Below are 121896 nucleotides of genomic sequence, written 5' to 3'. Positions count from 1 at the left end.
AAATTTACAACCCGATTATCAGCTCTGCCCATTTCCCCTCTGTCCTCAGACTTCCCTTTGCTCCTTTCCTTCCCTAAAACAGACTCTAGAGTTGGAGGTGACACAAGGATTGTGTGACCTTTTTGGCAGATGATGAAACCTTGGGAGGCAACAGATTTAAAAACAATGTAAACAGGGGCACCTGGGTGGCTCAGTTGGTTAAGCGACTGCCTTCGGCTCAGGTCATGGTCCTGGAGTCCCGGGATCGAGTCCTGCATCGGGCTCCCTGCTCTGTGGGGAGTCTGCTCCTCCCTCTGACCCTCCCCCCTCTCATGCTCTCTCTGTCTCATTCTCTCTCTCAAATAAATAAATAAAATCTTTAAAAAAAACAATGTAAACAGATTAAACAATGTAAACAAATTAAAAACAATGCTTGTAAAGTCACAAACCTGAGTCTGAATACTGGCTTTGTAGCTGTGTAACTTAGTTCAACTACTTAACTTCTCTGAAATACAGTTTCCTGATCTGCACCTTTCCTCAGTCTGCGATGGACAATGGATTACATCTGTAAGGTCACCCGTGCAGCATCTGATTAATAACTAGTCTGGGATAAGTGGGAGCTGAATAGATGAAGACCAAAGTCAGGTGGTGACAGAGCGAGAACCAGAACTAGTATCTTGATTTAGGGGCCACCTCTTACACTCTCACTGACGCGGACTGCTTTAGTCAACACAATTAGAGGGTCCCCAAAGGCCACAGAGAGAAATAAGGAAAAAAACCTTTCCTAGGTTCAGTCCTTTATTTTCCGAAGCCTTGAGCATGGGGTACGGGTTAGGATAGGTTAGTGACTTCTCCAGTTTCAGGCTTTGGGGTGGAATCAATTTAGGATCTGATTTGGAAAAGTTAGGATACAGGGAAGATTTGTTCTGATCTGACCTTCAAGGATTTACTCACTCCTTTACCGACCAATTACTGATTGCAAACTTCATGCTAAGAAAAGTACAGGGCTCTGGAGATACAGGTCTACGAAAACACAATGTTTTTCAAGCTGTGGGTCCTGACTTGTTAGTGGGATGAGAAACCACAACCAGATCTGAAAAAAATAAACACGAGAATAGGAAATACTACAGTGCACTGTACGTTGCAGGATAAGTACTAGGTCAAAACATTTTGTTATAAATGTGTGTGTATGCTGGGTCATGATTTAAAGCATAGCATTGTGGATTGTGGTCCAAAAAGTTTGCAAGCCCGGGCACTGGAAGGTGAACTTCAAGAGAGCAAGGGCTTTGTTTTGTTTTAGAACAGTGCATGGATCTGTGTTTCACAAATAAGCTGAATGAGTGAATGTCTAACACTATGCTGCCTTCAAGAAGATTAGAGACAGAAATACAGGAAAAGGTAAATATAGACTTTTCAATACTAGTATTAGTCTGAACCAAATTAAAAATGTCTTGTTCAGTTCCATCTCTGTACTTGCACACAGGAGGCATATTTTAAAATGAAGGATGTAAGGAAAACCTTAATTGCTGCCCTCAAGGGTGGCATCTTTGCCCCTGAGGACAATTAGGTTAGGGGCGAGACGAAACAGAAAATATTCACAAGGCACCATACAGCTCACCTGTAACCAGTACCAAAGGAAGGGCGGGGCCACCAGCACTCCCTGGGTAGCGCGAGCGTGCGGGTTTTCGAGCTAGCTGCCGTGGAGGACACAGCAGAGCACGGCCTGCCTTTTGGTAAGAAAGACAGCGACCCAAGTAAATAACTGGCACCTGTCGGTGGAACAGACAAGGCAGCGAAGTTTCCACCCATGCTCTACCTCAGAAAAGGACAGATGACAGCCGGACTGGCAAAATAAATCTGGACGGAGCTGAGGCTTATGTCGGGCTTCGTAGAAGGGAAACCGCGATAGGTCAAGGTTTGGGGAGCATGCTTCAGTTAGAGAAGTAATTAGAAATCCCTGCCCCTTGTGGAAAGGCTGTGAAGGTGAGGTGACCTTGAGCTGCGGCGCGTAGGTGTAAAAAGGTTCCGGGGAATGGTTTAGTGGTTCTGCCTCCGAGCGCCCAAGAGAGAAAAAAAAAAAAAAAATCCTGTTTTGAGACAATACCTGTATTTGGTTTTCTTCCCGTCGTGGGACGCGGGTGGGGGTTGGAAGACAAGACCCAAGGGGCGGGGCCAACGCTCGCGAGTAGGCGGGACCACGCGAGCCCTTCCTCTAGCTACTGGAGACCGGGCGGAGGGGCGGGGTTTCCGGTGGTAGCGGCACTCGGGCGTCGGGTGACGCTAGGCGGACGAATCGTCACGTGACACGGAAGTGACTACGAACAGGAAGAGGTCGAAAAAAATAACCGTCCGCGACGCCGAGCCGAACCGGACCAGCAGCCACCATGAACAGCAAAGGCAAGGACAGGGGGCGGCTGGGGTCGTCGGGGGGAATCGTGCTAGCCTGGAGCGAGTGGGCCCGGAGCCCAGGGTCGCCAAGCGCTAGGCTTGGGGCGAGCTGCGCCTCGGTCCTGGGCCAGCTGCAGTCCCGGGGGCTGTTCCAGACGCCTTCGTCATCCTCGAACTACGGCTACTCGCTCCTTCTCGGCCCTTTCCTCCTTAAACTCTGTGGCGCAGTTTGAAGCTGCGGGCTCGGGTGGAGGGGTGGGGGGGGGAAAGGCTTGTCATGATGGGCATCTGAAGGAGCAAATGGGGAGCTAGAGCAGGGATTTGGGTAGGCCAATGGAGCGCCGGCGGAGGCGGGGCGCCGCGCTCCGGAACCAGAGGCTGGCGCCCGGGCTTAACTAGTGAGGTGCCGGCGCTGGTGGGCGGGCCGGGGGGCCAGAAGGGTCTCTCTCCTCTTTCCTTCGATGGCGGCCCGAAGTTCTCCCGGTTCCTGTGATTGTACTAGTGTCTGGCAGAACACGATCCTCAGCTGTTTTTTAGGACATTTCCCTTTATCTTCTCTCGAGTCTGAAGGTTCACTTCCACCACTCACTCTATTTGGAAGTCGACCTTGAGTAGGAATCTATGGGGCAAATCATCATAACCACTGTGACTTAACGAGGTCGTGGGCAGTTACACTAGGCTTGTGAAAACCACCCAGACCGGAGGCAGGATGTACCTCCCGTTGGTACATTGGCAGGAACGGGTGCCCAGACCTGCCCTGCATCGATGGAGAAACTTGGGTCCAGCGAGACTTTCCCTTACACCAGTATGCTAATGGGAAGAGCGCCTTTTATGGCCAGTTAGAATCCACCATCTTCGTGTGTAGGTGGGATAAGTGTGCAAAGAAAATGCTTATTTTCTTGGCCTCAAAAATCAGGCCTTCCAGAGCAGTCTGTTTACAAATCTGCCTGCTGCCACTAGGTTAGCTACCCAGTATGCACTGCCCCATTTTGGTGGCTCTGTATGGTAGGCAACGTGCATTTTCGTCTTGTTTTCCAGGTCAATATCCAACGCAGCCAACCTACCCTGTGCAGCCTCCTGGGAATCCAGTGTACCCTCAGACCTTGCATCTTCCTCAGGCTCCACCCTATACTGATGCTCCACCTGCCTACTCAGAGGTGCTTCCAGTTTACTAGACTTGAACTGAATACTCTTGGATCACATTTTCAGTCTTTAGTTAAGCCTGACTCCACATATTTATTTACTCTCCACAAAGAGGAGAGAGTGCTCACATGAATAGTCTGAAACACTGTATACTTCAGCAGTTTCTGTTGGGGTTGAGAGGGCATTATCTGATTATTTTATGTTTTTTGGCACAGGCTGAGGTTAAGAAGATGAGTTTGCGTTCCTTGAGCCTAACATTAGCTATAGCAGGAAGTGACCCAGGAGAATACTGAATGGCAGCGGAAAGGCAGTTTGTGTAACTCACAGTGTGATCTGCACAAGGAGAATTAAGAATTGACTCATGAAAGAGATCTAAAATTGGAATGTCTTAAAGTAACCCGTTCCCTTCTCTTCTACCTCTTCTAGCTCTATCGTCCGAGCTTTGTGCACCCAGGGGCTGCCACAGTCCCCACCATGTCAGCTGCATTTCCTGGCGCCTCGCTGTACCTTCCCATGGCCCAATCTGTGGCTGTTGGACCTTTAGGTTCCACAATCCCTATGGCTTATTATCCAGTTGGGCCCATCTATCCACCTGGTTCGGCAGTGCTGGTGGAAGGAGGGTATGATGCAGGTGCCAGATTTGGAGCTGGGGCTACCGCTGGCAACATTCCTGTGAGTATGACCTTACCAGAAAAACTCAGCTCTTGTGTATTTTAACTTTCTGAAGAGATTACATATTCATCCTTTCACCGTCCCTGGATAATAGCTGTGGCATTAGTGTAACCACTGATCTCCAGTAGTCAGGCAGAAAGCAGATGAGGGGGCAGGAGAACTATGGACAGTCAGTAGCATCTGGTACATTCTCTCGGGTCTGAGTTAACCAGATTCCTTTGTTTTCCTATCTTAGGAGTCCTGCCTGCTGCCTTTTCAGTTCCAGTTTGGTACTGGTCTAGTAATATTCCTTATTCATTCCATAAGCATTTACTTCAAATTTGCCATCAGCATGGCATTCCATCAGGAAACAAGATGATTAAAAATGGAGAAAGCATCGTCCCTATTAAGTAGCATTTGGAAAGATGCTAGAGGTTGTAGTTCGGTTTCCTGCTTAGTTCGCCCATGTATAAGAATTAGAGCCCAAATGGTCCTTGCTAGGGCCATCCACTCAAAACCATATGCCTGAAATGAGGTGAGAACGCCTTTGAGTGAGTGGTAGGCTCTTTCCTGTTTGTATCTTTGGGTTCACAGAGAATACAGACCTGGTTTACAACCCAAGTTGGTGGCAGGACTAGCTTTAAGATGCGATTGGTCAGCACATTGCCATCTTCCTAATGGATCCTGTTTCACTTGTGTCCATTTCCCTTGTCTCAGCTGCCCTATGCCCAGTCAACCTTGTCTTTTCCTTTCAGCCTCCACCCCCTGGATGCCCTCCCAACGCTGCTCAGCTTGCAGTCATGCAGGGAGCCAATGTCCTTGTAACTCAGCGGAAGGGAAACTTCTTCATGGGTGGCTCAGATGGTGGCTACACCATCTGGTGAAGAACCAAGGCCACCTCTGTGCCGGGAAAGACATCACATACCTTCAGCACTTCTCACAATGTAACTGCTTTAGTCATATTAACCTGAAGTTGCAGTTTAGACACATGTTGTTGGGGTGTCTTTCTGGTGCCCAAACTTTCAGGCACTTTTCAAACTTAATAAGGAACCATGTAATGGTAGCAGTACCTCCTTAAAGCATTTGAGGTAGGGGAGGCATCCATTCATAAAATGAATGTGGGTAAAGCAGCCCTAAGGATCTTCCTTTAATTCCTCTGGAGTAATACTGTACCATACTGGTCTTTGCTCTTAGTTAATAAAACATCAAATTAGGTTTGGAGGGAACTTTGATCTTCCTAAGAATTAAAGTTGCCAAATTATTCTGATTGGTCTTTAATCTCCTTTAAGTCTTTGATTTCTATTACTTGTTATAAATGAAACGCATTAGTTGTCTGCTTTTCCCTCCTTTCCATCCTTTGCCCCATGTCCCACCCTCACCTCTAGTCTCTTCAGTTCCTTCCCGCCAATCTCCATTGAATCAATGGTGCAGGACAGAAAGCCAGTCAGACTAACTTCCTTCTCTCCTTGCACTTGTCCCCACTTGCCATCTTTTAACTAGTCTTTCACAAGGATCCTCTGAAACCCCCTCTGTGCCCCAAGCACAGGCCCCATTACTTCTGCTTTTGCATCTCCTCAGGCAAAAGTGGAGGGTGCCTCTTGGACCCTCCTCATAGGTTGTTTCTTCATCCATGAACCAAACCCCAATTTGCTTCGGTGCCAGAAAAACAGAGCTCTATTTGAACAAAGGGTATCAATGCAAACTGTACTATAAACAGGTTTGTTTAAAATGTGGGGGCAAGGAGGAGGATGCATTTCAAAAGCCTGATGACGTCAGAGCCAAATTAGGGGAAGTTTTCCCATCCAGAAATTGGTTACTGTTCATTGTCAGAGTACCTGATGTAAGCCCTCATGGCTCCTGAGAATTCCTCAGCTGGGTTAATGGGGTCATGTTATGAATCCCTCACTACAAAATGACTTGAGTCCAGTGAAATCTCATTAGGGTTAAGAATATTTCAGGGATCCTTAATATTTTGATTTTTGTTTTCTGAAATTGGATTTTATTTTATTTTATAATTTCAGTTCATCTAAATTTTGTGTTCTGTCCATGTGATGTTTGACTGTACCATTGACTGTTATGGAAGTTCAGCGTTGTATGTCTCTCTCTACACTGTGGTGCACTTAACTTGTGGATTTTTTATACTAAAAATGTAGAATAAAGACTATTTTGAAGATTTGAATAAAGTGATGAAGTTGCATTACACCTCACTTCAAGGATTCTTTACTCAACTTGTTTTTAGATTTCTTCTCCATATATCTTTTATGTCCCACCCAGAATTCAGATAGGTGCTGCTGTCATTCTGGGTTTTTGTTTTGTTTTGTTTTGTTTTTTAAATGAAGCCTTTGAAATAAATTCAGGAATACATGGCCAAGATTTGACCATTTTCATGAGTCCCATTCTAGGTGCTTTACTTTTCTTCATTTTACTTTCTAAGCTCTTTCAGATTCTTAAGAGCCTATTATGCCAGAACATAAACTTAGAACATAAACTTAGAAATAAGGGAATGACTGATTGTCCTAACTTGCTCTAGAATTTGACTTGAGAAAAATGTTTTAGTATGACAGTCTGTGTAAGTTCAAGGTGACCTTCAGTTTCTCCAAAGTTCTGTGTGGAGAAATACTGAAAACTAGGATTGTCAAAATTGATTCTTCAACTCTTGGGTCTTGGGAGGAATTGAGCTTGGACAATGGAGGCAGTAACAATTAAGACCTCAAAGGGGGGCGCCTGGGTGGCTCAGTCGTTAAGCGTCTGCCTTCGGCTCAGGTCATGATCCCGGGGTCCTGGGATCGAGCCCCGCATCGGGCTCCCTGCTCCGCGGGAAGCCTGCTTCTCCCTCTCCCACTCCCCCTGCTTGTGTTCCCTCTCGCTGTGTCTCTCTCTGTCAAATAAATAAATAAAATCTTTAAAAAAAAAAAAAAAGACCTCAAAGGAGATTTAGCTTAATTCCAAGGTAAACAGTATTTGGGGAGCTATGATTTCTATCAAAACACTGGGTCTTTTAAACACATACCATTTGGGGACTAAGATCCAAGAAGCTTCTCTGGGCTTGATTCAAAGGACACTGGTGGGAAGAGTGGTGGGGAGATTGTTTCTGGTTCCCTCTGTGTATACACAGAATGGGTCTGGGAAGGGCGTCTGGGTGGCTCAGTTGGTTGAGCATCTGCCTTCAGCTCAGGTCAAGATCCCAGAGTCCTGGGATGGAGTCCCAAGTTGGGTTCCCTGCTCAGTGGGGAACTTGCCTCTCTCTCCCTCTGCCCCTACCCCCTCTTACTCATGCTTTCTCTCGAGCGTGCTCTCTCTCAAATAAACCTTAAAAAAAAAAAAAAAAAGGGTGCCTGGGTGGCTCAGTTGGTTAAACGACTGCCTTTGGCTCAGGTCATGATCCTGGAGTCCTGGGATCAAGTCCCACATCAGGCTCCCTGCTCAGCAGGGAGTCTCCTTCTCCCTCTGACCCTCCTCCCTCTCATGCTCTCTGTCTCTCATTCTCTCTCTTGCAAATAAATAAAATCTTAAAAAAAAAAAGAATGGGTCTGGGAAATTCTGGCCCTTGCCAGGATGGAAGGTAAAACCATTTCATCTCCCAGGGTATGTTTCTAATGACACCCCTGGGACAAGCTTCCCACACCATCTTTGTTTCAAACTCCTGAGATGGTTGTGGGAACTTCTGAAACTTCCCTAGGGTTCTTTATGTTTGGGAGAGAACATATGCAAATGAGTTAAATAAGCAAAAGAAAATGTCAAAAAAGTTTAAGTATGGATAAGTCAAAATATAAAGGTGGTTATTTCTTGCACACAAGAATCTGATTTCTGTATCAATGAACATTTTTAATTGTGATAAAAATAGCATCAGTATAAGGTTGTTGGGGAATATGGAAAGGAAGGGCTCAGATTAGGAGATATAGCACATTCATCAGGGGGTGGGGTCTCCATAGTCTCCTGCCCCTCCCCGCTTGGCCTTTTACCATGCTTTCCAGCACCTGGGAAGAACTTCTACAGACACTATCTCTGTTCCAGCTGTCACTAGCAGACCAGGTAGGGGACAGAGGAGCAGCCAGCGACCCTAACTCTCCTTCCCTTTGACCTTGAAAAAAGTGAAGATGACCGGGCTCATGTGGCCTGGTGTTGCTCCACCTTGTTGGGCAGCCACCGAAACCAGCTAGACTACAAAGGCCTCGCTAAAGACATCATCAACAGCTTTCTCTGTGTCCCTGGCATCAGTGATGTTGGCATTTGGGCCTGTGTCCTAGAAGGAGCTCGGGTTTGCCCATATCAATCAATGCTTCTCACCGGTTTCAGATAAAACTTTCACCTAATAGTGTGTTAGCACTGGAGCCTGGAGAAGCTCCTTGGGGCCCGGGAATCATTAGATGAAATATTCCTCCTTGTCCCTGCCCTTGGCTGAGTCACTTTCCATTTGGAGGATGGCGCTGGGCTCGCCTTCTGCAGGTTCGTAGGTGACGTAGCTGCCTTTGTTCTTGTACAGGTAAAAGAAGATCAAGACCACGACTGAGAGCAGGGTGAGGAAGACCACGGTGATAACAACTTGGAAAGGAGAGGGAAAATGCAGAGATGTTTCAGGATTGAGGATGTCTCAGTAATTCATGGGGTCTCCTGAATTCAGCGATTCCCTCACTTTTTATAAAGATCCTTCTGTTCTAGTTAACCAGCGTCCACGTCCAAAATCCACATTCCCCCACAAGTCCCACTTCCACGGTGCATGATAATCTGAAGTATCCTGGGGCTTAAGCTAAGGAGACATGGCTTTTGATTTCTAACAAAACCACCCCCTCTCAACCAGTTCCTGATGATTCTGATAGAAACAGGAAGGAGGGAAACAGGAAACAGCTTATCCCAACAGGAAGGCATTTTTAAATCCACAGCCTCCTGCAGGGACTTCTCTGATCCCTCCCATCCTCGTCCTCCCTCATCTGACCAACCACACACGTTCCCATCCCTACCCGCACACTGGAGTGTACTGCCCGTACACACTTATATCTATTTGTGGCCACTTCCCACATTTACTGGCAGTGTCTCGGGCGTGAAGCCTCTAAGTCTTTTATAGCCTTGTGTGTGTGCATAGAAGATAACCTACGTGCCAAAACGAGCCCATTAATGGATTTGGTCTCCAATTTGTGGTGCTTTCCTGCATAGGGAAAATCCTCGATCACTACACTGGGCTGCCAGTCTATGGCGCGAGAGAGCCCTTGAATTCAAAATGGATTTGGCTCAGGGCCTTTGTTACCTGCAATGAGTGCTGTGCTGGCCTCGGCTTCTGGGGACAGGGCTTCAGTGGCCTGAAGAATTGGGGTGGTCACCAGTTCTTCTAGAAAATTTAGAAAAGTGAAAAAGGAAATGGGGTGAATTCTTTTGTCATATAGTGGTTAAGAGTATGGGCTTTGGAGGGGCGCCTGGGTGGCTCAGTCGTTAAGCGTCTGCCTTCGGCTCAGGTCATGATCCCAGGGTCCTGGGATCAAGCCCCGCATCGGGCTCCCTGCTTGGCGGGGAACCTGCTTCTCCCTCTCCCTCAACTGTTCCCCCTGCTTGTGCTCTTTCACTCTCTCTGTCAAATAAATAAATAAAATCTTAAAAAAAAAAAAAAATTAAAAAAAAAGAGTATGGGCTTTGGAGCCTAACTGATGAGGTTCTGAGCTCTGTCCTTTACTGGCTGTGTTACCTTCAGAAAATTACCTAACCCCTCTGTGCATTAGTGTCTTCATCTGCTTTATAGGGTTGTTGTGACAGGTAGTAGGTAACTCAATAAGGATAAGCTATTATTAGGAATGCATACTTTTACACAGATGAGATCAAATGATGAGTGTATATACATGTATATATATTTACATTATATTGGCAGGGGCATTTCTTTAATGTTCTTACAAACTCTTTGTAAACATCATTTTATTTAGTTTTTTTAATTGTAATTTTTTAAGTAGGCTCCATGCCCAACACGGGGCTCGAACTCACAACCTCGAGATCGAGAGTCACACGTTCTGCTGACTGAGCCAGCCAGATGCTCCAACATTATTTTTAAATAACTAAATAATGCTCTTCCCTTATTAAAACCCTTTCCTACACCACCAGAGTAGGCCATGTAATTGAAAGGTTCTGAAACAAGGCCTCTCCTACCCTAAAATATATCTCATACCTCCTCCTGCTATTGGTCTATTCATCCTTTACAGCCTGGAAGTCCCACCCCTGAAGTCACTACTCAGGGTCGGGACACTCAAAACTCCTGGTCTCCAGGAGTCCCTTTTAAAAATATTTACATGGGCAGTTAGGGAGCCCTTTACTTCTGTCCCTAGTTAGCATTTTAATGTAGGGATTTGAAAAGGCACCAAGTTAAGGTTACTGCAGGACAGAGGTATCCTGGGGAAAAGGGGCCTCCTGACCCTGACATTGCCCACAGGAGGCATTATTCAATATTCATTCAATAAATAATAGCAGCACTCATCAACCGCCTACCCTTCGCCAGGTACTGGGGGCCAGGCACACTGTGGATATAATGGTAAGCAAACAGCCGGCCTTCATGGAGCTGACCCTCCACCATGCCACGGTTCACAGTTAATGAGCGCAATACAAGAGACAAAGGAGATCTCGGGCACGCAGGAGAGCCCGGGACAGAGGGCCTTGATCTAGTCTTCCAGAAGGGCACAGCCTCCCCAGAAAGTGAGATGTGAGCTGGCCGCTGAAGCAGGGGGTAGGAGTTTACAGGGTAAAAGGGACAAGGGCCCGCGCAGCCTGAGCACAGTGCAGGAGCGTGACTCCCCTCTGATGCCTGCCGCCTTCAGGTTTCCAGCCAGGCCAAAGGATACGTAGTCACCAGCGGGGGGACTGGGAGCCTGGGAGCAGTGCTGAAAGGGGTCAATGGTGTTGAAGGGTCTTTTCACACAGGCCAAGAAGGGGCCTGATGAACCTGGTCCTGCAACAGAGAAAGCAGGGGTGGGCTGCCTAGAGCACCCGCCCTCCCAAGGCCAGGCCACATGGTTACGTCTCCTGCTGCCGCTGGGGGCGACATTAACCGACCCTGCAGGGCAACGGTGAGGCCTGAATGAGAGCACAGGAAGCAATCACGTAGTGACGCTCTTTCTGTGCTTAGTGCTTAAAAGGGAAAGCTAGTCTCAGTTTGAACCTTGCCCCAACATACCACTAGGTGACCCTAAGGAAGTTACTAAACCTCTTGGAGCTTTAGTTTTTTGAACTGCAAAACAGAGGTGTGGTGGGCAGCTGGTGAGGTGGCTCGGGATGGTACTCGCTGCCTGGTGTTTATTTACACCCTGTGTAAGCCCCTCTCCCTGTGTGCGGGCTGGACCCAGGGACTTGCTTCTCACAAAGAGAGTACAGCAAAAGTGATGGGCTGTCACTTCTGAGATCACGCTGTGACTTCCATCAAAGAGAAGCCTTGAACTTTACCCTCCTGATCCCTGCCTCAGTCTGCTGCCCCTCACCACGCTACCACGCACACTTTCCTCCCCCAAATCTCCCAGGGCTGCACTTCATCTTCCCACCACTGATCTAGAATGCTGTACAGATGCTCTTAGTCTTGCCTTTCTTTAACATTAGAAAACGTAAGATATACAAAGCACTGAGAAAAAGAGTTTATGTACGGGAGCTTAAGTATAAAGATTAAGAAGATTCACTTCAATCAATCAACAGCAATTTACTTTGCCCCTACCAGGGACCGGACCACGGAGCTCAATCTCAGTGAGGGTTCAGAGGGCAGATACATATGACTCCCAGAGGACGGAAGATGACTGCTTAGTTGGGAAATTCTGCAAATGATCCCAATTACAGCAGCTGCCATTTATTAAGTCCCTGCTTCGTGCTGGGTGCTTTATAGACATACTCCTTAATCCTTACATCAATCACTTCAAAGTAGGTGTTTCTATTTGCTAATGTGGACCCTGAGGCCCTGGGAGAGTTAAATGGCATGGCTCATGTCACACATGATGCAACAGTGCATGGAGCCAAGATCTGAATCCAGGACTACACGCTCCAAAGCCCAAGCAAGGTATTTATACGAATCCTTCCTACTACGTCCTTTTCTTTTTTTCCAAGAGGGAACAAGAGGGAGAGATCATGAAAGATTACCACGGGGCAGCAAAACAAGCTTTCCAGAGAGCTCGAGGATTTAAAAAATACGGGTAAAGGCGGGAGGAACACCAGCCGACCACAACCAACTACACGCTGTTGTGCCACAAAGAGTGCGTCCTTAATGCGGACGAGCTCAGGGGCAACCGGTGAGCGGGGAGCGACGTCTGTGTCACGGGGAAGCCATGTTGCCTCCCAGGCAACCTCCTTCACTTTAACGCTTGAGGTGCTCAGAAGCAAGCTCGCTACAACTGAAGAGCACACTTTGGCAATGTAGAAAGACCTGCAGGAACATACAGTTCGGGGCGCCTGGGTGGCTCAGTGGGCTAAGCGTCTGCCTTCGGCTCAGGTCATGATCCCAGGGTCCTGGGATCGAGTCCTGCGTGGGGCTCCCTGCTCGGCCGGGAGCCTGCTTCTCCCTCTCTGCCCCCACCCCTGCCTCCACCCCCGCTCCCGCTCATGTTCTCTCTCGCTCGCTCTCTCAAATAAATAAATAAAATAGTAAAAAAAAAAAAAGGACTAAAAAAAGAAACATACACTTCAATAGAAGTGCCTTCCTTGGATGCAGTTATTGGTTGGAAGCCATCTGGTGAAGCAGTTAAGTACAAACGAAGGAGGTACAAAGAAATTTACCTCTACACGAAGACAACGGAGTAATGAAGAAGGCGGACCCTACATCAGATTTTTGCTTCTGATGAAAATGGTCTCTGTTGGAAGCAAAGGCTCTCTGGAATCTACTTCTAAAAAGGAGGAAGCATACATCTCAGGAACAAAGGCTCATCCATTTTGTAGCATGTGTCAGAATTTCCTTTGTTTTTAATATAACAAAGGAAGTTCTGATATATGCTACAAAATGGATGCCACTTATATGAAGTACCTAGAATAGCCAGATTCACAGGGACAGGAAGTAGAACAGTGGTTGTCAGGAACTGGGGAGAGAGGGGATGGGTAGCTGTTACTTTTTTTTTTTTTTTTTAAGATTTTATTTTTAAGTAATCTCTCTACCCAATGTGGGGCTTGAACTTAAAACCCGGAGATCAAGAGCTGCATGCTTTACTGAATGAGCCAGCCAGAGGCCCCGGGATGGGAGTTGTTGTTTAATGGGTACAGAGTTCAGTCTGGGTGTGAATATACTTAATGGTATACTTAAATATTGTAAATTTTATGTTATGTATAATTTTACTGTAATTAAAAAAAATTTTTCTTCATACAGTTTACATTCTGAGAAAGTAAAATGGACAATAAATAAAATAAGAAAAAGATACACTGTATTAGATACTGATTAGTGCTATATAGGAAAAAAGAGCAGGGTGGGCACCTGGGTGGCTCAGTCAGTTAAGCACCTGCCTTCGGCTCAGGTCATGATCTCAGCGTCCTGGGATCGAGCCCCACATCGGGCTCCCTGCTCAGTGGGGAGTCTGCTTCTCCCTCTGACCCTCACCCCTCTTGTGCTCTCTCTCAAATAAATAAATAAATAAAATCTTAAAAAAAAAAAGAGCAGGAAGTGGGGTAGGGGGCTGGCATGTGGATAGGGGTGGTCAGGGAGTCTCCCTGATGAGGTGACTTGAGTAAAGACCTCTAGAAGAAAGGCAGCCTGGCCGAGATCTGAGCAGAGGGAACAGCAAGTACGAGATAGGGCTATCCACAATATTGAAAAGCACTGGGGGGGGGGCGCCTGGGTGGCTCAGTCGTTGAGCATCTGCCTTCGGCTCAGGTCATGATCCCCGGGTCCTGAGATCAAGCCCCACATCGGGTTCCCTGCTCCGCGGGAAGCCTGCTTCTCCCTCTCCCACTCCCCCTGCTTGTGTTTCCTCTCTCGCTGTGTCTCTCTCTGTCAAATAAATAAATAAAATCTTTAAAAAAAAAAAAAGAAAAGCACTGGGGCTGTTGCATGCTTGGCATGCTTAAGGCACAGCACAAAGGTCACTGAACAGAGCAAGGGAGAAGCAAGAGGAGATGAAATCAAGGGGGCTGTATACTATGGATGCTGCAGGCCATGGAAGGGCTTTGGCTTTTTCTGTGACTGAAATGAGAACCTCAGAGACTGGATAAAGCAGTGCTTCTCAACCTTTGTTGTGCATAGGAATCTCCTAGGGATCTTGTTAAAATGATTCAGGGGGTCTCGGGTAGGGCCTGAAATTCCAAAGACCATGCTTTTGAAACACTGAGCCCACCATGTTGTGAGGAAGCCCAGTGTAGCCCAGTGAAACAGTGGTAGGATTCTGGATACATTCGACACCAAGACTGACAGGGTATGGGGTGGAGTCAAGGATGACACCAAGGTTTTGGGCTTGAGTGACTGGAGGGAAGGAAGGCATGGTGTCACCCGAGCTGGAAAGCCTGCAGGAGGAACAGATTTGGAAGGGAAGATCAGAGTTCAATTTTGGACATGACTGCTTATTAGATACCCAAGGGCAGCTGTTAAGACTGGAATTTTGGGAAGAGGTCTGGACTGGAGATTTAAAAAGTCAGCATATTTCAGCCCCCGAGAATGGGTGAGCTCACCAAGGGAATAAGTACCGATAAAGAGGCCCAAGGGCTGAGCCCAGAAAGGAAAGAACAAAAGAGACTGAGAAGTAGCAGCCAGAGATCAAGTACAAGGACTACTGGGTTTGGCTATGCAGGGCTCATGAATGACCCAGACAACAGAAGCTCTGGTGACGTGCTGTGTGTAAGGCCCTGGTTGACACTGGATTCAAGAAAAAAAAAGAGGAAGAGGGGGAACTGGAGGCAGAATATAGATAAACTCTTTTTTCTGTAAATGTGAGCAGAGAAATGGGGCTGCAGTTGGAGGAGGAAGGGAGTTCAAGTTTTTTTTTGTTTTTTCAAGGATGGGAGAAACGACAGCATGTTTATGTACAGATAGGAAGGACAGGCGTAACTCGGAAGAGAGGGAACTGCTGGGGATGCGTGAGGGAGGTCAGTGGCTGCAACCGCGTCCTTGGAGGGATGGGGACCAGTGCCCGGAAAGAGGGGCCGGCTGCAGACAGAGCAGAGAGTGCGTGCTACTGACATGCACGTGGGCACAGAGGCAGGTGGCGGCGAGATGGGGGCGGTGGGGGTCTTGGGCAGTTGTTTCTTTCTTTTTTTTTTTTTCATTTTTTAAAAAAATTTTTTATTGTTATGTTAATCCCCATACATTACATCATTAGTTTTAGATATAGTGTTCCATGATTCATTGTTTCTGCATAACACCCAGTGCTCCATGCAGAACGTTGGGCAGTTGTTTCTAAGGACGTTAATTTGCTCAAGAAAACAGAATGCAAGGTCATCTATTGAGAGTGAGGATGGGAGAGCTGAAGGTGCTCTAGGAGTAAATAGTGTCTTATCACAGTACACGGATAAGGCTGTTTATAATAAGGGCGCCTGGGTGGCTCAGTCAGTTAAGCGTCTGACTCTTGGTTTCGCCTCAGGTCATGATCCCAGGGTCCTGGGATGGAGCCCCGCATCGGGCTCCCTGCTCAGCAGGGACTCTGCTTCTCTCCCTCTCCCTCTGCTGCTCCCCCTGCTTGTGCTCACTTTCTCTCTCTCCACAATAAATAAATAAGTATTTTTTAAAAGACTGTTTATAATATCCTGCGGAGTAATACAGCCTGGCTATCAGGACTAAGTGGAGTAGAAACTGACCATCAAGGAATGAAGTGGTCCAAGTCTAAGCACAAGTTCTTCCACTGGGATTTGACCTTAGTTCTTTTTGAATTGATAGTGTTATGTCAAACCATGCCAGGACCAAATTTAAGGTCTTCCTGTAATTCAAAATAAAAATACTACATCGCAAGACAGGCATAAGAAAGTTCAGTATCATTTTTCCCTGATGGTAATAACTCTGGCTTTTTTGCTTGACTTTTCTAACACATTGCATATTAAATTCTTTGCAAGATCTTTGTTTTGGTGGTCTACCTGTGCCTTCTGCAGAAGCTGAGTGTGGAAGTGCTTCGTGCCCTTTGGGTAAACGCAGACTCCTGCGGGCCCAGGAGAGGTGTGGCAAATTTGTGCAAGTCTCCAAACAAGAGGGGCAGCTAACAAGTTGATAAACAGAGAGATTTCAAACAACTGGAGAAATGGGCCAAACTGAACAAGACGAGAATTTGAGATTCCTTGGTCTTGTTCAACTACTGACGAAGAAAGAATGGAGATGCTACGGCTTGGCAGCAGCATGTATAAAAGACTTACAGTGAGATCACCCAAAAGCCACGGGTACTGGAAGGATAATACCCTCAAATGGCAACAAGACTGACAGCTAGGTTGCAGAATTTTGGATGGCTCTTCTTTTCTTCTATATGCTTTCCTTTATCTCCCAAATTCCTTACGATGATAAATGCAGTTGACCCTTGAACAACATGGGTTTGAACTGCATGGGTCCACATACAACGTGGATTTCCCCCCATAAATGCAGTACAGTACTGTAAATGCATTTTTCTCTGATGATCTTCTTAATAACATTTTCTTTTCTCTAGCTTCCTTTATTGCAAGAATACAGTATATAGTACGTATACCATATAAAATATGTGTTAACTGACGGCTACTGGTAAGGCTTTGGGTCAACAGTAGGCTATTAGTAGTTAAGTTTTGGGGGAGTCAAAAGTTATACATGGATTTTTGACTGTGTGGGGGTCAGCGCCCCTAGTCCCCATGTTTTCAAGGGTCAACTGTTCTTTTATAATCTTAAAAAATTTAAAACTTGCTGTTATTCTAGGTCCCATTAATATAATGGGGCTCTTTAATGGAGGTAACAGTGCGGCCCCCCTTTGTGCTGCTCTTAGACAGCTGAGTCTGGGTATGACAGTTTTGTGGTGAGCAGCCAACAAAGTGAATGGCTTGGAAACTGTATCAGATAAGGAAAGCTGGTAAGAGAAAGCCCAGCGAGGAAACTTAGGGAGAGCCTAGAACTTGAATGCCATCTTCAAATATGCCAAGGGATGACCTGTGCAAGAGGACCACTGGCAGAAACTAATGGGACAGAGAGGTCTCTCCCAGAGAAGGAAGAGCAAAACTGGCCAGATGCTTCATGGGGTACTGGAGAGAGAATTCTAGCACAGAATGGGTGGTTTGACTAGCTGACCCTCAGGACCTTTCTCAGCCTTAATTTTGGAATTTTTATAAATTGAAAGTGTTCTATCAGAATTCTCCTTAAAATCAAATTTTTGAACAGGTGAAATCTCAGCGAAGGCTGTAGTTTAGTTATCAGTATTATACCAATGTTAACTTCTTGGTTTTCACAACATGCCATGGTCATATAAGATACTGACATTAGGGAAAACTGGCTGGAGGGTATATGGGAACTTTCTATATTATTTTTTGCAACTTTTCTATAAATCTAAAATTACTCCAATAAAATGTTTACTTAAAAAAAAAAATTAAGGGTGCCTGGGTGACTCAGTCGTTGGGCGTCTGCCTTCGGCTCAGGTCATGATCCCAGGGTCCTGGGATCGAGCCCGCATTGGGCTCCCTGCTCTGTGGGAAGCCTCCTTCTCCCTCTCCCACTCCCCCTGCTTGTGTTCCCTCTCTCGCTGTCTCTCCGTCAAATAAGTAAATAAAATATTTTTTAAAAAATCAAATTTTTGAACTCTACTCTGCATAAAAGAGCTGTTTCAGACTAAGTGAAACAGCTAGGTGCTAAGGAGCTAGGATCTTCAGGTTTCAAGTGCCAGAACTATAATCTGTGGGGGTGCCTGGCTGGCTCATTTGGTAGAGCATGTGACTCTTAATCTAAGGGTCTAAAAGTCGTGAGTTCAAGCCCCATGCTGGGCGTGGAGCCTACTTAAAATTAAAAAGAAAAAAAAGAAAACAGAGCTGTAATCTATATTTGTTATTTACAGTTTACGAAACATATACTATTTTATCTCTACTTCACAGTCATGATGTAAGCAGGGTTGTTATTATCATTATGTACGAGTTTAGCAAACTGCATCAACCAGCCCAGGGTCACTGAGCTGTTGGCTGAGCTGGGCTTCGAATCTAGCTCCTCATTCCAAGGTTTTTTTCCACCACACACTATCAACTCTCCACGTTCTGGAAACATCTCTGCTCTGCCTCAGCTAACCATTTTAGTTTACGTGTCCACTGGGTTTGGTTCCCTGAATTTTACTGCAGAATGGAAAGGGTGTTCATTATAGTACTGTTTGCAAGAGTGACACATATCTGAATGTCCATCAGCAGAGGAATGATTAAATAAATTACAGGCCATTCAGTCTGGAAACACTACACAGTTGTCAAAAGGAATGACGTAGATCTGTAATTACTGGCATGGGATAGATGGTGAGATGAAAAAGGCAAATTGCTAGAGCAGTAATGTGTAATAAGATTACATGTTTGAAAAAAAGTAAATTAAAATGGAACTATAAACACACACATACACATATATATGCCTGCATATACATAAAAAAGGTCTAGAAGGCTATTCCTTGAGGGGCATATAATAGCTTTTTAATGAAAAAATAAACAACAACAAAGTAAACTTAAGTTCAGGAAGCCTGGCGTAAAAAGGGGTGAATGGCTCACAGCTCTCCCCCCATTATCTCCTGTTCCTACACCATTTCTCTCCTGTCTCCCTGTCCAAACAAAGGAATGATAATGTTACTCTCTTCCTTCCCTCTCCTCAGGCTTGGAAGGACTGTAACACCATTTTTCTCTCAGGTGGGGGGCTTGGGGTAGAGGACCACAACAAGATTTAAGGCTCCACCCAAATCCTAACCAATAGCAAATGAACTTCAAGATCTACTTTGCTTATGTACCCTTTTTTTGGTTGTTGTTAACCCCGATACCTGTTGGTTTCTTTGTGGCCCTTGTTTTCAGGCTAAATCTCTTATCACTGAGGTATCAGATCCTTTGCCACCTGAGTCTGCCAACCTACTTATTTGCTCTAGACCTGCCCAACAAAGGGCGGCTCCCTCAATTCTCCTTTCCATGGGAACCCGCCCTGGAATTCTACTTCCTTTCTCTTTCCTTCTCTTTCATGGGCTTGGGCCAGTGGGGTGCAGTGAGGCTCGGCGAGCGGTGTACCATGACAGAGAGGACAGAGGCTTTGGAGTAAATCAGGACTGGGCACAAAATCCTGCCTTGGCCTTTATTAGCCACACGACCTTGGGAGAATTTAACCTCTGAAAATTTCTTAATTGCCCTGAACCTCAGTATGATATTATCCAGCCTTAAAAAGGAAGGACGTTCTGACACATGCTACAACACAGACGGACTTGAGATGCTAAGTGAAAAAGCCAGATACAAAATGACAAATACTGGGGGCGCCTGGGTGGTTCAGTTGTTAAGCGTCTGCCTTCAGCTCAGGTCATGATCCCAGGGTCCTGGGATCGAGCCCCGTATCGGGCTCCCCACTCTGCAGGAAGCCTGCTTCTCCCTCTCCCACTCCCCCTGCTTGTGTTCCCTCTCTTGCTGTGTCTCTCTGTCAAATAAATAAAATCTTTAAAAAAAAAAAATGACAAATACTGTATGATTCCACTTATATGAGGTACCTAGTCCAATTTATACAGATAGAAAGTAAAATGCTGGTCATTAGGAGCTGGAGGGAGGGGGAATGGGGAGTTATTGTTTAATCGATACAGAGTTTCAGTTTGGGAAGATGATACAGTTCTGGAGATGGACGGTAATGATGACTGAACAACAGCGTGAATGTTAATCAATACTTCATGCCGCCGAACTACCAAAACATGGTTAAAATAATAACATATTATGTATATTTTACCACAAATTTAAAAAAAAAAAGAAAGAAAAGAATTTGCCCAAGTCCTAACTTCTCACTTAGCTGCCAAAACATCACCTCTTTTCCCTGTGGGTAGGTTTATTCTAGAGGTCCTCTGCCTTTTCCTCCAGAACACCTTCCAGGAAAGATGCAATCTGTGGTCTCACGCATGGCACTATCTTGATCTGGAACAGCCACTGCACCCTTCTTGGTCTGTACAAACCACATCCATTCTTCAAGGTTAAGTGCTTCCTCCCATTCCATTCCCCACTCATGAAGCCTTTGCTGACCAATCTAGACTTCTATCCACTTCTCCCTCTTGTCTCTCACTGGATAACGGACATTCTGAATTATGTGCATCATGGTCACAGAGGACAGTGTCTTCAGCTTCCCTGGGGTTGTCACTCACTTGTTTCCACATCAGTATGGTAGATAATGTGTGTCCTAATGAGTGACGAATGAGGCTGTGTACATGAAAACAGAGGTACATAGCCCAACCAAGGTTTGGTTCCTCCCTTACCCTACCGTACACAACGAAAACTATCAGTGACTGTCTGATGGTATGTCTGGCTCAGCTTGGTTACTAAACAAAAGGCGGGAATTCTTTCTCAGTGTGATGAGGTGGATCCCTGCCTAGCATAGCTCCAGGAAACAATGGATTTTGATGCCGGAGTGTATCATCAGAGGAGTGGAATGAAAAAGCAGGCGGAATTCCTTTCCAGGAAAAGGTGGGTCTCTAACAAGCACCCATTAATAGTAATAACCAATGTTATTGAGTGCTTACTAGATATGAGACACGGTGCTAGAGGTGTTTTATATGGGTTATCTCATTTAATCTTCATGAATAAGCTCATAAGATAGGTACCATTTCCCCCTTTTACAAATGAGAAAACTGGAGCTTAGAGAGTGGATCACTCACTGAAGGTCACAAAGCTTTAAGTGGTAGCATTGGGAACTGGCCCAGGTCCATATGATTTCAGATTCAAACTGCACCAAAGCAAGCATTTTGGTTGCCCTCCGCAGCTTCCCAGGACCTTTTCCGGTGTGAGGCGGGCACGGGGAAGTGGGAGGGTCACTGCATCTGGGCTGAGGCCTCAGGGAATTCCAGGCCTGGGCTGGAGGTGGGGGAATGTTAGCAAGTCTCTACCATTCGCACCGGGAAAGGCCTTCACCTACCTCCTGGAGAAGGCGGGGTTAGCAGGCTAGTCATTGCAGCAAGTGGATGGGCACCAGGCAGAGGCAGATCTGTATGAAGAGGGACAAAGACAGGCGTGAGGTGGGCCCCTACCTGGGGCTGGAGACACTGAAGTCCCAGGAAAGCCTTTGCAAGGGCCGGGTTTTGCCGGATTCCTTCCCCCATGGGGCTAGTCCTAAACCCTTCTCTTTTGGTTTCCCTGAATATCTCCTCAGGCTGCAGAGCCGAGGCCTCTGGTACTTGGTGTGGGTTGCCTTTGACCGTACTACCCCGAGATCCTTTCACCTGGCCACCACATTTACCTAAGGGATTTCTCCCGGCCTGAGAAAGTTAGGCGAAGGTATGCAAATTAACAGCGGACCCAGTTTCACCAAGCGGCAGGCACAGGTACCCCGCTCTTCCCCGAGCCGCGAGTCTGCGCGCAACCGTCCACTAGGGGGCAGGAGAGGGCCGGGAGGGCAGGACGCGCCGGCTCCCGAGCCCGCGTGGGGGCAGGGCCGGGGCCTGGGGGCCGGGAGCCAGACACTTGAACGTGGTGAGGGGCCTCAGTCCCCTTCAGGCCTGTCCCCGACCAGCCGCTGTCCCGCGCGGGCCCGCTCCCCCCCAGCCCTCCTCCCCTCTGCCCGCAGCGCCGCCCGCGTACCGCCTGCCGAACCCCACCGGCCGGCCGGCAGCGCCGACCCCACTTGGCCCGGCCCGGGACTCGGCGCCCCGCGCGGACGTCGAGCCTCGCGCGGCGACGACCCGGCGACCGGTCTCGGCCCGCCCCCCGCCCCGGCCCTCCGGCGTTACCGGCACACGGCTGCCGCGCCAGCCCGCGGCGCGCGCGGCCGTCCGTCCGTCCGGGCAGCCCGCTCCGAGCGGCCGCGACGGGAGAGGCTCCGGCCGCTCTGGGCTCGCGTCGCTCCCGCGGCCGAGGCGCCTGCGGTGTGCGTGCGGCCCCCGGGCTCGCCCGGCCTCGCCCTCCCCCGGTGCCCTCCTCCGCGTGCTCACCTTACCAGTCGGACGGGCGGCCGGGGGAGGGCCCGGCGCCACTCCGCGCGTCCTTTTGAACTCGCCGGGGGCGGGAACGGCGGAGGTTCGCGGAGAGCCGCCGAGGGACACCGAGCGGGAGGAAGCCGCGGACGGACGCGCGCAGCGAGCGGCGGAGGCCGGCCGGGAGTGGGGGTGGAGGGACCGGCCGACTGGGTGGGACAGGAAAAGAGGAGAGAAACCGCCCTCTGCAGGTTCCCTCTGCCCGCCCGGCCGCCTCTGCTCCCCCGGGAGGAAAGGCTGCTTTTCCTTGTCCGATTGTCACTTTACTCTCCACCCGGAGCCGTTTCCTCCCTCGGCCCGAAGCTCCAGACGGCGTGGGATCGGAACTGGGATAACTGGGATCTGTCCGCTTGCCCCCCATCGACGTAATTTGAATTTCCAGCAGATGTGGAAAGTTACATTTACTTGCGTTTGCATATCATTTACGTAAATAGGTCGGTGTCCAGAAGCCTGGAGCGTGAGCTAACTCAGTAGGCGCACCGCGGCCGGGAAGCTGGGAGGACTGTGGGGAGGGGACCGGTGCCCCATCCGGATCTTCCTCGTCTGACGTTTTTCTGAGGCCGTGTAGTGTAGAGGTTAAGAGCGTCATGGACTTTGGATTCAAACAGTCCCAGCCCCGCCGCTTGTTAGCTGTGTCACTTTGGGCGAATGACTTAGCATCTCTAAAATCTGTTCCCTCGTCCCTGAAATGAAGCCATACCATAGCCACACGTTTAGCACATGGTGAGCACCTCAATTTAACTGTTAATCAGTGCCATACTTTAGCCATCTTGACTCACTTCTCTGTGGCGGGAAATGTTCCCAAATTAATGAACTCAATGACTAAGGTTGTAATACTATAAACACAGGCTCTGGAATGCGCTTTGCTGTGTGATCTTAGACAAGGGACTTCGGTTTCATTTCTCTATCTAGGGCCATACCTGTCTCATGAAGTTACTGGGGGGAGAGAATGAATTAAGACATCTAAAGCATTAGAACCTTACCTGGCACATAGTAAGTGCTCAGTAAATGCTAGCTATTTTTATCTTGGCTTCCTATTTAGGGTTAGGACTCAAGTGGTTATTCTGCCAGTGATACAGATTTCCTTGCTTGCTTATTCCTGTGAGGAGTTCTCTAGTTTTGGAAATCAATATTTATATAGACTGATAGGTCTGGTGCATGTTCATTTGGGTAACAAAGGCTGACAGAAAATCTCAGAGAATAGAGGCATAGTGTGAGAAAAAAAGCGAAAACATAAATAAAATAAGCAAGGGTGGTTGCTTTCATTGCTAATGATATTATTTGGTCGGTAAAAACCAGAGGAAAAAAGAGAGTAAGTTGATGAAATTCATTTTATTTAAATATATTTTTAAAGGCACAGTAGTTATCACTGAGGAAGAAGAAAGCCCCTATGTGGGAAAACTACCAATCCAACCAGAAAGGCAGAGAAAGTAACATGTAGGCAAGATGTATGTAAGTTAAGAAAAATGTCAGCCTGGCTAGTTCGCAGATAAAAGAATATCCAACAGAAAAGGAAATTCAAATCCTAAGGGTTAAATTCTGAAGGTGGACAATTGCTTGCATTTACTGACAAGCTGATCATGAATTCCAGGAAAGGTTAAGATTTTTTTGTTATCTGGTTAATCTCCCCCATAGCATATTCCATTAGGTACTAACGATTGTCCCCACCCACAGCAGACTTTTTTTTTTTAAAGATTTTATTTATTTGACAGAGAGGGACACAGCGAGAGAGGGAACCCAAGCAGGGGGCGTGGGAGAAGGAGAGACAGGCTACCCGCTGAGCAGGGAGCCCGATGTGGGGCTCAATCCCAGGACCCTGGGATCATGACCTGAGCCAAAAGCAGATGCTTAACAACTGAGCCACCAGGCGCCCCCCACTGCAGACTCTTAGAGGCCATCCAGCCAACTGACTCTACTGAAATGTCATGTTACTTTCACAATTTCATGGTTAATCACTCACCAGTAACTTTTTTCTCTTTAAAATGTAACCTTAAAAGATTTGCTGGTACATGATTTTATCCCTGTAGGCACATACCATTCATTTAAAAAGTGTAAATATGCAGAAAAATAAGATCCAATACGCATATGCTCAGCACCTAATTTAGCATAAAATAGCAATACTGTAAGCAGTGTGTGTATGCTGTTCTTTGGTATATCTTGTATATCCTGGCTGTGTCATGTTTCCAGTGTTCTCTAGATACCTCACCTAGCCTGTCAATATTGTCCTTCAAATTGCTGGAAGGCAGGGATTGGGTGATGTTCTTGCAATTAATTTTGTATAGAGATGCATCCAGATAGATGATGAATGGAGCCTCACTGGTGGTGATGTAGCAGTGTTCTCCAAGGATTGAATGCTAAACTTCAGAAACTGGAGCAGCCTTCCTTTTGTCAACAGACCGCAGGGGCCTCAGGGCAGGGAATGAGATACTCATTTCTGCCCAATTTACTGGCTTCTAGCCCCTTCTTGTGCTGCTGCCAGGATGGCAGTCTTCTAAATCCTAGCCTTTCCCCTGGACAACTTTACCATTATTTTAAAAAGATTTTATTTATTTACTTAAGAGAGAACACAAGCAGGAGGAGCAGAGGGAGAAGCAGATTCCCCACTGAGCAGGGAGCGGGATGCAGATGTGATGTGGGGCCGGATCCCAAGGACCTTGGGATCATGATCCGAGCCGAAGGCAGATGCTTAACTGTGCCACCAAGGAGCCCCAACTTTACCATTTTGTAAATCAGGGTAAACAACTTGGTTCCTAGCCAAGACTATCTATCCTAAATAAGCAAAATTATTAATTAGGTCCAGCATACCGGCCCCTTCCCCTGCCTTGCTGGAACCTCCTTTAGGGCCATATGCACATGAAGTGGCAATCTCACAATTTAGTAAAGGTCTCCACTTTTGTCGTGCCTCTGCCATAGCAGTTACCTTGGGTGCGTGTCTCCCCACATCAGACTGTAAGTCCCTAGAGTCCTCGCTGGCACAATCCTTTCCTAGGAGGGGAAGCCTTGCAAAGAAAAGGCTTGAATTGGATTTTGCTGGATCAATGTGGGAGAGGCGATTCCAAGCAGGTCACGGAAGGCCTTGGACATTTCCCCCACCCTGCTGATACCCCTGGACTATCACTCCTAGTCGTGACTCTGAGTGCCAAGGGAATGGGATGCCTTATGGGAAACATATTAAAATATAGGCAGTAGGGCTTTCATAGGGGGGCATGCAACCTCTTCTCCATTTCAGCAGAAATCTTTTGAAAGCTTTTAAGTAAAAGTAGCAGGATTAGATCTTAGAAGAATGATTCCTAAATACATACATTTATTTCCAGCTCCCTAATGGACACATCTACTGGAAAGTCCTGTAAGTTCTCAAGCTCCTTGTTTCCAGTGTTTGTACGGGACACCCAATAAACTACACAGGAAGTGTATAATGTGATCAGTTTTGACACATGTATGTACTCATTAAACAATCGCCACAGCATTATATTTCCATCTCTTTAAAAGTTTCCTTGTGCACCTCCTCCCACCACCACTGGTCTGTCACTGTAGACACTACCATACCTCTCCATAAACTGGGCCAGTCTCATTCTTTCTCCAGGGGATCTGGACCTGGAAAGGACAGAGGCAGAAGGTGATGGAAGCAGAGTCTTGCTTACAGGGCCGTCCAACACATTCCTGCGACAGACAACCTGGGGTGGTTCTTGTCCTTTCCTGTTCTTTCAGTTCTATGAGCTGCCTAATGTCCTCACAACATATTCTTTATTGCTTAATCGGGGCAGTTTGTTGTTTGCGAGCAGAGAACCCACACGCAGTGATGCCTGTCCTCCTGTCATCACCATTTCAGAGAATGGCACCACCAAAGCCTAGTCTCTCAAGCCTAACCCAGAGTAATTCCTTCTAACTTCGGTCATGTCTCCTCTTCTAACACATTCCTAAATCCTGCCCATTCTGCTCCCTGCTCAATAGTCTGTCTCCATAAAGTTCTCACTTTTTTTCCTCATCATTATTTCTCTAGTACCTAGTATGGTGCTTGGTGCAGAGCAGGTGCTAATAAATGCTTGCTGAATGACTGCATGAATTGCGACATCGTCCACAACCCCAGAAACAGAAGCAAAAATGGAGGAGCATCTGCCTGTGTGTGTTTATTAGGGTGGCAGGACTTCAAAGTGAGTTTTTAATGTTTTCACTGAAGTAAATGATAGGACTTGAATCCAGGATTCTGGATTCTAAATTCGCCATCTCCGTTCTATTACTCTATTTTGTATCCTTTCCCTTCACTTGAGAGTTCCATTTCTCCTTCCATCCTGCTCAGATACTCAGTTACACCAAGTGGCAGACTAAACACTAGCTACAGCTCTAAAATGTAACCCCTTTCCCAGGGTATTTGCTTGTTAGCTGAAAGTGGGGGTGAGGGGCATGCCGTAGAGCATCTGGATTGAGGAAAGGAGCCTGGGGCCCCTGGCGTCATTCTGACTGGGGCTGGGGGTCAAGGATGTGACTAAAGCTTTCTGAACGTGGGGTAGAATCAATAACCTTACCTAAGTGGAGAACATGGTGCTGGGCTGGAACTCCTTGTGTCAAAAAAACAATCCATAACACAGTCAGAGTAATACTTTATTTAACAACCTGAAAATCTGTTCTTTTGGCTCTAAGTCTTGCAAAATGAGTGGTTCACTGTTCTCTGAGTATGTGTGGTAATGTGCCTCTATGTGGACGTGTCTCTGTCTACAGATGCTTATGCTTTTTATAGTCATTTTAGGCCCACTTTACTTAATATATAATATATAATTTTTATTCTAACAATGCTAAAGCCTGAATTAAATATTCCCGGGATCTAATAGTTTCTTCTCCTAAGCCTGCCGCCCTCCCTCCCCTAAGTCTGCTCCTCAGCCTCCATTAATGCTAGATCTAGAGATCACCAGCATTCATACGGTTGGAGAACCTAAAAATGAATGCTAGATCTTAAGTCCCTCTGACCTATATACCCTCTAGCTGAGGAGCTTGTCTGGGGAGGTGTGTGTGGAGGTCTCGACAGTTCCCCTTCACAGGCAGTCAGTTTGAGCTGTAGATACCTGGAAAGTAAACAGGATTGGGTTAGATGCTGATCTGCCCTCCCACCAACCATGGGGGGGGGACGGGACTTGTTTCTCTCTTAAGGAATGGGCATCATGAACTGGGTGAATTGACCAGGTTTGCCTCTTCTTCTTGGATGTTAGGAAGTGTGGAACCAACTTTGTGGTCCATCCTCCATAGTTTTATTTTATAGAATGTGTTTTTGTACTTGCCTAACTCATGGCTCCATTTTAGGTCACTGTTACTAATTTACTTCTGAGTATATTTTGTGTGTGTGTGTGTGTGTGTGTGTGTGTGTGTGTGTGTGTATTTACCTTTTAGTGTGCCTTTTATATATTTTAACTTTTTTTTTTTTTAAGAGAGAGAGTGTGTGTGTGTGCAGAAGTGGGGGAGGGGAGGCACAGGGGGAGAGGGAGACAGAGAGAATCTTAAGCAGGTTCCATGCCCAGTGAGAAGCCCCATGTGGGGCTTGATCTCATGAACCTGAGATCATGACCTGAGCCAAAATCAAGAGTCAGACACTTAACTGACTGAGCCACCCAGGTGCCCCACTTAACTCCTTTTTGAAATAAGTTCAGATAAGAATATTTGGGGGGGGCGCCTGGGTGGCTCAGTCGTTAAGCGTCTGCCTTCAGCTCAGGTCATGATCCCAGGGTCCTGGGATCGAGTCCCACATCGGGCTCCCTGCTCGGCGGGAAGCCTGCTTCTCCCTCTCCCACTCCCCCTGCTTGTGTTCCTGCTCTTGCTGTCTCTCTCTCTGTCAAATAAATAAATAAAATCTTTAAAAAAAAAAAAAAAAAAAAAGAATATTTAGGGGGTCCCAGGGTCCTGGGATCAAGCCCCACGTTGGGCTCCCTGCTCGGCAGGGAGACTGCTTTTCCTTCTCCCTCTGCCTGCCACTCCCCCTGCTTGTGCTCTCTGTCAAATAAATACATAAAATCTTAAAAAAAAAAGAAATTTAGGAGATAAGGCTATGGTGAGAGGTAAGAGATTCAAGGCCAAGTGCTGGGAAATGGGCACAGAAACCAGAAAGTCCCAGGTCACTCTTGGTTCCTCTGGCTCCCGCCTGCTTGACTTTGCCCTGAGGATGTTGTTCACTGCCGGGTTCCCCTGGTAGCCCATGGTGAGGTTCCAGACTGTAGCCAAACTTCTGTCCACCCCCAATGTGAGTCTTACCACTCACCCCATTCTCTGCGTTATCTGGCCTCCTTACCTCTTCTTGAGGCACGGTTGCCATGACATTGCTCTCTTCTGGAACTGCAGAGACGTGAAGCTGAAGATCTTGGCTCTGCAAAGAGAAGAGTTCTGCCAATGAGAAGTGGCTCAACCTCCCGAGTCTCTCAGCTTAGAAGGGTCTTCTGTGCCTTACACTTTACGAGGTTCATAGACAATACAAAGGGCAGACATACAATGTTGTTTTACTATGGCCTGAGAGCATCAGGGAAGGCTTTACTGTCATTCTCTGTCACAGATCAAGAGACCGAGATTCAAAGGGTCAAATGACCTGCTGGGACAGGAAACCAGGTCTTTGGACTCCCATTGTTTCCATGATCAGACACCGTGTGATCTGTGTGACATGCATCTGTATATAAATCTATGTGGGAGTCTGTGAGACTATAAATATAGGCCTTAAAACCACTACCTACCACTTTTAGACTAACCCTCCTCGGGAATGCACCGTGGCTCTCACACTGAGGATGATCCTAAGCTATGGTGGTTAGGAAAGGCAAGTGGTATGACGGTTTCTTTGGGAAAAGTTCTGGGTTCTTAGATGGGTACCCAAGGTTTGGAAAGCCCTGCCTAGGAACTGCTAAGCCAGGGGAAAAAGACCTTGGTACTCTGAGGTGCTTTCTCCTTTAAGGAATTTTCCTTCCTATTTCCTCCTCGAATTCCAGGCTATGAACTGCCCCAAAGGTAATACCACCTCCCAGAAAGTTACTTTCTTTCAGAGAACCTTCATTCTCTCTCAGGTGATTCAAATGCTGAGCAAGAATAGATTTGCTCACAGTTTTTTTTTTTACCCATTTTTATATGTGATATGTCCATAATTCTGCTTGAGGGAAAGTATGACTTATGGCGCATCTGTAAGGGAAGTGAACAGATCTCGCAGGACATAGGCCTCAGGAGATTGATGACTCTGATAGGCTAGGATCTGAGATGCTCTAGCTGCTTAATTCGGAAGGAAAAATATGTCTCCTTAACTGATGACCAAGCAATCCCAGAGGAGAGGCTGGGAGTAAGGAAACACTATAAATCTCCAATATATATATAAGGAGGTGGCTTCAGGGGGAAGGAGGTTGCACCCTGTATCTCTTTCCCAAGGAGGACAGTGTTACTAAACTGTTTCTCAAAAACAGACAGTATCTTGGCCCCTACCATCTCCCCTACAATAAGATGATGGCCAAGAGGCAAACCTGTTTTATTCACTCTTTTGATGACCCCATACTAAAATCATATAATATATTACGAAGTCAAATATAAATTAATTTTCAATTTTCCATGCTGTTGAATTGCTCTTTTTAGTGCAGGGAAGTGAAAAGTGGCTACACTTTACCTACTCAAAATCCCACATTTACCCTGTGCTTATTCACTGTCTACACGCCCTGCACATTTCTCCCCATCAGTAGAGCTTCCTCAGGCTAGAAGCCAACAAAGGGAAAAAGTTTCATATCTTGCTCCGTTAGGACCTTCTGCACCTTATGTGGATCAAGACGGAGAGCATAATAATGTTGACGACTTAGACGTCAGTACCTCAGGGGAGTCAGCAGAGGTGAGCTTATTGTTCTCTTCCTTGTCCTCCATCTTCTTTGCCGGGTCAGACTCTGAAAAAACCTGTGGATCAAAGTGGACAACAGAGGAGAGAGTTCCACACCTTCACACCCTGGATGCCACCCCTGGACCCTTTGTCCATGCTAGCTGGCACCCACGGGACCCATGTCCAGAGAACAGGAGGCTCTCAATGTAGCCTGGTCAGCCTTCAGTGGTGTGAATTGGGTGGTGTGAAAGGAGGGGCACCAGAAGTCTCAGACTCCCGGATATCTGCATGGCCTCCTTCACTGCCCAAATGTCTCCTCTGACCACTCTGTTTAAAACTGCAATTTAGCGGGTGCCTGGGTGGCTCAGTTGGTTAAGTGACTGCCTTTGGCTTGGGTCATGATCCCAGGGTCCTGGGATCAAGTCCCACATTGGGCTCCTTGCTCGGTGGGGAGCCTGCTTCTCCCTCTCCCTCTATCTGCCACTCCCCCTGCTTGTGCTCTCTGTCAAATAAATAAATAAAACGTTTTAAAAAAATGAAAACAAAAACAAAAAACCCCCTGCAGTTTATCCTTCACTCCCTGTACCTTTCCCTACTTAATTTTTCTATCTCTTATCATCGCTAAATTGTCATTTTACTTACTGTTTCTTGCCTATCTCCCTTATTCCTCCCACCCCCCCCACCCACTAGAACGTAAGATGCAGGAAGGCAGAGAGTTTTGTGTTTTGTTCACTGTAATATCCCACCTCCTAGAAAAGTGCCCAGCACATAGCAGGGGCACAGTAAATAACTAGGGAATGAATGAATGAATGAATGAATGAATGAATCTTGGTGCCATCTAGTTAGATGTCTCACCATAATCTTCTCTACAATGCACCTGACAGGTGATAATATATCCTTAGCTTTTAACAGCAAGGAAGGAGGGCCATTTCTCAAGGTGGCCTACCCTATTTTTGTTTTGGGAAGTCCCTGTGCCCCCTTTCCCCTGTATTTCAAATTGTGTTTCCATATTATTTTTTTTAACAGAGCTAATTGCTGAAAGTTCCTCTTATATTGATCCAAAATGTACTTGAAAAAAAAAAAAAGTCTTTACACATAGTTCTGCCCTCAGGGATCTCATAGGACAAGTCAAACCTCTCTCCTATATACCATAAGCCTTTCCGTGTAATTTGAATAGAATACGACTTGATTTCCAGATCCTTTAGGGAACTGGTTGCTCTCCATGGGATCTCGGTCTCTATTTTAACACAATCCTTTTCTCATCCATATCCTCACCTTTCAAAAGACTATCTCTTTTGCTTTACTTTCTCCTGTGAGTTCCTTCTTCTATGCCTGTCTCATCAAAGAAGATAGACCTCGGAAATTTGCAGATGCCCTTTTGCTTACCATAGCCGTAAGTATGACAAACTGAAATGAGACCCTCCTCCCCATCCCCCACTAAAGAAGGTAAAGCTCAGGATATCAGTTGTAGATTCTTTATACTGGGAACTCCCAGAACTTGGAGCAAAAGAAAGAAATTAGCAAGAATCTGCTCATAATAATAATAATATTAGAGATAGTCCTTTGCAGAAGTCAACTACCCTAAGAGTACAGGTCACTGAATTAGTTGCTATGAATATGTGAAACAATCCCCAGAACCAAAAAAGGTGTCCAAGAATATCCTTAAAACTGTAATCTAATGACATAAGAGCTTATCAACTGGGGCAAGCTGACTATAGTAAAGATGATCTACATGGAGGTTTTAAAAGGGAATAAAGACTCAACCTGGGGGCACCTGGATGGCTCAGTCGGTTAAGCATCTACCTTGGGCTCAGGTTATGACCCCGGAGTCCCAGGACTGAGCCCCACATCAAGCTCCCCACTCAGTGGGTAGTCTGCTTCTTCCTCTGACCCTCCCCCTCTCACGCTCTCTTTCTCTCTCAAATAAATAAATAAAATCTTAAAAAAAAAAAAAAAAAAAGACTCAACCAGATCCAATCTCACCTCAGACATCATCAAGGTCGGGGAAGTACAAAGTTCTTCTGGGTTCAGATTGTTGATGTTTTCCTTTCCTCTGGCCTCAGAAGTTCTTACTGGCTTCTCTGGTGGCTGTGGGTCAGGCGAAACCTCTAAGGAGGCCCTAGGACTTGGAGTCCCAGCCTCCAAGAAGGCCCTGGGACTGGTAGGTGAACCCTGCTCAGAGGCTGGAGGGCTGGAGGGTATGTTCCCCGAGGAGTGCCTGGGGCTGGGAGTGGCTCTGGGTGGAGGAGGCCTATTCGGAGGTGCTGAGGTCCTCTGGATAGAGGCTCTCTTCTTTGGTTGTTCAGATCCTTCACTTGAGGTGCGGGTTCGGAGGACTACTTCTGGGAGAGAAGAGGGCTGCTCTGAAGGGATAAGAGCACTGCCTGGCGATGGAGATGGCGAGCAAGGGAGAACTTCCTCCTGGGACCTGCTGCCCTCAAAAGTGGGAGAGGGCTGGGCCTGGGCGGGGCCATTGCAAGCTGGGAGAGGCTCTTCCTCTTCAGAGGAGCTTGCTTCAGACTCTTCCTCCTCTCTTTCCTTGTCTTTTAAGGGCTCTTTAATCTTGGAATCCTTTTCTCCCTGGGCCAGGTCAGATGCCAGCTCTTCTTCACTTGCTGAGGTGGAGTCCCTGTCATTCTTCAAAGAAAGCGCAGAGGGACTGGTAGGTGAGGTCAGGGGGCTAGAGACTGCAGATGTGCAAACTGGGGAAGAGATGACCAAAGAGCGTCTGCTGCTGCTGAAAAAGAAAGAGCATTCAGATTCAGAAGAGCTAAAAACTGGAAGCAACCCAAACACCCCCAAATAAATAATGATGCACGCACATAACAATAAAACAGAACAAAGCAATGTAAAATATGAGAAAGTCTGTATACTTGGCAATAATGCTTCCTAAGGTGAAAAAGAGGCTACAAAAAAAAATTTTTTTTTTTAAGATTTTATTTATTTATTTGACAGAGAGACACAGTGAGAGAGGGAACACAAGCAGGGGGAGTGGCAGAGGGAGAAGCAGGCTTCCCTCAGAGCAGGGAGCCCGATGCAGGGCTTGATCCCAGGACCCGGGGATCATGACCTGAGCCGAAGGCAGACGCTTAACGACTTAGCCACCCAGGCACCCCGAGGCTACAAAATTTTATCCATATCACGATCTCAATTATGTAAAAACATATAAAGAAAACAAGACTAGAAAGAAACACAGCAAAACGCTGACAAAATATTTTCTCTGTGGAAAAGATTCCATGGGTGATATACAGTTGATCCTTGAGGATTCTATATTTGCAAATTTACCTACTCCCTAAAATTTATCTACAACTCCAAAATTAGTACTCATTTTGCTTTCGCAGCCAGCCACAGACATGTGCAAGCTTTGAAAAATGAGTGCCTAAACAAGCACTTTCCCAGCTGAGGTCTAAGAAGGCAATCCTCTGCCTTGTTTCAGCTCTTATACTGCAAATGTGTCCTTTTGGCCATGTTTTTCACATTGTTGTGCTTTTTGTTGGTGATTTTGCTGTTTAAAATGGCCTCCAAGTATAGCACTAAAGTGCTTAGGGCCAGAAGAGTGTGATGTGCCTTACAGAGAAAAAAACATGTTAGAGAAACGTCACTCCGGCATGAGTTATGGTGCTGTTGGCTGGGAGTTCAATATGAAGGAATCAACAATACGTATTATTTATTTATTTGTTTATTTATTTATTTAGAGAGCGAGCACAAGCAGGGGGAGAAGCAGAGGCAGAGGGAGGATCTCAAACAGACTCCATGCTGATTGCAGAACCTGATGCGGGGCTCCATCCCACAAACCTGAGGTCACGACCTGAGCTGAAATCAGCAGTCGGACGCTTAACCGACTGAGGCACCCAGGCGCCCCAGCAATCTGTATTAAATAAGGTGTCTTTAAACAGAAACACACACGAGACAAGGTTATGATGAAAACGTTGGGAGCAGGGGCTCACAGGAACCTAACTCTGTGTTTCCCTTAGCAGCAATGGTTCAGTGTTCACTAATCCAGTGCTCACTGTGACTTTATAGAACACAGTTACCACGAACAGTGAAATCGACTATACCGTTCACCAAGGAGGCTGGATACCCTGCTGGGTGCTTCTACAGCCGACATCGGCTTGACTCCTACTCGCCTCCTCAAGTGCCACCTGTGTACTGTCCACAAACTGATTAAGCAACCCACAAGTATTTACTTGACAGGTACCAGTTATGTGGGCACAAGGACGGGAGACGGGGATAGGAAGATAAAGAGAGAAACTTAGTTCCTGCCTTGTGGGAGTTTCTGACGTGAGATAAGCTGAGTGACATAGGTTCTTTCTAGCACTAGCATTCTCGGGGTCAGCAGGTATAGAAGGCCCAGGACATAGCAAGAAAAAAACAGATTTCCCTACAAGGTTCTGGGACATCTTGGTTTAAGTGATAGTAGGTTTCAGACGAATGGACAATTAGAAAGACTCTGGCTTTCAATGCAGAGAAATAGAATTTTTGGAGCAAAAGGGAATTCATCTAGGAGATCGACATTGACCCTTTAGTGATTATTTTTAATAGTCTGTAACAAATTGCTAGATGAATAGTACAAATAACAAATGTGAGCCTGATTCTACCTTCAAGTCCCAAGATCAGTTTCACCACCTCCTTTTAAAGTCTTCCTTGACCATCCATACAATGGGAAGTACTTACCTCTCTGGAATTCCTGCTGGTTTCATTAGGTACTTAGTATAGGCAAGCTTATATCATTCCTTATCTCCTTAGGTACACCTTCTGTCCTTCCAACTTCTGGTAAATCACCCAAAGGACATGTTTCCTATGTCTTTGGATCTCTAACTCTCAGCATAAAACCTAGTACATAGAAGGAACTTAAATCTTCCTAAGCAAAGGCTTCAGAATGAGAAAGTGATCACATTCTAAAGGATCACTGAATTGCCTATGTTTATCAGCATAATGTATGAACACACACACACACACACACACACACACACACGAAAAGTAAGCCATAACAGGTTGAGAAGATATTTGCAGTGCATATCATTAAAGAATTAATATCCAGAATACACACACAAAAAAACACCTTGTATAAATCAACTTTTTAAAAAAAGTAAACAATCTAGGGATGCTGGGTGGCTCAGTCAAGTGTCTGCCTTCAGCTCAGGTCATGATCCCAGGGTCCTGGGATTGAGCCCCGCATTGGGCTCCCTGCTCAGTGGGGAGCCTACTTCTCCCTCTGCCTGCCGCTTCCCCTGCTTGTGCTCTCTCTGACAAATAAAATCTAAAAAAAAATTTAAAAAGGTAAACAATCTAAATGAAAAATGTGAAAACAAGGATAAACAGGAAAGTCACAGAAAGGAACTTTAATGGCCAATAACATGGAAAGATGTTCAAGCTAGCTAGCAATTGTGGAGATATGAATTACAATTGCAAAAAATTCCATTTCATACCCGTTAGTTTGAAAAAATTAGTAAGTCTGACAATGTCACATATAGCAAGAATATGGAGCAATGGGGGCTTTTATTTACTGCTGGTGGGTTGTACACTGGAACGGTCACTTTGGAGAGCCATTTGACAATGCCAATACCTAGTAAGGCTGAAGAGGCCCAAATGCACAGACTATGACTCAGCAACTCCACTCCCAGTATACACCCTAAAGACACTCTTGGTAACAGTCACAGGAGCAATGTAAAATGTGTCCATTGCAACATTATTTTTAATAGCAAGCAACTGGAAAACAACCCAAATGTCTATTAGCAGGAGGATAGATAAATAAATTGTAGACTAGCTATGCAACAGCATCCATAACAGTTAGGGAGAGGAAAGACCAGAGCTAGCAACATGTAGCAACAGGATAAATGAACCTCACAAACAGTACAAAGAGAACAAAAGGAGTTGCAAAAGTACATATATAGTATAATTCCATTTTATGGAGTTTAAAAACATGCAAAACGGTATTTTCTGTGTGTATAAGAGAAGTAAAAAGAAAAGCATGGGAAAAGTAAATACCAAATTTAAGACAGTGGCTACGTTTGGTGAGGGGCAGGATGAGTGGGGAGGGGGACACTGGGCACTTCAATAATACTTGTAATAGTTGATTTCTTAAATTTGACGGCAGCTATATGGCTACTTACTGTATTCTTTTTTAGTGTATTATTCTTTATACCTTTAGTGATAGCTGGAATATTTCATACAAAGAAAAAGAATTTATATAGGGACATAATACAAATAAACAGTATCATGCACGTGAACATGAAGGGAAGGCCAGGATTGGGGATGGAAATGAGAGTGTTGCGTATGTTCACAGGACAAGCGAAAGAGCAAGGAGTCTCAGGAGTTGCTCACCTTGATACTCCCTTCACCACAAAGACTTTGTTGGAATGCTGCTTCTCCAGTTTGCTCATCACCTCGTAGAGACTGTGGTTCAGCTACAGCCAGCAAGAGAGACGGGTTGCTAGCCAGTGGGAACCTGAGACGGGCATATCCCTTCTCTTCTCCCTTTCAGACAGTTCCCGGAATAAAACCTCCCCACCCTTCACTATAAAATTCCCTCATCTCTTTTGCACTAGCATCCAGGGTCCTGTCCTGCCGCCCCTTCTTCCTTGACTGGCTGTGTCTTAAGTTCTGCCTCTTCCAACAGACTGGCGGCTCTCTCAAGGCTGGGTCCTTGATGTTTGATGTTTGAGTTGAGGTTCTAGCTTCTCTCAGGTAATCCAGGGAAGAAAAACCCATTGTAATATTAACGAGGCAAACCATAATTTAGCTAAAGCAACTGTGGAGAGGAATATGTGGAGGTGTGCATGAATTTAATTGACGATGTGACAGAACACAGTCTTGGAATCCCAGGACTAGAAAAGGCCCCATGAGGTTGTGTTCTGTGGTTGCGTCTCACTGAATAGGACTGGCCTTCTCTATTCATGCCCAACTACCTGAGAGACAGACCTGTGTTTAAGCACTGCCCTCCTTCCTCCCTAGCAACTAAAGATAACGATTCACAGCTTGGTTCCCCATTTCAGCTCTTCCTTCCATAGGCCTAACCTCCTCTATTTATCAAGAAGCTCAAGTCTGGATGCCATTATTCAGTTGTTAATGGAGACGGGGAGGGCCCTCTGATGTGTATACTTGTGCTCTGACACCGTTCAACACCGTCGATCAAGTGCTATTTTTTCATCACAAGAGAAAAGTAAAAACCTGTGGTGCCAATATCAATATTTAATGTGATTATGTAAATTAGGGCTACTTTCATATTTCCTAGGGAAACCCACCTAGGCGTCTACATTGGCCAGAGGTTTCTCACCTTGCTCATCTCCCTGTAGAAGACATCCCTCAGGTTGGAAATGTTTTGGAAGATGGTCACGTAACAGCCAATACGACTATCAGGAGGCAAAAAAACAAACAAAAACCAAAACAATAACAAAAAACCCCATAACAACACATACAGGTAAGTGTTAGTGAAGGAAACCTTTGAAATACAAGGTAGGAGCTTAAGCCAACACTAAGACTCCTCAGAGAAAAGCACCCTGCACCCTAGACTCAGGATGTTCTGGGATCTGGATTCGTCAGAGCCAGGCCAGTAGCACACTTGACTCTCAGAAGGGTGGGAAGGTCAGAGGAGACATTTAATAGCCCAGTCTGACACCAAAGTATAAGAGACCTCTAGTTGCATGAAGCTCTCTTGATTCGGGCTCTTTAGGTATTAAAGTGATATGAATGAAAGTACTCTGAAGAATTTTTAAAGTATGTTATAAATACAAGGCCGTGCAATTATAATTATTATAATAAATAATTATTCTTTCTCATTATGCAATACTTGGACTGCTATGGAGCTGTATGCACATTAGTGGAATTCTACTATAAATGAATTGGGGGAGTTTACATTTAAGGAAATTGTACTAAATTTCAATGCTATTTAAATTAGGAATCACATAATTAGTGTTTTAGAATACATGTAGTTATTAAAAAGGCTCCATCATACATAGACTAATATTAAGTGGCAATATAAAATACGGACTACAACTGCATTGCAGCGTATCTTGTACAATGAAAATAGGATACAAATAGAATTTCTACCCAGATACATCTAAAACACTTTTACCTTCTGTGAAGCAAAGACATCATTGATAGAAATAATCATCCCATGGTTTATCTTCTAGGTCAATCTGGATGTTCATGAACCAAGCTCGTTTAAAACAATACACACTGAAGCATTCCTAGTTCCCATGATGGCAGTAATTTACTTGCCAAGATCTCTCCTATCCAAGAAGCATCTTGCCTTTAAACCGGAAAAGCCAGCAGGGCAAGCCCGGCTATCTCTTTCTTCATTGCAGATGAAGAAACCAAGGTCTGGGGCGATAAGGCAGTTGGCCTAATATCACCCAGCAAGCCAGTAGCAGGGCTGAGGTGACATCTCACTCTTGGAACAGAGCTCTTTTCATGAGGTGACATGCTTGGGTTGCCAGGTAACCTGGGCCCCCACCGGCTCAGGAGTCTCGGCCTTTCCTGTCAGTCATTACCTATGATAAAGAACAGGCAGCTCCTCTAGCAGTTCCTGGTTCAGGTCTTCAAACACACTCTGGGCTTTGTTGAACTCTTCCTCTGCCTGGGGATGTAAGAGACAGGACAGTCTCCCTCAATCCCAAATCTAACGCTGGAGGCTGCCGCCTTTATTCCCTGCATTCTTTCAGGGACTCGGCTTACCTGGAACTATGCCTCTCCTTCCCCAGACCCATGCCCTCCCCAGCCTTGCGTCTCTGACTATCCTTCGAGCATCGGGGTCAGGGGAAACAGGATTTCCTTCAGGATGCTGGATGCTGAATTTATCATTTCCTAAGCCCGGCTTGGCCCAGCCACCTGCCACCGTTATGGGGGGAAGGAGGGCAGGAAGGTTTCACCTGGCTTTTTTTTTTTTTTTTTACCTTGGCAGTCTTGGCCTCATCTTTCTTCTTGGCACTCTGCACCGCTTCCAGGTGGTGCCGGGCACTGTCATAGTCCACAAGTTTCCGACCCCGCTTGGCAATTCTTTCCTAACCCAGAGTCAGGAGAGAGGGCCTTGATACTCACTTTTCAGTGGCCAGGACGCAGGTAACAGAGTAGCAAACAGAGAGGCACAATTACTGGGTCCTATTACCAAATTTCACTTTCTTTCTTTTTTTTTTTTTTTAAAGATTTTATTTATTTATTGGACAGAGAGACAGCGAGAGAGGGAACACAAGCAGGGGGAGTGGGAGAGGGAGAAGCAAGCTTCCCGCTGAGCAGGGAGCCCGATGCGGGGCTCGATCCCAGGACCCTGGGATCATGACTGAGCCGAAGGCAGACGCTTAACGACTGAGCCACCCAGGTGCCCCCAAATTTCACTTTCTAACAGCTTGGTGCCCATGGGATTTCCCTCACTATTTGGAAAGAATGGGAATTCTCGTGGGGGTTGTGTGTGTGTGGGGGGGTATAGAGTAAAGCGAAATTCTACAGAGCACATGGAAGCCTGCACTAAATGTTAATATTTCCTATGAACCCACTAAACACAGGTTCAGCCTCCAGGAGAAACGGCCTTGAGGATCCAGCTGAATTCAAAGTCAGGAGTTTAGGGTCTTACTCCCATTGCTGCCACTTATTAGCCTTATGATGGAGGGCAAGGCACATCTCTTCTGGAACTTCAGCAGCCTCACCTGCTCTATGGTGTTATTTTAAAGATCAAACGCTGACTACAAAGTGTTTTGAAAACCCTAAAGCATAATAAAATAGTAAATTATTGTGTGCACCGAGAGAGCGTCTACTCAATCTCATCCAAACTACAAATCCAATCATAGATTTTGCAAGGATCTTAGTGATTATCTGGTCCAACTTCCTATTTAATACATGGAGCTTCTCTGTAATAGTCAAAGTAAGTAGTTCAACTTCTGCTTGAAGTTGAACTTCAACTCCCAACTTCACAGTATATTTCAGTGTTTGAAAGCTCTATGAGAAACTTAAATCAGGATCCCTCTAATTTCTCCCTATTAATCTACAAGCAGCGCAGTGCCCGACGGAGTAGGTGTTTCATAAATCTGAGTTCAATGAGTAAGTGAATTCTAACTCTGCTTTCTGAATCCTGTTTAGAACAGGATGCATCCCTCTTTCACCTAACTGACCTCCCAATATTGGAAGATAATTATTAGGACTCCTCCAAGTTTCCTCTTCTCTACAATAAACATATCAGCTAGTTTAAAAAAAAATTTTTTTTCCCCATCAAAATACCATCCACTTTTTTCAAAGAAATGGAACAAATAATCCTAAAATTTGTATGGAACCAGAAAAGACCCCGCATAGCCAGAGGAATGTTGAAAAAGAAAAGCAAAGCTGGCGGCATCACAATTCCGGACTTCCAGCTCTACTACAAAGCTGTCATCATCAAGACAGTATGGTACTGGCACAAAAACAGACACATAGATCAATGGAACAGAATAGAGAGCCCAGAAATGGACCCTCAACTCTATGGTCAACTCATCTTTGACAAAGCAGGAAAGAATGTCCAATGGAAAAAAGACAGTCTCTTCAACAAATGGTGTTGGGAAAATTGGACAGCCACATGCAGAAGAATGAAACTGGACCATTTCCTTACATCACACACAAAAATAGACTCCAAATGGTTGAAAGACCTAAATGTGAGACAGGAGTCCATCAAAATCCTAAAGGAGAACACAGGCAGCAACCTCTTCGACCTCAGCCGCAGCAACTTCTTCCTAGAAACATCGCCAAAGGCAAGGGAAGCAAGGGCAAAAATGAACCATTGGGACTTCATCAAGATAAAAAGCTTTTGCAAAGCAAAGGAAACAGTCAACAAAACCAAAAGACAACTGACAGAATGGGAGAAGATATTTGCAAATGACATATCAGATAAAGGGCTAGTATCCAAAATCTATAAAGAACTCATCAAACTCAACACCAAAAGAACAAAGAATCCAATCAAGAAATGGGCAGAAGACATGAACAGACATTTTTCCAAAGAAGACATCCAAATGGCCAACAGACACATGAAAAAGTGCTCAACATCGCTCGGCATCAGGGAAATCGAAATCAAAACCTCAATGAGATACCACCTCACACCAGTCAGAATGGCTAAAATTAACAAGTCAGGAAACGACAGATGTTGGCAGGGATGCAGAGAAAGGGGAACCCTCCTACACTGTTGGTGGGAATGCAAGCTGGTGCAGCCACTCTGGAAAACAGTATGGAGGTTCCTCAAAAAGTTGAAAATAGAGCTACCATATGATCCAGCAATTGCACTCCTGGGTATTTACCCCAAAGAAACAAAAGTAGGGACCCGAAAGGGTACGTGCACCCCGATGTTTATAGCAGCAATATCCACAATAGCCAAACTGTGGAAAGAGCCAAGATGTCCATCAACAGATGAATGGATAAAGAAGATGTGGTATATATACACAATGGAATATTATGCAGCCATCAAAAGGAATGAGATCTTGCCATTTGCAACAACGTGGATGGAACTGGAGGGTATTATGCTAAGCGAAATAAGTCAAACAGAGAAAGACATGTATCATATGACCTCATTGATATGAGGAATTCTTAATCTCAGGAAACAAACTGAGGGTTGCTGGAGTGGGGGGTGGGGTGGGAGGGATGGGGTGACTGGGTGATGGACACTGGGGAGGGTATGTGTTCTGGTAAGCGCTGTGAATTGTGCAAGACTGTTGAATCTCAGATCTGTACCTCTGAAACAAATAATGCAATATATGTTAAGAAAGAAAAAAAGAAGAAGAATGTAGCAGGAGGGGAAGAATGAAGGGGGGGAAATCGGAGGGGGAGAAGAACCATGAGAGACGATGGACTCTGAAAAACAAACTGAGGGTTCTAGAGGGGAGGGGGGTGGGAGGATGGGTTAGCCTGGTGATGGGTATTGAGGAGGGCACGTTCTGCATGGAGCACTGGGTGTTATGCACAAACAATGAATCATGGAACACTATATCTAAAACTAATGATGTAATGTATGGGGATTAACATAACAATAAAAAAATTAAAAAAAAATAAAATAAAAAAAATTTTTTTTTATTAATTTGTCAGAGAGAGAGAGAGAGCACAAGCAGGGGGAGCGGCAGGCAGAGGGAGAGGGAGAAGCAGGCTCCCTACTGAGCAGGGAGCTCGATGTGGGGCTCGATCCCAGGACCCCGGGATCATGACCTGAGCTGAAGGCAGATGCTTAACGACTGAGCCACCCAGGTGCCCCCTTAGCTTCATTTCTAACCGTGGGTTCGAACTCTACTTAGGATGTTTACTCTGGGGGCCACCCTCGACTCTGAAACGGATTACCTTAATCTCGCTGAACTGGGCTACGTAGTTTTCCATGGTCCTCAACGCCTGGTCAGCTAGTTTCTCTTCATAGTCTTCCCAAAGGAGATCATTATTCTGTGGGGTAGAGGCAAAGGGCAGAGGTGAGGGCCCCACTTCTCGGCAACAAATGCCAAGCAGGGAAAAACCCAAATTCTTCCCGCACAAACTTCCTTTTGGAGCGCTGTGTTTAGAATGTCATGTTGGCTTCTGGTGAAGAGTCAGATGAAGAAACAGCCCTGCCCCCAGGAACCGCCCTATAAGACACTGGACATACCTTCAGGGATCAAGAACAGGAAGAGATGGTCAGTCTTGGACTCGAGCTTGAAGGACAGGGAAATTTGGGAGGAAAAAACTGCATGAACTTAGTTTTCAAAGACAACCAGCTGGGTTTTATGTAGGTAGAACTTCCATAAGGTTTTAAAGAGAGGAAGATGGCCGACTGCAGAGGAATCCGCAGATCAGGGAACACTTGTTGTTACCCTCATGGTTGTTGCTGAGGCTATACACATGAAGGATGCGGACTGGCTCCTTTGCTTTCCTATTTGCTTGGACAGAGAAGCTAAGAGAAGGCAGAAGTGAGTTGCTAAAGAGCTGTGAAGCCGGGACACTCTTACCCCTGCAATGGCCTTCAGCTCCTCGTGACCGTCCCACTCGCTGCTGTAGATCTCCTGCAGGGTTTCTGACACTCTCTTTGAGCTTTCATGCATCACTGAAAGGAGAGAAGTCGGTCCCACCTTACAGCTTCCCCCAAAGGAGGCTGCTATAGCCATACGGGTCAACGGGCAGATCAGCAAGTCTACTTCAGAAGGACGCGCACCCCCAGAAGGTTTGGGTGACCCATGAGGAAAGCTGGGCGGGGGCTGGGACAGGAAACATTGCTCTTCCTATGCCCACACGGTCTGGGCCTCAGGGGCAGGCCTGTGATAAATCGCCTGAGACTGGGTGTTTTTCTTTCCATCCTCAGAGCTCTCAGGAGCTTGCTTCTCCTGTGCTGTACGCTACCCACCTTTGACTGCACTAAGGAAGTTCTTCAGGTCCTTGTAGAGCTTCTGGCCTTCTGCCTGCAAGGGAGAAGTGCTTTTGGTGACCAGAGAGATACATCTGGAAAGATGCTTCAGAGATCAAGGTAGAAGAGTAGGTTAAAAGGAGAAATCAATCCTGGAATTTGCAAATGTTATAAATTAGCCTCTGTTCTCTTTACCAAGAAGTTGGAGGTTGTCTTTTTGGGGGCAGTTTTTGTTTGGAGATTGTTCCCATGGCACTTGCAGGCCTTCTTTCCCGTTCTTCCTTCTGGCGAACAAAAGCCTGTACCCCAGTTCCTCTGCTGAAATTTAGGTGTCCTAGGTGACGCTATCTATGTGACCCTCTGGCTTATACCTTCCTCTCTGGGTAAGTAAACCATCACCATCTTCTGTAGACGCTCGGCCTTCTTTCTCCCGTGAACCCTCACACAGGCCATTCCTCTTCTCCCCCGACATCCTTCTCTGCCTTGCCTCCCTTCACCCTTCCCTTCCATCAGTCACGGGCTTTACACTTCTCTTCCAAATGGCTCATCCCTGATTCTCCTTCAGTCCCAACTCCAATGGCCTCATCTATAGCTCTATCCATCTACCCAATCCTATCTTCGCTCCTGTGTCTGAATTCTCTCTCTTTTTTTTTGGCTGGGCCTCCCAAGCACAGATTAGGTCTCCTCCCTGGAAAAAAAAGAAGGGAGAAAAGGAGAGGAAGGTATCATTTAAGTTTGGATGTTCAAATCTCAACCCAACAGATGAACCATTTTGTCTGAACTCTGACAAATGTTCATTTAGCCTCCACTTCTTGAATATCTCCTGCAAGCAGAAACTCATGACTTCTTGCTGAGGTTGTGCTTCAATTTTAAATAGTTCTACTAGAACTCTGGCCCACTGGTCTCGGGCTGGCCTTCTGTACTCAGAATAGATCTGATAACTCTTGCACATATGTTGGAAGACATCTTTCCCAGACCCTGCACCGAGTCTTCTCTTTCATAGGCTCTCTCTGTTGTTATTTAAAGCCCCTTCTGACTCTGGTGTCTTTCCTCTGTGTGGACTCCAGTTTCTAGGAGTTGTTGTGTGAGAAGGGAGTTGAAGCCAGACTATTGACATTTGGAGCCTGCCTTCAGGAGTGTGGGCCTGGACTGAAAGGGGCAGCCCACTTTAGTGTATTCTACAGGGCAGGGCCTATGGGTCAGAACAGTGAGCCTCACAACAGTTTCGGGGAAGGAGTATTCAAGCTAAGATTCATTATGCGTACACCATAAAGCACTTGTGAACTTGTTCATTTGTTTTGCTTGTTTTCAGCACTAGATAGGCTATTGAGCATACCAAGAGTATAAAAAAAAATTATGGGAGGGGCACCTGGGTGGCTCAGTTGTTAAGCATCTGCCTTTGGCTCAGTCATGATCCCAGAGTCCTGGGATCGAGCCCCGGATCGGGCTCCTTGCTCGGCCGGAAGCCTGCTTCTCCCTTTCCCACTCCCCCTGCTTGTGTTCCCTCTCTCGCTGTGTCTCTCTCTGTCAAATAAATAAAATCTTTAACAACAACAACAAAAATATATGGGAGAAAAACTGAAAATCAGAAAATTCTATCTAACAACTTACATTAAAATTTTTTTTATCTGGGGGTGCGCCTGGGTGGCTCAGTCGGTTAAGCGTCTGACTTCTGGTTTCGGCTCAGGTCATAATCTCATAGGTTGTGGGGTGGCCCCATGTTGGGTTCCATGCTCAGCAGGGAGTCTGCTTGGGGTTCTCTCTCTCTCCCTCTGCCTCTGCCCCTCCCTCCCCCCACTCTCAAATAAATAAATCTTAATTTTTTTTTTAATCTGTGGAAATCTTTGCAGGAAAGATCATTATTATGTAAATTTAGCAGCAGAAAATCTAGGTCAAGTCGGTCAAAGAAAATTGGACTAATTATTTCATCCACATTTTCTGCCTTACTTCTAAGCCAGCCCAAACTCTTGACCATACCTCAGGTTAAAAGCCCTTGGGGCTCAATGCCAGGACTCAAGGGACACGAACGCACAGACAGTCTCAAGGGAGTCGAAGACACTGTCAGAGAGCTGGGAGAAGAGCCGACATTGTGTGGTGTATCACAGCAAGTGAGGATCAGGAGAGTGTCAGAGAAATGACCAAGGAGGGGCCAGATGCTACAGAGAGGTTAGAGTGCAGGAAGAACCAGTCATAGGCACTGGACTTGGTAACTGGAAGTCACTGGTGACCTTGAGGAAGTGCTTTCAACAGCACGATGGAGACCGTCAGTCACCAAAATTTGGAAACACTCAGCATTCACCAGGAAGGATGTTTCATTTCCTCCTTGCTTTTTCATTAATGGGAAAAAAGTTTAAGTAGTCTAAGATGTTCAATATACATAAAATCTTTTAAACATGGATATGGTAGGTGGGTATAAGTTTGAGAGTTTTAAAAATGTGATAGTTAAAGTTTGAGAGAGTTCTGAAAGAGTTTTGAGGATTATAAAAATTAACAAGGATTTCAAGTTCTTTTTTTGAAAGAAAAGAACATGGGCTCAACTTTTTATTTCACCATGAAGATTTGATCTCCAGAATACACATCTAAGTAACAAAAGCTGTTAAATCATCTTGCATAATTTCTACAAATGAAATCAAAATTGTTTTTCTCCATTAGATATTATATGGCCTGAAAAATCGGATCAGTAATCAAGGCTACCATGCATGACTATGGAGGCTGTATGTACGTTGTTCAAAACCAGGGGGTTCTATTGATACCAGAGTCCATAAAATGTGAATGCCTTCTGCCTTCCACTGCACCTCACAAAAGCCCAACTCCACTTCTGTGTTTTAGGATCAAACCTCTAGGTCAAAGTTCTTTATGCTCTTGCTCTTTCCTTTGAGGAGATGAAGAGAGAGAGAGAGAGAGAGAGAGAGAGAGTGTGTATGTGTGTGTGTGTGTGTGTGTGGTGGTAGCGGGAAGTGGGGTGGTGGGACACCACTGGGTGTCATTTTATTTTGCTGGCCTGTCTGTCCCTGTCCCCCCACCCCAAAATGTCTCCAGGCTGAAGAATCCCAGCATCTTTCTTGACAGATACAACTTGCACAGTCTTAGGTTCCCACTTGTCTGAGAGTCAAAAACCTGCAAGTTATTCCACTTTTCTGGCTTTATTTTCCTCCTCTATAAATGTCGGGTAAGACCATCTCTAGCCCTGTAGCTTATGATTTTATCACTTTGGCTCTCTGAATCCATGCCAAATTCTTGGTAACCCCATAAAGAGTCTGGGTTGGTCCTTCCTATCCCTTACGCAAACAGCCCCAGCCCTCAGTTAATGGACCACTCATTCTGGAAGCTTGTCCTAAGGCAGACAAAGCTATGTGCTAAGAAAATCCTTGTCCTGGGGTTCCCCACTTGCTGGAGAGAAATGGACTCAGAGAAACCCAAACACTCAGCAAAACAGTAAGTAGCACGATCAATCCTGAGCGAGTGCTAAAAGTGCTTCATTTGATGGAGGTCCTGAAGGGAGACAAGAAGCTTGTTTGATTTTATTTATTTATTTATTTGACAGAGAGAGAGAGAGAGAGAGAGCACGCATGCCCAAACAGGGGGAGGGGCAGAGGGATAGAGAGAATCTCCAACAGACTCCCCGCTGAGCACAGAGCACAATGTGGGGCTTGATCTCAAGACCCTGAGACCATGACCTGAGCTGAAATCAAGAGTCAGAGGCTTCACCAACTGAGCCACCCAGGCATCACCATGAGGTTTGACTTTATTATTTTACTTTATTTTTTATTTTTTTAAAGATTGTATTTATTTATTACATCAGAGAGAGAGGGAACACAAGCAGGGGAGAGGAAGAAGCAGGCTTCCTGCGGAGCAGGGAGCCCGATGCGGGGCTCGATCCCAGAACCTTGGGACCATGACTTGAGCCGAAGGCAGACGCTTAACAACTGAGCCACCCAGGTGCCCCGAGGTTTGATTTTAAAAGCAATGAACTGGAAGCAGCTGTCACTACCAGAAATCAGAAATTAAAATGCTGCTTGAGGAAAACAATTCTTCCTATTTAATATGGTTTGAAGAGGAAGCAAAGCAGAGCCCTCAAGGAAAACTACCTATGGAAATTTGCTTAGGAACCCAGGCAAGTGGCAAGGCCTTGGAATCAGGCTGGGAAGTTTGGGAGTGGTATTTATTTATTAACGAAAAGTTCTCCTACAAGCTGATTGTGGTAAGGCCCTGGGCACATGACCAACTGATCCACCTTCTGGAATACTTCACTCTCAATCTCCTTGACCTTGTTTTTTTCCCTCTTGTTCATCTTAGCCACCCCAGGTCCAGTCTCCGACCGGACTGCATTGTCACTGTCTTTCCCCTTCAACTGTAAGAGTCTGAGGGCAGGCATGTTGTCGTGTTCACATCGAAGTCCCAGAATGTAGCATGGCGCCCGGTGTGCAGCAGGCTCCCGTGACGTGCTTGTGAAATGAGCTTTTCACGCATGCTCCAATACCAGTCACTGGAGGAAAACCCTTCTCTCGGGAGAAGTTTCCCTTATTCCTATTCTACCTCCATTTCATTTCTCAAATCTAGCTTCTCTCCCCTTCAAGTGACGTTCAGTTGGTGGCCTCACCCAGAAATTCTGAGGGGACTGTCAACATCTATCTGATCCTCTTCTTCTTGATGGTCTTTCCTTCATCTCCTACCTTTTCTACCCACACACCTGCCATTGGTAGATCCATCCTTTAAGGCAGAGAGGAAGAGGAAAGACCGAGGTACAGAATGGGCCAAGGGGCAGAACCCTCTTGATGTGGGTGTCGACTTACTGATTCCTGTTCTTTTCATGCTGCAGTTAGAAGCAGAACAGTCACTGCCGCTGAGCAGACGCCCCCAGAGGCCTCCTAGTGAGGTGCAGGGGGAAGGGCACAGGGTTTAAGTTGGAATCCCAGCTCTGCAACTCTTAGGCTTTTACCTTGATTAAATGACCTCCTTCGCAGATCCTATTTCCCTCCCCAGAGTTAGACTAAATCAGTGATTGCCAAATGCTGTTCTCAGACTAGCTACTACATCATCATTACCTGGAAACTTAATACAAAACATAGATTCCCTAGTTAATGATCAACCAAGGCTGTTAATGTCACACAAAAAGGAGACACGCAGACATTATGTGCCTCCAGATGGAAAACTCTCACACCTATAAAAATTACAAGTATTCTTGCCACCTAAACAAACAAAAACAAAAATCTGAATCTCATCAAGCCTCTAAATCTAATTATTAATTTACAGAAAATACCAGAGACAGAGGGGCATGCTAAACAGTACTATAGGGACTCAATCAGTCAAGTTGAGGCTTCAGGAAACGTCAGGAGAACAATCTAGTGTCACCGACAAACAAACTGCACGAGGGAGGGATCAGAAACCCCGCAGATGAAGAGATTTAACTTTAAACCTAAGAGACTTTTTTTTTTTTAAAGATTTTATTTATTTATTTGAGAGAGAGAATGAGATAGAGTATGAGAGGGGGGAGGGTCAGAGGGAGAAGCAGACTCCCCACTGAGCAGGGAGCCCGATGCGGGACTCGATCCTGGGACTCCAGGATCATGACCTGAGCTGAAGGCAGTCGATTAACCGACTGAGCCACCCAGGCGCCCTAAACCTAAGAGACTTAAACATGCCAACAAGTTGCTGGTTTAAATAAACTAAAAAAAAAAAAAAAAAAAAAAAAAAAAAAAAAAAAAAAAAAAAAAAGGACATCATTAGGGGAGTGTGAATATTGACTGGATATTTTATATTAAGAAATTATTGCTACTTTTTGAAGATATCACTTAATCTTACATTTTAGTGGGATATCAAAAAAGATATTTGTATTGTATTGTTAACTTTGAACAGGGCAAGTTATAAAACCAGTATCAACGGAATAATCTCACTTTTGTAAACCTATTTATTTATTGTGGATTTACTTAAAGATCATACACATTCATAGCAGAGTGATTGTAAGGATATAAGACAACAGTGGTGGTAGTATGGGAGGGTGTGAAATCAGGATTTTTTTTTTTTAAGATTTTATTCATTTATTTGAGAGAGAGAACACACAAGTGGGGGGAGGGCAGAAGGAGAGGGAGAAACAGGCTCCATCCTGAGAAGGGAGCCTGATTTGGCTCCAACCCAGCATCATGACCCAAGCCAGAGGTAGATGCTTAACTGACTGAGCCACCCAGGTGCCCCGAAATCAGGATTTTTTAATTCATGTTTTTCTTGTCCTTTCTGGTTTGTTGTAACGAGTAAATATCTCATAGAAAATATTTTTAGGTGTGATAATGGCTTTGTGGTTGTATTTTAAAAGAGTCCTTACCTTTAGAGACTGATAATGAAATTTTTATGGATAAAATGATATGATACGTAGAATTTGCTTCATAGTAATCAAGGATGTGGGAAAGTAGGTGGAAACAGAAATGAGTTGATTACTTATTAAAGCTGAGAGATGGGTATGTACATGTGGATTAATTATACAAGTTTTCCTATCTGTGCATATATTTGAAATCTTCCATTAAAACAAGTTTAAAAGTACAGATTCTCAAGCCCTACTACCAGAGATCTCACATGTAAAAATATTTCCCAAAGGGTGCCTGGGTGGCTCAGTGGGTTAAGTGTCTGCCTTCAGCTCAGGTCATGATCCCAGGGTCCTAGGATAGAGCCCCGCATTGAGCCCCCCTCAAATCAGGCTCCCTGCTCAGCAGGGAGTCTGCCTCTCCCTATCTGCCTCTCCTCCAGCTCATGCTCTCTCTCTCTCTCTCAATAAATAAAAAAAATCTTTAAAATATATATATACATTTCCCAAATGATTCTAATATAATCAACTGCTGAATTAGATTATAGTGAATGTCCTTTTAATATAATTTTAGAGAATTATTTTCCATATAATTCAATTTACTGATATTGTCCAGTAAAGAATTTGGCTGGCCTTTGTCCCCAGTTCCTGGGAAGTAACTTCTAACTCCTTGGGATTTCCTGAGTGATAGGGATGTGTTTCTTATTCATGGTGGGCCTCTCAGATCAGAGTCAGTTTATGCTAAACAAATGACTCAGGATGGTGGCTGGGCAGGCTGGAAAGATGAACCATGTGATTAGAGGGTTGGGGCTTTGAGACAGGTGATATCAGCCTGACCTCCAGTGGAGGGGAGAGAAAGGGAGCTAGAGATTAAATTCAATCATGTGGCCACGGATGCACTGTAATGAAATCACAATAAAAAAAACTCTAGACACCTGACGCTTGGGTGCGCTTCCCTGGTTGGTAATCCTCTATCCAAGTGCCAGGAAGGTGACATGTCTTGAGAACCCAGAAGCTTCTCATTTGGAGCTCTCCCAGACCTCACATTATGTGTCTCTTTACTTGGCTGGTCCTGATTTGTATGGTTTGTAATAAAGCAGTAATTGTAAATAGAGTGCTTTCCTGAGTTCTGTGAGTTGTTCTCATGGATTGTGGAAGCTGAGTGGCTAGTAGGAACCCCCAAATTTGTAGCGTTGGTCAGAAGGGCAGGGGGCCTGGGAGCTCCAGAGCTTATGGCTGGTGTCTGAAGTGAAGCAGTCTAGTGGGCGACTGTGTCCTTAACCCGTGAGCTGTGACCTAACTCGGATGAGTTAAGTGGTAGAACTGCATGACAACTGCATAGTCATGTAAGTTAATAACCCCCTTCCACAATAAAGAGGGGACTGCAACCTCTGGGGCTGAGATGACAGTTAAATGAGATCATGTGCGTAAAGCACCCAGCACAGTGCCTGGCACATGGAGACGGGAAGTGAAATATCCCCTGGGAGGTTAAACCCGTTCTCCACTTCTTACTGGAAATTTCTACATAAAATTACCTGTAGCATCCAGCGAAGATGGAAGGCACAGGGAGAATAGGAGGTTTGTTGGGGAGAATGACAGGTGAAAGACAGAGGGATTATTTAGAAATGAGGGCTCAGGTGAGGCAGAGGGAGTGGACAAAGAGGCAACAAGGAAAACAGGGTGCAACTCTGATGAGAAGAGCCAGAGGGTGGGACAGAGGCACTCTGGGGAAGTGATAAGCCAAAAGCAGAGGGGGCGGGGGCTTGCTGCAACTTTGTCTAAGGACCTGGTGATGCCACCATAGCCGGGGGAGCCACGAAGAGAAAAGAAGAGTACTTGTCTGTCCCCCAAAACCCAGGGCAGCAGGAACGGGAAAGGGAAGTTTCTCTGGTTGCCAGGGAAAGGGTAAGCAGCAGATCACCCTGTGGCCCTTACCCCTGGGGGGAGGATGGCTTAGTAGAGATGCCTGTTGGTTTGCAGGACCTGCTCTTCTTCTGCCACTCAGCCCTCCTTGTCTTCTTGCTTCCTCCAAGCCTCCCTTCCCCACCCTCCGGATTACCTGTTGATGGTAGAAGTTGTTGGCACTTTGTTCAAACCGTTCATCTTTGGTTTCCACAGTTTTCCCCAACTTCTGCAGTACCTGGGAATGTGAGTTGGAAAGGTCCATAAGGTTACAGTCAAGTCTCTCTCATCTTTTGGCCTCGTGTGACTCTGGCTTCTCAGAGTCTTAGATGCAGTTGAAGGGGTGTGTTCCTATCAGCCCAATGGAATTAAAAATATAGCACATTGCTGAAAAAAAAAATCACATTTTGTGGTTCTTCTCAAACTGGGATACTCCTGGGGGTATGCAGCAGTGTGCTACGGGGTATATATAAAGCCTGGAATAAATAGTACATATATGCTGGGAATGACATTGTTATTTACAGTGGGAGTTTTTTGGGGGGAGGGAAGTATTATATTAAAACAGGGATTAATAAGAAGAATGTAAAATGTGCATTGCTTTTAAAGGTAAAACATGAGGCTTGAAGACTTTTCACTTGAGAGACAGTCTTCCAGCCATGGCCACAGATTCCTCTAGATGGATGAGGTTAGAGAGGCAGGCAGAAGACTCTTTTCTTGGGAGGGCCCTTGTGGAAAACTGTGAAGAGCAGATATAACACATTTAAAATTCAGCTCGAAGTGAATGCTCTCTGTGTCTCTCTGCTCTCCACTGGGGACCTGAGAGCCAACCACTACACTGGTCTCAGTGCTAAAGCAAAGGACAGGGAAATGAAAAAGATAGAGTGCCTGTTCTCTGTCAGGGGACACTCATCTATAAACAAGAAAGCAAGCCTGGGCCTCTACTACCTGAAGCCCCCATTTGGAAAGGAGGCACCCCCCCTTCCAAGTAAGAATCTCAGCGGCTGCCCTCAACTACTTCTCTCTCACCTCCTTCATCAAATCCCTCACTGTGTCCATCTCTGGAAACCATCCCATGCTTTCGAGTCTCACTGTCATGGCTTGGTTCTCAGCGCTCGCCGTTTCTCGCCTGGCCTGCTCCCACAGGCCTATCATGCTGCAGCTTAAAACCTTCTAATGATTCTCCACCCATCTGCTCAACAGATTTGGATTAAATGCCCATATGTATCTATCAGTTATAGTTCAAACTCTAGTATGCAGATAGGTCTCAATGATCTGACTCCTCAGTAAGCCTCAACTCCCATTATTCCTCCTTCCTGCAGGTCTCCCTCCCTAACACTTTATTAGTTTCCTGAATAAGCCATACTGTAGCTTGTTGTAGATGCTGTGTCCTCTTTCTGGAATGTCCTTCCCTTCCTTGTCTCTCAGGCAACTATCTAAAAAAACCCAATTTAGGGGCACCTGGCTGGCTCAGTTAGAAGAGCAGGTGACTCTTGATCTCCGGGTTGTGAGTTTGAGCCCCACACTGGCTGCAGAGATTACTTAAATAAACAAACTTAAAAAAAATTTAAAAACCCCAATTCATATTCCACATCCTTTATGACACTTAACCACATCTACTTTATCCTGTTGAGTTAATCACTCCCTCCTAAGCGCTTGCAACTTCTGTACCTTGCATACACTTCTATTACTATTTTATTATTTGTATTTATCTAATTATGTCTCCTTCTAAACTGCGGGCTCCTTGAGAATTGGGCACTTGCCCTGCTCATCTAGATTTCTCAGTATCCAGCAAAGAGATACTTAATACTTCTAACAGCAAGGCGAGTGGGACTGGTGGAGGAGAGGATCAACAGGCTGGGCCTCGAATTAAGATTTTGCTAAACTACAGGGCGCCTGGATGGCTCAGTTGGTTAAGTGTCTGCCTTTGGCTCAGGTCATGATCCCAAGGTCCTGGAATTAAGCCTTGGGCTCCATGCTCAGCAGGGAGTCTGCTTCTCCCTCTCCCTGCTCATGCGCGCGCTCTCTCTCTCTCCCTCTCAAATAAATAAATAAAACCTTAAAAAACAAAGATTTTGCTAGACTGGAATGGAGTATAAGGGGGGAGAGTGGAGAGAGAACAAAGTCAGAAAAGTACCCATATTCACACAGGTCCATGAGATGGCTCAGTGTGGCTGGTTTAGGGTGTGTTATGGGGAGTGGTGGGTAAGGGAGCTAGAAAGGGAGACTGCAGTCTCACCCTGAAGGGCTCTGAATCACATGCAAAAGTGCCCAGGTCTTGGGAGTGAGGAAGGCTCTATGTAGAGCCTCGGACCCATGTGTCCCCATTCTTAATCCTGGGGTTAGCATCTCTCACTTCTATGGAGCTCTCTCTGGACTGGTTATGATCAAGGGCTCCAGAGTCAAACAGATATATGCCCCGCCTTGGCCTTTACACTTGGGGCTATAAGCGTTTGGGCAAATAAGCCTATGCGTTTCTTGAGCCTCTGTTTACAGAACTCCCCTTACCCCACTAAGATAACAGCATCTCCAGGAGTTGGGAGGATTAAGTGACATTATACCTGTAAACGCTTTCCCAGTGGTGCCCTGCAGGGAGCGCTCAATATAAATCCACTACTGCTAGGTCCAGTTCCACTCCCTTCCCTAGGAGTACCTGTCTGTTTCCTTCTCAGTTTAGCCATATGTCTGTCTGTGTCTCTAGCTTCACCTCATCAAACACCTGGCCCTGGGTATGCCGACTCCGCCGGCTTCCCGGACCCGACCCTCCCTCCCGCGCCAACAAAACACCGTCCTCTACCAGAAAGTTGCAAAACCACCTTGTCTAAGTGGTAAGCGCCTGCTCTCACTTCCTTCCTGCTACTCCTCCCTTCCTTTGCTTGGGGCATGGTTCTTCTTAGGTGGAATGGGCTGAAAGAACGGTCAGCTCCGTCTAGAGTTAATGTGGCACACCCAATCGCCCCAGCTCCCACAAAGTTCAAGGCAAAAAGGCTTCTAAGGGGTGTGAGTGTGTGTGCTGAACACCCCCACCTTTAATTCTGAAACTGAAAAAAGGAGTGTGATCACCTTGAAAGCATCATCCAGTGCCCTGGGCCCGAAGTCAATTGTTGCCGCGGATCAGGGCACATGAACTATGCTGCAGACATTCTTCCTCAACTAGAGCTCCCTGACAGAAGAGAAGGTACAGGTTCTCAACAAACGTCTGAAAGAATGAATAAATTCCACCTTTGGGTCACTTCCCCATGAAAGCCCACCCAACGTCAGTCCCTAAAGTTCTACACTAAGAATTTGGCCTCCAGGGTAATAGAGACATTTAGAGAGAACGAACAGGAACATGAGACAAAGTGAATGTGGCAAAATGTTAATGCTTGGTGAAAAAAGTGAAGAATATTCCAGGGTTCATTGACCTATTTTAACGTTTACGTAGATTGGGATATGAGGATAAAAGCTTAAAAAAAAAAATCATTGCAGGGGCACCTGGGTGGCTCAGTTGGTTAAGCGTCTGCCTTTGGCTCAGGTCATGATCCTGGAGTCCCAGGATCGAGTCCCGCATCTGGCTCCCTGCTCAGCAGGGAGACTGCCTCTCCCTCTGCCCCTCACCCGGCTCATGCTCTTCTGTTCTCTCTCTGAAATAAATAAAATCTTTTTTTTTTTTTTAAGATTTTATTTATTTGACAGAGAGAGACACAGCAACAGCAGGAACACAAGCAGGGGGAGTGGGAGAGGGAGAAGCAGGCTTCCCGCTGAGCAGGGAGCCTGATGCGGGGCTCCATCCCAGGACCCTGGGATCATGACCTGAGCCGAAGGCAGACGCTTAACGACTCAGCCACCCAGGCGCCCCTGAAATAAATAAAACCTTAAAAAAAAAAATCATTGCAGATATATAGTTCTTTACCAGGACCCTTCCCCATAATCGTTTATTATATTTTAGTTAACTCTCTCAATTGGGGTAATTTGAATAGGGCCCAGTTTATGTGAGAAATCCTCATTTTCAGGATACATGCTAAAGGAGGCTCTTCCTTAACATGGTCTTAATATACTTTCTAGCCTTTTCTGCCACCACTCCCTATTCCAGCTCAGCTGCATTTCTCACTATTCTGCCTACAAGGATTTCCACACTCCAGGCCTTGCTTCTGCTGGCATTCCTCAGCTGGAATGCTCCCCTACCACTTGCCTGAGGAACTACTCATCAGCCACAGTTCCCATCGCAAATTCCGCCTCTGCTACAAAACCTCCCTCAATTCTCCTCAGTCTTTCTCTTCTCTGAATTCCCACAGAGTACAGATCTCTCAGGTGACTCATTTAACCTTTTTTTTTTTTTTTTTTCCCTAGACTAGAAGCTTCTGGCAGGCGATAGTGCCTCTTACTCATCTCTAAATTCCTTCCCGGGTCCAGTCCAGGATCCCGGACAAAGGAATTTTTCTGTAAGTATTGTTGACAGAACTCTCTGGGAGACAAGTTGAATAAAAGTCAGTAGAGGAAAAGACCAACAAAGAAGTGGTAAACAATGCCCCTTCTCAGGGGAGAGAGAACTGAGAGATTTGCCACAGAGAAATCACAAACAGATGGTGAAAGCATTCATTTGAAATGTGAAGAAGTATCTTGCTGTAAAAACACATTCAGTCTCACGTTGAGTCTGGGTGGAAACTGGAAAATAAAACAAGAATGCTTCATCTTCCCTGTGTGTAACAGTCATTGGACCTTCACTCCTAGCTCTTCGGAGGAGGAGACCTGGGCGAAAGGTGTTTCTCCTCCTAGTTTTGCTCCTGAGAGATCGGCAGGAAGTGGGCTGGCGAGGCAGGAAGTGGGCAGGCACAGATGGTTTATTAGGAGCCTTGTAAAGAGAGCAGCCTGAGGTGGGGAGCCAAAGGCAGGACACCTGGCCTTCAGTGATAGTTCTGCCATTTGCCAATCTCTTTTGAGTCTCGTTTCTTCATTTCTAAAACTGGGATGTTAATAACATGCTCAAAGTGTTGCAAAGATGAAGTGAGACCCTATCATGCGAGTGTTGGCTCCATAAAGAGAGAGATGGTGTCTTTCTTAATTTCCCATGGCTTGTCAATCGTAGGCGCTTGATATCTGACCCATTTGACTATTTGACCCCTGAGTTACTACATATTACTCAGAAGATTTCAGCCAACTGCTTATAAAAAAAAACTATAAAGTGTTCCAGGGAGTCCTTTCTTTTGACAGTAACTTTCTCTCTCTCTCGCCTTCAAAAACCTCCCAAGACTCAAGGACTCTGGCAGGCTGAGTTGAGCTCCTCCCCACATTCCAGGCCATTCCCACTCTATACTGCTCCAAGTTCAGTGTCTGCCTGCCTTTATGTTTATGTCTGGGCGCAGAGCATCTTCCTGTTTTCTGCCTTAACCTGCAAGTTCCCTGAGGCAAATGTGAAGTGGCTCCTCTCTCTGTTTTCTCTGGGTTCAGACCAGGAAGAACAGGGTGTACCTGGGTGGTATTTGCCTCTGAGGTACAAGGCACCCTTGCCCCTTCTCTCGCTTTGGTATCCTTACTTACCACGTTGAATTTCCAAATCATTGAACATCAACTGTCTCATTTCACAGATGCAGAATCTTAAGCCCAGAGCAGGCACATTATTTATCTAAGGCTTTGGAGTCCATGCTTAGAAAAGGAGAGAAATCCCAAACCAAGGGCATAGTGTTGATGATAGGTTGGAGGAGGACAGAAGGTGAAAGAATGAGGTAAAATCAACTGCTGTATCTTTTAAAAATAATTATTATCCATGAGTTTTTGGCCTTCTGGGTTTTCTTTGTTCTTCCAACCCATAGTGCAGCTGGTACCTCCTGTTCTCCACACCGCTTCTAACCAGACCTGCCCACAGGCTCTGATCACTGTCAGATTTGTAACTAGACAGCCTTTCAAGACGCTGAAACCACGATCAAGGTGAAGTTAAGAGTAAGATGAAGTAATGAAGTCTAGCCACACAAAACCTTTCCTTTTCCTCCACTCTTCCACATGACCCTGGCTTCCTCAAAGACAGAAAAAGGAGATTCATCTCCCAAGAGTGTTGATAGGTGGAGAGCAGAGAGGTTCAGGTTAGAAGGGAAGGACATACTCTGGACAGGTAGAAACAAGAATGTCATTAAAATGTGTAGGGGAGTGTTACAGGGGGACAGCCTACCTAAATGCTAGTGCTGGAGTAGGACCACCCAGAGCTAAACCCAGAACACAATCTAGAAAGAGATGCTCCTTCAACACCCTGGGCCGGGTACTTTTCCAACTCAGAGACCACACAGAAGGGCAGATACGGGCTACGGCTTACATCAGCTTCAACAACGCGCAGAGGCCCGGCAGGGGTGGGTACAGAGAGAATCCTGCAGAATTACTCTAGTCCTTGTGGACTAGGTGGTCCTCGCTGATAGCACAGCTGGTCATGGCTGCCTTATGACTTTGGGGGAGATTATCCCCTTCAAACCTTCAATTTCGTCATCTGTAAAATACCATCCTCCCTGGACGGCTAGGACAAAACCTGCCAACGTTGGTTCCTTTCTCCCACCTTTCCTGGGTCGGCCTGAGTCTTGTTTAGGGTTCTGCGGGAGACTGTTGTCTCCTCTGCGTCCCTACCCTTGCCCAAGATCGGGGGATTTCCTCCGTTCTCTCAAATCTTTCTGTTTTAAGGGAAACCCAGTCCCACGCCCATCTGCGGGGGAAGCCGCGGACCCCTCGGTTCGGCCCAGGCCCCCTCGGGCACACTGCACGCCCCTCGCACCGCGTCCGGCCGGCGGGACCGGCTGGTGGTGGGGCCCGGCCACCTACCTTCTCCTGGGCTCTGCTGAACTTCTTCTGCACCTGCTTGGCGAACAGGCCGGCGGCGCCTCCCGCCTTGCCCTCCGCCATCCTGCCGGCTCCGGGCGGCCTGGCCCGGCGGCCTGTGGTTTTCTGGAGGCCCCCGAGGAGGAAGTGCGGTTCCCGGCATGCCTCGCATCCGGCCGTGGCCGCCCCGCCCCACGCCGCTCGCGACCCCCGCGGCCGCCCAGGCTCCTGCCGAGGCCGGCTCCCGGCGCAGCCACGGTGGCCCTGCGGCCCCCCCAGGCCCACCCCCGCTCAGCCCCGGCCCCAAGGGGGACCTCTGGAGCTCAGGCTGGGGGCTGCACCTGTTCGGAGGAGGAGGCTGGAAACTCGGGCCTGCCCTCAGGTGGTGCTCCCTCAAAATCAGCCTTGAAGCTGCGCAGCCCGGAGGGACGGGAGCACCAGCCCCACGGAACAGAGTTTTCTAACGTGGGCCGAGACCCTTTCGTGCCTGCAGCCAATTCGCCATAACCGTCAGCACTGGGGAATAACTGGAACGGTGGGGTAGAAAGATCGCGATTTCCACTTAGCAAGAGTATTGAGAAACGTTGTTTCACTTCTATGCGCGTGTCTTCTGGGTTGCCGGGTTAAATGTTCGACTTATTCCAGGCTGCGGTTTTTAAAAATGGAAAGCCTCTGCCGGAGAGGTTTCCTGTAGGCCTAGAACTGGTAGGGACAGAGTGGGGGAAGGGACAGGCCCCCACATCGGGATTTGAAAGGCAGGAACAACTGAGCCAGCGGTAGAAATGGGGGTCCTTAGGGAAGGAAAGGACTGAGGAGGAGAGACTGGAAGCCCGCGCTGGGGAGCGGAGCACACTTCTCTAGCTGTACGGACTGGTGCGTGTCCTGGGTGGAGGCGGGGTGTGAAGACAGACACAGGCTGGGAAAGTGGGGATGAGGCTGCCCACATCACATCTGTTGCTCCCACCGAGGTCTCCTAACTGAAGCTGACCCCTTTGAGGGGATAGCCGGAGATGAGGACACTGGGTTTGGAGGTATCATTTACTCACAGATTTTTACAGTGGTGTAACGTCCCTCCAAGAGGGGAAGAGGGTCAAGATGACTTCCTGACCAGGAGTGGAGAGGGAAGCTGGAGGCCCTTGTCTGCTGTCATTTCCCAGGCCATTCCCCCAAACAGACAGTGCACTCGGCCAGCTGTGTGACGGGCATGCTGGGTGTCCGGAAACCAAGGATAAATTTTTAAAAAATGAGATCTCTGACCTCAAGATGCTTAAAGTCTGAGGTGGAGAGACGTTGGTAATCAGATGATTATAATATTATGTGCTTAATGCATTTATAGAGATGGATACAAAATTGTCAGGTCCTAGGTCATTAGGGTTTATTCTGGACGATAGCTGTGGGGATGGTCTGGAAGGGGCAGAGTGCAGAAAATGGAAGGACTTGATGTTGGATGGGAAGAAGAGGGGAGAAGCCCAGGGGATGGCAGTGCTGTGGGAACACAGAGAAGGTGGTCACGATAACAGGTCTGTCGCTAGCAGAAGGAGGCCAACACCTGTGTCACTCTTGGCGTCTACAGCATCCTCAGCAATGCAACCCAGCCACTGCCTCCTAAGAAACCCTCTTCTGTGCCAGTCTCTTAGGAACTGAAATCGATGGTCACCAAATCATGTGGTTTTAGAGCAGGGACAATCTTCAGAAGTTAACTAGATGAGGAAACTGAGTCACAGAAAAAGCTGGTGACTTGCCCAAGGTTACCCAGTTCCTCAGTGTTGGAACCGAGATGGGAATACAGGCATCCTGACCCAGCTTCTTACAGTGCATACACTGTTCCAGAGGCTTCTGCTGACACTGCAGCCTACAAACGCCAGGACCGGTCTTAGCCGGTTTCTCTGGTTATAACTTTAACTACCTATTCCCTCTTGTCTGGTCCTCGGGGATCGCTATGAACAGCTGCTTCTCATCCTCTTCACCTTCTTTCAGTTCCCTCTTCCGTCTATTGTAGACCACTCCAAAAGACTGAGCCCAGGTCAGGATCGGGCAGAATTATCAGCTTCCCAGTTCTCTGTGGTTTATAGAACCCCAGATCCGGTTGTCTATTTTAGTCCCAGCCTTGAAATGCTGACTCACACTTAGTTGGAGGCCCTCTATTGTGGTCTCTTCTCCCTTTTTGTTCTGCTCAACCCTTTCCTCTCTTCGTTCCGTATCTTCTTTTCTCCTTGTTTCTATTCTTGCCTCCCTCGTCTCCTTTGTAATTGGCCACTTTCTTTGTCTGCTGGCATCTGACCTACCACTGAATCCTATACTCCTATCTCTAGGGTATCCTAGTAGTTGCCATCACTCAGAACTTTGGGGTGAGCACCTGTTCTAGACACTGAAGGGGGGAACCAAAAGAAGGATGAGCCCACAGTCTACCTGGGAGAGTCCGGGCACATTTCAGCACTCAAGAACATTTTAAAGCACTCTTTGCCTTTGCTTATAGCAAAGGCACATGGGAGGAAGAGCAGATGGGCAGATTGATAGATAGGTAGATCCGAAAATAATGCAAAAAGAATAATGTAAAACCATTCCCACTTGGCTTAGTTTGTGAACTGGTAGAGGTGGCGGTAAATGGAAGAACCAGCATGGAAATGTGATGACATCCGATGTGGATCCTAGAACTGCATTTCCTTTAGAGGGCTCCATTACAAATAAAAAGACTCAGGGTGGTAATGTACATTCAGTTGTATTTGCTTTTCTGTGTCTGGCTCGGTGGCCTCTCAGAAAGTTTTGTCCTTGATGGTCTCAAGTCCTACTGTGGATCTAAGCATCATCCTGGGCAGGCCGTTGGATTCAGGAAGATGTTCAGTTGGAGGCAATAACCTGAAGGAAAAGCCGATATGTCCACAGTCAGTAACTTCTGCCCACCTCCCTTCTGTTTTCTTCCAGGACTCCTGGTTGAGGGTGGCCCTGCCCGGGTTTCTGGGGTAGTTGTAGGGGGGCAGGAAGTAGATCTCAGCTGTGTCGGGACAATTCAGTGTTATAGGCAGATGCCCAGCACTTAGTGGCAAGGACAGGCCTGGAGACGGTTGTGAATCAAAGTTCATACCACAAGACTCCAGAGTGTGTTTGAAGGCTGGAGGGCATAGGTGGGATGATGATGAAGTGGGTCAGTGTGGAGGTAAATTCTCACCTAACCTTCGAGCATTGTCTAGGGTGGTAAAACCTCTTGCCAAAGGGTAGAGCAGCTTCTCATAATGCCCTTAGAAAGAGCTCATGGGAGAAAATGTTAGTGACTCTTCCATTGCCCGAAAGCATGGGGGCCTTGCTGCAGCCATTTTTTTCCCTTGGCTTTGACTTAGGACAGCACTGATATGTGCCTGGTTGAGGTCTGCTGTAGTCACTGTCTTGCCCTAAGCAGTAAACACTTTGGTGAAGCCTGAGTGGGTATGCGGAGGGGGACCCAGGACGGCAGCATTATGGTGGGAAGGTGCACCACGGAGGCAAGGGAAAGGAGTAAACGAATGTGGTAAGGAAGATGGTGGCTTCCCCTGGCCAACTTCTGCTCCCCAACCCTGCCAGTACACGGGGGTTCAGATGACCGTGTTTCAACCCGTCATCTGGGAAGACTCACTGTGTTTATCCAGGAGATGTAGGCAGAGACCCGGGTGAAGACTGTGGGCTTCCTGGAGACATTACAGCCCAGGCTGGACACAAAGCTGGTCACTCCATGGACGGTGTACTTGCCACTCACCAAGCAATGGAGAGGGCCCCCAGAATCACCCTGCAGGGAGGAGAAGAAGGGGTCTAAAACTCCATTTTTAAATCTCTGAACCTTTTTTTTTTGCTTATACCCCCTCCCCATTTCTGCTTGTAAAATCCAGTGCAGTTTTAAAGCTCCAATTCAAATCCGCACTTCCTTCGTATCCCCACAATGCAGATGAAATCTCTTTTTCCTTTCGGGACAACCGCAGTACCTTTTCCTTTCTTTTGCTGCACTCATGTCATGTTCTGCCTTGTATTTTGGTTTCATAATTTGTTTCTACCTGCCACGCCTATCTATGAGCTTCTTGAGACAGGAACTGTGTCTTACTGATACATTTCCTCTCCACAATGCTAGCATACAACTTTGAACATCTTAAGCTCAGTAGCTTTTATTGACTTACAGCGAACCTGAGAGTAGGGGGAGTAGAGTGTTCTAATGATTTTTTCATCCCCAGCATTTAAACCAATGGTTCTCATTAGACTTAGCATTTAGACACAGGGTAGGTAGTCAATGCATTAAACTAAATGGGGGTAAGGAAAAAAAACTGGGGTGTAAAGAGGAGTGAAAGTGATGTATTGGGTAGCGGTTACATGCTCAGGCTTAGAATCAGAGGAACCTGGGTTGATAGAATATGACCTTGACACTCTCCTCCTTATTTAGCTCCCAGGATGCCAGTTCTATAATTCCAGACAGAAAATGGAAAGATATTTCTCTGCAAAATCTGACCAGCATAAGAGGGAAGACCAGATGATCCTGCCATTGGAGGTCCCCTGCTGCAGTGGCCTCATTTGATCATCCAACAGACCAGTTCACCGTGGATGAATCCCACCGAAGGCTCAGAGCTACTGATCAACTTTTTACCCTCACTCTGAAATAAGAGCAGATGGTGAAGGAGTACCAAACATCTGAAGAAAGCCTCTAATGTAACAATAAAGTTCAAAACAAGGAGACAAAGAAATAAACAAAAAAATGAAGGCAACCAAGATTTGTAGGGAGAAGGAAACAAGCAATAAAAAACTATGATTAATATTGCATCCATGATACAAGAACAGCATGCTATTAAACAGAACATTCAGAAAACAAAAAAGAGCCTTTGGAAATTATGACTATGATTGTAGAAATGAAAGATTGGAAGGGTTGGAAGATAAAGTAGAACAAACAAACAAAATATAGAGAGACTAAGAAAATAAGAGGACTATCTAAGGAGGTAAGTAGGTGAATAACAGAAATTCTAGAGAGAATATAAAAATGGAGGGGAGGTAATCATCAACAAACATTTTCAGAACCAAAGTTCTGGAGTTTCTAAAATGAGAAAACCCACCAAGTCTCTTTCACAATAAATGCAAATAGACCCATACCAAGACACAAAACACAGGGGTCAAGAGAGGATAAAATAAGTCATTTACAAACTAGTGGACAGTGTGGGGTTGACTTAGTGATAAGTGGAATATATATTATTCAAATTAAAAAGACAGTTATTAACTCCAGGGAAAACAAAGTTCTGCAGGAAATGAAAAGTAATTTTAGAATATAATATGGATGAGAGGTCAGGCATGAAAAAAGAGGTAATCTTGCCCATTTGCAAGGACATGGATGACCTCGAGGGCAGTATGCTCAGTGAAACAAGTCAGACAGAGAAAGACAGATACATTATGATCTCTCTTCTATGTGAAATTTAAACACAGAACAAAACAAAACAAGCTCATAGATACAGAGGACGGATTGGTGGTTGCCAGAGGTGGGGCGGTGTGGGTGGGGGAAGAAATGGAAAAAAAAAACAACTGCTTCCCTTTCTCATGAACTTACTGAAGAATTTGCAACATCAAATAGTGTGTAAGACAAGAAACAGAAATAGAGGAACACATGACCAGGGACCCACAATAAAACATATACCCGCTTGGGTGTGCCAAGCATGTCTCTAAAAGAATATAGAGACAGACAAGAGCAGCTGTTGACTCCATGAGGATATAATTTTATATAATTCACTTATAAGCTGCTTTTGATCACAAAGCACTCTTCCAAAATGCTCCAACTGTTAAAAAATGACAGCAGGCCTAAAATAAAGTCACTTCCGCCAAGCTCTACGGAGACTTAATACCTAACCTAACTGTAGCTTCAGCCTCTCCCAGAAATGTGATCTTTAACCAGCGAACCTGGAAATTCCCAGTCAGCACTAGGAAGTAATCTGCTGATAGACCTCTTAGGAGGGCAACCTTGCCTAAAACAAGGCATTCTTTGCTAATAATTTCCTTTTTCCATTCTCTCTCTGCCTTTATAACCTTTTTCTTTTCTACAGCTTAATGAAGCTCCTTTCTATTTTCTAGATGGGATGCTATCTGATTCATGAATCACTGAAGCCACTTTGATCTCTAAATTTAATCAGCTGAATATTTGTTACTTAACAGATTTGGTGGCAGAGGCCAGACCAAAGGACACGTCTGACAGCTCCAGGGACACCAAGAAACAGATGAGTGTGGCATTTTGCGAACACTGAGTTTACGGTCTTTCTCACCATTTCCAAGGGCCGTGGGTAAGTCCCCTTGTCAGTTCCATTATAATGAACTCTCATCAGATCTTTAAAAATGGGCATTTTTAAGTCTTTTATCATTTACAGAGAGTTACTGTTTTACTCAGATGATTTTACAAAAGCTTCCTGCAGATGTGTTTTATCTTCAGAGAAATTCATGGAAAAGAATCTGACAAGTACTCTAGAATACAGGTCTCTGATACTTTCAGATCAAGCAACTGAACTGGTTGAAAATTTCCAGAACTGCTGGAAAAAATGGATTCAAATAGGACAAATGTTAATTACATGGGCCTGCATGAATTGAGGAGGATGATTATAATTTCTATGACTTCTCGTTGAAAACATTGCTGGTTCTCTAATGTTTTGCTTTTCCAGATTTTAGGAAACCTTTTTTTTTCTTTTATCTTCAGCTATCAACAATTTGGTGAGCTATATCTTTGTGACCAAAGATGAAACATTTCCTTTTTCTCCCTACCTGATCTCTCCATAATTCGAAAACTCTCGAGTATTCTTTTCATGACAATATACCGTTGACCCTTGAACACCATGGGGGTTAGGGACACCAACTGCCCCTCCCTGCATAGTCAAAAATGCCCGTATAACTTTTTACTCCTCGAAAATGTAACTAGCCTACTACTGACCAAAGCCTTACTGATAATATAAACAGTCGATTAACACATATATGTGTTCTATACTGTATTCTTACAGTAAAGTAACCTAGATAAAAGAAAATGTGATTTAAAAATCATAAGGAAGAGAAAATACACTTATTGTTCTATATTGGAAAAGATCCACATATCAGTCGACCCACATAGTTCAAACCCATGTTTTTCCAGGGGAACTGTAGTTAGTTATTTACAGAGGTTCAATGAGAATCTGATCTCCTTGTATAATAAGACACAATTGGGGGGCGCCTGGGTGGCTCAGTCATTAAATGTCTGCCTTCGGCTCAGGTCATGATCCCAGGGTCCTGGGATCGAGCCCCGCATCAGGCACCCTGCTCGGCGGGAAGCCTGCTTCTCCCTCTCCCACTCCCCCTGCTTGTATTCCCTCTCTTGCTGTCTCTCTCTGTCAAATAAATAAATAAAAATCTTAAAAAAAAAAAGGCACAATTGGAAACACTGGTTATATTACCAAAGCCCTGATTAGAATATCATATTTAAGAAAGTTGTGTATAGGCTCAGATATGACCAGACAGTTTCAAGGAACTAAGGTTGACTTTACAGAGCCAATAAAGCCTCATGGAAAAATTGACCTGGTACTTTGCTTACAAGGTTCCAGCAAAGCAGTCTTCAAAAGAGATTACGTTGAAACTAACAATATGTTCTATGTTAACTAATTAGATTTAAATAAAGTTAAGATAGAAATTTTAAAAAAGAGCTTATGTGATCAATCACTATTCTTGCTGCACTTATGTAAATCAGGCAACGTTTAAAGCAAACTAATTAGCTTTACTATAAAAAATGAAGGTAATTGTAGAGAGAAGAAATTATGTTTACACTTTCATGTGTATTAGATTCTAATCCTGTTAATTGTCTTTGAAGTTCTATTATACACCTGTAAATTGGCCTGGATCCTGAATTCTTCCAGTTTCCTAAAAAAAATCTGGCTGTGACTCTTCACACTAACACTTCCAATTTTCTCTCACCCTTCTGTTTTGGAATCGATAAGAACAAAGACTGCCCTTGAATCTCCTTGGAAGGGACGACACCAGGTCCTCCTCACCACCCAGAGGGCAGCCAGACTCCAGGGACTTAAGCCTTGGACATGCATCTCACAGCTGGAGAAGGCCCCACCTGACATCTGGTCCCACACAAGTGTTGGAGACCTCCCAGGCAAAGTCACTAGGGAGAAAAGTAGCTGACATCGAGGTAGACTGCTTCCTCCCAAGAGGCCAGTTCAAGACTTCATACTCTAACTAAATATGAAGCCCTTTCTTCTTCCCTTTCTTTCCTTTACTCTGGTGCTGGCCTGGAAATAGAACACCATCATCCACATCTCCTGGGCCATGGCTAAGGGCGGTAGCCTCTGGAACTTAGAACAACTTTTTATTTCAGACTAAGAGAAGACCTAACTCTCCCCTGGCTTGAATGGGCAAATGGAACAATCCCTGAGAATGAATCCATCTCACAGTGCCACCTGATCGAAAAGTGGTTTGTGCCCCGAGAGAGTTTGTCTTTGTCCGTGGTGGTTATCACCCTCCTTGGGCTTACAAAGGACTAGATAGCTGGCACACAGCCAGGAAGTGCCTTTTAGGTTATCCAAGTGTGCCCGCAGACTTGCCACAAATGAACTAAGACACCGACCTCATTGTACAACTCCCCTGGATTTACATCATCGAGTTAGAGGAAGAACTGAGTTAGAAAGGAATCATTGATTATTCATGACTCAGGATTCCCTTCCTTTGGTAGGGCCACACTTCCTTGGTTAGGAGTAGAGTAAATGTACATCAGAATATGAACAGAAACCTCTCCATAACTCTTGAAGACCTGGTAGAATCTGTTGCCAAGACAAGAGATGCCCCACAAAGACCCTTAGATTCTCTGGCCAAAGCTGTTCTTGATGATAGGATAGTCCTTAATTATCCCTAGCTGAGCGAGGGGATGTCTGTGCTGTGGCCAGCGCCACCTGTCGCACCTGGATTAACACTTCTGGAGGAGCTGAAACTCACATGAGATCACTGAGCAAGCTACTTGGCTTAAAAGGCTGACTCCTACAATGGGATCTCTCTTTGACTTCTTTGATTTTGATTGTTTGGGTGTTGGGGACCATGGCTCCAAAGTGCATTCCGAACATCAGGAATTAATCCTGCTTATAGTAATCATCATAGTCTGCCTGGTCTGTTGTTATCCTCTCAACAGCTTCAAATGCACGTTCACAGCCACCGACCACCAAGCAAGTGATCCCCCCAAGACAGAAACAGCAAAAAAGGAATGAAGAGAATGAGCAATGTAAAGATTGTGAACCTGAAGTCACATGGCCTGTGAATATCACAGAGGTTAAGCCAAAAACCATCATGACTTGTGAATACCACACAAAGGATCAAGAGAATTTCACAAAAAGCTGTGAGAACTGCAGAGCAGGAGCTGAGAGTAGCACTAATGCTTTACATTTTGATCATACCTCTCAGGTAAGCTGAGAATCTCATCAAAAGTGGGGGATTTTTGGGCGCCTGGGTGGCTCAGTCATTAAGCGTCTGCCTTCGGCTCAGGTCATGATCCCAGGGTCCCAGGATTGAGCCCCTCATCAGGCTCCCTGCTCGGCGGGAAGCCTGCTTCTCCCTCTCCCACTCCCCCTGCTTGTATTCCCTCTCTCGCTGTGTCTCTCTCTGTCAAATAGATAAATAAAATCTTAAAAAAAAAAAAAAAGTGGGGGATTTTTTGGGCGCCTGGGTGGCTCAGTTGGTTGGGCGACTGCCTTCGGCTTGGGTCATGATCCTGGAGTCCCAGGATCGAGTCCCGCGTCAGGCTCCCTGCTCGGCGGGGAGTCTGCTTCTCCCTCTCCCACTCCCCCCTCTCATGCTCTCTCTATCTCATTCTCTCTCTCAGATGAATAAATAAAATCTTAAAAAAAACAAGTGGAGGATTTTTTTTTAAAGGAGAAGCAAGTTTTTTTTGTTTTGTTTTGTTTTTAAAGATTTACTTACTCATTTCAGAGAGAGAGAGAGAAAGAGCACAAGCAGCAGAGGGAGAGAGAGAATTTCAAGTAGACTCAGATGGGGGCTCGATCTGGTGACCTCGAGATCACAACCACGGGATTGCGATTGGAGCCTAAACTAAGAGCCCGGTTGCCCAACTGACTGCACCACACAGGCGTGCCTCTTCCACCCAAATTCTAGTGGGGGTTTGAGAATATTTTGGGACTAGAGGAATGGAAGGTAATTAAGTTATATATAATACTATTGTCTTATGCTAATTGAACTAAAAAGAAACACAGGCTCTGGAGAGATGGAAGATGTGGCTGAGGATTTGAGGGCAGAAGGAGGAGCTGGGAAAGAGCTCAGTGGGAATGAGTGGATTGAGGTGAGAGGCGCTCAGCGAATCCAGTCTGAGGTGAAGGGTTGGGGCCCAGCAGTCTGAACACCCAGAAGACACAGTCTTGGGAACTGCAGTGGGAAAGGCTTTGGAGACAAAACTGCCTCAGAGAATTGTCAATTTGGAGCCACTGCCAAAAAAAGAGTACTCTGCTTTTTCAGAGTTCGAGACCCTGAGGGAGCAGAGGGAAAGTGAATTCATTCAGAAAGGTTAAACCTTAGGGTAAAAGGGGGAAGCTAGCGGGTGGGGACCTGGCAGAGACTGCCTTGTGTATCAGGTTCTACTTGCATGTAGGGCTCCCAGGATGCAGGAAACTGGACAAACTGGGAGGAGTTGGTCGCCTTGCTTCCGTGGTTCTAAGTGCTCACCAGGAATCTTTGATCATTTGATTCTACTATTTCAGCCAGCCTCCCAGCCTCCTGCTGGCTTCTCTTCTTCCACCTAGCACAGACCTTGCTGTTGGTCTGCACTCTTGTCCTTTGGCTCCAGTCAAGGCAGGAAAACCCAGCCCTGGATTAACCCATTCCCTGCAACTGGGTCTCGAGTCAAACGAAGTGAATCATATACTCAGTCATTGCATGGTCTCCAACCTCACCCTATCAGGAACATCTTGGAGGCTGATCATTGTCCCACTCACTTTAATTAATCCAGACCCATACAACCCTTGTTCCTTCATTCTCAGCATTCAAACTGACTCCTAGTTTATAAGTAAATAGAAAATTAATGCGGAACACCTGCCATCCTCCAGCCAGCCAGCCTGTACGCTCTTTCAGATCCATGCACATTTTGGTATTTTGCTCTATCCCTTCCTGTTCCAGCTCCACCTGTGCCCTTGGTTTCATCTCTCCTTCTCCTCTTGGATCTTGTGCCATCCACTCCTTTCTCTCTCTGACCCTACAAGATCCTTTCTTCTCTGCCTATTAACACACTCAGTGGTCCCATACTATATTCACCCCTTCCGTGACCTGTCATCGTCCTCAAAGCTATCAGACTTTTTTCCATCCAAGACTGGATGCCTTGGATGCCAAGATTGGTCCCTTTCTTTCATCCAAGATTCTTGGAAGGGGATCCTACATTCCTTACTATGCTTCTCATTGTCTCTTCATTTCTTACCTTCAATAAAGCTTCTCCCCTCTCCTGACACTGTTCTTGCCACAGTTACCAGTGACCCACCAACGGCCCAAGTAGGCCCTTTCCAGTTACCTACCGTGGCTGCTGGATGCTCTGTATACTGTGTATGACACATCAGTATTTCCTGAGATTCTGGAAAACCCTTATGATCTCTAATCCCTTTTTAAGTCTTATGGTTCTCTGTCCCCCACCTATCCCTGAAGCGCTCAAGTATTCATGTTATCACAGTTCTTTCCTCAACTCACTGTTCTTTTCTCATTCTACAACTTCTCCCCTGTGGGATGGGGGTGGGTGGGGGGTGGGGGGTGGATCTCACCTGCTGTATCTCTAGTCTGGCTCTCCCCCTAAGTTCTACATCCTATATCTAATTACTTACTGGTTAACTATACCTGAACGTCCTACTGGGATTTCAGACTCAACTTGTTCAGAACCAAATTCACCACCTTCTCTCCCAAGTCCTATAAACCTTCTCTCATTGGAGGCAGCAAACCCCTCCCAGATGACTTAAACCAGATGCCTGAAAGTCATTCCAGGTCCTCCTCTTTCTCTCTCCTCTCTGCTGCCCTAGTTCAAGCCCTCAAATCTATCGCCTAGATAATTACAATAGTCTCCTAACCTGCCTCTTGGCCAACCTTACCCTCTTCAAAGACATGCTTGCCTTGTCATCAGACAATGCCTCTAAAAAGGCAAATCTGATCATGCTATTCTCCTCTTCATAACTCTTCAATGGTTTCCCAGGCCTAAGAGATGAAGTTCATGTCCCTAAGCATATGATGGAGGTTCATGGCAGGCTGCTGCCCCCAAATATACCACTTTGGGATATTGATTATTCTGAATTAAAGTTACTTAAGAACAGACAGTGTAAGGACATTCTAACCCTACTTTGTTCCTTTGAAAGCAGAAAATAATCACCCATGTGAAAGGTACTCTCCGCGTACCAGGAGGTAAGGAGACATCTTTATCGTTAGAGATAGGGAATTTAGGGCTATATAACAAACCCTGTTAACTTCACCCTGTTGCTTCTTCACTCATTTACCCCAAGCCCAAATGTCTTTGTCCTGTCAATTCTTCACAAATTTATTATTTCTTTGTCTAAAAGGTCTTTGTCTTTGAGTCTCATATTTTTATGAGCTTCTCCACATAAAAAACAAATTAAATCTGTTTTTCTCCTGTTAATCTGTCTTACACCAATTTAATTATCGGATGAGCCAAAGAACGTAGAAGGGAAGAAGGGAAAAATTTTCTTCCCCCGCACATGGCACTTGAAGCCCTAAGTCAAGAGGCTCCTACTTGCCTCTAGCGTCATTTCTTGACATTCCCTGGTATGGTAATAGTTTATGTTCTAGCTCAGGGGTCAGCACACTTTTTCTATAAAGGGCCAAATAGTAAATATTTTAGATTTTGCAGGCTATAGAGTCTCTGTCACAACTATTCAACTCTATGAAAGTAGCCATAAACAATATGCAAGTAAACAAGTGTGGCTATATTTATTCCAATTAAATGCTTTTTTATGAACATTGGAATTTTATATTTTTCATGTGTCATGACATTATTCTTTTTTAAATTTATTCTCGGGGTGCCTGGGTGGCTCAGTCATTAAGCGTCTGCCTTCGGCTCAGGTCATGATCCCAGGGTCCTGGGATCGAGCCCCGCATCGGGCTCCCTGCTCTGCGGGAAGCCTGCTTCTCCCTTTCCCACTCCCCCTGCTTGTGTTCCCTCTCTCGCTGTGTCTCTCTGTCAAATAAATAAATAAAATCTTGAAAAAAAAATTTATTCTCAACCATTTAAAAGTGTAAAAACCAGGGCGCCTGGGTGGCGCAGTTGGTTAAGCAGTCAACTCTTGGTTTTGGCTCAGGTTGTGATCTCAGGGTGGTGAGATTGAGCTCCACGTCAGGCTCCTCACTGAGTGCAGAGACTGCTTGAGGTTCTCTCTCCTTCTCCCTCTGCCCCTCCCGCTTATGCTCTCTCTTTCAAAATAAATACACAAATCTTAAAAAAAAAAAAACTTAAAAAAATAAAAATGTAAAAACCATTCTTAGCTCATAGACTATAGAGAAACAGACAGCAGGCAGGATTTGGAAGTTTGTGGGCTCTGACTTGTGCTCTAGCTGTAGGGAACGCCCTGTAATTCTCTACATGTTCTAGAGGGTTTCTTGGCCCATGCCCTCATTCATGTCATTCTCTCTGAATAGCTTTTCCCCTTTTGCCTGGCTTTCTCCTATGTAAGCATCAGGACTTGCTTATAGACTCTGCTTTCTTGGGGAAGACAAGTCTTTTTTGACCCCAACAGGTACAGGTAAGTGCCTATCTTTTAGGGTCCTATATTGCCCACTGCATATTTTTATTATAACACTTACCCACATTGTATTACAATGTTCTATCACATGTCTGCTCCTGCCCTTCCTCCACTAAACCCTCGGTTTGAGTCATCTTTGTATCCCTAACACTTAGCACAGTGCCTGGCATTTAATAGGTAATTGAGAACATTTGTTGAACTGCATTAAGATATCTGTAAGATGGTATACTGCTGATTGATCCTGTCTAAATAGAAGAAGAAGATTCTATTTATATATATAAATGACTATAACACTATTTTGTGCGCTTCCTCTTGCCGTATTCACCTGTCTACATTCCTGGAAATACTACCGAGGTAAAGGGGTGGTGGTGGAGGAGTTACAAGAAAAGTGGGGGTTGATGGGAAGAGAGCTTCCTCGTACACGATTAACAACCACCACTCTGGGCTGTAAAAAGTCTAGGTGGCTAACAGCTTCTAAGGACCACACACACACACCGACACACAAATGTTGGGCCACATACTAGCTTTTGAGGTCAGGGCACTGGGCACGATGAATTTTAGGGTTCCTTTCAAGTTTGAGATTCTGTGAGTCTAGAGTTCCTGGCACAGACTCATTCTCACTGGGACGCCAGAGTAGCAAGTCAGGTCTGTACGTGGGAGTGGGAGGAGGTGTAGAAAGGAAGTGAGGAGAAGGTGGGGGATGGGGGGGCTGAGAGGGGAGGGGCCTAATGTGGGATTTCTGACACTTCCTGCACGCATTCACCTGGCATCCTGAGCGAACCCCGTCTCCTCCAGCGCATACCATGGTTCTCTTCATGGTGGAGCCCCAGAAAGAGGAGCTGGAGCAGGTGACGTAGTCCACAGAGGGCAGGTAGGCCTGCTGCAGCCTCCGCGCCAGCTGCCCATTGGCTGAACAGGACGCAGAGTTGGAGGTCAGCCCCAGGTGCTCTCCGGGGGGAAAAACTCTTCCACACCCTGCCCAACCTTCCCAGGCTCTGAAGAAAGCTGAACTCAGGGCAAGTACATTGCGTGCCATAGATCCTCCCCCTTCCCCTCATTATATGGAGGCTACAGGCCCCTTCCTTCAGGGGTCATCCTGTGTCTCTGTCCCAAGCTCCAAACCACCAACCTCCAATCTCCTACTCCTGCCTTTTTTTTTTTTTTTTTTAAAGATTCTATTTATTTATTTGACAGAGAGATGGCAGAACACAAGCAGGGGGAGTGGGAGAGGGAGAAGCAGGCTTCCCGCTGAGCAGGGAGTCCGATGTGGGGCTCAACCCCAGGACCCCGGGATCATGACCTGAGCCGAAGGCAGACGCTTAACAACTGAGCCACCCAGGTGCCCCTCTCCTACTCCTGCTTAAAAAAAGAAAAGAAAAATTGACCAAAATGGTCTTATTTGTTGAGGACTCTCCTGCTTTCACCTTACACTGCAAACCGTACGTAGCAGAACTGGGACCATACCCCTTGTCTTCATTTCACAAGAGCTACCTCTATGGAGGTAGTGTGATGGTGTAATGACCACCAAAGTGGGAGCCAGGATACCTGGGTCCTGGCCCCAGCTAACTAGTTACTAACTAGTCATGTGATCTTACACAGGGTCTTTACTTTTGCTGGGCCTTAGTTTCCTCATGTATAAAATGAGAGGCGGGGGCGCCTGGGTGGCTCAGTCGGTTAAGCGTCAGACTCTTGATTTCCGCTCAGGTTGTGATCTCAGGGTCCTGAGATCGAGTCCCATGGGGGCTCCATGCTCAGCGGGGAATCTGCTTGAGACTCTTTCCTTCTCCCTCTGCGCTTCCCCACCACGCTCACTTGCAGGCTCTCTCTCTCTCTCAAATAAATAAATAAATCTTTTAAAATAAAATTAAATGAGAGGCGGGTACAAAATATTCTCTGAGGTTTTTTGTTTTTGTTGTTTTTTTTAGTTATGAGTCTATGTGACTTGACTATTCCATGGCCTGTTCTTAGCTTGATTTCATGTACCAGTTATCTTATCTCTGGTCCCTTGATTCTGGCTATGAACACCTAGGACCACAGAAAAATGTGCCCCAGAAGCCCCGCTACCTACTCAAGATCCATGTGGTGGGTGGTGCCCATGTAGGTGACTTACTCTTGGTCCTGCCCCAGCCTGTGATGTAGCAGGGGCTGTTGTTGGCCAGGATGGTTCCCTCCTGTGGCAGAACACCCAGCTGGACATAGCTGTTGAGGGTCACTTTCTGGGCCAGGCGCAGCAGGGCAATGTCATAGCTGTGGGAGGAAAGGAGCCAGCTCAGGCCTTCTTTCACGTCAGCATAGGGACTGGCCCTCACTAAGCCGTTGTGTCCCCAGAGAATTAGAAACTAACAGCTTTAGGGGCATCTGGGGGGGCTCCGTCGGTTAAGTGTCTGCCTTTGGCTTAGGACCCTGGGATCAAGTCCTGCATCAGGCTCCTCTGCCCCCCATTTGTGCTTGCTCTCTCTCTCTCTAGGGCTCTCTCTCTCTCAAATAAATAAATAAATAAATAAATAAATAAATAAATAAATAAAATCTTAAAAAACAAAAAAAGAAACTAACAGCTTTAGGGGCGCCTGGGTGGCTCAGTTGGTTAAGCGCCCGACTCTTGATTTTGGCTCAGGTCATGATCTCAGGGTTGTGGGATTGAGCCCCATATCGGAATCTGTGCTCAGCAGACAGTCTGCTTGAGAATTTCTCTCCCTCTCCCTCCCCCTATGCACACAGTCTCTCTCTCTAAAATAAATAAGTCAATCTTTAAAGGAAAAAAAAAGAAAAAATTATTAAAAAAAAAAGAAACTAACGACGTTGAAGGAGGAGGGGACTGACTTGCTGGGGCTCAAACTTGACACAGTTGGATGGTAGGCTAGGTTTAACAGCAGCACCTGCTGGTGAGGTCTTGGTGTTGTAGTCTAGCTGTGACCTCTGCAACCCAGGGGAGTGGAGCTTACATCTCTCAGTTATGACAGGGGGGATCAGAAAGGAGCAGAGTGGTAGTAGATCTTGGTAGTAGAGAAGAATTCTCAAAGAAGAAAGATGAAAAATGCTGCGTGTTTCTGAAAGCTCTGCAGAAATATCCCAGTTACCTGAACCCGCCCCGCGACCCCCATTCTCCAGAGAATCAACCACCATTTTAACTACTTCCTTTCCAAAAGTTTACAGCTCAGTCTTGCAGGAGTTTTTTTCATGTAAGATTCATTTTAAGAAATTTACTTTTGCTGGTGGCGTCTATTCCAGAAAATGAATAATAAATAACAACACAGATGGAAACATTAAACTCTGCAGAGAAGGAGTTTCAGGGGATCCAATCATGCAGACCAGCCTAGATCAAAGAACTCCCAAAGACCTTCAAAAATTCCCAAGCCTTCCAAAATCCAAATTCTCAGAGTCCTTCTGAATGAATGTGAGGGACGCCAAGACCCTGTTGCTGGCCAGTCAGCCCTCGACCTCCCAGCCCAAGGCCAGCCCAGCCGTGCCCCTACCCGGCAGCCACATTATTGCTGTTCCAGGATGGATGCACAACGATCTTCTGCACACTCACAGACTGCTCGGTGCCATCATTCTGGTTCAGGTTGTGTTCTCCAACCACCACACGGAAGGTCATGGGTCTGGAGTGACAGAGGAGAAAGAACCCCTGAGGGATCCAAGGGGCTCTTTCCCCTCAGAGAAAAGCTGGGAAACCATCTCACGTCCTATTTAGGACAGGCAGCCATCTTATCTGACCCAGGCAGAAGGCGGACGAAAGACCCTGGAAGATGAGGAAGTAACAAGCTCTCTCCTTCTCTAATTTACTAACTTGGGGGAGTGACAAAAACTACCATCAACTCCATTGCCCAGTTTATGAGGTTAAGCATCATAGACTGGATATCTCATAACCTGGGAGGGGTGTGGTGAGCACAAATGATACAATGGTTCTCAGCCCACAGAGGGGTCTGGGGGAGGTTATACATCAATAGTTCTTAAAACACGATCCCTGGACCAGCAGCAGCAGCAGCATAACCTGGAAACTTGTTAGAAATGCAGATTATCAGGCTCAACCTGAACCTACCAAGTCAGAAATTCTGCTGGGAAAGACCCAGCAATCTGTGCCTTCCAGGTGATTCTGATTCATGCTCAGATTTGAGAACAATGGCTCAAGACAATATGAAAAAAATGGTTACCAGCCAGGCGTTGACCAGGCACTGAGATAGTCACCTACTTAATCCTCCTAATAACTCTACGAAGTAGGTATTATTACCCCCATGTTAGAAATAAGAGAATGAGAGCTTAGAGAAGCCATCCAAGCTAAGTAAGCCATCCAAGGTCACAAAGGTAGAAGAAGGTGGACTGGGATTTGAACCAAAGCTTGCCTGATGCCCAAATCTGTACTTTTCATTATATCCTGCTACCTTCCTGCAGGACCCCCAACACTCCCTTAAAGTCTTGCCCCGAGTGCTCAGAGATACGTATTCCTTGAGAAAGGCCAGACTTCTCCCCTTCCAGGGGCTCAGCAAAGCTGGGTTTTGTTTTTCTCACGTGTCCACGCAGTGAGCAGCCGTCATCACCCAGTTCTGTTTGATGAGGGTCCCTCCACAGTTGTGATACCATTTGCCCCCAGACAGGTACTGGAGGGAAATCTAGAAGGGGAGGGGAGAAAAGAGGGAGAGGCTGGTGTTTCTTAAGAGGCTTTGCCCCAAAGTACCTGTTACACTTCCTTCAATTCCTGCCATCCTTAAAAAGCTTCTCCAACTCTGTGGGCTAGAGATGGCCGAGGGGCTTCATGGGACCTGTTGGTTGCTACTGATCGGTTGTTGGTGGCTCCCTGGAGTGGTGGTGAGAAGGGGTGTGCAGATGGCGCTGGGATCAGCAGGAAAGAGGGCTCCGTTGTTGGGTGATGCTTGCTGGGCCCATGGGTGATGCTTGCTGTGTCCATGGATGGGGGGAGGAAAGGTGCACAGACAGTGTATTTGACATCCCTACTCTGGGTTGTTGCAAAGGGCCAAGAACCCAGGTCCTGTTACCTCTATTGCCTCTTGGTAGGAAATGTGGCCATGGAATTTCTCCATCACCTGAGCCCACTGGCTCGGGTCTCCAGAGCTCCCCCTCCAAGGTCTCCAAGACATACCCTATCCCCCTCCCCTAGGGAATAAGAACGACCTCTGGAATACTCATTTTTACCAGCTCATGTCGTCTTCAGCACCTCCTATTCCACAATAGCTCTACTTCTGAAAACTGGGCTGCAAACTTTTGTGAACTGAATTTCATTCTAACTGCCATGATTCCTCTGAAAGTGGCCATTCCCCAGTTAATTTGCCAGTTTTACGCATTTAGAATGGCTTAACTCAAAGCCTGGCTGCCCTGTCAGAAAAGTAGAAACTCTCAGTAGCCAAAGAAGCAAGCTGCTCTCCTTGGGGATGGGGTTGTGCCTGAACGCAGAGGCAGCCGGCGTGGAGTGGGCTGTGCATGTGTGTGCGTGTGCGTGTGCGTGTGCGTGAGGAGTCTGAGGGGTGGGTCTCGTACCGTCTCGCTAGTGCGGCACAGGTGGTATCTCTGGGGACATATATGTGGTTTGTGTTTGGGTGTGAGCCTGGGAAAGTGAGTGGGGTTGGGGTTCAAATCCCCTCCTCCAAAACTTTTGCATGCCTTTTCCACCTAAGCCTGGCCCCATTCATCTCTTAAATCTAGAATCCAGGGGCACCTGGGGGGCTCAGTCGTTAAGCGTCTGCCTTCGGCTCAGGTCATGATCTCAGGGTCCTGGGAAGCCTGCTTCTCCCTCTCCCACTCCCCCTGCTTGTGTCCCCTCTCTCGCTGTCTCTCTCTCTGTCAAATGAATAAATAGAACCTTAAAAAAAAAAAAAATCTAGAATCCAGACCGTCAGAGAGCTTCTTGTTGACAGGGATGTACAAACACACGCGATGCCATATACCAGCACACAGGCGACTCTTGTTTTGTTAGAAGTCTGGGGCTGTGAAGGAGCACCCACCTGAGAGGGCCAGGAATTCCTCTGGGCCTCAGTCCCTCCAACTATCCGGGCATTGGTTTCTGGAAAGTCCTGGGTGCTGTGTCCTTTGTGGGGCAGAAGAAGAGTGAGTGATGACTAAGCATGGGGTCAGCTCAGGGTAGGGAGCAGGGAGGCAGTTTGCTTTGTCTGCGAATTCACAGTTCCTCCCTAGCAAATGAGGGGCCCCGCTGAGAGTTATGGGAGCCCCTTTTGAAAATAGAGGAGTCTGAATGGCCTCTGCTTCCCCCAGGTGTCCTCAGAACTCTGGCATGTTGTGAAGGACGCATCTCACATCCCTAGGCTAGGGCTCCAGAGGCTCCCTGTGGTCTCAGCCTTGCTCGGGGGTCATCCCATGGCCTGAGGTGACCTCCCACCTCTACCCACACATACAGTGCTTTGGCAGGATTCTCCAGGGGGCAAGCACAGCAGTGCACATCCCAGTCAGGCACCTGCCAAGGGTGTCTTCCTGTAGTGGGAGTGGTGAGAAAGCCCAGGCCCCGGAAAGGGGCATCTCTGCTTCATGGTTCAAGGTCCGGCCAACCAGAGGGTTCTGCATGGAGAGTGGCCCCGACTGTTCCTCTCATGGGCTCCAGGAGGGTAAAGTTTTTGCTAGACTCACAGTCAGAGTGTTCCATCCCGCCCTGGCGTAGAGAACAGGCCTGGATTTAAGGATTGCTTTTGACCCTCCTGTTCAAATCCTCCTCCTAGAACCCAGACCAGATGACCCACTTACCATAAAGGACCAGGGTGGTGAACACCAGGAAGCGGAGCATGTTGCTGGCTGAGTGGACCACTGCCCCCTTGCCATGAACCAAGCCCTCTTTATATTCCTCTTATCAGCGGCTTTGCTGACCTTCTTGCCACCAGCTGGCAGGGCTGCCGATGGAAGGCGGGGAAAATCCCAGGTGACATGGAAATACAAATGAAAAGATTGATTTGCAAGTAAACTAATTTGTTGTTCAAAGACAGAACAAGGTTGGGTTAGGGCTGAATTAATCATCTGCCTTCAGTTGAAAAGCAGCCAATAAGCTCTTTTTCAGAAATCAGAGTGGGGACCAGACCGGCCTGGCCCTCAGGGGGCTCCCCTCCTGGTCTGTCACTGCCTTTCTGTCCTCTGTGGCACTCAAAGTGCAGAGATCCATTCTGTGCGTGCAGAGGTGGAGGCAAGGGGGAGGTGTGGAGGAGGGAAGAGTGCTTAGCAAAAAGAAGAGCCAGCAAGCTCCCCCTGCCCAAGCAGGGAAGTGGGACATGCCCCCAGGACGCAGACAGAGGTGTAAATGCAGGGAGCCAAAGCAGAGTAGATACAGTGGAGAGCATTCTGGTGGAGAAAGGTACTAAGAAACGGGTTTGGGGAGACTCAGATGGAGAGTGCCCAGAGAAGGAGAATGTGAGGCAGGTTAGAAGGGGGTCTCCCAGGATAGGGAGATAGTCTGAGGGTTGTGAGCATGGAGGGCAGAGGGAGCAGGTGAGGAACAGGCCTGTCCTGCAGAAGAGGAAAGGCCCTGCCCATCAAAGTCAGGAGGGGAGGAAGGAAGGAGGTGCAGGGTGCCCTGTGGTGGGCAGAGGATTTTGGGTTGGGAGGCTCCAGAGGGAGGACCTTTATTAGTGGAGCTGTGGTTTAGGCAGAGAGAAGCCAGGAAGCCTGGAGGGAGGCAGGAAAGTCACCTGGTTCACCTGGGGGTCTTTGTGGCCTAGATGCTTTCCAGAATTCAAGTTTCTTTCCTTCTTTCTCCTTTCCTTTTCCTTTTCCTTCCTTCCTTCCTTCAAATGATTTTATTTATTTACTTTAGAGAGAGAGAAAGAACATGAGCAGGGGGAGGGGCAGAGGAAGAGAGAGAGAGAGAGAGAGAGAATCTCAAGCAGACTCTGGTTGAGCTCGGAGCCTGACATGAGACTTGATGTTATGACCCTGAGATCATGACCTGAGCCGAAATCAGGAGTCAGATGCTTAACCGACTGAGCCACCCAGGCGCCCCTAGAATTCAAGTTTCGTGCCTGCAGGTGCAGAAGCCTGGAAAAGGCTGTTGGAAGTCCTGTACTTTCCGTCACTGAGGTGTTCAGGGCAAACACATTATGGCGCTCAGGTCACCTGGAGGGTCCCCTTTCCAGTCCCACCCCTGGCATTCTAACAGAAGTAAGTGGCGAAGGGGGCTGGGCTTGGCTGGGGAACCAGGGCCTCTTGGGTCATCCTCCCCCCAACTCCCTGTTTGTTCTGGAGTTAAGGAGACAGGTCTCGCCCCAGGACAAGGAGCCCAAGAGGAGGCTTTAGGGCCACCTAAAGGTCACCCCTCCACATCACATACTCCAAAGTGAGCCTCTAAGGGCAGGGCCAATGTCCCATCCACCTCTGCACCCTTGGCCTAGCTCAGAGGAGCCCAGTCTGTATTTGCATAAATACCAGCCTCATCTCCCCTGCTGGGCTGACTCTTCTATTCTCACTCTTAGGGTTAGACCTAGACAGTGGTTTGGGTTTACATTTTGAAGCACTGCGTTTCTTCTGACTCAGCAATTCTAAATCTAGGAATGCATCCTTTTGAAATAAATACAGGCACAAAAATAAATGTCCGAGGATGTGGGTTATGCAGTTTGTCACCAAGTTGCCGCAAAATTTGAGAAAAACCCAAGTATTCATCAGCAGGGAAAGGCTAAAGAAACTGGGTTTAACCGTATTATGGACTACTCTCCAGCTTTTAAAAAGAATGAGTTAGACTTAAATGAACTGATAGGAAAAGATGTCCTTGAGATATTAAATGAAGACATCAAATCACAGATGATATGGTCCTGGGTATGTGTCTATTTGTATATTCATAGAAAAAGGGGATGGAAGCGTTTCTACACAGAAGTTATTACTTCTAGAGAATGAATCAATAGGTATGGAGGCATTGTGAGGATCGATTTCACTTTTTAAATTCATATTGTTCTGTATTATTTGGCTTCTCCAAAGCATTACTTTTGTAATTAAAAATAAGAATATCTTCTGGGACATAAGCTATTTTGGGCAATGGTGCCAATCCTCTTCAGGTGGGAAGTAGATCCCTAGGAGGGACCAGCCATTCAATGCCAAGGTGAGAGGCTTCTGGAGCCAGGAGATAGTAGCAAAGGGGTAGTGTCAAGGTTTTAAGCAAGATGTAGGCAAGGTTTTAAGGTTTTAGGTTAACTCTGAGAATGGTCAGAGGGGTGAATTTTAAGTAATAGTGTAGATATTGGGTTAGGGTGAGACCAACCTCAGCTAAAGGGAGGCCATGAAGCCTTATACCACCCCATCCGTGCCCTCTCCCTCTTCTTGACCACCTACCTTCCCTAGTCCTCCCTTCACCCCCAAATCTGGGCCTACTCTCTAGGTGTGGTATGTGGTTTTCTCTCTTCTGCTGCACCTCTTGCTCCCTGTGAGTCACTCTTAGCTGACTGCCCCCAGGAGACGTTGTGCTGTTTTTGGGTAGGGGTGAGGAAACTTGGCACCACAACAGGGCACCGTGGTTGGGCATATATCCTAAGATCGGGCTGGAGAGCTGTTGAGTGATGCCATAGAGAGTAGGAGGGATATCGCGATAAGTGGCAAACAATCAACACCTGATAAACATTTGGATGTTTAGTGCAACCAAGAATAGGACTAGGACTAGAGTTAGGAACTACGGCTCCCTCTGGTTTACCCACATTAGCATGGCCTTCAAAGCCTTCTCAGCTGGGCCCCAACCCACTGTTCTACAGGCTTGACTTACCCAGTGGGCACAGCAGGCCCAGTGCCTAGGGCCCCACAGTTTTAGTCTCTTTAAAAATCAGAAGAAATATAATGAATACCATCAGCCAATATTCATCTTTATACCAATGCAGTTGTAAAACATAATTTAAGAAATTTTTCGTGAACACAAAAGGACCTAGGTCCCATGAAAGTCATAATGTGGCCCCAGCCCTCCCGCTTCTGCATCCACTGCTCCTTCGCCCCGATGTCCCCTGGGCTTCTCAGAACTACTTGTAGCTTTGTTCTCTGTGACTTTTCTCACTCTAGATCAGTGCTTGTGTGAGATTGCCCCTCAGGACTCATCCTTGAGGCCGAAGGTCAAATGTTACCATCTTTGTGAGGCCTTCCCCGATTTCCCTAGATGGAAGGAATCGTTCCCCGTCACCTAGCACAGCTCTGAACACCTCCAGGCTTGTCCTGACTTGCTTCCATCTGCTTCCCCAGCGAGAGTGAGTTCCATGGGGCAAGAGTCTCATCTTACATCTCCTCATATCTACATGGGCTTGACACACAGTATGTGGGCTAGATCGGGGGCCAGAGGATGTCTGGGGACAAGAGACAATGATGTGACAGAACTTTTCAGATGCGTGGGGCTCTCCACAGCCCGAATCAACGGATTTGCCAACGGATCAGCTAAGGGACAATGTGGGGGTAGGAGGAACCAAAGGCAAGTCTCCTTTACCAAAGCCATAAGACCTTTATTTTCATTGGGATCTCAAGTCCAATTCTCTTTCCAGCAAAGAATTTTTCCTTTCCCCACCCCTGGCCATATCCTGGCCACTCTCTCCTCTCCCTCTGGCTGGGCTACCTCGGAATGTTTCCCCTACAGGGTCGTGAAAGCTCTCAAGGAATTTAGGAGACCTCCTGCAGTGTGGAGTTGGGCAGGGAGAGACAGCTGTGGTCCTAGGGCGCCCTCATGTGGTGATGCCCGAGATGACGGCCTGCTACCAAAAGTCAGAAGCCCTTCTGGAAGGAATGTGACTCCTCTAGGCAGCTGGGCTCTCTCTTTCAGGCAAAGTGGCCAGGCGTGGTGAGGTCCAACTTGCTTGGAGAAGAGCTGACACGCGTGTCGGGCCTGCTCCACACGGGGACTCCATGCGGGTACAGCAGACGAGGCCATTTCTGCAGTCACGCTCCATTCTCCACACGGTCCCCGCTTCCTCAGACTGCCCTGGGCTCTTGATAGTCTTATCCGGGTTCTGGTCTCAGGTTGCCAATACCTTGCCGTGTGGTGTTGGACAAATTAGTCATCTGGCCTCAGGTTCACAATACGAAAACGATAGGGTTGGGCTGAAAGAACAGTTTCGAATGGTGCTCACAGACCTTTAGAAGTTCAAGGGCTGTTGGGCATTGTCCTCACCTGCCCTCAACTTCGCCCACTGCCAGTCAGCTTTTCATCTACGTTATATATGGGGCATTGGAAAAAGGCTTCTGGGACTGAGACCTGAGACTCACTGGCTGCATGAGCTTGCTTTCAGCACTGACATCCCAGGATCCCCAACTGTGGTCTCCCTCGTGGCTACCTGGCTCCACTGTTCCAGGCTCTGTGGAGGCCAGCCAGCCCGAAGTGATCAGCACGGAGGGAAGAGAGAATGCGAAGGCTGATGGCGAGGTGTCTAGTGTTCTCGTGGTGTGGTGGAAGGAGCTCTGGCTCAGCATTCGAAATCAAGTCTGTCTTGGCTCCCGCTATCCACTAGCTGTGGGACTACACACAAGCCCCTTTCTCTCTCTGCCTCTGCTTTCTTATCTGTAAAATGGGCCTGGTGGTTCCCGGCCTTTCTCACAGGGTTACTGTGCAGATGAAAGAAGATAAAGGATTTCTGTTGGGGTGCTTTCTATAAACTAATTGGCTCTAGAAACTTCGGGCAATATTACCAGGGAGACTCTTACAGACCTCTAGTCTCTCTGTTCGAAGGTACTACTTCACTAGTTCTGTGGATGCTCCACACGACCAGGGACTCGGGACGTGGCTGCACAAGGACTTTTCTTGAATTCAGCCTTGCTGCCTTGGGCCCTACCCAGGCTGCCTTCTCTGCTTGGAAGTCTGTTTCAAGGACAGGAGGCAAGCTCCAGGCCAAGTATCATATGTTCCAACGGTCTCTTTCATCAGCATGGGGGAAGGAAAATGGGCTCTCTGTTGCAAAAGTAGGAAGATCCTGCTTTGATATCCACTGGGTTTAGAAATCCATCTTTAAGGCCTACAGAGAAGCTGATAATCAGGTTCTCAAATATCAGGTTCCTCAAAATCCTATTTCCTGAGAGGCTTGGTTCCCCATGGGAACTCCCATGGGAGTGATCGAGGCTTAGTTGAAGAGCCATTGCTGGTGGGGATCACTGGGATTGCAGGAGGCCATGGCTGGCTTTTTGTCCTCAGACGTCAGGCAGGTACCAGATCCTGAGTTCCTGATTAGCTGGTCCTAAAAGATGACATGGTAAAAGGTCAACCTGGGCTTCAGATCTCTAATGGTGCTACTAGGGGGCATGAGATGGGGAACAGTAAGTAGAAAGCAAAGGCAATACAACAAGGCACAAAGAGGACACTTCTAAATTTCTTTCTTTGGATGCCAAATATCCTGATAGGATGCATTCCTGAGTTTCCACCTGGGCCCACTGTCAATTTCCCACTTCTGCCTTTAGCCTGAGCAGCTAGAATAGAGGAAGGCAGGACCATGGGGCTAATGCTTTCAGGGACCCCTCCTCTGGATGGCCAGACGCAAAGGCCCCTGCTGCACACTCCCACTTTCTGCCTTCGATCATATTTACACTCTTCCCTTCCTTATGGCCCCGATCTTCCTTGAAGATTGGGGTAGGGCGGGGTGTGGAGGCCCATGGGTAGTGCTAGTTTGGGTCCAGTATTATAGAAGTTACATTCTATATCCTGAGGCAGTGTGGTGTACTAGAAAGAACCCAGGCTTTTAAGTCAGAATGATCGAGGTCTGAATCCCAGGTCTGCCATTTACTAGTGATGGGGCTTGGGCCAGTCACAAACTTGCTGAACTTTAGCTGGCTCATCTCTACCCGTGGGGGCACTCCCTCCTTGGGAAGAGCCTCTGAAAGATTAACCGCACTCAGTGTACATGCGTACGAGATTTGCACCTGGCACACGCAGGGCAGGCAGGAACCATGGGTGAATCTTCACCTTCATCTACTTGGGTTCAGCCTGAAAATACTTGAGCCATGACGGCGATGGCCGTGGACCATAACTCCCAACCTCAACTTTGTATCAGCCGGAGCCAGACCTCACCAGACATCACTTACGCCCCGAGAACCCTGCCCGGGACCAAGCCCACTTTCTCCATACTTTCTACATTGTCTCCATCTGCCACATGGCCAAAGATGCAGAAAAGGAGGAGGAGGGGGCGGCTGTGGCCGCAGGTTCTTGATTCTGAGCTCTCTGGGCAGCTCACTCACCTGGGTCAATTCCCATTCCTCATCCTTGGGGACTTGGCTGTTTTTGCCAGTGAAGTGACAGTTCCTCAGGCCCAGAGTGTCAGCACTGGCGTGTAGACACAGCTGCTTTGCGATGTTGTGGCGAAGGTCCCTCTGGGTCGTGTACTCAAAGTACTAGAAGGCGAGGCAAGAGGAGGTGGAGAGTTTGCCCCCTGCCTTCCAGAGCCAACTGCCCTAAGATTCCAGCCAGAGTTGACCTTCTTGGGGAACAAGTGAGGGGGCACCAAGACCTCAGTAAGTCATGTGCTACCTTTAGGATTCTTACTGTATCTAGGTTTTACTGGAATAATGGTTACTTAATATGTATTTTTTTTTATTTTTTTAAAAGATTTTACTTATTTGACACAGAGGGAGAGAGTGCACAAGCAGGGCGAGTGGCAGAAGCAGGCTCCCCGCTGAGCAGGGACCCCCCCCCACCCCCCCGGCCACAGGGCTCGATCCCAGGACCCCGGGATCATGACCTGAGCCAAAGGCAGACGCTTAACTGACTGAGCCACCCAGGCACCCCAGTATTTTTTCTTGAAAATCATTCAAAATTTAACTTAGCTTCATTCTATGCATTATCTGTGAAATCATGTGCTTGATATGCTAGTTTCTTTGTTTAAAACAAAAAATGTTCACCAATGTACCGCCTAAAATCATCGTGTGGGCCAGTGGCAGAGGACATGGCTTGATAATGACCTTGTCTTGATCGCACAGGTTGGCAGCCTGTTCAGTGTCCCACGCCACTCCTTTCCTTGCTTCAGCTCTGTGTCAAGTGCCTCTTCCTTACCAAACGCTGGGCATTCAGGGCAGGCTGAGGGACTGGGGTCAGGGAGGTCACTAGTTAGTCCTCAGGGAAGAGCTGGGGCACCGTAAAGCATGGGGCACATTCCCAGCATGCCAGGTAACTGTGACATGTCAGTAGATGGTTGTTTTGGGGTCACTGCTGGTGACAGAGGCAGCGCGGTGGCTTCTGGGCAGGGGAGGCGGTGAAGCTGGGTGTGGGTGAGAGCAAGTGCTCAAAAAGTTTCCAAAGTTCCTCTAAAACCTCATTCAGCAGCTGGCCCCCTCCAGGAAGCCTTCCTGATTAACGGTCACCTCCTCCTGCCCCCTCCCTAGCCCCTGCCACTGATGCCCAGTGCCCCCCAGATGTGCCTACTTCACACCAGACCTTGTCTGTCTGTGCCATGTCTTCTCCCTCAGACTGGGAGCTTTCTGAGGGCAGGGGTGCTATCTCTTCCTCTCCCTGGATTTCCTGACCCTAGTCCTCAGGAAAGGACTTTTTTTTTTTAAGATTTTTAAAATTTATTTAGAGAGAGAGAGAGTGCGAGCAGGGGGAGGGGCAGAGGGAGAGAGAGAATCCCAAGCAGACTCCCCACAGAGCCTGATGCGGGGCTCAATCCCATGGCCCTGAGATCACGACCTGAGCCGAAACCAAGAGTTGGACCCTTAAGCAACTGAGCCGCCCAGGCGCCCCGGGAAAGGACTATACTGAGTGGAGAAAGAGGCTGTGAAGAGAGGAGTTGTTCCAGAAGCAGGCTTCTCTGGGGCCTGACCAGTATGGGGGGGCTGGGTACCTGGTTGCCACCCAGGCCGTGGCAGGTGTACATGATGAGGGGCTTCCCCCCGTGGTTGTTCTCACCCACATCCAGACACTGATTGATGCCGAGATTCCGGATCTGCAGAATGGTGAGCAGAGAGGGGAAGCAGGATGGCACAGTTAGGAATGGTGTGGTTTGTGGTGTGGGGCTCGATTGGGATAAATCTGCATGGCTGGATTTCTCCTCTGCTCATTAACCCAGACGCCTGGACCTAACAGCACAGTGAGGTGCTGAGCCCAGAGGCTGGGCACAGGCAGGCTGGGGAACCTCCCAGGCTGCCAGGTCTCTGGGAAAAGCCCTCAGCACACAGGAATTTCCTCATGAGCAACGATTCTCCAAGTGTGATCCCCCGACCGTTGGCCTCACCTGAGGACTTGCTAGAAATGCAAATTCTCAGGCCCCGTTCCATTCCGACTGAACCAGCAATCTGTGTTTTAACATGCCTTCCAGGTGATTCTGATGCAGGTGAATGAGAACCACTGCTTATGGACTGTTTCCCCCTTACGAGGTTTTGGTTATCTCTAGAAGCCCCACAGTGGCCTTTCAGTCCTCCTTTGGATAAAGGAGTGGAGAGAGTAAAAATCGACTCTTGTTTGACATCCCTGGGTGGGGTAAGCGGTTCTGAACTCCTCTGGGGGGTTCTTGTGATGACGGGGGGGCAAGCTGGCTTGTGAGACTTACAGCTCCATAGAAGGTGGGCTTCAGGTCGGGAACAAACATCTCTGGGTAGATGTTGTTCAGGAACCAGGAAAAGTTGTGACAGTGTAGTTGTTCCTTCAGCTTCAGTCGTTCCGAAATGTCCCCGAAGGATTTCTGTCAACCAAGCCAGCCCCCAAAAGGTCAGTCCCACCGGCCTTACCCTGTTTGTACGGTTGAAGTAGCCCAGAGTTTCTGGGGCCACTTTCTCCAAGAATGGGTCTTCTGCTCAGAACCTGTTGGGCTACTGGCTTAGCCCCACATTTAACCGCCCTCCTACCCCTGCTTTGGCTTTGGGACCCCCGCCCACAGCCTCCTCCCTCCTGCATCCCCTGTGATTTCCCTGTCAGTTTTCTCCCAGACCTCAATTCTGAGCCTCTCAGAGCAAAGCCCTGTAAGAGGTTCTTCAAGTCCATTCTCCCTCCCCTCCTAAAACATGCCAGGACTCCCCAGGCGGGGACAACAAAAGCTCCTCTCCTCATCGCTAGCCTTCAAACTCTGACCTCCCTGGGCTCCAGCTCACAGGGTCTGGGGGGTAAAGGGAGGCACCAGGGGGTAGAGATGGGCGGGCCTCTACCATTAAGCCCTTGACTAGGGTATGGGATGCTGCCCTTCTCTTCACCAAAACCCTTCCCGAGTGCCATTTCCTCTCACCTCTAGGGCCATCTTCGCTGCCTGCATATTTCTCCGATAGAAAATCTCCTTGTAGCCATCCATCCAGACCTCAGCCAGGCGCACTTGGTTGCGAGCAATGACACTGATGCCCTTGGGGAAGGTGTGAGGGCTCTTGGTACGGAACACGTGGCCTACCACCGAGCAGGGGATGATCTCCAGCTGGCCCCCACACTGCCACACCTGCCACAAGAGGACACAAGATAGGGCCTTCAGGGGGGTCGTGGGTCACTGTCATCCCCACCCCCCCTGCCCCAGCAGCTCTGTTCTAGTCCCAGGGTGCTAGGGTCCCAGGTCTAAGAACATAGGGAAATGCTGCTCTCTCTCCTAGAAAGAAGGACATGGACCAGGATTCTTCCTAGGCCACGACTATGCAATCCCTAGCTCTATGATGTTAGTTCAACTCAGATTTACGCAAATGTAGATTTGCAGGGTCCTGAGGGTTGTCAGGGCCCACTTTAGGGAAAAGACGGTTGGCTAACTTTGTGTCTGTTTACCTACACTGAGCTCCAGTCACTTGGCTTGTTGACCTGGAAATGTGATTTTATCAACTCACCCAGGTGTTACTGGGAACTCAAGCTCCCTCAAATCAAGATACACTTGTGATCCAATTGGAGCATTGGTGCATCAATTATAGCAAGAATAGTCAATTTCCAGGTGGGCTGGGGTAGTCACTTGAACCTTTAGCACATTAGCTTCCCAGGAGAGAGACTGAACGGAGGTCAGAGGCTCATGGATGAGCCTAGAATCAGAACCCTGGGAGTTATGGGGACTGACCTGGTGACCCTTCTCTGTGCCAGTGGGCCGGTTTAAGACATCCCTCCCACCTGGGTCCTCTCTTTTTTAGGTTTTATATTAGTAGATGTTGTTCTTCATTTTAGTAGAGTAGCAACAGAAATACACAATCATAGTCGTAGTAACAGAGGCATCAGTGGACATGCTTCATATGTCCCAGGCCCTGTGAGAGGTGACTTCATACACGAGCTCATCCGCTTGCTAATGACCTCTCCCCTTAGTGTGGGGATTTGTGCGGACTTCCTCGAGAGGAAATTCTTTCTTCCTAACCTAATCCCGATTTGCCTTATTCCTGGAATCCCTCAGAGTTGTGGGGTCCACCAGAGTTTGGGCCACCATCTTCAGTGATGCAGGGCTTGCTGAGCAGAGGGTAGGAAAACTTCAAAGGCCACCAGGGCCTGTGTCCTCTAACCTGCAAGGGGAAACCCAGCTTTTCCTGAGAAAGGACAGTGACTGCCAACTGACCTGCTCCACCTTCACCCTAACACTCTTCCCACAGACCTCACGAAACACGTCACCAGGCCCCAGATGTCTGGTTCCTTTACCACTAAAATCCCGTCCCTCTGAGGAGTTCTGCTCAGGAATTTGTTCCGAGTTGTCCAATCTGATTCTCAAAGCCCTCCTGCCACGGACGGGGGTGGGGGGAGCAGAGGAGAGGTGCCTCCAGGATGGGAAACAAACACCCTTTAAGTCCAGTTCCAGCTGTAATATCCCCGAGGCTGCCACGGCCTGAGAGACAGGGGCTCAGTCTGTCCCCTGGGCCGCGGCAGCTCCCCCCACGAAGCCCTCTTCACTCTCACCCGGAAGGACATTTCCACGTTCTCCCCTCCCCAGATCTCCATCTGATTATCATAGGTACCGATGTGCTCAAAGTAGGACTTGGAGATGGAGAACAGGCCGCCGGCAAACGTCGGGGATCTGGAGAGACAGAGGGAGAAGCATGTGCATCTCTGGAGGGGGAAAAACGAGCAGAAGCCTGGTGTGGAAAGCTGTGGACTTGGTGCTAGGCTACCACCCACCACCTCCGTTACCCCCCCCGCCCCCTGCCTTCTTTCTTCTTTCCCTCTTCCACTAACTTATGCACTCAGCAAACATGTACGGAGCTTTATTGTGTTCTTCCCACCTTCTGGGACCAGGTCAAGGAGAGATGTCATTATCATCACTCTCTTTGAAAAGGCACCCATTCGTTCGTTCCAAGCAGGAAATGTCAAACACGGGCCACCAGGACCCATGCGGCACGTTAGTCACGCAGCTGAGAAAGCTCTCGTTGGCCGAGAGCTCGGTCTAGCAGCCGACGGGAGAGGCGCCATCGTTTGCTTTTTGGCAGCAAAGTTCCTAGAGCATTGTAGATACTCAGTTATCAGAAACTGTGTGAATCCGTCTTCAGAAAGGGGATTCAAACCATGAACGAATGAATATTATGACCTGGGTGGACCCCATTCTATTTCAGAATCCCTGGTCCTAGTCAGGGACTAGAGAGCCATGGTGTTAGGAGGGCCTAGTCCTGCTGCAGGAGAAATTTTAGTTTTGGGGAAAGCCACCAGCTGCTTTGAGCGGAGGAAACTGAGGAAGGGGTGCTCCTGGAAACAGAGGAGGAAGTGAGGTGAAATTCAGCTCAGTTTGGACTAATGGGAGCATTGGGATGTTCCAAGGAGCTTCTGGCTTTCAGACAAAGGCAGGGAGGCGCAGATCCACTGTAAGCGAAATCGGCAAAAAAAAAGTCTCATTCCTAGAATTCACGTACCACGTTGCTCATAACAGAGCCTGGGCTAAGGGTTGAGGGCGGGGTCGGAGCCCGAGGAAGACAGCGGCAGGAGCCTATAAAGAATCATTAGCTGTGGGCGTCTGCGCCTGGCCAGCCTGGCTTGGATAGGGCTTTGCTGCCCTCGGTGGGTGGCTCCGGGTGCTATGCTCAAGCGCAGACTGAAACCTTCTCTGTAAATCCAGAACCTGTCAAGGTGCTTTACACACAGCAAGGGCTCAGTCAGCATTCACCGGACTGACTGGTCAAGGAACCTGACCTTGGCATTACCCTGTGGCTGCGCTCGTCGCTTCCAAGCAGGAGTTGGCTCCCAGAGCCACTTTCTGGAAGGAATTTCACTCAGAAGACTCTCATGCTCAGGCAGGCTTTCTGTCCCTGGTTCTGGCCTCTCCCAGGCATTCTAAGGCCCCCCACCCCTACCCCAAATAAGTCCTGGAAAGGCTCAGAGAGCCCTGGGACTTCAGATGAGCACTTTGGAGCTAATCTGCTTCTTCTTGAGGGTGTCCCTGATCTGGGCCTATTTCTTGGCCTTGAGAGGGCTCTCTGACCAAGAAGGCACTGACCAATTACCTCTGAGGATAAACCCTACCTGGGGACTTCACTGCAGACCCACACCCAACGCACCTCAGGCAACACCCTGTACTTCCTGGGTCCTTTACCTCTCCTCTTAGGCACCTGCTGGCTTTGAGAGCGGAGGATGGGAGGGTACTCCCCACAGGCCTCCTGGTGGGGTACCATGCAAAATGCCTGGGAGAAGCCATGCATATGGCCAGGGCGCTTATACCAGGGAGCAAATCCATTCTTCAAACACTGGAGCTTTGTCTTCTAGTTGCATGGTCCTCGCACATTGGAGCAGGGGACAGCAGTGATGGGCAGGGGCCAGGTGCCCTGGCCCTGACTGTGCCACTGTGTGCCTGGCCCCCAGTTTGGGGGAGGGGGGCTTTGTTGCTGTGCACACCAAACAAAAGACATCTATGAAACAAGCAGAGGGTCAACAGGGACTTCCAATCTCTTTTCTCTCTCCTGTCTTCTCTTTTCTTTTTTCCCCTCTTCGGTTTCTCCTTTTCCTCCTTTTAATGGAGACAGAGCAAGCTGGCTGTTCAGGATCCATGGAATTCCTCCCTGTGGCACCCACGGGGTCCACTCTACTGAGGCTCTGGGCGGCATTTCTTAGGACCTGGGCCTGTGGTGGGGGAGGAAGTCCAACCCTCCTCCTTTCAAGCCTTCCCTCTTACCTCTCTGCTCACTGGATCCCCAACCTCTGCTGCCTCCATCCCTGATGCATATTCAGTTAAGTTTCCTGGCCAGTATGGAAAAACAATGGCACAGACCATCCAAAACCAGAGGATTCTCTAAAAGTCACTCCCCAACTCAGGTTGGCTGAGACATCTGTTAAAATAAACTTGTGGGGGTGCCTGGCTGGCTCAGTCAGCAGAGCACACGACCCTTGGTCTCAGGTCGTGAATTCAAGCCCCATGTTGGGTGCAGAGCCTACTTAAAAAATAAATAAAATAAAATAAACTTGTGGTTTCTGACAGCGCCAATGGGCAATCTGGAGAGGGAAGGACAGGGTGGGTGAATGAGGGGCTGACCCAGCTGGGCATTAAACAGTGGGTAAACTTTCAAGTATCTGCCCTTTAGCTCAGGGGTGGGCCCACAAAGGCCTACGGGCCAAAGCTGGCCTGACTTCATAAGGTGCTGGGCAAAGAATGATTTTTACACTTTCAAACGGTGGTTAAACCAAAACAAACCAACAAGGAAGAATATGCAACAGACTGTATGTAGCTGGCAGAACCCAAACGACTTGCTGTCTGGCCCTCTACCGGAGAAGTTCAGGGTACCTGTAACAAACTGCAAACAGCAGAACACATGTCTAGTTGCCTTCAATATGTTTTCAGTCCTTTCAAAGACACTGACCTGGGAGTACAAGGCCCCCTATTATAAGGGCGATTTAACAGTGGCCTCTACCCCCCATCTCTCGGCACCTCTGCACACACCTGTCATGGTCTTCCACGTGTGGGGAGGAATAAAAAGACAAACTACATAAAGCCCTCAGTCAGTGCCTGGCACACAGTAAGTGGTGAAGAAGAGCAGCCGGTCATAGTGGGAGGCAGTGCAGGGCTGTGGTTAGGGGTGTGAGCTTTGGATCCTTATTCCACCAGGTGCTAGCCACATCATCTGAGGCCGACTGCTCATCCCTAGGAGGCTGTGTTCTCCCCTGTAAAACAGGCTAATCCTAGCATCCACCTCGGAGGGGATGAGGAGTAACGAAACTATATCAAGTGTTTCGTGGCGTGCCTGATAAATGTGGATCTAAGATGGCCTGGGTCCCTGGAAGCCAGCGTGGGGCTCAGCAGGCTATGGGCCTTACTTGATGGGGTAGGTCTCATCCTTGCGCCTCTGCTTCTCATGGGCGGGGAGAGTCTCCCAGCCAAAGGTCAGGCTCCAGTCAAAGTTGCCACGGCTGTGGACTCTGCCCCTCTGGACGGGCTTGGAGAACTCAAAAGTGTTCAGGTCGATGGTGACGATGTCTGGGCTTACCACCGCCGTCTCTTCCTCAGCAATGCGAGCCAGGAGGGGCTCCAGCCAGCCGTGGAAGCACTCACCTGCAGGCCGGGTCCAGGAGACAGCAGTCAGGGTCGTGCCACAGCTGAGCCCAGGCCCCACACCAAGAGGGAGACTCAGCAGGACAAGAGAACCTTCCCCACATTCCCTAGTGTTAGAGAAATACAGACGAGCTGCCACAGTTGTAGAACGCATAGAGAGATCTCCTGAGACCCTCCTACCCACCCCGCTCACCCAACCAAAAGGTGGAGGTAACTTTGAAGGGAAGAATGGAAGTCTCAGGGGAGTAACTCAAATGGTCAACTCAAATGATCCAAAGCACAGGGAAGAACCTGGATGGGTGACCTTTCAGGGTTTCCAGCCTATCCACTGAATCAGCCCTCCCCACCCAAGTGTGGACTTCAGAAGGGGGTGTCCCCTCTTCCAGGGAGACCGCACCTCAAGCTTCAGCTCCAGTTGTGGAATAATAATCCCCTTCGCTAGACTAGCCCTTTGAGATTTTCAGTGAACTATATAGATTACTTTATTTGGCCCTTGGAGTAGTAATTCTGTTGGTAAGTAAGGTTGGTATCCTCATTCCCACTTTACAAATGGGGAAACTAAGGCTCAGTTACTGGCAGAGCCAGAAGGCAAACCCAGGTCTCCTGACTCCGAGTCTAGAGCTTTCCCTAATACGTATCACCGCTTTCAGGGAACAATTTCTTTCCAGACAACGGTGGGGAGGTGTTTGGGTTTTGGGGCAAAGAGGAGGTCTTTTTGGCTCCACGTGGCCCTATGGGAAAGCTCCATACAAACTAGTTCCCAGTGGTGACAGGAGGCCTCTTTGAGGGGCTGAGCTCAGAATGAGGTACAGAGCAAGCAAGGAAGACAGAGGGGAGTCTGGGGCTCCAGAGCACATCCTTGGGATTGGGATGAGAAGAGGGCACGAGAAGCTAGCTAAAGTGGGTCCCAAGCCACCTTTAATCCCAGAGCAGCAGGGGCCTTGGTGATGCCCTGGCTCTTCGTTCCGCCGGAGAGCGGGGCAGGGGCTCGGACCACCCTCAGGCCTCCTGGGTGCCAGGCTGGTCCCCTTGTACTCACAGTGGGCATCCAGGAAGGTGAGCACCTCCGCCTGGGCCACGCTGGCCCCCAGCAGCCGGGCGGTGATCAAGCCCTTCCGCTCCTCCTGCCGCACCACCCTCACGACCTGCAGCTTCTTCACGTACTGCTCCAGCTGCTCCTTTAAGTAGTCTGGAAGGGACAGTGTCCTTGGTGCCAGCTCACCACTGGGTGGCACACCTCACCCCCACCGTGAGCGCCAGGCTGGGTGCTCTCGGGCCTCCTGCCGGCCCGAGCACCTGCTGAACGAGGCAATTCCGTGGGCACCAAAGGTCGGGAGAAGGTGGAAGCAGGAAGCCCTGGGTGTGCCAGCACCCCGTGCCACCCCAAACCCCCCGTGCCAGGAGCCTGGCTCTGTGGGCCGATCCTGGGCCTGTTTACCTAGGAACCTCCTCTACTCTCTGAGCCAGGACCTCGAAGTTGTGTTTCTTTGGTCTCAGATCAACTACAAACATCCGCCAAAGGCTCTCAGCTGCCCCTGGGTCTCTGCATCTTCTCAGCCACCATCTTTTGGAACTGTGATTCCAGCCTCCTCTCTTTTCCACACCCGGGGGTTGTGGCCATCCTTTCTTAGGATCTATGACTCCCTGTCTCCCAGGCTCTTCTGAGTGAGCGGACAGGGAGAGCACACATAAATGCTGATTTCTGGCTTGCTGGGCCCGCAGCAAGAAGTCATACTCTAATCCTCTTTATTAACTCCTCTGCATGGAGAAATCTTTAAGAAGATGAAAAGATACTGAGCAGCTTTTTAATTAAATTAACAAAAAAATGTACCAAGTGTCGGCCCTGTGCCAGGCGCAGGGGGTGAGCCTGCCGCCCAGGGAAGTGGCGATTGCAGGTAGGTGATCAGTGACCCCCCCCAGAGGTCGTGCAGGGCTGGGGGAGCCTGCAGTGGGCACAACCATCCTGAATCTGGGGGTTGGGGGAGGATAACTCCGCTGAGATCTCCAGCTCCTTCAGAGTGGGGGGCTTACTTCACGACCCTGCTATTCATTCTGAAATCTTCAGGGCTTTATTTTATTTTATTTTTTTTTCTTCAGGGCTTTAAAAATAGCTCTCTTCTGGGGCGCCTGGGTGGCTCAGTCGTTAAGCGTCTGCCTTCGGCTCAGGTCATGATCCCAGGGTCCTGGGATCGAGCCCCGCATTGGGCTCCCTGCTCCGCGGGGAGCCTGCTTCTCCCTCTCCCACTCTCCCTGCTTGTGTTCCTGCTCTCACTATCTCTCTCTGTCAAGTAAATAAAATCTTTAAAAAAAAAAAATAGCTCTCTTCTGAAACAATCCATCTTGAAACACATTCTGAATCTTACTTATGGTTTATTCACCACTATATGGTTTATCTGTGCCATGGTTCTGTTCCCGACTATGTAGAATAGAGTGGCCTAGAGTTTGAGCTTTCTGTTTGGGGCTGTGGGATCAGCCCAGTGCTTAGGCCTTGCTTCAAATGCAGCGTTATACAACTGTGGGGCCTGAAATCAATTAATTTTGTGTGTGATTGATTTCTCTCCCTCCTCCCTCCCTCCCTCTCTCTCTCTCTCTCACACACACACATACACTATGCCCTAATACTTGAGCACCTACCATGTGCCCGCCATTGAACTGGGTGCTTACGTGCTGACTTTCTTACTTAATCTTTTCTATGAAGATTAAAATGTTCTGAAATCTGGGTATTGTCCCTGATGTTTAGGAGTCAAAATTGGCCTCATGTGGCAGCTGCAGTCTAGCACTCCGCAAGCAGGTGCTAACACACTGCCCAGACATTATCCAGGGCAGGGACGGGCCGGGTCCGGGTGTTGCCCTCAAGAAGCTCCTGGACTCATAATCCAACTACAGCCCCAAGTGCTGGCTCTAACAGGAAACAGGAGGGAAGAATGCCAACCAGGAGCCTCACCTTCTCAGCATGGCTGATGTTTCCCCTGAGAACTCGCTTAACTGTGCTCAGAGGAAGTACATGGTGGTGGAGATAACCCAAGGACAAAGCATCATAGGAAGTGGGTTTTGTGGTAAGAGACTGAGAAGCACTGAACTGTGAACCCCAGGGGGTGCTAAGCTCTACAAAGCCCTTCTCCAACGCCTTCCTTCCAGTCTCAGGTGGTTAGGCTGGACCTGGGGATTCTGAGCACGAGCCCCAGCCCTGGACCCACTGGACATCTGCCCCAGAGATGCGTATAGCAGAGCTGAGTGTGGAGACACAGGCAGAACCATCCATACTTTCTTATGTTCCCCCAGACGTTCACCTCCTAATTCCGGTTCAACAACCCACTACCCCAGTCCAGCTCCATTCCTCATGACTGGAGTCTATGAGACTCCTGTGACCTCGAACACACATGCATTATTCAGTCCCATGGTTTGAAATAGCATCTATACGCAGGTGGCTCCTAGGTCTTTTCTCCTGGCCTTGCCATCTGCACTTGGGGGTCTAACAGAACCACAAACCTAACACGCCCAACATGGATCCAGATTGCCTGCCAACCTGCCCCCCCTCGTCTCCCCGTGTCAGGATGTGGTACCAGCATGCTCCAGCTGCTTTAACCTGGGAGTCATGCTGGACTCTTCCCTTTTCTCACCCACCACAGTCAGTCCACCAGCCAGTACTGATGCTCATGCTCTCTCTGTCTCTCAAATAAATAAATAAATCTTAAAAAAAAAAAGAAAAAAAGAATAAAACACCTAGGAATAAATTTAACCAAAGAGGTGAAAGACCTGAAAACTAAAAGACATTGTTGACAGAAATCACAGATGACACAATTAAATGGAAAGATATACCATGCTTTGGATTGGAAGAATTAATATTGTTAAAATGTCCTTACTATCCAAAGCAATCTACAGATTCAGTGCAGTCCCTATCAAAATACCAATAGCACTTTTCACAGCACTAGAACAAATAATTCTAAAATTTGCATGGAACCACAAAAGATCCTAAATAGCCAAACCAAGCTTGAGAAAGAATAACAAAGATAGAGATATCAAAATTCCACATTTCAAACTGCAAGTTATAGTGTTCAAAGCACAAAAACAGACACATAGATCAATGGAACAAAATACAGTCCAGAAATAAACCCATGCTTATATGCTCAATCTATGACAAAGGAGGCAAAATATACAATGCAGAAAAAAATATAGTCTCTTCAATAAATGGTGTTGGGAAAACTGGACAGCTACATGCAAAAGGATGAAACTGGACCACCTTCTTTCTTTTTTTTTTTTTAAGATTTTATTTATTTATTTGATAGAGAGAGACACAGTGAGAGAGGGAACACAAGCAAGGGGAGTGGGAGAGGGAGAAGCAGGCTTCCCGCTGAGCAGGGAGCCTGATGCGGGGCTCGATCCCAGGACCCTGGGATCATGACCTGAGCTGAAGGCAGACGCTTAACGACTGAGCCACCCAGATCCTCCGAAACTGGACCACTTTCTTACACCATACATAAAAATAAAATCAAAATGGGTTAAAGGCCCAAATGTAAGACCTGAAACCATAAAATTCCTAAAACAAACAAACAAACAAACAAAAACCCAGGCAGTAATTTCTTGGACATCAACTTTAGCAATATTTTTCTGGATACGTCTCCCCAAGCAGGGGAAACAAAAGCAAAAATAAACAATTGGGACTACAACAAACCACAAGGCTTTTGTAAGGAAACCATCAACAAAATGAAAAGGCAACCCACTAAAAGGGAGACGATATTTGCAAATGATATATCCAATAAAGGGCTAATATCCAAAATATATAAAAAACTCATATAACTCAACACCAAAACCCAAATAATCAGATTAAAAAGTGGGCAGAGGACCCGAATAGACAATTTTCTAAAGAAGACACACAGATGGCCAACAGACACATGAAAAAAAGATGCTCAATATCACTCATCATCAGGGAAATGCAAATCAAAACCACAGTGAGATACCACCTCACACCAGTCAGAATGGCGAGTATCAAAAAGACAAGAAATAAGTGTTGGTGAGGATGAGGAGAAAAGGGAACCCTGTGCACTGTTGGTGGGAATGTACATTGGTGCAGCCCACTGTGGAAAATAGTATGGAGGGTCCTCAGAAAACTGAAAAGAGAAGTACCAAATGATCCATTAATTCCATTTCTGGGTATTTACCTGAAGAAAACAAAAGCTCTAATTTGAAAAGGTGTATGCACCCCTGTGTATATTGCAGCATTATTTATAATAGCCAACGTATGGAAGCAACCTAAGCGTCCATCGATTGATGAATGCATAAAGATGTGGTGTATATACACAATAGAATATTGCTCAGCCATGAAAAATAATGAAATCTTGCCATTTGTGACAACATAGATGGACCTAGAGGGTATAACACAGTGAAATAAGTCAGTCAGAGAAAGACAAATACTGTATGCTTTCACTCATATGTGGAATCTAAAGATTTTATTTATTTATTTATTTTAGAGAGAGAGAGAGAGAGCACGAGTTGGGGGAGAAGCAGAGGAAGAGGGACAAGCAGACTTCCTGCTGAGCAGGGAGCCCGATGTGGGGCTTGATCCCACAACCCTATGATCATGACCTGAGCTGAAATCAAGAGTCGGAGGACATTGAAGACATTATGCAAAGGGGAATAAACCAGAAACAAAAGGACAAATACTGAATAATTCCACTTATATGAGGTACTTAGTCAAATTCATAGAGACAGAAAAGTAGAATGGGGGTTGACAGGGGCTGGGGGAAGGAGGGATGAGGGCGTCATTGTTTAAAGGGTACAGAGTTTCAGTTTGGGAAGATGAGGGAGTTCTGGTGATGGATGATTTCACAACAATATGAAGGTATTAAATGCCACTGAAGGGTGCACTTAAAAATGGTTAAGATGGTAAATTTTATGTTATGCATATTTTACCACACACACATACACAGGAAAAATCCAAACACTGACCACTGCTTACAAAGGTCTTGGGACTCAGTTTTGTTCATCTCTTAAACTCACTTTGTACCAGTGTTCTTCTTGTCTCTTTGCTCACTGCAGCCCTGTGGCCTTATTTCTGCTCCAATAACACACCTAGCCTCAGGGCCTTTCCACTGGCCGTTCCCTTTACAGCAGACCAGCCAGAGTAGCCCTTCCTGGCTACCTTGGTTACAAGAGCTCCCTGAATATTCACTAGCCCATCATCCTGCATTCTTTTTCTTTTTCCTCTAATTTAATTTCTTCAGAGTACTTACTATCTGAAATTATTTATTTTCTGTCTTTCTCATTAAAAAAGTTAGCTCTAAGAAGATAGAGACCTTGCCTAGCCTGTTCACTGCTGTAGCCCCATGGGCCCGCACAGGGTGTGGTGCCCGGTAGGTAACTAAAAAAAAATACTTATTAAGCAAATCAGTGAACGCCTGCCTTTGTTTACTCTTCTCTTGTGGGCTGTCCCACTCTTCCTTGGCTTCTGAAAAGGCTAGAAAAGAACAACAGAAAAGCCCTTCTTGTAGGCAGGATTTCCTCACTCATTTTTCCTGTTTTGTTTGTTTTTATTCTGTTTTCATGCCCATCTGTGTTCTATTCAGCCTTGAATCTAACTGCAACTGGGAAATTTTTCTTGATTAATCCATTTGGAAGGATAAAAGGAGAAATAAACAAGTATGACACCCTTTGGGAGTGTTCCACGATTCACTGGTCCAGATAGAACACATGGACACAGGGCCGAATTTTCAAACCTAAATCAAGATTCACTGTTGGCCACGTTCCATTTCCAGGTGTAAGGAGGAGACTGGCAGATGAAATTAACACAATTTCTCGATGGGCAGAAACAGAAGGAAACAGCGAAATGGAAACTTCCCCGGAAAATCCAGGACCCAGAGTTATTATCGAGAGGACTTCTTACATTATAAAACACGTATATAGGTAAAGCAACTTTACCTGTTGAAATACACACTGGAAGTTGTAATTCGACTAAAATCAGAGGCTTTGAACAATTCCCAACTTGCATTACTTAGGAGTTTAGGAGGCCACGAGAGGACCTGCCACTCTGATTCTGAGCAGCATGGGGAAATAGAAGTGGGGGAAATCTTGAGCTAATCCAAAGTGCTCCTCAAATGTCTCCTCCCCCAGGTTTCACAATGTGTTTCCCGCCTCAGGGCCGCCCTTCCTTCTCTTCACCTCCCTCCCTTCCTCTAGCACGCCCCCTCCTCTCCGCCACTGGTCACCATGACCTGCTCACTCCTCTCTCCCTGACGAACCTGCTCACTGAGGGTCCTGTTCACTTCCTGACACTCTGGGTTCTAGGTGTGTCTGCTTTCCTCCCATCCATTCCACAAATCCCCATAGGAGGGCGGCCTAGGTTCCCTCCCCCTTCAGGCTCCCCGAGGGGCAGGGCAGGGCTTTCAATACAGGGATGCCCTGTTGGGGGCACAGTGGACCGATGGGCCTCGAGGGCCTGTTTCGAGAAGCTTGTAGAGTGTGCCAGACCAGGAGTGGACCTGGCTGCTGAATGGGCCACGCAGGAATGAAATCGGTGCCTGGGCTTCGGATTCCAAAGTGGGAAAGAAAAAAGTTCCCCAGCTTGGCACGAGGCCTCTTCCCACCCAGGCCAGTAACAAATGTCTACATATACTCATGGTCCTACCTCTGCTCCCGGGCGGCAGGAGGGGATGGCAGAAGAGCATGGACACACACAGCCCCTTTTTGTGTGTGCGTAACGAGAGCCAGTTAATCTGATCAAACGGTCAAATGTGGGAAATCTTATCCTGCTGTGGACCGTGGCGATTTCTGACCATGGATCTGAGTTTTTTCCTTTTCCCTGCAGAACTGAACACTGCTGAAAGCATCTCTAGGGTCCGAAAGCCCTCGAGGTGGGGTTGTTTATCGTAGGGTCCACGAATTCCCTGGAATTACATGCATCGGTCCCACGGCCCCTGTCCCCATTCTGGCCCATCATCCCACTCTCAGGTGACTCTAAGAACTTCCTCTCCGGAGTTGGAGTCCTCTGCCTCTCTTCCTGACACCTACCCTCCCCCAAAGCTGCCACCCTTCTAAGACAAGGTCATTCTCCAGCTTAAACACCTTCAGTGACTCTCATTTTTGTCCTAAATAAATACTTTTAGCATGGCACGAATGTCAATTCAACATCTTTTTAGTGTCATTTCCTACACCAAACCTAAGCTTCATCCACATCAAACCTCTCAACTGCTCACAAACACACCTGTGTCTCTAGGACTCTGCTTATGTCATTCTCTCCTCTGGGAACGCCCTTCAGCACCTCTTCTCTCCCCAGACGCGAGTGCTTCAAGGCCCTGCTTCCATCTGGCCTCCACCGTGGGCCACCCTCGGCATACCACGCAGAAATAACGCCTGGCGACGCACCCTCACGGCGCACTGCTCCCGTACAAAGAATAAACTGAAACTAATGCTTATGGAGCTCTTACTCGATGCTAAGTACTCCGTGGTGCATGAATTATCGCCTTTATCCCCCATCTCTGATCCCTTGCCCGGCATGTGAGGGAGTCGACTGCCTTCATTTTTAGAAGAGGAAACTGAGGTTCAGAGAGGTTAAGGATGCTGCCCTCCTTCCCAGAGGACCAGGGGAGACAGCGGCCCCCTGCCCGGCCCCCTCCAGCCTCACCGTCGGTGCTGGCGTCATCCACCAGTATGACCTCCTTCAGCAGGATGGCGGGGGCGGTGTGCAGCACGCTGTACACGGTCCGCAGCAGCGCGGACCAGGCCTCGTTGTGAAACACGATGATGACGCTGGTGGTGGGCAGTGGAGGGCAGCGGCGGAACTTCTGGTCGACACATCTAGAAGGATGGAGGTCCAGATACAGCTCTCCAGGTCCCCGGGAGTTCCAGGGGTGAGAGGGCCCTGTCCACAGGCTGCCATCACCATCCTCTGCTCTCCGTTGCGGTTGGGAGGAGCTGCTCCCTGTTCCTGGCTTACTCTGATCTTCCGCCGACTCTGGGCCTCTGCACAGGTCCTAGCTAAACCCACTGCAAACCCCGTCTGCCCCACGGCTGGCTCGGTGCCCCAGCTGTGATGCGGAGGGCTCCCCTGCCCTCCCTCTGACTTCCCTCGTCTGCTCCCCAGCCTGAGTTCCCAGGGCTGACTCTCTTCCTCAGTAATGTGTGTACTGTAAAAAGTGTAATCCAATCCAGAGGTCCCCGAGGGGAAGTAATAAAGGGCAAATTTGACATCTGAGAAAAGTGACTACAATTTCCGTACTCAAGGAGAGAAAAAGGCTCTTTTCTTTACAATTTACAGTGCTTCTCTAACCCATTTCCTCATTAATTCTCTGTAACCTGATACTACCATCACACACAATTTCCTGTGACCTATTCTGTGTCTTCATCGACTCCAGCTACGCTGGGCATGTGGCCACGCCACCACACTCTTGACACTCTCCCTTGGGTGGGGGTGGGACAGTGTGAATCCTAAACCTCAGGGAATCATGTGGCCTGACAGTCTTTCTATTTTTTCTCTCTCTCTTTTTTTAAGATTTTATTTTACTTACGAGAGAGAGAGAGAAGGAGCAGGGGGAGTGGCAGAGGGAGAGGGAGAAGCAGGCTCCCCGCTGAGCAGAGAGCCCGACGTGGGGCTTGATCCCAGGACCCTGGGATCATGACTTGAGCCAACGGCAGACACTTAACCAACTGAGCCACCCAGGTGCCCCCTGACAGCCTTTCTTATTCCCCCTCTGCTGTCAGAGAGATTTCTATGGATCCGCCAGAAGAGACTCCCCAACTTCCTCCACTGGCTACCCTCCTGCCCTGCACCCCTCCCCGCTGAGGAGCTCCTGATAACTCCGAGTGGCTCCACCTTCTAGGACTTTAATACTTGGTCCAAGTCTGAGGCACCCTAGGGTCACAGCCCTAAGGAATCATGAACTCGAGGAAGGGGGCTGCCTGTGAGAAAAAGCCAGAAAGGGTCTAACTCTTGAGCTGGGAAAGACAAAATCTTTGACTTGAGGACAATGTGAGCACAGCCACGGCAGCCTCGGGGTGAGGTGGCTACAGCTCAGACACACAAGGGCTGGTTCACGGCCCAGGACCGTGAGTATAAACGGCTTCACATGGAGGTTGGAATGAATTCCTGGTCCTGTGGCCCTTCACAGAGGGAAACCAGGAGGCATGGGGATAGTCCTGACCATCTGGGCTGCTGTCTGGAAATGTCCCTTTCTCAACAGCTCAATGGCAGAGTCCCACAGGCTCTCGGGCAGGCCTCCGCGGAGGGCAAGGTCACCGAGTCTGCAGTCTGGAGCTGTCCCTCCCAGTTACCCTCGTGCCAGGTCCTGGTCCCAGGCCCTGAGCTCCTCCTTCTGGGTCCCAGGCCCTGAGCTCCTCCTCCTTCACAACTATAATTTCATAACTGGTCATTTTACTGTCACGGTCTCCCTGGGCCTCTGGCCTGACCATGATACCAACCCCGAGGATAAGGGCACTGGTCAGGAAAAGAAGAGAGGGCTTAGCAGAAATCCTTGGCCATATCACACAACCACCAGTAGCTCTTTACCTGGCCTTTGGCCCATGGCCATGACCACACCAGCCACACCTTTGGCTGAGCCCTGGCCTCACCCCAGGACTCTGGGGGCTACTTACTCAGGGGGTCGGGTGTCCGGCCCCAGGGCCCTCTGCAGGGAGATCCGGTCACTGGCAAAGGCATTGAAGCAGTGCTTCTTATAGCCTTCTTCCTTTTCCTGGGTCTCCAGGCGGGTCCACTTGTCCTTCTGAAACGCTTTCCCATCTGCCCCGGGGCCATTGGGATCCTGGGGTGGCCGTTCCCAGAAGGGCTTCAGCTCAGCTGGGGTGTAGAACCCAGGCAAGCAGGACTGGTTTGTGGAGACAGCTGTCTCCTGGGGCTCTGGAGCCCTGATCTGGAGCTTAGGCATCGAATCTCTAAGGTTGTTCATGGCCCCCAGCATGAGGTCCAGGACGTGATCCTTCTGGCTCACCAACGACTTCAGCCATGGTTTCTCGGTGGCCTGTTCCGAGCTGCTTACATCCCGGTGCAGGACGAAGAGGAAGAGCACGAAGGCCCCGCCCACCATGGCCAGGCGTAGGTGCATGTGGCGTCTGCGGAAGAGCCGCATCCTCGGGAGCCCACGGGGACCCTGGCTGGGTCAGCTCTGAGTGGGGGGCCCAACCCCAGAAATAGCTCGGTAGGGTGTGGTGGCTACACCTGGGGGCCTCAGCCTGAGAAGGGAAGGGATGAGAGAGAGAAATGAGCCAAGGCAGAGGTGTGGAGGGAGCCCGGGGGCTTGGGATTTGAGTCCACGCTCTGCCGCCGAATGGTGACCACACCTAGGCCCAGTCACTTAACTCTTCTGGGCCTAAATTTCCTCTCTCCACAAGATGAGGAAACCAGACTCAGTGTTTCTCTCGTGCTCTAAGACTGTGACACTCATACACCTGGGATGACCAACCGACTGACTGCTGAAACTCTGCATGAAGAGGCTTAATCAACATAACCGCTTTGGGAAACAATGCAGCATTATCAAGCAAAATTTAAAATGTACCCACCCAGGGGTGCCTGGGTGGTGAGGTCAGTTAGGCCTCGGACTCTTGGTTTTGGCTCAGGTTATGATCTCAGGGTCGTGGGATCGAGCCCCATGTCGGGCTCTGCACTCAGTGGGGAGTCTGCTTGGGATTCTCTCTTTCCTGCTCCCTCTGCCCCTCTCCCCACTCTCTCTCTCTCTCAAATAATAAATAAATAAATCTTTTAGAAAAATTTTGAAGAAGAAAAAAATGTACACCCCCTATGACCCTGCAATTCTACTCCCAGTTTTACATCCCAGAGAAACTCCTGTGCCTATGAGCCAGGAGGCACGTAGGGGAAAGTTCCTAGCAGCGCTGACTAAAATGGCCAAAATTAGAAACAATGCCATGTCCACCCACAGAATGAACAAGTGTGAAATATCCGCAGCACAGAGCACTCTAGAGCAGTGACAAAGCATGAGCAACTTCTACAAGCAGCTGCACGGGGCAATCGCGGAGGCCAGACAGTAGGCTGCAGCAAGATACGTACCGGATGAACCCACTTACAGAAAAGTCAAAAACCTGGAAAACTAAACATACTGTTTATGAACACAAAAATGAAGGGGTGGTCAAGCTAGAAAGAAAAATGAAGGGGAGGGATGCCTGGGTGGCTCAGTCATTAAGCATCTGGCTTCGGCTCAGGTGATGACCCCAGGGTCCTGGGATCAAGCCCCACATCAGGCTCCCTGCTCAGCGGGAAGCCTGCTTCTCCCTCTCCCACTCCCCCTGCTTGTGTTCCTGCTCTCGCTATATCTCTCTCTGTCAAATAAATAAATAAAATCTTAAAAAAAAAAAAAAAGAAAAATGAAGGGGAAAAAGACTCTGAAGGAATAATAAAACCAAAATTTCTGGAGAGGGAGGAAAACATATGGGAATAGAGCCCTACAGTGGACTTGAAAGTATTTTTTCTTAAGTGGATGGTGGCTGCTGGGGGAACTGTTATTCTCCACACCCTTACATGTATTTTATAAATATTCTTCTGTATCTTACTCATATTTAATTAAAAAAACAAAACAAACAAACAAACAAAAAACACTTGAGGTTCTATGACAACATCTTCCGGGCAGAAATGGGATTATGTGTTCACTGGCTTCCATCCTCAGGAACTTAGTCACATGGCTCAAAGGATGAGTGTAAAATTTTCTGTGGAGAACTCTGGAAGCATAAGCCTTTTTTTGTTGTAGTTAAAGCATTTATTTATTTACTTGTGTGAGCTAGAGTGCGTGCGTGCACTTACGTGAGCAAGTCAAGGGGGGGGTGACAAAGGGAGAGGGAGAAGCAGGCTCCCTGCTGAGCAAGGAGCCCCATACAGGACTGGATCCCGGGACCCTGGGATCATGACCTGAGCTGAATGCAGACGCTTAACCGACTGAGCCACCCAGGTGCCCCTGGAAGCATAAGGCTTATTGGTTAAATGTTAGATGTTGGTGGCAGGAGACCTGGGTACAAATCCCAGTTTTGCCCCTTCTAGTAACAATAGCACCTACCTGCTAGGGTTGGTTGTTGTAAGGATTAAAGCTCAATGAAATAATTCATGGAAAAAGTTTAGCAGTCTCTGGACATAGTAAGTTCTCAAAAAGTGTTAGTTTCCATTATTAGCATCTGTGTGTGCCTGGAACAAAGCAGTTCATCTCTCTAAGGCTCCATTTCCTCATCTAGAAAGTGGGGGTAACTAATACCTAACGCATAGGGTTGCAGTGAGGATGAAATCAGAGATAATGTACGTAAACTACTCAGCAGAGTGCCGGGCACGTACTAAGCCGTCAATAAATGCTATCAATTATTTCTATTATTATAATTAATAAATCCCTGCTCAGCTTCCCAGCAATTATCCTTGAGTACCTGGTCCTTGGCCAAAGCCACATTCATTACCTGTGGCATGTCTTGTTTAAAAGTAATGCCAGTTGAGCTCCTTAATGCTGTTATTTAAACACACAAGCTCCTTCCTGCCTGTGGAGAGAAGCCTGGTGTCTGGAGTCACTTGGATCTGGGGAATATGAGTCCATCCTGATCTCAAGAGGGAGCAGGGCTAGACAAGTGGTTTTCTTTTATCACAGCGGATTCAGCAGCATCATCAAAAGTCAAATAAAACCAAATCTCTTTGAGCAAGCTTTTTGTATCAGGAGGCGTCTAGGAGACAGGGGAGGAAATGTGTTCATTCGGCCAGCATTGTGAATGCCTGCTACATGTCAGGTACTCTGCCAGACGGCTGTGTGAAGTGGGAGCTTAGGTACTGAATTAAGAATATTCAGGTTAGGACCTGCCCAACGAGGAGACACAAGCCACGCCCACGGCATCAGCAGGTGGTTCCCCCAGCATCTGAGCTCCCACTTTGGGGAAGTGAAACCCATGGGGTCATTCTGACTGAAGGCCCAGTTTCAACACACCCACACAAAGGAAGAAGCAGAGGCACAAGATTTATTATTACTTACGGATCCCAGAAGCGAGGGGGCGCAATGAGCCGGGGCAAGGGCAGTCCTTGGTCCGGGGCCACCTGCAAGCAGGAGACAGAGATAGACAGCTAGCACCTATACTCAAAGGCACTTGGGACAGAGGTCACTAACTTTTCTTGGGCTTAACTCCTAAATGGTTATTTTAAAAGGTGCCCCGCTAAAAGCAAAACGGGAACTTTCGGCAGGTATTCTAAACTCAAGTCCTTATCTAAACGTCCAGACTCTGCATGTGAGTAGGGTAATCATACTCGGTAAAATGCCGAGGCAGCAACTCAGAAAAACAAAGCTGTCTTTCTCAAAAGTTGTTTTCCTCGTCAAAATGGGGCAGACAGAGATGAGCAAGTCCAGCCTTCAAGGAGCATAGAGTCAACTGGGAAAGTCAGATTTTTTTTTTAATTGAAGTATAGTTGACTGGAGAAGTCAGATTTTAAATGGAGATCACCCAGTGAGACAGGCACCCTTGGTGCCCAGAAAGAGAGGACGCAGGAAACTCAGCAAGTGGGGAAGGGTGATGTCTGTGAAGAGGTCCCGCAGTAGGAGGAGCCTGGACTGAGCGCTAACCCACAGGTAGGAGCTGGCCAGGCAAGGCGAGCACATTTCAGGCAGAGGGAACAGCACAGACTAAGACCTAGAGGCAGGAGATAGCACAGCCAAGCAGAGAACTGCCAGTAGTTCATTATGGGGGGAGCATGAAGACAGACAGGAATAGCTGAGGATGGGCCTGGAGAGATGGCTGCAACTGGGTCATCATGCTAAGGAGTTCGCGCTTGACCTGCGGTATGGGAGCAACAAAAGCTTAGCCTGAGCCCAGCATTACAGGAAAACAGTATGATAGCCGGTGGAAGGCATCTAGGAGATAGATCTGACTGGCAGCTGGATGGCCAATGGAGAGGGGTTTGGGGGGGGGGGGGAGGTGTTCCTGACCCAAGATAGTAGCAGTGTGGATCAGGAGGGAGGACGATGCTAGGAAAACTCCCTTGGGTGATGGGATGGGAGAATCCACCCTATCTGGGACACAGAGGGACAGGGAGCCAGGCCGCATCTGCCCTGATACTTTCTGTCTACCATCCCACTGCAGCAAGAGAGAGCACAGTTAGAAACAAGGACTGGGTAACAGCTTAGTTACCAGCTGCTGCCAAGTTTTTGAGACTCACCTCCTCCAGGAAGGCCTCCCTGATTGATTCACTCAGAATCACCAAGGTCACTCCAATTCTCTCGTCCTGGAATTGCCTCGTGGTCCTTTGCAGTGGGGTTCACCTTTGCTCCTTTTATTTCCCCTGGACAAAGAGATCTAAGGTTAAATTGAGTTCTTCCCAGGCATCTGCTCTTTCAATCCAGCCTGCCTGTCTAAGTCTTGCTCTCTGGAGTCTGCAGTTCCTCAAGGTACTAACCACATCCTGAAATGAAACGAGACACCTGTGATTAGCCAGGGCGGTAAGGGACAAGGTCTCTGTTTGCTCAGCATGTGGGCAATAGGAAAGAGCCTGGCAGAAGGGACACATAATCAGATGGAAGCCAGAAGACTTTGGGATTAAGGATTCCTGGCCTCCGCGTGGGAGATTCCCAGAAGTGTGGTTAGCAAGGGTGGGGAGTCAGCCCTCCACCAGCCTGGTCAAGGAGTAGTCCCTATTGTATGTAGTACTTGGTCAAGTTCAGAGGATCCTCCCCCCCCAGTGTCTTGTATAGCTCCCTCATCTTTGAGCTCCCACACCTGGTAAACATGTCCACTGGTAAACATGTCCATAGCCCCCATCCACTCATTCCCCTCCTGCTACTGCTGAGCATTCATTCCCAACTCTTTTTCCTCCAGCCACCCTTGGGGTTGCCACACATGGAACCATCTTGGTTTCAGTACCAAGATGATGCCAGAAATCCTCTTCTTCCAGGAAGCTTTCCTAGATTGAACAAATGGGACCTGCTCCTCTGGCCTCACTAGCCAGAACACAAGCTTACTTTCTCTCACTGAGGTTTTACCCAGCCCTAGTCTATCAAACCACTGATTACAACCCATTGTAGGGTTGTGGAATAAATCTAAAGTGTTGCAAATCAGCATGAAAACATTTTTTTTTTTAAAGGAACCAGATTTCTTTTTTTTTAAGTTTTATTTATTTATTTGAAAGAGAGAGAGAATATGAGCAGAGTTTGAAGGAAGCCACCCAGGCGTCCCGAAAACATTCTTTAAAAGATCAGAATAGAGGGGTGCCTGGGTGGCTCAGTCGGTTAAGCGTCTGCCTACAGCTCAGGTCATGATCTCAGGGTCCTGGGATCAAGCCCCGCATCAGGCTTCCTGCTCAGTGGGGAGCCTGCTTCTCCCTCTCCCTCTGCCCCTACCCCAGCTCTTGCACGTGCGCGCGTGTGCTCTCTCTCTCTCTTTCTCGCAAATAAATAAATAAATAAAATCTTAAAAAAAAATCAGAATAGAATCAAACAAAAAAGAAAATACCAAAGTGTATCACATGCAATATGGGTAAGTATTGTTTTGTTAAAATTTCGTATCAGTTACTACATATATACATGTAGAACATACCAAAAGTCTTAGCAGTTTTAAGCTTTAATAACTTCAGAAGTGTAAACACTACAGACTTAAGAACATCATTTGAAACTTTTATTAAAATTTCTTTTTCCTGGGGCACCTGGGTGGCTCAGTTGGTTAAGCGACTGCCTTCGGCTCAGGTCATGATCCTGGAGTCCCGGGATCGAGCCCCGCATTGGGCTCCCTGCTCGGTGGGGAGTCTGCTTCTCCCTCTGACCCTCCCCACTCTCATGTGCTCTCTCTCTCATTCTCTCTCTTTCAAATAAATAAATAAAAAATATTTAAAAAATAAAAATAAAAATAAAATTTCTTTTTCTTGATTTTTATGAATTCTGAATAACAAATTTTTATTTTAATGCTTGTCTCCACCCATTAGAGATGATAAACATATCCTGATACAAAATGAAAAGGAAAATTTGTTGTTTAAAATTCATCAAACTCAATAAAGGTGAAAGAAATTTAAATTCCTACATTCTCAAATGATGCTTTTCTGTCAGTTTGTAGAATTCATACCTCTGATGTGAATAAAGTGTCAAAGTGCCCTAAGACTTTTGGGAGACTCATATGGGAGTGGGCACTACGTCTCGTTGTAAAATGTCTTTCTTATTCCGGCCCGGTCACAGAAGGTTGAAGGCCAGTGATGCAATGTAGTCCCTCCTTTTTATATCCTAGCCTCCTCCAAGAAGCCCCTTCAGATCTCCCAGCAGAATTCCTCTCTCCAGCCTCCCGTCCCTTCTGTCTGTGCTTCCACGCTGGCCTCCTCACTGCCCGCCTCAGGTCAGAGGAGTCTGTTCTCTCTTGTCCCTTTGTGAACGCCGGGCCAGAGAGGCAGGTTGTTTTCGCCTTTTCGGTCACTTGCAAAGTCTAGCCCAAGTTTTTCAGGGAGTAGATATTCCATAAACTCTCATTCAAGGAGATGAAGCCCGAGGGGTTAAAGTGACGTGTTCCAAGCTACAAGGGTAAGCGATATTTTGAATGCACTTACAGGAGCAAGCATTTGAGTTCCGTGGTATTCTGTTGTTACACCTCAGCAGGCCGCTTTGGCTGGGTCTGTCTGCGAGTCCAGCGCCCTCCTTTTACAGGAGAGGCCAGAGTGGTTAGGTGACTTCTCTAGTATCACACAGCTGTGGCTCCCAAGAGCAGATGCCAGTCTCCCAAGTCCCAGGCCACTGCTCTGTTCCCATACTCTTCCCTCCATCTTGGAGGTCACCTGGGGGGTGGGGGTGGGTGGTCTGGGGACTGGGTTAGGCTCCTGTGAGCCTGGGGCCAGGCTGTCCCCCCCCCCCCACACCCCCCAGTTGCCCTGCCACTCACCAATCCACTCTTATTCGGGCCCCGCCCCTCCCCCAAATCCTACCTAGGACTACAAATGCTTTAACAATGGCAAAATTGTAAGTCCCAGGCAAAGTTTCAGCTTTGTGACAACCAGAGTCAGCCACCCCAGAACACGCCCTTGCTGGCCAGGTGGCCTTTTTGTAACAAAGTTTCTGTTTATCAGCTAAGCTCCTCACCTCCGGGAGACGTGGCAGCCAGGAAGTAAGCAGTCGACACCACCACGGGGATGTTTGCTCAAGTTACTCAGACTACGGCTCAATTACAGGTTCTTCGAAAAAGTGATGACTGTCACCATTCTCACCGAGGGCGCAGGTGTGTGGAGCTAGACATCATGTTGGGGAGGGGGCAGGTCAATTTCAAGCGACCAGTGTGGGGGGAGAGCACTGAGAGGCCCTTTGGGGCCATTTGATTCTTTCTTGTCACCAGCACTTCTCCATCAAACACAACACCCATTTCACTTCCTCTGTTCTCATGAGTAGCGAATTCTCTCCTGCAAACCCCTCCTCCCACCCTCTGACCCTTTTGATTACAGAATGCTGGGAGGTTTTCACTTTCCCCTTAATTACACCTTCAAGACATTTCAGCTTTTCCTCAAGATTCAAGCGGCAGGACTGTGGCGTATTTTCCCAGAAAGATGCACTCAAAGTTATTTCTGTAGCCAATCTCTCATGTCCCCCGCCCCCCCATCTAGGTTCATTTTATGTTTGCATAACATTTTAAGCCGAAGTTACCCAGCCACGGATATTCCATTGAAAAACTCAACCCAAATTTGCTCACAAGGTATACCTAGAACAATGCTTGGCATGTAGTCGGTGCTCAATAAATGTTTGTTCATTTATTCCAAGTCTGTAAAAAGCACTGAAAATCAAACTAATACGTGACCAAACAAAGTTCAGCAGCTCACGGGTTTTTCACTGGAGGACCTCCAGGCCCGTCGGGTGGGGCAGGGATGTGCAACTGTTCTCGAAGGGAGGCTCAGGAGGCTCGGGAGGCTCGGAGACTGCTGGCTCCTCCGTGTCGGAGTGGGGGAGGGGGAGGGGTGACCCCGAATGGTATTGCTGAAGGCTTGGGCAGGGCCCCAGATTTGAGGAGGGGGTGGTGACGGGGGGGGGGGGGGGCAGAACTGTGGTTTTTCCTTCTCTCCTCACCCCACAGGTTGCTCCCGGCTGTAGGGCGGCTACCCAGGACCACCCACACTCAACTTGCCACACCCTGAGCTCACGCTCTACGCCCCGCCCCCTAAGTTGGCGGGTCTCCTCAATTTCCCCGTCGCTGCCAGTAGCACGGAAATCCTTGAAACAGCCCCTGCCCCGGCCCCACTCCCAGGCACCTACGATAGTTTTCAGTGCCTTCTCAATGTCAGGTTCATTCCACGCCCCTCTCCCAGGTCCTGCTGATTCATTCCCTACCTCCTGGATCCTCCTCTTCCTCTCTTTCAAAACCGTCATCTGAGACTGCATCCTTATCTCCCCACATCTGGAGGATCAGCAGAAGCCGCCTGCCTTGCCTCAGGCCCCTCTCCCTTCCACAATCTGAGCAGCTATATTCTTATTCCTTTAGCGCCAGTTGACGGCAGCCGAACCTGTTTGCTTTCTCCTTCCCGGTCCTTAAATGTCCTCGTCCTCGATCTTCGGCCTCCAGAATGCTTTTCCCGACCAACCCACCTAGCCTTCTCAGCCCCACAGCATCCCACAGCCCTGAGGAATTTGGTCATGCTATTCCATTGCCTTGGTCTGTCTGTCCTTTGTTCTCTGTTATAGGTAGAGCTGAGGGTGAGGGATTGGGTTTCTTCCTTCCTTCAAACCGACCTAGGGCTCAGGACAAGGTTGCACAGGGTACAGGAGAATAACCTGCCCCCATGGGGCTCTCAGGTGCCACAAAAGAGTCTTCTAACAGTCCTTTTTCTCCCCAGACTGAACCCAACCTTGTTCACTGGGCGAGCCTTTTACACAGCACAATTACAGCATTGAGCTCAACACTGAGACAGGCACTGCCCTGCACTTGACCTCTCATTTATTCAAACCCTCACTCTCATTCTCATTGAATGAGAACGGACATTTTGGGCTTTCCCAGAGTGGGACAGAGGGCTGTATGAAGAACCAAGTTCACCCAAGTCTTTGGCACGGCCATTCGCTGGGTCCCTCTGGTACACAGACACCCTCTCTGATCCTCAGCTTCACTTCCAGAGCTGGTGAGGTCTGCGTGAGCCAGAGGAGGCTTAGGGCAATACCACCACCACTTTTGATATCACTACGCATCACAGCAAGTCAAATGACAGTTATCTTTTCCATTTTACACGGAAGGAAACTGAAGCACAGGGAGGAAGCCAGCACAGTGATCAAGGTCACATAGCAAGGAAGTAGCAGAGGCAGAGTTTGCACTCGGTCCCAGGTCTCTCCAAAGCCCACTGTCTTCACCATGACACCACGCTGCCTCTTATTTGGCTGTTGCTTGGAGCTTTGCCAAAGCACTTTCATAGACACCTCATCTGCTCCCCACCCAGGGAGTGTTTATGCGATTTGGCCAAGGTTAGACAGCTAAAGTAGAGACAGAGCTAAGTCGGCTGCCTGGATCCATCATACCCAACTGCCTCCCTGCATTGGGAGGCCCCTGGTCCTAGGGTTAGCTGCCCCTCCTATTCCTGACTTCCGTTTTGGGCAATTGCTACCTGCACTAAGCCTATGGTCCTATGTCCTATCCAGGACACCTGAACTTGGGCTAAGATGTTTCTGATCTCAGAGGGCATTCAACATGCATCAGCACCTCCCCTTCTCAAGTGTGGGTTCTCCACGCTGCTGTGGGTGGGTGTGAGCTGTCCTGCCAACTGCGGACAGTGATGACCAAGGCCGGGGCCATCTCAGGCAGCCTGGGATCCTTCATGGTTCTACTGGCTCCGGACTCCCTCTTCTCTTTGACAGTCCTGCCCTTTCTGTCCTGATGCCCCTGAAAGTAGTTTCTCTTGTTACCTCTGTGTGCCTACATGAATGGCGATGTTGAGGAATAGGAACTTGGGGAGTATCTGCAGTGATACCGGCTTCTGCAGGATAATAGGAACCAAAGTATATTTCAAACCCCTCACCTTACCTTGTACATGAACTTGCCTGTCTCATCCTTTTTACCCTTCCTCTGATGGGGAGGGACAGGGCTCATGTGTTGGGGAGGTGAACAGGGCCTGCGCAGTGCACACACATCTCTGGTAAAACGAGCAGAAGCCCACACATCTCTTTGGTGTGTCTAGAGTTGCTAACCTCATCCAGTGCCTGTAAACTGCATTTGTGGGTCTGGAGGGGCAGCGTTAAAACCCTTCCTGGGGCTGTTGCGCTGGGTGTTAGCCAATAGAGGGGGTCTGTTTTAAGCTTTGCTGACAAACTGAGCCCCCCTTCCCCCATTCACACAGGAGAGCCCTGTCCTACCCTCTGCAGACGTCAGGGTCTGGGATGACTAGCTCTGGGGGCAAGTAACAAACGGTTTCTCCTTTCAGTTAGCCTGGGGCTTGTCGGAACAAGTGACGGGGAAATCGGGAAGTTGGCGACAGTCACAGTCATGAACACCCTGAGACTCCCTTCCCACAATACCACACAGCTCCCACTTCTAAAAGGCCCAAGACACCAGACAGAGGACATCTGAGACCCCACCTCTACTCAGGCGCAACGTGGCACTGGCAGGAGGATATATCTCTGAAAGATTTCCTGTAGCGGGGCACATGGGGTGGCCCAATCTGGGAAGAAGGGGAACAGAAGGGATGCGGGGCCATGGGTGGGTAAAGGGAAAAGGCCGTAGAACCCTGGAGGGACTGCTACAGCTTGTCCCTCTCCCACCCCCACCCCCCTCCAAGTCCCAGAGGTCTGAGCTTTTCATTCATCTTCCAAAGGCGGAGGGGGTGGGGGGGTCCTACCGAGGGAGGAGCTAGAGGCCACCGCGACAGCTTAGGACCAGTCTGGCCCAACCCCTTCATTTCACTACGGGGGGTGGTGAGGAGGAAGTGGAGGAGGAGAAGGTCGGCGGAGGAGGGAGGTGGGGAGCAAGGACCTGGCAGACGCGAGCTCGACCGGGGAGAAGTCCCGAGAAGCGAGAGAGCTCTGCGTTCTAGGCTCGGGGGTTCGGTCGCGGGCGCCTGCGAGGGTCGCCGGCTGCTTCTGCCACTTACCTGTCGCGCCAAGGCAGAGACACAGCCGCTTCGCGGTGCGGCTCGCAGGTTTCCCGACGGGACGTCCTGGAGGGCGGGGCCGGGGCGGGCCCTGCACGGCCACTGGGGCGCGCCCTTCGCGCCCCTCCCCGGCTAGGTGCGGGCGGCCACCCGGCGCGCCCCGGAGCGCTGCTGCGGGCCGCGGAACGCCCGGCTGCGCCTAGGGCCGCCCGGAGGCTGGTGGCCGGGCGGAGGGCGCCCCGCGCCCCCCCGCCATTCTCCGCCCCAGCGCTGCTAGGAGCCCGGCTTCTCCGGCTTCTCCAGATCTCAGCTCACCCGGGGCTGCAGTCTCGGCGGCCAGGCTCTCCGCGCCGAAAGAGATCGGAGCGTCCTGGTCACCCCAAAGACGAGAGGCTTTAAACCGAGCCGCGGGCGGCGCGGAGCAGCGTGTGCAGGGAACCGCGGCGTGCGGCGCATGGGCTCAGAGCGCTCGGAGCCGCGAGGCAGCGGCGCTGGAGGGGAGGAACGCGGCGGGCCGGTGAGAAGCCCCGGGGCTCCGTCCCAGGTTTGCTTCTCATTGGCGGGGTGGTCTTGGGCAAATGACTCCTCCCCTCCATCCAGCGACCAGAGCAGGTAGTAACTGTGAGCCACGGACAATGCTAAGGGCTTCGCCCGCCCGGTCTCAAGTAAACCCCGACCCCAGCAAATACTCCGGTTGTTAGCCAGAGTATACACGGGAGACGGCCGAACACACAGCCTAGAGTGTTGCTTGCTCTAGGTGTGGTTCCCGGACCAGCAGCAGCAGCAGCAGCATCTGATAATTTGTTAGAGACGTAGATTGTTGCCCGCCCCCCCCCCGCGACCTAAATAATATGAAACTCTGGGGATGGGGCCCACCAATGTGCATTTTTAAAAGAACTCCAGGTGATTTTGGTGCTTGCTCAACTTTGAGAACCATTGAACAAGTGGTGGCAGGGCTAGAATTAGAATCAATAAATTAAGTTCTGAAGCCCAGGCTCTGAATCCTCCTGCCATAGCCTCGGGCTGCCCACCGGTTCTCTCCAGCTCTACGGTTCTGTGTTGTCATCTTTTAGGTCCTTATCTCAGTCATAGAGAAGTAACATAGATGGCTACAAATAGCTGGTAATTTGGAAAGGTTCTATGGTAGAAGCTTGGACCACTGATTCTGGTTTTCTTTTTGTTTGAATTTTTATTTTTATTTATTTATTTTTAAAGATTTTATTTATTTGACAGAGACACAGTGAGAGAGAGAACACAAGCAGGGGGAGTGGGAGAGGGAGAAGCAGGATCCCCAATAAGCAGGGAACCCGATGCGGGGTTCCATCCCAGGATCCTGGGATCATGACCTGAGCCCAAGGCAGACGCTTAACGACTGAGCCACCTAGGCGCCCCTTGTTTGAGTTTTTAAATGCGCGTGTATTTCTAAGTGTGTAAGACCTGGGAGCATGCGTGTGGGTGGGTAAATCTGAGCAAGGAGACTGCTCTCACATGAACTGGGAAGGGCAGAGAAGCCACTTGGGGATCCACGGTTGGTCTAAGGGAAGTCATCTTATTTTCCCACAGGAAGTCATCTGTGGGACCCCGAGGTAGGACTGAGCTATTTATTCAGAAGGAGGCCAGAGTTTTTCCAGTGATGGAGTCCCAAGAGACAAGGCAGGCCAGTGGAGCCTGGAAGAGACTTTGCCCGGCTACACTAGATCAAGGGACCAGGAAGGACGGACTCTCCCCAAAGGAGGAGAGAAGAGAGGCATCCATGCACTCTTGGCAGGGTCACCTCTCTCTTAACTGCAATCCCGCCCCCCCCCCACCCCCGACTCCCTTGCTTTCACACTAGACTGTCTCTGGGGTGTAAACTCCTGAAGAGAGACCTTTCCAGAATTTACCTGGATCATCCCTTTTAGCCCCGTTACAGAGCCTCAGCGCTATAACTCCCACTGCTCAGCTGCTACCATTCTTGTCACTTGCCTTATTCGACAGCTGTCTTACTCAGACTCAGGGCATTTCCTATGGAAGACTGTGGGTTGCTGTGCCTTATTTGCACTTCCTGGGGGTGAGACACTGCTGTATGGTCTGAGCCTTCTGTCTTTGCTCCGCCCTTCCTCCAACGCGCCTCTGGGACCCTTGGGGTTGTGCGATCCTGGCCTGGCCCTTGAGCCTTAGTCAAGACCCAGCTTGACCTGAGGGTGATGGGCCAGGCTGGACTCACAGCCTCAGTTCTTCCCCAGGTCATGGCAGAGTCATGACCACCAACCCTAGCCTGGAGTTCTCGAGAGGGTGGTGTCCGGCTTCTCAGGGAAGCCGCATCTGTCTGTGTTTCCCGAAGCAAATTACTCATCCCATTTTACTTCAGCTGACTCAAATTTTAGACATGACATTGAGTCCTTAGAATAATTAGCTGCCTAATTTGGAGGTGCATGTAGTCTGCAGGATGTGTGACCCGCCCCTGATATGTCATACACCGAGCTGTCTCTCCTAGCTGGAAGGACGGTTTGGGCTCCCTGCCCTCCACTCCAGGAAGGTCTGGAGGTGAGCCACTGCAGAATGGTGACTGTGACCTCAGCCTGCCCCTGGTGGCAAGCCACTTAAAAAAATAGTTTTCTTGAATTGAAGAAGTTATATAGGCAGGTGGTTAAAAAATTTTTTTCAAGCCCTGTAAAAAGGAAGGTACATTTTCTCCCTCCTAGACCTTAAGATCTCTCCAGAGGTCATCGATGCATATCCGTGACCGAAACTCTTCCCATCACTAAGCTCTTCTGTAGAACATGCCTGGATTCCTTGCTTCTCCCGAAGTCCTGTGAGTTTCAGCATTTTCTCACCATCTTATTTTTATTTCTTGGTCATTTTAGATTTTGTTTCTGGGTGTTCTGAGTCTCGCCTTTTACATCAGTGTGCTTTAGGGGGTTCCCCCGTAAGGCAGGAAACGTGGTGGGGAACAGATCGGTTGAATCACGGGAGACAAGGGCAGCTCTGTAAGGCTATTGACATCAGCTTTGGCCCTTATCGAGTCTCTTGCTTCCACATGTAGTCCCAGAGAGGGGACGCCCACCTCTAGATGCGGCGGAAGGAGGGAGACTGGCCCATTAGGTGGAGGTGCTGCCTCCACTTAGCGGACAGAGTTTACAGAGGAAGCTGCCATGAGTTTGCCAGGCACGTGGTGGGGGTACAGCTGGCTGCTTGATAGCCTGCCCCCCCAGCTATCACTGCACCCCACCTCCGCCGCCCACAGGTGGCTAACCAGCAGAAAGAACTGAGTGAGTTTCCTGAACTTCTTTATGTCTCCATTTCTTATCTGGAAAGTGAGGTTAATGATGCCTAGTGTTGTTGTAAAGCTTGAGCAGATAACTGATGTGAAAGTGTGATAATTTGGTTCTTCTATTACACCTGTTTCTTTATCTTTTCCGCCCATATTTCCCCTTCCTCCTTCGCATCTCATTTCCCTCATGCCCAAAAGAGAAACCCTCAAGGCAAAAAATGTTTTAGGAACCCAAGCAGAGCTGTCCCAAGTTCTGCCATAATCCCTCAGGCATTACAATTCACTCACCTCGGCCTCAATTACCTTATCTGTAAAATGGGTATAAATATTATTTTTATTATTGAGTTGTTAGGTTGAATAAGTAAAATGTTTATTTTTAAACATTTTCAAATGTTTATTTGCCAATGGCTGGCACACAATAAGCACTCAGTAAATATTAGAATATTAGCCCTTAGCATTAGCTGTTTTCCTTCTTCTAGTTCTACCATTAGCAAAACGACGTCGAAGCCTACCGCATGCCAGCCTCCATATGGGGTAGGACACGGAGATACAAAGGTAAATAAGCCCATCTCTCTGTTCAGGACACCTACAGTATAGGAAGGGAGGCTGATAAATGTACAAATGTACACAAACCATTTTACAAAACAGCTTTATAAAAAATAAACTTTGTCAGTGGGACAGGAAAAAAATGTAAAAAGGTTAATGACTGGGGTAGAGTCAGGACTAGGGTAAGGTGAGTGAAGTATTAGCCTTAGGTGCAAAATTGAAGGGGACGCTGAAAACCTTTGTAATCAATAATATTTAATGTGATATTTTAATACACCCAAATTAATGCAAAAAATCTATCTTGGACAAAATATCAACAATTGTTTTCTGAAATGTTAGAATTTTTTTATTCTTTTTTTTTTTTTTAAAGGTTTTATTTATTTGACAGAGAGAGACACAGCGATAGAGGGAACACAAGCAGGGGGAGTAGGAGAGGGAGAAGCAGGCTTCCCGCTGAGCAGGGAGCCTGACATGGGGCTCGATCCCAGGATCCTGAGATCATGACCTGAGCCGAAGGCAGACGCTTAACGACTAGCCACCCAGGCGCCCCAGAATTTTTTTATTCTTATTAAGCACCAGCTTCATATCGTAGAAAATTTCAATTCTTCCTTTAACAACCCCTTCTTCCCTCCCCCACCCAAATTCTTGATAAAGAGCTCTTAAAGACACGTTATCTTCTCTCTTCTGTATAAAACTTTATCAAATAAAGGCAAAGAGCTGTGTATATCTTGCTATAAAATGCTGCCCACGGCTGTGGAGATGGTGTCTGCCCAGGCTCCTTTTTACTGTCCAGATCCTGAAAGACTGTTTGTTCATGAGGCAAAAGGAAAAGGCGCATGCACCCCATATACATTTTAAAATATATTTTTCAGTGTTATTTTTTCGAGAACATTAAAAACATTGAAAAACTATTGAAAAATTGAGAAGTAGGTGTATTAAAGCTCACAACATTATTTTCAGTTTAAATATTTAATTTATACCAGAAGAGAATTTACTATGATCTCACTTCAGCGGAAGTTAATTAAAATTTATTCGAGATGATCACTTGGTCAAAAGAAATTGTTAAACATGACAGTCTCTCAGTGGAAAGTGAAATAAGCAAGGAATTCGATTTTGAAAACATCATTGAAAAGTTTGCTTGCACGAAAGCCAATTTCCTTTGCCCTCAGGCTCCCATACGGCTCAACATGGCCAGAGATTGGGGGCTGGATAAAGAACCCGAAGACAATGGAGCAGGGCATAAGAGAGAGAAGGATTAGAAGAGTTGCAGGGGTGGGTAATATAGCATTTATTGTTTTCTCTAATTACTCAAATATCATATGTCCAACATACAAAATTTAGAAAGCACAGAAAATCACAAAGGCAAAGAATAAGCTATTTGGGGTCCCTCGGTGGCTCAGTTGGTTGAACATCTGACTCTTGATTTCGGTTCAGGTCATGATCTCATGGGTTGTGGGATCAAGCCCTGCATGGGGCTCTGAGCTCAGCGTGGAGCCTGCTGGATATTCACTCCATCTGCCCCTCCACCCACTCATGCTCTCTCTCTTTCTCTCTCTCTCTCAAATAAATAACTAATCTTTAAAAAAATAAGCTATTCATAATTATGACACCTAAAAATAACCACTGTTACAATTTTGGTATAATATGTTCTGGTTTTTTCTATGTATATATAATTCACATGCACATACGTATTTCATAAATTCTGAGATGCATTTTTTTTCACTTATTAACATTTCTGAGATCAGGATGTACCTTTTTTTTTTTTTTTTTAAAGGTTTATTTATTTATTTAGAGAGAGAGGGAGATGGTGGGGAGGGGCAGAGGGAGAGGGAGAAAAAGAATCTCAAGTAGACTCCCAGCCAAGCATGAGCCCGATGCGGGGCTTGATCTCAAGATCCTGAGATCATGACCTAAGCCAAAATCAAGAGTCAGATGCTTAACCAGCTGAGCCACCCAGGGGCCCTGAGACCAGGATGTATCTTAAATTGATGATGTCATAATTTGATTAGCAATCTTTCCTTTACTGGTATATAAAATAATGATTTGTATTACAAATCTATGTTAAAGGGCGCCTGGGTGGCTCAGTCGTTAAGCATCTGCCTTCGGCTCAGGTCATGATCCCAGGGTCCTGGGATCGAGCCCCGTATCGGGCTCCCTGCTCAGTGGGGAGCCTGCTTCTCCCTCTCCCACTCCCCCTGCCTGTGTTCCCTCTCTCACTGTGTCTCTGTCAAATGAATAAATAAAATCTTAAAAAAAAAACCAAATCGGGGCGCCTGGGTGGCTCAATTGGTTAAGCAGCTGCCTTTGGCTCAGGTCATGATCCCAGGGTCCTGGGATGGAGCCCTGCATCAGGCTCCCTGCTTAGCCGGAGCCTGCTTCTCCCTCTCCCTCTTCCTGCCGCTCTACCTACTTGTGCTTTCTCTCTCTGTCTCTCTGTCAAATAAAAAAATAAAATCTTTAAAAAAAATCTATGTTAAATAACTATATATATAGTCATGGAATTATATGTATATGTACAGAATTACATATGTATGTAATTACTATATACATACTACAAGCTGGGATCATACTGGATATGCTGTTTTGTAACCTGATTTTTTGACTTACCATACTGTGAATATTTTGGTAATGAAATGATCTCACATGAGATCATTAATCACTGCATAGTGGTCTGTTGTATAGACAAGCCTTTTTTCTTTTTAGCCTACCACCTATTGCGGGACATTAAGGTTGTTTGTCTTTTTTGTTTTTCTATTATGTGTAGCTGGCTGTCCCATTAGAGGTTAAATCTGTACATGTTTTTCTTTCCTTCTCTGTTGCTCCTCAAGTGAGAGAGGAGCCATAA

General features: G+C 47.6%; 5 protein-coding genes across 7 annotated transcripts; 1 reads left to right on the top strand and 4 right to left on the bottom strand.

The window, feature by feature from the left end:
• Window positions 1-2088: 2088 nt before the first annotated feature.
• Window positions 2089-6368, top strand: DAZAP2 (DAZ associated protein 2). 2 transcript variants are annotated; one of them, XM_032420763.1, is made up of 4 exons: window positions 2089-2376; window positions 3406-3524; window positions 3937-4182; window positions 4917-6368. In XM_032420763.1, the coding sequence occupies exons 1-4, from the start codon at window positions 2364-2366 to the stop codon at window positions 5043-5045; spliced, it is 507 nt and encodes a 168-aa protein (XP_032276654.1). In that variant the 5' UTR covers window positions 2089-2363; the 3' UTR covers window positions 5046-6368. The 2 variants fall into 2 exon arrangements, with proteins under 2 accessions (XP_032276654.1, XP_032276655.1); XM_032420764.1 differs by having other exon boundaries at window positions 2155-2376; window positions 3937-4105.
• Window positions 6369-7670: 1302 nt separating this feature from the next.
• SMAGP (small cell adhesion glycoprotein) lies at window positions 7671-21981 on the bottom strand. The gene is made up of 4 exons (XM_032420766.1): window positions 21933-21981; window positions 21122-21190; window positions 9404-9484; window positions 7671-8703 (listed from the first exon to the last, which is right to left on the bottom strand). Exons 2-4 carry the CDS (start codon window positions 21153-21155, stop codon window positions 8525-8527), a joined length of 294 nt encoding a protein of 97 aa, XP_032276657.1. The 5' UTR covers window positions 21156-21190; window positions 21933-21981; the 3' UTR covers window positions 7671-8524.
• Window positions 21982-26213: 4232 nt separating this feature from the next.
• Window positions 26214-58385, bottom strand: BIN2 (bridging integrator 2). 2 transcript variants are annotated; one of them, XM_032420790.1, is made up of 13 exons: window positions 58266-58385; window positions 51649-51729; window positions 43295-43349; window positions 42903-42997; window positions 42268-42363; window positions 38883-38990; window positions 38481-38566; window positions 37265-37340; window positions 36313-36395; window positions 31972-32725; window positions 29985-30065; window positions 28447-28521; window positions 26214-27232 (listed from the first exon to the last, which is right to left on the bottom strand). In XM_032420790.1, exons 1-13 carry the CDS (start codon window positions 58344-58346, stop codon window positions 27203-27205), a joined length of 1701 nt encoding a protein of 566 aa, XP_032276681.1. In that variant the 5' UTR covers window positions 58347-58385; the 3' UTR covers window positions 26214-27202. The 2 variants fall into 2 exon arrangements, with proteins under 2 accessions (XP_032276681.1, XP_032276683.1); XM_032420792.1 differs by having other exon boundaries at window positions 31972-32722.
• A 2514-nt stretch (window positions 58386-60899) lies between these two features.
• Window positions 60900-78774, bottom strand: CELA1 (chymotrypsin like elastase 1). Its single transcript, XM_032420624.1, has 8 exons — window positions 78695-78774; window positions 77944-78026; window positions 76496-76596; window positions 75463-75588; window positions 74100-74236; window positions 72753-72898; window positions 61870-62019; window positions 60900-61118 (listed from the first exon to the last, which is right to left on the bottom strand). Exons 1-8 carry the CDS (start codon window positions 78732-78734, stop codon window positions 61101-61103), a joined length of 801 nt encoding a protein of 266 aa, XP_032276515.1. The 5' UTR covers window positions 78735-78774; the 3' UTR covers window positions 60900-61100.
• Window positions 78775-82206: 3432 nt separating this feature from the next.
• Window positions 82207-115341, bottom strand: GALNT6 (polypeptide N-acetylgalactosaminyltransferase 6). The gene is made up of 13 exons (XM_032421058.1): window positions 115253-115341; window positions 108392-108514; window positions 107217-107278; window positions 103849-104442; window positions 101882-102054; window positions 94304-94453; window positions 93030-93264; window positions 89697-89814; window positions 88084-88284; window positions 87415-87546; window positions 86710-86811; window positions 85112-85264; window positions 82207-84117 (listed from the first exon to the last, which is right to left on the bottom strand). Exons 4-13 carry the CDS (start codon window positions 104337-104339, stop codon window positions 84004-84006), a joined length of 1869 nt encoding a protein of 622 aa, XP_032276949.1. The 5' UTR covers window positions 104340-104442; window positions 107217-107278; window positions 108392-108514; window positions 115253-115341; the 3' UTR covers window positions 82207-84003.
• Between the last annotated feature and the right edge of the window lie 6555 nt (window positions 115342-121896).

The sequence above is a fragment of the Phoca vitulina genome, unplaced genomic scaffold (assembly GCF_004348235.1).
Source record: "Phoca vitulina isolate PV1807 unplaced genomic scaffold, GSC_HSeal_1.0 scaffold23, whole genome shotgun sequence".
NCBI lineage: Eukaryota > Metazoa > Chordata > Mammalia > Carnivora > Phocidae > Phoca > Phoca vitulina.
The sequence above is the reverse complement of the archived record's forward strand: the minus strand, read 5'-3'. Positions and strand labels throughout refer to the sequence as shown.

Coding starts and splice junctions, on each gene's coding strand:
- DAZAP2 (XM_032420764.1), top strand. Junction 3,525..3,936: donor CTCCACCTGCCTACTCAGAG/GTGCTTCCAGTT, acceptor TACCTCTTCTAG/CTCTATCGTCCGAGCTTTGT. Junction 4,106..4,916: donor TGGGCCCATCTATCCACCTG/GTTCGGCAGTGC, acceptor TTTTCCTTTCAG/CCTCCACCCCCTGGATGCCC.
- SMAGP (XM_032420766.1), bottom strand. CDS start 21,155: ATGACTAGCCTGCTAACCCCGCCTTCTCCAGGAG. Junction 9,485..21,121: donor AACCCCGCCTTCTCCAGGAG/GTAGGTGAAGGC, acceptor TAAATTTTCTAG/AAGAACTGGTGACCACCCCA. Junction 8,704..9,403: donor CAGCACAGCACTCATTGCAG/GTAACAAAGGCC, acceptor CTCCTTTCCAAG/TTGTTATCACCGTGGTCTTC.
- BIN2 (XM_032420790.1), bottom strand. CDS start 58,346: ATGGCGGAGGGCAAGGCGGGAGGCGCCGCCGGCCTGTTCGCCAAGCAG. Junction 43,350..51,648: donor ACAACTTCTACCATCAACAG/GTAATCCGGAGG, acceptor TCTCCCTTGCAG/GCAGAAGGCCAGAAGCTCTA. Junction 42,364..42,902: donor AGCTGAAGGCCATTGCAGGG/GTAAGAGTGTCC, acceptor TCTACCCCACAG/AATAATGATCTCCTTTGGGA.
- CELA1 (XM_032420624.1), bottom strand. CDS start 78,734: ATGCTCCGCTTCCTGGTGTTCACCACCCTGGTCCTTTATG. Junction 76,597..77,943: donor GGAATTCCTGGCCCTCTCAG/GTGGGTGCTCCT, acceptor CTCCCCTTCTAG/ATTTCCCTCCAGTACCTGTC. Junction 62,020..72,752: donor GGGTTCGCTCAGGATGCCAG/GTGAATGCGTGC, acceptor TCCTCCCTGCAG/GGTGATTCTGGGGGCCCTCT.
- GALNT6 (XM_032421058.1), bottom strand. CDS start 104,339: ATGCGGCTCTTCCGCAGACGCCACATGCACCTACGCCTGGCCATGGTG. Junction 87,547..88,083: donor CAGCGAAGATGGCCCTAGAG/GTGAGAGGAAAT, acceptor CTTGGTTGACAG/AAATCCTTCGGGGACATTTC. Junction 86,812..87,414: donor AGCCCACCTTCTATGGAGCT/GTAAGTCTCACA, acceptor ACCATTCTGCAG/ATCCGGAATCTCGGCATCAA.